Source organism: Triticum urartu, chromosome 2A (assembly GCF_056163025.1).
Source record: "Triticum urartu cultivar PI428250 chromosome 2A, HENAU_Tu73, whole genome shotgun sequence".
NCBI lineage: Eukaryota > Viridiplantae > Streptophyta > Magnoliopsida > Poales > Poaceae > Triticum > Triticum urartu.
In genome coordinates, this window is record NC_141874.1 from 202,022,055 (window position 1) to 202,166,233 (window position 144,179).

Sequence of the window (144,179 nt, forward strand, 5' to 3'; positions counted from 1 at the left end):
TCATCACTCCATGGTGACACGTACCAAGGCCGAGGTGCATCGGCTGAACCTGCGCTACCACAACCCTAGCATCACGACCATCTCTCCAGTTCCGTGCTCGGTGTGTTCTGCGTTGAGTGATCCGCATTGGACCGCCGCCATGCGCACTGAGTATGATGCTCTTGTCGCCAATCGGACTTGGATCCTTGTTCCTCGTCCTCCTGGGGCGAATGTCATCTCCGACAAGTGGGTTTTTCATCGTAAACTCCTCCCGGACGGTTCTCTCGACAGGTACAAGGCTCGCTGGGTTGTCTGTGGCTTTGCACAGGGTGCCGGTGTTGACTTATCCGAGACTTTTTCTCCGGTTGTCAAACCCACCATGATCCATGTTGTCCTCCAGCTGGCCGCCTCTCGTCGCTGGCCCGTACATCAGCTCGACATCAACAATGCTTTATTGTACTACCATCTTCAGGAGCGGGTTCTTTATCAGCAGCTGGCCGGGTTTGTTGACCCTCAGCGTCCAGATGATGTCTGCATGTTGCCACCGTCGTTATATGGCCTCAAACAGGCTCCGCGCTCGTGGTACCAGCGCATCGAAACGTTCCTTAGCCTTCTCGGGTTTCGCAACACCACCTCTGACACGTCGTTGTTTGTGCTCCATCGGTCTGATCACGTGGCTATGCTTCTGTGGTTGGGGAACATAGCATGCAATTTAAAAAAAATCTTGTGATCACGCAAGATCTATCTAGGAGATCCATAGCAACGAGACGGGGAGAGTGTGTCCACGTACCCTCATAGACCGAAAGCGGAAGCGTTAGGTTAACGCGGTTGACGTAGTCGAACGTCTTCACGATCCAACCGATCCAAGTACCAAACGTACGGCACCTCCGTGTTCAGCACACATTTATCTCGATGACGTCCCTCGATCTCTTGATCCAGTAGAGGGTCGAGGGAGAGTTCCGACAGCACAAGGACGTGGTGACGGTGATGGTGATGTGATCCGTGCAGGGCTTCGCCTAAGCACTACGACACTATGACCGGAGGAGTAAACTGTGGAGGGGGGCACCACACACAGCTAAGAGAATTCTTGGTGTGCCTTTGGGGTGCCCCCACCCCCCTATATAGAGGGGGGGAGGAGGAGGCCGACGGCCAGGAGGGGCGCACCATGGGGGAGGAGTCCTACTTGGACTCCTAGTCCAAGTAGGATTCGCCCCCCTTTCCTTTCTCCATCGGAGGGAATAGGAAGGAGAGGGAGAGGGAAAGGGAAGGGGGCGCGCCCCCTCCCCTTCCTATTTGGACTCACCTTGGAGGGGCACCTCCCCCTTGTGGGTTGTCCCCTCTTCTCTCCCATGGCCCATGAATCCCATGATTTCCCCGGGGGGATTCCGGTAACCCCTTGGTACTCCGATAAAATACCCGAATCACTCGGAACCATTCCGATGTCCGAATATAACCTTGCAATATATGAATCTTTACCTCTCGACCATTTCGAGACTCCTTGTCATGTCTGTCATCTCATCCGGGACTCTGAACAAACTTCAGTCACCAAAATATATAACTCATAAATATAAATTGTCATCGAACGTTAAGCATGCGGACCCTACGGGTTCGAGAACTATGTAGACATGACCGAGACACATCTCCGGTCAATAACCAATAGCGGAACCTGGATGCTCATGTTGGCTCCTACATATTCTACGAAGATCTTTATTGGTCAAACCGCATAACAACATATGTTATTCCCTTTGTCATCGGTATGTTACTTGCCCGAGATTCGATCGTCGGTATCATACCTAGTTCAATCTTGTTCCCGGCAAGTCTCTTTACTCGTTCCATAATGCGTCATCCCAAACTAACTCATTAGTCACATTGCTTGCAAGGCTTATAGTGATGTACACTACCAAGAGGGCCCAAAGACACCTCTCTGATACACGGAGTGACAAATCCTAATCTTGATCTATGCCAACTCAACAAACACCTTCAGAGACACCTGTAGAGCATCTTTATAATCACCCAGTTACATTGTGATGTTTGATAGCACACAAGGTGTTCCTTCGGTATTCGGGAGTTGCATAATCTCATAGTAAGAGGGATATGTATAAGTCATGAAGAAAGCAATAGCAATAAAACTAAACGATCATTATGCTAAGCTAACAGATGGGTCTTGTCCATCACATCATTATCTAATGATGTGATCCCGTTCATCAAATGACAACACATGTCTATGGTCAGGAAACTTGACCATCTTTGATTAACGAGCTAGTCAAGAAGAGGCATACTGGGGACACACTGTTTGTCTATGTATTCACACATGTACTAAGTTTCCAGTTAATACTATTCTAGCATGAATTATAAACATTTATCATGATATAAGGAAATATAAATAACAACTTTATTATTGCCCGTAGGGCATATTTTCTTCAGTCTCCCACTTGCACTAGAGTCAATAATCTAGATTACATAGTAATGATTCTAACACCCATGGAGTTTTGGTGCTGATCATATTTTGCTCGTGAGAGAGGCTTAGTCAATGGGTCTGCAACATTCGGATCCATATGCATCTTGCAAATTTCTCTGTCTCCCTCCTTGACTTGATCGCAGATGGAATTGAAGTGTCTCTTGATGTGTTTGGTTCTCTTGTGAAATCTGGATTCCTTCGCCAAGGCAATTGCTCCAGTATTGTCATGAAAGATTTTCATTGGACCCGATGCACTAGGTATTACACCTAGATCGGATATGAACTCCGTCATCCAGACTCCTTCATTTGCTGCTTCTGAAGCAGCTATCACTACAAAAAATACACTTTCGTGATGATACATGTTTGTCATAGTAGGTCACGTTTTCTATCATGCATGTACATCCATGACGATTTTATGACAGAATCAAGATAGTCATACCTGTGATGTCGTAGAAGTGTTCCATGACATTACCAAAATTATCATCATGGAAGTGTCCACTTCCATGACGATAAATCGCGCGTCATAGTAGTGCTTTCGTCAAGGGTGACCGACATGTGGCATCCACCATAACGGATCTCTGTTAAGCTATTGGGTCTGGTTTTGGATCCGATAACCCGCTAACAGCCTCGACCAATGCCAATTTTCCATGTGTAAAATTCTCATTGGTTGACGGAACCACGTGTCAACTCCGCGTTAGCACAGGTGTCATGCATCCAATGGGCGAGATGTGCCTATGATATGTTGACATGTGGGCCAGCCCAAAAGTGGCCCATAAAGATTAAATGGGCCAGCCCAACTAAAGGCCCACTAGATTTAGTGGACCATAATGGGCTAGCCCAGCTAAAGCCCCACAAGATTTTGCAGACCATAATGGGCCGGCCCAGCTAAAGGCCCAACATTCTTAGTTAAGGCCAGTACGGCTAGTGTCAAATCGGCCCATCAACGGCCCGTCCTAAACTTGTCATCATCGCGGCCCATGGTCACTTCTCGCCCGTTAAGTATTTGGGCCGAATTACGGGCCGGTGTGTTTCCGGCCTGTTAAAGGTCCTGCTTCATTTGGGCCCATTTACAGGCCATTGAAACTTTCGGCCCATAAATGACCATGAAGGATATGGGTCATATTCGGCCATGTCTAACATTCGGCCTGTTAGAGGCCCACTATAGATTTGGGCCACTTTCAGTCTGTTGTGACTTTCGGCCTGTTAACGTCGAACGAAATCCATGGTCCATATGTGGCCCAACGTCACATCGGGCCTACTAATGGCTCGTATAAAAATGACACTAATCAAGCCCGACCGAACTTCCGGCCTGTTAAAGGCCCGTGTAGTAGGTCAGCGCATTTACGGCCCGTCTGAATTTTGGCCTATGGACGATCCGCATTGTAAATGGGCCACCATTTCGGCCTGCTAAGACCAGTGGGTTATTTGGCACAATCATGGCCCAATCTTACTTTCGGCCTATTAAAGGCCCATGTTTTCTATGGGCTCAAGATATTTACACGTGTAAACAGCCTATTATTACCGAGGGCCCAAATTATGTTTAGGCCTGTTAAAGGTCCACTATGGGCACAGGCCTACCAGAAAAATATGAAAGCTTATGCTGATTTAGGCCCATATATTTTTAGTGGGCTACATGCAAATTTCGGCCCAGAATCATTTTTAGCCCAATTGGAATGGGTCTGACGAATGTTGGCATGTTGGGCTCCTACGAAGCTTTCAGCCTAATACATTACTAAGATAAACCTACACTATACAAAAATAGCATCGTAATTACTGCACCCTTTGGCAGCATCATAAACGTTGTATCACAACAAAATAAATTCCAACCATACAACAAAAGGCCCATTGGCATAAAGTTTACAGTCCTTGTAGATAAAAGCACCATCATATGTATTAAAACACAGATCATTTAACATCAGTGTTAATGTTTCAGGCTATATAATCTGATGGAGCAGCATGATCTTCCCCTTTTTTCCACCATTGCTCTTGAACAACGAAGCAAATGTCTGATAGTCTGGTTTCAAAACCATTCATATCTTCACGACATTTGTCAACCACTATTCTTGTTTCCGAAACAATGTCCATTAGGGATTGGACTTGTGTCTGGAGCACAGATATAACACTGTCTAGCCAGAAGATTTTGTTCAGTAGGTGATTTGGACGAGGTTACCTTGACAACCAACCCAAAATTACGCAGGAAGGTGCTTTTTGCACTGTTAGTGGCGAGATACTGACGCACTGCAGCAAGAGGTGACATTGTGCCTGTGGTAGCCTCGTCACCTTCAGGTGGTTGTGGCTGTTCAATCATTTGTTCCATAGCTTGCTGAAAGTTTGAACTTGTAGATTAGTGTACCAGATAAGTTACTAATGAGATAAAAGCAAACAAAGTAGGTTTCACGTTTATACATAACTTATTTTGGTGAACTACTGTAATACATTAGCATGTATTGTAGTGCCAACTACATAATAAAATCACTTTCGGAACATATGTCCATGTAGCATGCCTACTGTATTGTCTATTTCCTCACATTGTTGACATCTAAGGATAAAGAGACATGGTTTAAAGTAGGATGAACATAGTATGACATCATTCATATCATGGGCAAACAGATATAAAACAAATAGGCTATTGTATCATTGTGTGCGCACGTGAACATCACAACTAGATTACAGATCAAGACCAAAAGAATATCCTTCATATCTTCTAAACCATGTAAGGTGAAATGATATGTTAAGACAATTGTGTATAAAAGTGAACAGAGTAACTAACATTGGCTGCAAACCAAGCAGTTAAATGAACACATCACGGTACCAATCAGTTCAAAGGCAGGAGGAGTAAGGACTTACAACAACGGCTTGAACTGGTGTTCTCATGCCCTTCATCTTGCTGGTGTGGCAATCCTTGAAGATTTGTACTGCATTTGGTTCAGGTTCTTTTTGGTCTGCACGGGTTTTCCTCTGTATTTGGAACAAGTCAATATAGATACGATAATATGGCATAGAAAAAAGAAGGAACTAGCAACTATTTACAAGAGCCTCGCAGTGTGCAATATAGCTATGAGATCCTGTTGTCTGTTGGAATTTCACTTTAGAACGGTTGGTCCTATTCTTCAAACAGTTAGCCTAGAAGAAGATACACTTGTAAGGCACATACATAAATACAAGTTCAATATGTGGTCTGATCAAATACATATACCCTACCTGATACTTTGGATCAGACCAGTGTTTAACAAGGGTTGTCCAGTCTTCATCTATAATATATTCCACTAGGGATGTTTGGGCGATTTCATTGTTAGCCTTGCCTTTAAAGTGAGATTTTCTAAGGTGGTACTGATACTGTCACAGAGCAGACTGGAAAACATGAGTGCATGCCTGTTTAGTTGCATCATCTTTCGGATCCAACTTGAACCTCATATGTTGAAAAAAGAATGTGAGTCTTATTAGGAGGAAGCTAGAAAGTATGGCACAAAGCAAGACAATATTACAAATTGTGATGAATAACATTACTTACAGATAAATGGTCAAGGAAGGTGTTAAAATGGGTATTTTCTTTCTCATTCATGTACTGGATCCATGTTGGGAGGATACGTGCATGACACCTAACGACAATGGTTGCCTCTCATACTAACTTGGCTGACTCTGTAGCATCACGTGGCCTTTTTAAACCTTCCTCAAAATGGATCTCCATTCTTCCTCCTTTTGATTTTGTTAATCTGTCAAGCATTATGCCTGATGTTTGTTTCCGCTTGCACCGTGGTGCTAGTCCAACAACGAATACGGAAAGTGTTAGTGCACATCAAACTGTGAGAGTACATATACAGGAGCATGCAACTGCAACTTGACTCGGTCAGGTACCGTCTTGGTGTTGATGCTCATGAGGTTCATCTGATCTTGCCAAGTCCTATTGTGCTAGCAGTGCTTCGGAAGTAGTGTTAGGTGTGAAGGCAGCTTGGGAACTGGCTAGTTTCGGAGCAAACAAACGAGTAACTCGTTGAGCAGCTGGTGGAGCAGGTGATACTGTGTTTGTAGATTTATCCGGTGGACTTGCACCTTCTACTGCACTATAAGTACCAGCAGAATCTCGAGGGCAGATCCTCCTCCTTTCACCTGACGAGTAACACCGTTCCCTACTATATTATTTTCCTTGTTCTTTTTTCGACTTTGCCATGTCAAGCTGTACCCACAACACAAAAGTATAAAATCGCTCTTCAGAACTCATTGATGCATGATACAAACAAGCAATAATTTGATGTAAGACAACCATATGAGGATGGAATATGTAATAAAAATAGGACGGCGTGACATATTCACAGCCACGATGTGTAAACTAAGCAGAAGGATTTTCAAGAAAATAGAAGTAATGCAAGCTAGACACCATATGAAAGATGCAACCAATATCACTCTGCCTAGTTAAAAGTGTCTTGTCATAAGTGGCATTTCGAAAAATTAGAAGTAGTACAACGTAGAAATCAATGCAAGATGTAACCACTATCAAACTGCCATGTTAAAAGCGTCCAATCATGAGTGACTGATGCGGGATACACAACAACAATACTTTGATGTAAGAACATGGTATGATTGATAGATGTAGTGTATTCTAGACACAGAAAGGCATGCCATATGCACATATATAACGTATAAACTCAGCAGGTGCAATTTAATCAAAATAGAAGAAATACAGGCTAGACAACATATGCAACATGAAACCAATTATCACACTGTCAACTTAGAGCAAGCACCTGCGATAGTGGAGTACGGGAGATGAACTCATCATGTAGACTTGGGACTTCAACTTCATTAGAAGTAGCAGTGGCAAATCTAGAGAGTCTCTGTTTGCGGCAGTCCGGAGGACCACCAACATCCCCTAACTTACTCTTTTCCTTCCTATTTTCTGATATTGCCTTATGAAGTCAAAACCAAAAGAAGATCAATAAAATTAGCTCTGCATAACTGGCCGATGCATGATACAGACGAACACTACTTTGATGTAAGGTAAGCGCATGATAGGAGGAAGGAATATATACAAAAAAAGACATCATTGCATATTCAGACGTACAATAGGAGGATGGAATATGTATGAAAAACAGTAAGCAGAAGGCATTTCAACAAAATTAGAAGAAATGAAAGTTAGGCACCATATGAACATGCAACCAATATCACTTTATCAGATAAAAAGTGTCTCGTCGTAAGTGCCATTTCTAGAAATTATAAGCAGTACAAGCTAGAAGACAATGCATGATGCAACCTAGATCACACTCCCAAGTTAAATGTATCTTATGGGTAAGTGATTGTTGCAGGTATAAGTTGTAAGCTACGCAGATGCAATTCAACAAAATCAGAAGCAATACAAACTAGACATCATACGGAACACACAACCACATATAATAGTTCCAAGTTAGAGCAAGTACCTGTGATGGTGGAGTAGGCGAGATGTGCTCATCATCTACATGTATGTTCTAGAAACAGGAACATGTGTCATATTCACAGGCATTATGTGTAAAGTAAGTAGATGCAATTCAACAAAGTTAGAAGCAATACAAGCTAGACATCATACGCAACATGCACCTGTGATGGTGGAGTAGGGGAGATGTGCTCATCATCTACATAGCTACGTTGACTGTTCAGCCTTGTGTTGTCTTGCGAATCTTGTTGGTAGCATGGAGGAGTAGAATCTGTAGAGACCCTCTGTTTGAGTTGCTCGGAAGGACCACCATCATCCACTGCCGAACTAATTTCCTTTAGCTGTATTGATTTTGCATTGTGAAGTCAAACCGATAAGAAAAAGGAATAAAATTCACTCTTCAGAACTCATTCATGCATGATACTGATGAACACTACTCGGATGAAAGGCAAACACTTGATACGAGGATGGAATATGTACGAAAAACAGGACAGCGTGACATATTCACACCTATGATGTGGTAACTAAGCAGAAGGCATTTCAACAAATTAGAAGCACTGCAAGCTAGACACCATATGAAAGGTGCAACCAATACCACTCTGCCAAGTTCAAACTATCTAGCGTTTCAACAAATTAGAAGTAGTACATGCTAGAAATCATATGCAAGACACAACCAATATCACAGTGGCGACTTAAAGGTGCCTTATCATAAGTGTCTGATGCGGGATATGCAAGAATAGTAGTCTGATGTAAGAACATGGTGTGATTAGATCTAGTATGTTCTAGAAACAGAACACGTGTCATATTCACAGGCATTATGTGTAAAGTAACCAGATGCAATTCAACAAAGTTAGAAGCAATACAAGCTAGACATCATACGTAACATGCAACCACATATAATAGTGCCAAGTTAGAGCAAGAACCTGTGATGGTGGAGTAGGGGAGATGTGCTCATCATATACACAACTACGTTGACTGTCTAGCCTTGCGTTGTCTTGCGAATCTTTTTGGGAGGATGGCGGAGTAGAATCTATAGAGACCCTCCGTTTTAGTTGCTCGGAAGGACCACCATCATCCAATGCCTTACCAATTTCCTTCCGCTTTATTGATTTTGCATTGTGAGGTCAAACCGATAAAAAAGGAATAAAATTCGCTCTTCAGAACTCATTCATGCATGATACTGACGAACACTACTCTGATGAAATGCAAAGTCATGATACGAGGATGGAATGTGTATGAAAAACTGGACGACTTGACATATTCACACCTATGATGTGGTAACTAAGTAGAAGGCACTTCAACAAATTAGAAGCACTGCAAGCTAGACACCATATGGAAGGTGCAATCAATATCACTCTGCCATGTTAAAACTGTCTCATCATAGGTGGCGTTCATCAAACTAGAAGCACTACATGCTAGAAATCATATTCAAGACGCAAACCAATATCACACTGCCAACTTAAAGGTGTCCCATCATATGTGACTGATGCAGGATACACAACAAGAGTAGTTTCATGTAAGACCATGGTGTGATAGACAGATATTGTATGTACCAAAAACAGGAAAGTGTGTCATATTCACATGTATCATGTGTAAGCTAAGCAGATGCAATTTACACTAATTAGGAGCAATACAAGCTAGACACCATATGCAACATGCAACCAGATATCACACTGTCAAGTTAGAGCAAGCACCTTGGATGGTGGAGTAGGGGAGCGGAGACTTGGAACTTGTAATGCACTAGCAGTACAAGGAGAATCCGTACAAATGCTCCATTTACGTTGCTGCAAAGGACCACCATCATCGCCTTCCTTACTATTTTCCTTCCTCTTTTTTGATTTTTCCTTGTCAAGTCAAACCCACAAGAAAAAGGAATAAAATTTGCTCTTCAGAACTCATTGATGCATGATACTGACGAACACTACTTTCATGTAAGGCGGCCGCATGATAGGAGGATGGAATATGTATGAAAAACAGGATGGCATGCCATATTGACATGTATGATGTATAAAGTGTAAAGTAAGCACAAGGTGTTTGAACTAGTTAGAAGCAATGCAAGCTAGAAACCATATGAAAGATGAAACCTATATCACTCTGCCAAATTAAAAGGGTGGCCTAACAAATGTATTTGACCAAATTAGAAGAAATACATAGCAACAGGCTAGAAATAATATGCAATATGCAAGGAATAAATGTGTCTCATCGTAAGTGATTGATGAGGGATATAGAAGAGAGGTAGTTTCATGTAAGAACATGGTTAACACATAGATGTAGTGTGTACCAAAAATAATAAGGCATGTCATATTCACAGGTATAATGTGTAAACTAAGCAGATGCAATTTACCCTAATTATAAGCATTACAAGCTAGACACCGTATGCAACATGCAACCACGTATCACTCTACGAAGTTAGAGCAAGCACCTGCAATGGTGGTGTAGGGGAAGTGCGGTCTTCAAGTACAGAGCTACATTCAATATCTTCATTTAGGCTTGATGTTTCTTGAGAATCATGTGGAGAGGATGAAACTGCACTCTTTATAAGAGTAGCGCGTCTCATACTAACCCACGGGCGTGACTGTCTTATCATAAGCGATAGATGTAGGATACACAAGAACAATAGTTTGATGTAAGAACATGGTGTGATAGGCAGATGTAGTATGTACCAAAAATAGGAAGGTGTGTCATATTCACATGTATAATGTGTAAGCTAAGGAGATGCAATTTAACAAATTAGGAGCAATACAAGCTAGGCACCATATGCAACATGCAACCAGATATCAGACTGCCATGTTAGAGCAAGCACCTGGGGTTGTGGAGTAGGGGATATGAGATTTGGAACTTGCACTTCAGTAGGAGTAGTAGGAGAATCTACAGAGATCATCTGTTTTGGCTGCTCCAGAGGACTACCATCATTCCATGCCTTCGTCCTTTTAGATTTTGCCTTGTCAAGTAAACACAGAAGAAAAAGGAATGAAATTCACACTTCCAAATTTGTTGATGCATGATACTGACGAACACAACTTTTATGTATGGCAACCACATTGTAGGAGGATGGAATATGTACGAAAAACGCTAAGCAGAAGGCATTTCAACAAATTGGAAGCAATGCAATCTAGACACCATATGAAAGATCCAACCAAAATCACTCTACCAAGTTAGATGTGTCTCATTATAAGTGGCACTTCAACAAATTAGAGGCAATACATATTAGAAATGATATGCAAGATGCAACCAATATTACACTGTCAACTTGAAGGTGTCTCGTCAGAAGTGATTGATGAGGGATACACAAGAAAAGTAGTTTGATGTAAGAACATGGTTAATAGAAAGACGTAATATGTAACAAAAACAGGAAGGCATGTCATATTCACAAGTATAATGTGTTAACTAAGCAGATGCAATTTACCCTATTTAGAAGCATTACAAGGTAGACACCATATGCAACATGCAACCACATATCACCCTACCAAGTAAGAGCAAGCACCTGCGATAGTGGTGTGGGGGAATTGCGGTCATCAACTAGAGAGCTACGTTAACTATCTTAATTTAGCCTTGATGTTTCTTGAGAATCATGTGGGGAGGATGACACTGCACTCTTTAAACGAGTAGCGCGTCTCACAGTAACCCACTAGGGTGACTGTCTCATCATAAGTGATTGATGACGGATACAAAAGAGCATTAGTTTGATGTACGAACATGGTTAATAGACATATGTAGTATGTATCAAAAACAGGAAGGCATGTCATTATCAAAGGTATAATGTGTAAAGTAAGCAGATGCAGTTTAACCAAATTTGAAGCAATACAAGCTAGACACCATATGCAACATGCAACCACATTTGATAGCGCGAAGTAAAAGCAAGCACTTGGGATGGTTATGTGTGGCAATTGAGATCATCAACTGTAGAGCTACATTTACTGTCTCCATCTGCTGGCACTGCACCCTTTAGAGCGCTCAAACGCTTAATGCTTATCTTCAAATTACACTCGAGCGACTTCTGTCTTTTCTTTTTTGTATTCATCAACACTGCGTCAGAGTCTGAAATACCCATGCATAAAAAACAATAGTGTGAGTATGGGTGAAGTGTGTGCACAAGTAGTATAGTGTAAAGGTAGCAGATAGCAGGTCGGTGAGAAATAAATGATGGGAGACATATGATAGCTCTACAACATGCATGGCACACGAAATTACTAGATTCTAGGATTTTGAAATATGAGCACAGGGATGACTAGGAAATGCAAATGCTCCTCCATCAACCACAAGTTGTGATCCTATGAAAATAATAGTCGACTAAAAACAAATAGGTCAGTCCATTTTTTCTGCATCGTCCGATGTACAAAGAACGGGCAGATCGCCTTCATCTACATCTAGCCAGTCAGTGTTATGATCTTCCTCGAAACGCCAGCGACCACCGACCTAGTCCCCTGCCTCCGCCCTCCCCTCGACCTCACCGCACTGTCATGCTTGGCACCGCCCCCTGAAAGCACAAGTGCTCCCTGGGTGATTTTGGTAATTAATGTCAACATATCTTTTGTTGGACTAATACTTTTATCTAGTATATTTCAGATGAGTTCAACAGTGGAGTGGTGTGACAGCCTGATTTTTGGCCCTTTCTTTTTCTTTTGTTTTTCTGAGGTTTTTGATTGAGTTTCCTTTTTCCGCGGCTATGTGGTCTGGAAACTGAAGAAGATGCCCTCTTCTTTTCTTCCAGAGTGGCTTGGCATACCCAAATCCTTCCCTATACCCTGTCATTTTTCATCCTAGCCCAAATCCCAATATTCTTTTCATTGGGAATATTCCTTTTCTATTAAAGGAATAACTCAAATTGCCCTAGGTTGTGAAGCAACCTTTATTTCCATCACTCCTAAAATTCCCAAATAATTCTAATAAATTGTTTGCATCATATCTTTCTCAAATATGGCAAAATATTTCATTTGTCATGTTTATCATCATGCTCAAATAATTTATTTCCTATTCTGCCCTAAATGGCACATTGTGAAGCAAGTGCTATTTTACTTTTCGCAATGGACCTCAAACTCCTTGTACACCTTTTCCCGTCCATATCATTGCCACATGCCAAAATTCAACTTTATTTGCCTAGCCAATATTCCTCAGTGATTTTTCAAAGTTTCTATCAAACAGAAGCCCTGTGAAGGAAGTACTAGCTAGGAGCATTCAAATGATTTGAAATTTTGCATGACTCTTCATGTGCTCATATAATTAGCCGCCTCCAAATTTCAGCTCCATCCTTTGATCTATTTGAACACAGGATCAAATCTTTGATTCTGGCAATATTTTCAGGTTGTGAAGCAAGTGCAGTTTATATTGCTTCATTAATTCTGAGAAAATACCAGATTGTTATCCTACCCAAGTAACAGCTCTCCACCAAATTTGGCACCATTTCACCTAGCCAATAATTCTCCAAAATTCTTGCAAGATTCTGTTCAGTGAAGATGTTTGTGAAGCAAGTACCACTTTGCCTTATCCATTTGGTATGAAATTTTTACAGCATCTTACTATGACCAAATCATTAAGCCTTGCCAAATTTGAGATCAAGTTGACAATCCATGTGAGTGCATCATCCTAATCTTGATTCCGGGCCATCTTTGGCAGTTGCAAAGCAACTCTGTTAAATCTGGATCCAAACCCCTCCACAGTTACCCGGATGTAAGTTCTTCTTTACCTCACCCTCCCAAACAACTCCATTGTCACCAATCACCTCCCTATTGAGCAGTAGTACACGATCAAGTTTAGTGCAGTAAACTTCAGGTGTTAGCTGTCATTTAACCATGTCACTTTTAACCAAACTACCACCATAGTTACAACCTACTTTGGAAGGACTATCAGCTAGACAACATTTTGGGTGCTATTGAGCATTGAATGCCCTCGTTCACATGGTGACAACAACAATGGCGTGCCTGTGCACGCGCTCTGTGTGCAGTGGCCGCGTCCAGTGACTGTTTGTGCTGGACCCCCTCCTCCTCTCGTCGCATTAGCGTGCGTGAGCATGTCCATTGTCTTCCACTCGTCGTCGTCGATCACCTGGACCCCTCTCCCCCTCCGTTTGCTTCCTCACCGACGCAAGCCACCGTGCGTCCACGAGCACACAGTGCCGCCCGGGCATTTATGGCGCTCGGCTTCTTCCTCTGCTTCCCCCTTGGCCTCCTCTACCCCGTGAGAGTCTCCACTGCTCCTCCTACGTCGTCTACCTCCGAGCTCGCGAGCGAGGGCACGCGTCTGCGGCGACGCCAGCTCGGCCTCCTCGCGCCGCGCCTATTTAAGCCCTCCCCCGAGCCCTCCGAGCTCACTCACAGCCTCACCCCTCCTCTCTAAGCCTCCCCAACCTCTCCTCTGAGCTCCAGGAGCTCTCCTCGACCACCATGGCCGCCAAAGTCGCCGCGGTGCTCTGCTCAAATTCGAGAAGCCCCGGGCTCCTCCCCTCCTTCTCCCACCTCCAGAGAGCCCCACCACCACCCTAGTCCAGTCCTCGTTGCAATCCGTCCCCTCTCCGTGGCCGTGGTGCCCTGCCCATTGATACGTCTCCAACGTATCTATTATTTTTGATTGCTCCATGCTATATTATCTTCTGTTTTGGGCAATATTGGGCTTTATTTTCCACTTCTATATTATTTTTGGGACTAACCTATTAACCGGAGGCCCAACAGTGTTTCGAAGAAAAGGAATATCAAACGGAGTCGAAACGGAACGAAATCAACTGGAGAAGTTATTTTTGTAAAGAAACCTACCGGATAGACTTGGACCCTACGTCAGAGGATGAAGGAGGAGCTCACGAGGGTAGGGGGGGCGCCCACCACCCTGGGGCGCGCCCCCTGCCTCGTGGCCACCCCTTCGGTCCACCGACATACTCCTTTCACCCATATATACCCACGTATCCTAAAACTTCCATAACGGAGAATAGATCGGGAGTTCCACCGCCAGAAGCCTCCATAGCCATCGAAAGCCAATCTAGACCCGTTTCGGCACCCTGCCGGAGGGGGCAATCCCTCTCCGGTGGCCATCTTCATCATCCCGGTGCTCTCGATGACGAGGAGGGAGTAGTTCTCCCTCGGGGCTGAGGGTATGTACCAGTAGCTATGTGTTTGATCTCTCTCTCTCTCGTGTTCTTGATTTGGCACGATCTTGATGTATCGCGAGCTTTGCTATTATAGTTGGATCTTATGTTTTCCTCCCCCTCTTCTCTCTTGTACTGAATTGTGTTTCCCCTTTGAAGTAATATTATCGGATTGAGTCTTTAAAGATTTGAGAACACTTGATGTATGTCTTGCCGTGCGTATCTGTGGTGACAATGGGATATCACATGATTCACTTGATGTATGTTTTGGTGATCAACTTGCGGGTTCCGCCCATGAACCTATGCATAGGCGTTGGCACACGTTTTCGTCGTGATTCTCCGGTAGAACTTGGGGGCACTCTTTGAGGTCCTTTGTGTTGGTTGAATAGATGAATCTGAGATTGTGTGACGCATATCATATAATCATACCCACGGATACTTGAGGTGACATTGGAGTATCTAGGTGACATTAGGGTTTTGGTTGATTTGTGTCTTAAGGTGTTATTCTAGTACGAACTCTAGGGATGTTTGTGACACTTATAGGAATAGCCCAACGGATTGATTGGAAAGAATAACTTTGAGGTGGTTTCGTACCCTACCATAATCTCTTCGTTCGTTCTCCGCTATTAGTGACTTTGGAGTGACTCTTTGTTGCATGTTGAGGGACGGTTATGTGATCCAATTATGATATTATTGTTGAGAGGACTTGCACTAGTGAAAGTATGAACCCTAGGCCCTGTTTACCATCATTGCAATACCGTTTACGCTCACTTTCACCATTAGTTACTTTGCTGATTTTATTATTTCAGATTACAAATACCTTTATCTACTATCCATATACCACTTGTATCACCATCTCTTCGCCGAACTAGTGCACCTATACATTTTACCATTGTATTGGGTGTGTTGGGGACACAAGAGACTCTTTGTTATTTGGTTGCAGGGTTGCTTGAGAGAGACCATCTTCATCCTACGCCTCCTACGGATTGATAAACCTTAGGTCATCCGCTTGAGGGAAATTTGCTACTGTCCTACAAACCTGTGCACTTGGAGGCCCAACAACGTCTACAAGAAGAAGGTTGTGTAGTAGACATCAAGCTCTTCTCTGGCGCCGTTGCCGGGGAGGTTAGCGCTTGAAGGTATATCTTTAGATCTTGCAATCGAGTCTTTTAGTTTCTTGTTTTATCACTAGTTCAGTTTATAAAAGAAAACTATAAAAAATGGAATTGAGTTTGTCTCATATGCTTCACCTTTTTAATATCTTTCGTGAGTATGATGGAAAGGATAATTGTGCTCAAGTGCTATAAGAAGAAATCTATAGAGTGTTTGGCACTAAATCTTTGAATGATGAGCATGATCGCAACTTTGTTAGTATGAATTCCTTGAATATCCATGATGCTAATGATATGCAAAGCCACAAGCTTGGGGAAGCTATGTTTGACAAAGATGATATTTTTTGTCCCCCAAGTTTTGATGAGAAAATTTATTATGATGAAAGCATGCCTCCTATTTATGATGATTATATTGATGAAAGTGGTTTCGGAGAGGTCATGACTTTATTTTGTGATGAATCCATTGTTTCGGAAGAGGTTCCAATTGATTATGACAACAAAGTTGCTATCTATGATGATTATTGTGATGACTTGTATGCTATAAAGAATAATGATATCCATGAAACTTGTCATCATGATTTTAGTTTTCAATTGGATTATGCCTCACATGATAATTATTCTGTTGAGTTTGCTCCCACTATTATTCATGAGAAGAATCTTGCTTATGTGGAGAGCAGTAAATTTTCTATGCTTGTAGATCATGAAACGAATGCTTTAGTTTCTGGTTATATTGTTGAATTCATTCATGATGCTACTGAAAATTATTATGAGGGAGGAACATATGCTTGTAGGAATTGCAATAATATCAAGTTTCCCCTCTATGTGGTTGAAGTTTTAAAGTTATGCTTGTTTTACCTTCCTATGCTAGTTGATTATTGTTCCCACAAGTTGTTTGCTCACAAAATCCCTATGCATAGGAAGTGGGTTAGACTTAAATGTGCTAGTCATATTCTTCATGATGCTCTCTTTATGTTTCAATTCTTATCCTTTATGTGAGCATCATTGAAATCATCATGCCTAGCTAGGGGCATTAAACGATAGCGCTTGTTGGGAGGCAACCCAATTTTATTTTTGTCCCTTGCTTTTTGTTCCTGTTTAGTAATAAATAATTCATCTATCCTCTGCTTATATGTGGTTTTATGCTTTTAATTAGGTTTGTGCCAAGTAGAACCTTTGGGAAGACTTGGGGAAAGTCTTGTTGATCATGCTGTAGAAAACAGAAACTTTACTGCTCACGAGAACTTCTGCCATTTTTATTTGGAGAGTGCTATTTAGTTAATTATTTTTTCATATGATTAATATATAAATTCCTCAGGTACAGAAATTTATTTCAGAATTTTATGAGTTCCAGAAGTATACGTTTGATCCAGATTACTACAGACTGTTCTGTTTTTGACAGATTCTGTTTTTCATGTGTTGTTTACTTATTTTGATGAATCTATGGCTAGTAAAATAGTTTATAAACCATAGATAAGTTGTAATACAGTAGGTCTAACACCAATATAAATAAATAATGAGTTCATTACAGTACCTTGAAGTGGTGATTTATTTTCTTATACTAACGGAGCTTACGAGTTTTCTGTTAAGTTTTGTGTTGTGAAGTTTTCAAGTTTTGGGTAAGGATTCGATGGAATATGGAATAAGGAGTGGCAAGAGCCTAAGCTTGGGGATGCCCAAGGCACCCCAATGTAATATTCAAGGATAGCCAAGAGCCTAAGCTTGGGGATGCCCCGGAAGGCATCCCCTCTTTCGTCTTCGTTCATCGGTAACTTTACTTGGAGCTATATTTTTATTCGCCACATGATATGTGTTTTGCTTGGAGCGTCAATTTATTTTGTTAGGATTTGATTTATGTTATTTAGAACAATGTTTTTCACCTTTTATTTCAATAAAAGTGGCATTGATAGCCTTTACTATGCCTATGTTACAAGTCTTCATGTTGCTGTTTGAAAACAGAAAGTTTACCGCTGTTGCAATAATTCCCTAGAAAAGTCAGAATGTGATAAAATGTTTAAACCTTTTGCATATTAAGCTATGATAAATTTACTAGAGTGGGAATTTTCTTTCATAATTTTTGGAGCTAGGGAAGTATGGATGTTGCTGCATTCTTTACAGACCGTCCTGTTTAGGCATATTGCTGTTATGTTTGCATTGTTTGCATATGATTGCTTCTTTAATGATTCTATTTGAGGATATGACTATTAAATATGCAGAGGCATTTAGTATGCAATGTTGAATAATAATTTTAGTGATTTGCTACAGTAGAGTATGATAAGGTTTTGGCAATGGTTTATACTAACTTATCTCACGAGTCCTTGTTGAGTTTTGTGTGGATGAAGCTTTTGAGATTTAGGGAGACCTTGATATGAGAGGAATTAAGGAAACACAAAAGCTCAAGCTTGGGGATGCCCAAGGCACCCCAAGATAATATTTCAAGAAGTCTCAAGCATCTAAGCTTGGGTATGCCCCGGTTGGCATCCCACCTCTCTTCTTCGACAACTATCGGTTAGTATCGGTTGATCCTAAGTTGTTGCTTCTTCACATGATGTTTGCTATTCTTAGATGTCATTTTATTTTGTTTTGCTTGCTGTTTGAATAAAGTATCAAGATCTGAAATTCTTAAATGTTAGACAGTCTTCACATAGTTGCATAATTATTCGACTACTCATTGATCTTCACTTATATCTTTCGGAGTAGTTTGTTGTTTGCCCTAGTACTTCACTTATATATTTTAGGGCATGGTGATAGTTTTATTTTGAAGAAATAAATGAACTCTCATGCTTCACTTAGATTATTTTGAGAGTCTTAAATAGCATGGTAATTTTCTTAAAACCTAATATGCTAGGTATTCAAGAATAATAAAATTCTCTTATGAGTGTGTTGAATACTATGAGAAGTTTGATACTTGACAATTGTTTTGAGATATGGAGATGGTGATATTAGAGTCATGCTAGTTGAGTAGTTGTGAATTTGAGAGATACTTGTGTTGAAGTTTTTGATTCCCGTAGCATGCACGTATGGTGAACCGTTATGTGATGAAGTCGGGACATGATTTATTTATTGATTGCCTTCCTTATGAGTGGCGGTCGGGGACAAGCGATGGTCTTTTCCTACCAATCTACCCCCTAGGAGCATGCGTGTAATACTTTGTTTGGATAACTAATAGATTTTTGCAATAAGTATGTGAGTTCTTTATGACTAATGTTGACTCCATGGATTATACGCACTCTCACCCTTCCACCATTGCTAGCCTCTCTAGTACCGCACAACTTTCGCCGATACCATAAACCCACCATATACCTTCCTCAAAACAGCCACCATACCTACCTATTATGGCATTTCCATAGCCATTTCGAGATATATTGCCATGCTACTTTCCACCGTTTCGTTATTATGACACGCTTCATCATTGTCATATTGCTTTGCATGATCATGTAGTTGACATCGTATTTGTGGCAAAGCCACCGTTCATAATTCTTTCATACATGTCACTCATGAATCATTGCACATCCCGGTACACCGCCGGAGGCATTCATATAGAGTCATATCTCTAAGTATCGAGTTGTAATTCTTGAGTTGTAAGTAAATAAAAGTGTTCTAAGTACCGCCGGAAGCCTCCGTAGCCACCGAAAGCCAATCTAGACCCGTTCCATCTAGCAAAATTTGTACCATCAAAGTAAGGACCTCTATGGTGATAATTTCCCTCGCTAGACGCCATACTCTCCTAGGTTGTGAAACCAAGGCTATGACCACCAAAAGCTATGGAAGTCAAAGCAAATGGAGACCAAAGCTCTGATACCACTTGTAGGATCGAAAGTATGTCTAGAGGGGGGTGATTAGACTACTTGACCAAATAAAAATCTAGCCTTTTCCCAATTTTAGTTCTTGGCAGATTTTAGCTATCTTAGCACAAGTCAAGCAATCTCCACATAATTCAAGCAAGCATGCAAAAGAGTATATGAGTAGCAGAAAGTAAAGCATGCAACTTGCAAGAATGTAAAGTGAAGGGTTTGGAGAATTCAAATGCAATTGGAGACACGGATGTTTTTGTCGTGGTTTCGATAGGTGGTGCTATCGTACATCCACGTTGATGGAGACTTCAACCCACGGAGGGTAACGGTTGCGTGAGTCCACGGAGGGCTCCACCCACGAAGGGTCCACGAAGAAGCAACCTTGTCTATTCCATCATGGCCGTCGCCCACGAAGGACTTGCCTCACTAGCGGTAGATCTTCACAAAGTAGGCGATCTCCTTGCCCTTACAAACTCCTTGGTTCAACTCCGCAATCTTGTCCGAGGCTCCCAGGTGACACCTAGCCAATCTAGGAGACACCACTCTCCAAGGAGTAACAAATGGTGTGTTGATGATGAACTCCTTGCTCTTGTGCTTCAAATGATAGTCTCCCCAACACTCAACTCTCTCTCACAGGATTTGGATTTGGTGGAAAGAAGATTTGAGTGGAAAGCAACTTGGGGAAGGCTAGAGATCAAGATTCATATGGTTGGAATGGAATATCTTGACCTCAACACAAGTGTAGGTGGTTCTCTCTCAGAAAATGTGTATTGGAAGTGTAGGTATGTTCTGATGGCTCTCTCCACGAATGAAGAGTGGGTGGAGGGGTATATATAGCCTCCACACAGAATCTAACCGTTACACACAATTTTCCAAACTCGGTGGGACCGAATGGTTAAACTCGATCGGACCGATTCAGCAAACCTAGTGACCGTTAGGATTTTCGGTGGGACTGAGATGCAACTCGGTAGGACCGACATGGTTAGGGTTAGGGCATAACGTAATATCGGTGTGACCGATTACACAAACTCGGTGGGACCGATTTTGGTAATAAGCTAACCAGAGAGTTGGTCAGGTAAACTCGGTGGGACCGATTTGCTCATCTCAGTGGGACCGAAATGTTACAAAAGGGAAACAGAGAGTTTACATTGCAATCTCGGTGGGACCGATCGCTCATCTCGGTAAGACCGAAACATTATGAAGGGAAACAAAGAGATTACAATCCCATCTCGGTGCGACCAAGATCCCTATCGGTGAGACCGATTTGCCTAGGGTTTGTGGCAGTGCCTATGACATTTGAAACTCGGTGGCGCCGGATAGAAAGAATCGGTGGGGCCGAGTTTGACTTTTGGTTTAGGTCATATGTGGATGTGGGAAGGTAGTTGAGGGTTTTGGAGCATATCACTAAGAATTTTGAGCAAGCAAGCCATTAAGCAACACCTCATCCCTCCTTGATAGTATTGGCTTTTCCTATAGACTCAATGTGATCTTGGATCACTAAAATATAAATTGTAGAGTCTTGATCTTGAAGCTTGTAGGATCGAAAGTATGTCTAGAGGGGGGGTGATTAGACTACTTGACCAAATAAAAACTTAACCTTTTCCCAATTTTAGTTCTTGGCAGATTTTAGCTACTGTAGGACAAGTTAAGCAATCATCACACAATTCAAGCAAGCATGCAAAGAGTATATTGGCAGCGGAAAGTAAAGCATGCAACTTGCAAGAATGTAAAGGGAAGGGTTTGGATAATTCAAACGCAATTGGAGACACGGATGTTTTTCCCGTGGTTCGGATAGGTGGTGCTATCCTACATCCACGTTGATGGAGACTTCAACCCACAAAGGGTAACGGTTGCGCGAGTCCACGGAGGGCTCCACCCACAAAGGGTAACGGTTGCGCGAGTCCACAAAGGGCTCCACCCATGAAGGGTCCATGAAGAAGCAACCACCCACAAAGGGTCCACGAAGTAGCAACCTTGTCTATCCCACCATGGCCATCGCCCACACAGGACTTGCCTCACTAGCGGTAGATCTTCACGAAGTAGGCGATCTCCTTGCCCTTACAAACTCCTTGGTTCAACTCCACAATCTTGTCGGAGGCTCCCAAGTGACACCTAGCCAATCTAGGAGACACCACTCTCCAAGAAGTAACAAATGGTGTGTAGGTAATGAACTCCTTGCTCTTGTGCTTCAAATGATAGTCTCCCCAACACTCAACTCTCTCTCATAGGATTTGGATTTTGTGGAAAGAAGATTTGAGTGGAAAGCAACTTGGGGAAGGCTAGAGATCAAGATTCATATGGTAGGAATGGAATATCTTGGTCTCAACACATGAGTAGGTGGTTCTCTCTCAGAACATATGAGTTGGAATTGTGTATGTGTTCTGATGGCTCTCTCCACGAATGAAGAGGAGGTGGAGGGGTATATATAGCCTCCACACAAAATCCAACCGTTACACACAGTTTTCCAATCTCGGTGGGACCGAATCAACAAACTCGGTCGGACCGAAAATGTAAACCTAGTGACCGTTAGAGATTTTCGGTGGGACTGACATGCAACTCGGTGGGACTGATATGGTTAGGGTTTGGGCATAACGTAATCTCGGTGAGACCGATTACACAAACTCGGTGGGACCGAATTTGGTAATTAGCTAACCAGAGAGTTGGTCAGGCAAACTCGGTGGGACCGATTTCCTCTTTCGGTGAGACCGAAAAGTTACAAAAAGGAAACACTGAATTTACATTGCAATCTCGGTGGGACCGATTCACTCTTTCGGTGAGACCGAAAAGTTACGAAAGGGAAACAGAGAGTTTGCAATCCCATCTCGGTAAGACTGAGATCCCTATCGGTAGAACCGATTTGCTAGGGTTTGGCAGTGGCTTATGACAAATGAAACTTGGTGGCACCGGATAGGAAGAATCGGTAGGACCGAGTTTGGCTTAGGGTTTAGGTCATATGTGGATATGGGAATGTAGTTGAGGGTTTTGGAGCATATCACTAAGCACATGAAGCAAGAGGCTCATTAAGAAACACCTCATCCCTCCTTGATAGTATTGACTTTTCCTAAAGACTCAATGTGATCTTGGATCACTAAAATATAAAATGAAGAGTCTTGAGCTTTTGAGCTTGAGCCAATCCTTTGTCCTTAGCATTTTGAGGGTTCCACTTTCACATCCATGCCATGCCAATCATTGAGCTTTCCTGAAATAATCATCTTGGAATAGCATTAGCTCAATGAGCTATATGTTGTTATGAATTACCAAAACCACCTAGGGATAGTTGCACTTTCAATCTCCCCCTTTTTGGTAATTGATGACAACATATAGATCAAAGCTTCGACAAATGATAATAAGCATGAAATATATCGTCGCTTTGAGAAGTATGTGACAAGTAAGAGCTCCCCCTAAATTTGTGCATATTTAAAATTTGCTTTGGACTGCAAATGCATAAAGAGTTAGAGTCATGGGTTACTCTTCCATGTCACATACATCTTGGTGGAGCGCTTAGAATGATAAGAATGAAATACATGCACTCATCACCAAGAATAGTGAATGATCACATAAGATAGATAAGATAATAGCATTAAGCAAGCATTAAGTGTAGCTTATGATCAAACACATGATCATCAATGTCTCACAGATAATGACGTAGTATCTCAAGCACTCAAAAGCAAACAAAGTTCGAAAAACCACCAAATAAAGCAAGAGAGAAAAAAGCAACACTCTCTCTCTCGAAGCCTATGATCTATACATTTTTCTCCCCCTTTGGCAACAAGTTACCAAAAAGTTCCTAGAAAATGCATAGTGCTAGATCGACGCTCAGGCTTGATCTTCTGGTGGTGGTGGAGTCCGAATCACTCCAAGGACGAAGGCTTCTGTAGACGCTAAAGTAGACGCTGGAGTTGGAGCTGAAGTAGATGCTGGAGCTGGTTGGGCTAGTGCTACGGCTGGAGCTGAGGCAGTTGCTCTTGTGTCAGGAACTGGCACTGCAGACGACCTCGAACCTCGTGGCACTCTGGCAAAGGCATCAGTGGTTGTCTTCCCTTTCCTCTCCTGCATATCATCTTGGAGCTGCTCCACTGCAGTCTGAATTTCTGTCACCTTGACATCCAAGTCATAGAACTTTTGTTCCATGATCCTCTCTAAGCTTGCCTGGTTTTGAGTTAGGGTGGTTAGTCCTTGCTCAATCCGCAGGGTGGATGCAATCAGGTAACCAAGCTGCTCTTGTTTGGTTTTCAAGAAATACTCAGATGCCTCCTCTTGAGTTGGCATCTTGGCAGCTTTCTCCTTCCTTGCCTTCTCCTTCTTTGCTTGTGCTTGGGCAGATGATGGCTCATTCTCAGTCATGACAACTTGATTGTCCTCAAAATCTGGACGGATGGGCAGGTGTTCCTTGTCCAATAAGTATATGCCCGTGCCCATCTTGGAGTTGATGAGCTCCTGAATTTGAGGGGCATATCCACAGCTTCTCTTCTGGTCTGCTGCAGTCCTCTTGATTGTCTCTACTATGAGGCTCATCACTTTGAATTTCTGAGGCACATCAAATACATGAAGCAAATTGATTGCGTGGCCTCTGATCATCTTGTGATCTCCAGACTTGGGCAAGAGAGTGTGCCTCAATATCCAATTTATAGTTGGCAGCCCTGACAGAAGATAATGCACAGACCCAAACTTGAAAGTGTCAAGAGCCTCGTTTGGAATTTCCTTGTACATATTGGACATTGAGTTATGATCCATCTTTTTCTTGGCATAGATGTCCAAGTCGTCCTCATGCTCCTCTGGGGCATTGATCAGCTGAGCCCATTCAGCAACTGTAGATTGGTACCTCGTACCCTCAGACATCCATGTGATCCTCCCATCTGGATAGAAGTGTGCCGTGGAGTAGAATTGCATGATGAGCTCCTCGTTCCACTTTGTGAGCTTCTGCCCAACAAAGTCTGTAACTCCACAAGCACTAAAGCTGTCATACACTCCAGGGTAGTGTTCCTCATTTTCCTTCATGTAGGTCCAGTCAACCCATCTCATGTCACAAACAATGGGCTTCTTATCTAGCAGCACTGTCTCATAGAAGTCCTGCTGTTCCTTGGTGTGAAATCTGTAATCCACAGCAGTTCTTCTCCTTGAAGCATACGGATCTACTTCTCTCCACTTCCTGAGCCCTGAATCTCTCCTGAGTTTCATATCCTCAGCCACAGGATGAGCATCGTTGTGGTCTGGGATCTTGGGCTTGAGCTTTCTTAGAACATTCTCTTCCTCTTCTTCTGCAGCTTCAGGCACTGGGGCCTTGTTCTTTTCAGCAGCTGGGATGCTCCTTGTATTTCTCTTTGATGCAGACTTGGGCTTGGAGGCAGCTTTGGGTGCTTCTTTGGGCTTAGATGCAGCAGCCCCTGTCCTGATAGCATCACCCATTAGCTTGGGTGCCTTAGGTGCTGGTGCAGCAACCTCTTCTTCCTCTTCCTCTTCCATGATGGAAGCCTTTCCAAGCACTCTGGCTACGGTCTTCTTGACCCTTTCCTTCCTTTTCTTGCCTTCAGCAGCAACTGGCTCTATGGGTGCAGGCTTTTCAGTTGAAGCTCTAGCCTTTGACATAGGCTGCCTGCCTGCTGGCCTTTTGATTTTCAAACCTGGCTTTGTGCCTTGAGCTGGCTCAACTCTCTTTGATGTGGCCTCTTCCTCTGCCACATAATCTTCATCTTCAGAATCTGAAGTCCTCTTCTTCCTCTGTCTGGTGGCAGCTTTTGGCAGATTGCTTGGGGTACTTCTGCTGCCTTCATCTGAAGAGCTGGAGGGACTAGTGCCCTCACTCATCTCCACTTGCTGTTCTGACACATTCTGGCTGTCACTCTGGTCTGACATGATGAACAAGCTGATTGCTGACCCTGTGAACAGATTATAGATGAGGTAGAATAGATGAGCATCACAAAATGCAGAGATTTTTGCAAAAGAATGATCCAAAAACTTAGTTTTAGTTTCCCACTGAAATCATCTCGGATCTACCGATTTTCAAACTTGGTGATACCGAAGCAGTTTTGGAGCCTAAACTAGTGAACTCGGTCAGACCGAGTCACAGTTCGGTGGCACCGAGACTGCTAGGGTTTCACAGAGTTCCAAAATCGGTCACACCGATAAGTAATTCTCGGTCAGACCGAGTCTCACTTGTGCAATGGCATAAGCCAAATCGGTGGGACCGAGTTTTTCAACTCGGTGGGTCCGAGATAGTTTCGGCGGAAACCTAACCCTAAAATTTTCGAATCAAACCTAATCTACGAGCGCATTGACTGGATAGGAGTGTTTCAATCGTGGCAAGAATCATGATGATCACAATGTGCTAAGAATCGGATTGGAGAATAGCACAAAGATCGAGTCCATACCCTAGTTCGGCGGAGACTCGCTACGGCGGCAACGGCGGGGTAGAATTCCGTTGATGGCGACGGAGACCAGCGACTGGAGGCGGCTGGCGGTGAGGAGACGATTCGGAGACCACGTTGGCAGAGCAGACTATCGCGCGGGCGAAGGGGTTCGGAGAAATTTCCAAATTTTGCCCGTGACTATATATAGCCCGACCCTGTCGGTGTGACCGAGTGGAACAACTCGGTGGCACCGAGATTCATAACTGCAAGCAGTTACTGAAACTCGGTGTGACCGAAAGGTTCAAATCGGTTGCACCGAGATCGAAAACCTAGATCAACTTAATGATCTCGGTAGGACCGAAAGTGGGGTATCGGTCAGACCGAGAATCATAAAGAGGTTTTGGAAGTTTAAGTCTATGACGAATCGGGGACTCCGAGCGCTCCTCACACAGAGTGGTTCGAATCTGACTTGATCAAATTTTGTGATGTAGCATGAATAGAGTTTGAGACGAGAAAAGCATAGATAGCTAGAGGAGGTTCTTAGGCATTCTTGTCCATCCACTTGGCAAAAGGAAATAAAACCAAACAATCAAAACAACAAGTGGATGTCCTCGAATGAGTAAAATGTGCAACCAGCATGCTCACACAATAAGATGGCAAATGAAATATGTGACAAGGCATGCACAACCAATTCTAGCATCTATCAAACAATTTGCGATGACAAGGTCATCTATATATGAGTATATTGACTTAGGAGTCAAGTGAGAACACTTGATCATAGGTCATACTCATCGTTTAAGCTCAAGTGGGGTTACCACTTTTACATAAAGCATTGTTGTGTTCACATCTTTAGAGTTGCTTTAGCTCAAGTCTTAGAGTAAAGCTCCCCCTAGATGTGATATCCCCCCTTAGAGGGATGAACTAACCTCGGGTTTTGTCGATGATGACTTGATGTATATGTTGAAGATGTGGATGCTCAATGTTGATGTAGATCACTTGGAGCTATCCCTTTGAGTGAATTGCACTTTCAATACCTACATGGGTTAGTCCCACAAGGAACAAACAAGGATATCCATAGACATAGAGTGATGCACACAAAAGATGATGTCCATGAAAACTTTTAGGTTACCTTGTCCCTTGTCTTACCAACAAGAGGGTTTGTGACTCCTTGAACTAGTGCAATATGTGGAAGTTGATTGCACTTGTTCTTGCCAAAATGATAAGAGTGAAGTATGTTGGCGGAGTCACCCTCAAGAACTCTCTAGTTCTTCTTCTTTTGGATCCACACCATCTTGATGGGAATCCTTGGAGTTGTAGTCGTACTTGATGAAGTGGAACTTGAAGTAGTCTTGGGAATCCACTTGACTAAGGTCTTAGGAGCTTCTTCAAATGCATCAATTTCCTCTTGAAGCTTGTCCTTGCCTTTTTGCTCGTAGTCTTGTGGTGGAAGATCATCTTGAGCTTGTGTTCCCTTTAAAGAAGTATCATACTTCTCTTGTTGAGGAACAAACTTTGTCTTGGGGTATTGATCTTCTTCCCACTCAACTCCATTGGCATTGAACTTTCGTTCAAAACCAACACCTTGATTCTTCCGGTGCATTCCTTGCTTGCGCACAATTTCCTCGAATTGCTTACTCCCGGCAAGGCTTTTGTACACTCCTTTCTCTATAATTCCCTTCAATAAGCTATTTTCTCGCTCAAGTGTAACTTGGCTAAGAGAATCATTAGTGGAATCAAGAGAACTACTAGAAGCAACAATATTGGATTTAGCATGATCATTGTTACTACTAGAGGAAGTATCTTTCTTGTTCTTGTTACTAGACTTGACTTGAGGCATGTAAGTGGATAAGAGTAAACGCTTGGCAACGTGAGAAGAACTTTTCATGCGGAGATCATCATTGATTGCTTTTAAGAACTCATGCTCTTGCTCAAGATTGAGCTTTTCAAAGCGTAATTTCTCATGAGCTCTTAAAAGTTTTCGATGATCTTCGAAGATAGTTTCATGAGCTAACTTAAGAGTGTTTAGTTCTTTAGTTAGGGCCTCAATCTTCTCCTTATCATTGTCATTCGTTTTATCTTGATTAGCATGTTTAATTGACATTTCATCATAGTATTCATCACTAGAGTTGTCAACAAGCAAATCATCACCTAACAAGTCATCTTCATCACTATTGAAATCAACATACTCGGGGTGTGTTACCTTAGGACCTTTGGCCATGAAGCATCTTCCAATTCCTTCATTTGGTGAGTCAAATATGTCATAGGAGTTGGTTGACACAAGTTCTAGACCGGCAACACCTTCATCTTGAGTATCTTCGTAGTCGGAGTGATAACTTCTCTCGGAGTGGCTCTCGGAGTCGGAGCCGGATACCCATTCACCAACATGAGCTTGATGTCTTCGTTTTGTGTAGCTCCTTGATGATTTTTCCTTCCTTTCTGAATCCTTGCTTCTCCGTGAGTATCTTCGTTCATAACGATCACCTCTACTCCTTCTCTCTCTTGGTGGTGATTCTTTGCTTCTTCTTTTTGGAGAATCTTCTCTTCTCTTGTAGGGAGCCGTACACTCATTGGAATAGTGTCCGGGTCTTCCACAACTGTAGCAGTTTCGCTCTCGACTAGATGATCTTTTGTCATTGTAGGACCTTGACTTGAAGCTTCTATCTTTGCTTCTGCTCTTGTAGAACTTGTTGAAGTTCTTCACCATTAAGCTCAATTCTTCATTGAAGTCTTGTTTCTCACTTGATGATGTAGGGGCTTCACATGAGGCTTTATAGGCACCACTTTGATTTGTTGTGAAGTTCCTCTTTATCCTTAAGTGACATCTCATGAGCAACAATTCTTCCAATCACCTCCGTTGGCTTGAGATCTTTGTAATTGGGCATCATTTGGATCAATGTGCACACGGTATCATATTTTCCATCCAAGGCTCTTAGAATCTTCTTGATGATGAATCTATCGGTCATCTCTTCACTTCCTAAGCCGGCAATCTCATTTGTGATGAGAGCAAGCCTAGAGTACATTTCAGCGACACCTTCACCATCCTTCATTTTGAACTTGTCAAGTTGACTTTGAAGCACATCCAACTTGGATTCCTTGACGGAGTCGGTACCTTCGTGCATATCAATCAAAGTATCCCAAATTTCCTTTGCATTCTCAAGACGGCTGATTTTGTTGAATTCTTCGGGGCACAATCCGTTGAAGAGAATATCACAAGCTTGAGCATTGTATTGCAACATCTTCAACTCATCCGCGGTAGCTTCACGGTTTGGTTCTTTCCCATCAAAGAAGTCACCTTGCAAACCAACACACACAATAGCCCAAACGGCGGGGTTATGTCCAAGAATATGCATTTTCATTTTATGCTTCCAACTAGCAAAATTAGTACCATCAAAGTAAGGACCTCTACGGTGATAATTTCCCTCGCTAGACGCCATACTCTCCTAGGTTGTGAAACCAAGGCTATGACCACCAAAAGCTATGGAGATCAAAGCAAATGGAGACCAAAGCTCTGATACCACTAGTAGGATCGAAAGTATGTCTAGAGGGGGGGTGATTAGACTACTTGACCAAATAAAAACTTAACCTTTTCCCAATTTTAGTTTTTGGCAGATTTTAGCTATTGTAGGACAAGTTAAGCAATCATCACACAATTCAAGCAAGCATGCAAAGAGTATATTGGCAGCGGAAAGTAAAGCATGCAACTTGCAAGAATGTAAAGGGAAGGGTTTGGAGAATTCAAACGCAATTGGAGACACGGATGTTTTTCCCGTGGTTCGGATAGGTGGTGCTATCCTACATCCACGTTGATGGAGACTTCAACCCACAAAGGGTAACGGTTGCGTGAGTCCATGCAGGGCTCCACCCACAAAGGGTAACGGTTGCGCGAGTCCACAAAGGGCTCCACCCACGAAGGGTCCACGAAGAAGCAACCACCCACAAAGGGTCCACGAAGTAGCAACCTTGTCTATCCCACCATGGCCATCGCCCACACAGGACTTGCCTCACTAGCGGTAGATCTTCATGAAGTAGGCGATCTCCTTGCCCTTACAAACTCCTTGGTTCAACTCCACAATCTTTTCAAAGGCTCCCAAGTGACACCTAGCCAATCTAGGAGACACCACTCTCCAAGAAGTAACAAATGGTGTGTAGGTAATGAACTCCTTGCTCTCGTGCTTCAAATGATAGTCTCCCCAACACTCAACTCTCTCTCATAGGATTCGGATTTTGTGGAAAGAAGATTTGAGTGGAAAGCAACTTGGGGAAGGCTAGAGATCAAGATTCATATGGTAGGAATGGAATATCTTGGTCTCAACACATGAGTAGGTGGTTCTCTCTCAGAACATATGAGTTGGAATTGTGTATGTGTTCTGATGGCTCTCTCCACGAATGAAGAGGAGGTGGAGGGGTATATATAGCCTCCACACAAAATCCAACCGTTACACACAGTTTTCCAATCTCGGTGGGACCGAATCAACAAACTCGGTCGGACCGATTCAACAAACCTAGTGACCGTTAGGATTTTCGGTGGGACTGAGATGCAACTCGGTAGGACCGACATGGTTAGGGTTAGGGCATAACGTAATCTCGGTGTGACCGATTACACAAACTCGGTGGGACCGATTTTGGTAATAAGCTAACCAGAGAGTTGGTCAGGTAAACTCGGTGGGACCGATTTGCTCATCTTGGTGGGACCGAAATGTTACAAAAGGGAAACAGAGAGTTTACGTTGCAATCTCGGTGGGACCGATCGCTCATCTCGGTAAGACCGAAACGTTACGAAGGGAAACGGAGAGATTACAATCCCATCTCGGTGCGACCGAGATCCCTATCGGTGAGACCGATTTGCCTAGGGTTTGTGGCAGTGGCTATGACATTTGAAACTCGGTGGCGCCGGATAGAAAGAATTAGTGGGGCCGAGTTTGACTTTTGGTTTAGGTCATATGTGGATGTGGGAAGGTAGTTGAGGGTTTTGGAGCATATCACTAAGCATTTTGAGCAAGCAAGCCATTAAGCAACACCTCATCCCTCCTTGATATTATTGGCTTTTCCTATAGACTCAATGTGATCTTGGATCACTAAAATATAAAATGTAGAGTCTTGATCTTGAAGCTTGAGCCAAACTTTTTGTCCTTAGAATTTTGAGGGATACACTTTCCTCATCCATGCCATGCCATTCATTGAGCTTTTCCTGAAATATTAATCTTGTAATAATGTTAGCTCAGTGAGCTATATGTTGTTAGGAATTACCAAAACCACCCAGGGATAGTTGCACTTTCAGGTGCCCTGCTCAAATTCGAGCAGCCCCGGGCTCCTCCCCTCCTTCTCCCACCTCCAGAGAGCCCCACCACCACCCTAGTCCAGTCCCCGTTGCGATTCGTCCCCTCTCTGTGGCCGTGGTGCCCTGCCCATTGATACGTCTCCAACATATCTATAATTTTTCATTGCTCCATGCTATATTATCTACTATTTTGGGCAATATTGGGCTTTATTTTCCACTTTTATATTATTTTTGGGACTAACCTATTAACCGGAGGCCCAGCCCAGATTTGCTGTTTTATGCCTATTTCAGTGTTTCGAAGAAAAGGAATATCAAACGGAGTCGAAACGGAACGAAATCAACTAGAGAAGTTATTTTTGGAAGGAAACCTACCGGATAGACTTGGACCCTACGTCAGAAGATGAAGGAGGAGCTCACGAGGGTAGGGGCGCGCCCACCCCCCTGGGGCGCGCCCCCCTGCCTCGCTGCCACCCCTTCGGTCCACCGACGTACTCCTTTCACCCATATATACCCACGTATCCTAAAACTTCCAGAATGGAGAATAGATCAGGAGTTCCACCGCCAGAAGCCTCCGTAGCCACCGAAAGCCAATCTAGACCCGTTCCGGCACCCTGCCGGAGGGGGCAATCCCTCTCCGATGGCCATCTTCATCATCCCAGTGCTCTCCATGACGAGGAGGGAGTAGGTCTCCCTCGGGGCTGAGGGTATGTACTAGTAGCTATGTGTTTGATCTCTCTCTCTCTCTCTCTCGTGTTCTTGATTTGGCACGATCTTCATGTATCGCGAGCTTTGCTATTATAGTTGGATCTTATGTTTCCCCTCCCCCTCTTCTCTCTTGTACTGAATTGTGTTTCCCCTTTGAAGTAATCTTATCGGATTGAGTCTTTAAAGATTTGAGAACACTTGATGTATGTCTTGCCGTGCGTATCTGTGGTGACAGTGGGATACCACGTGATTCACTTGATGTATGTTTTGGTGATCAACTTGCGGGTTCCGCCCATGAACCTATGCATAGGGGTTAGCACACGTTTTCGTTGTGATTCTCCGGTAGAACTTGGGGGGCACTCTTTGAGGTCCTTTGTGTTGGTTGAATAGATGAATCTGAGATTGTGTGATGCATATCATATAATCATACCCACGGATACTTGAGGTGACATTGGAGTATCTAGGTGACATTAGGGTTTTGGTTGATTTGTGTCTTAAGGTGTTATTCTAGTACGAACTCTAGGGATGTTTGTGACACTTATAGGAATAGCCCAACGGATTGATTGGAAAGAATAACTTTGAGGTGGTTTCGTACCCTACCATAATCTCTTCGTTCGTTCTCCGCTATTAGTGACTTTGGAGTGACTCTTTGTTGCATGTTGAGGGACGGTTATGTGATCCAATTATGATATTATTGTTGAGAGGACTTGCACTAGTGAAAGTATGAACCCTAGGCCCTGTTTACCATCATTGCAATACTGTTTACGCTCACTTTCACCATTAGTTACTTTGCTGATTTTATTATTTCAGATTACAAATACCTTTATCTACTATCCATATACCACTTGTATCACCATCTCTTCGCCGAACTAGTGCACCTATACATTTTACCATTGTATTGGGTGTGTTGGGGACACAAGAGACTCTTTGTTATTTGGTTGCAGGGTTGCTTGAGAGAGACCATCTTCATCCTACGCCTCCTACGGATTGATAAACCTTAGGTCATCCACTTGAGGGAAATTTGCTACTGTCCTACAAACCTCTGCACTGGAGGCCCAACAACGTCTACAAGAAGAAGGTTGTGTAGTAGACATCAAGCTCTTTTCTGGCGCCGTTGCCGGGGAGGTTAGCGCTTGAAGGTATATCTTTAGATCTTGCAATCGAGTCTTTTAGTTTCTTGTTTTATCACTAGTTTAGTTTATAAAAGAAAACTATAAAAAAATGGAATTGAGTTTGTCTCATACGCTTCACCTTTTTAATATCTTTCGTGAGTATGATGGAAAGGATAATTGTGCTCAAGTGCTAGAAGAAGAAATCTATAGAATGTTTGGCACTAAATCTTTGAATGATGAGCATGACTGCAATTTTGTTAGTATGAATTCCTTGAATATCCATGATGCTAATGATATGCAAAGCCACAAGCTTGGGGAAGCTATGTTTGACGAAGATGATATTTTTTGTCCCCCAAGTTTTGATGAGAAAATTTATTATGATGAAAGCATGCCTCCTATTTATGATGATTATATTGATGAAAGTGGTTTCGGAGAGGTCATGACTTTATTTTGTGATGAATCCATTGTTTCAGAAGAGGTTCCAATTGATTATGAGAACAAAGTTGCTATCTATGATGATTATAGTGATGACTTGTATGCTATAAAGAATAATGATATCCATGAAACTTGTCATCATGATTTTAGTTTTCAATTGGATTATGCCTCACATGATAATTATTCTGTTGAGTTTGCTCCCACTATTATTCATGAGAAGAATCTTGCTTATGTGGAGAGCAGTAAATTTTCTATGCCTATAGATCATGAAAAGAATGCTTTAGGTTGTGGTTATATTGTTGAATTCATTCATGATGCTACTGAAAATTATTATGAGGGAGGAACATATGCTTGTAGGAATTGCAATAATATGAAGTTCCCCTCTATGTGCTTAAAGTTTTAAAGTTATGCTTGTTTTAGCTTCCTATGCTAGTTGATTATTGTTCCCACAAGTTGTTTGCTCACAAAATCCATATGCATAGGAAGTGGGTTATACCTGTGATAGTCATATTCTTCATGATGCTCTCTTTATGTTTCAATTCTTATCCTTTATGTGAGCATCATTGAAATCATCATGCCTAGCTAGGGGCATTAAACGATAGCGCTTGTTGGGAGGCAACCCAATTTTATTTTTGTCCCTTGCTTTTTGTTCCTGTTTAGTAATAAATAATTCACCTAGCCTCTGCTTAGATTTGGTTTTATGCTTTTAATTAGTGTTTGTGCCAAGTAGAACCTTTGGGAAGACTTGGGGAAAGTATTGTTGATCATGTTGTAAAAAAGAGAAACCTTTTGCATATTAAGCTATGATAAATTTACTAGAGTGGGAATTTTATTTCATAATTTTTGGAGCTAGGGAAGTATGGATGTTGCTGCATTCTTTACAGACCGTCCTGTTTAGGCATATTGCTGTTATGTTTGCATTATTTGCATAGGATTGCTTCTTTAGTGATTCTATTTGAGGATATGACTATTAAATATGCAGAGGCATTTAGTATGCAATGTTGAATAATAATTTTAGTGATTTTCTACAGTAGAGTATGATAAGGTTTTGGCAATGGTTTATACTAACTTATCTCACGAGTCCTTGTTGAGTTTTGTGTGGATGAATCTTTTGAGATTTAGGGAGACCTTGATATGAGAGGAATTAAGGAGACACAAAAGCTCAAGCTTGGGGATGCCCAAGGCACCCCAAGATAATATTTCAAGAAGTCTCAAGCATCTAAGCTTGGGGATGCCCCGGTTGGCATCCCACCTCTCTTCTTCGATAACTATCAGTTAGTATCGGTTGATCCTAAGTTTTTGCTTCTTCACATGATGTTTGCTATTCTTAGATGTAATTTTATTTTGTTTTGCTTGCTGTTTGAATAAAGTATCAAGACCTAAAATTCTTAAATGTTAGAGTGTCTTCACATAGTTGCATAATTATTCGACTACTCATTGATCTTCACTTATATCTTTCGGAATAGTTTGTTGTTTGCTTTAGTACTTCACTTATATATTTTAGGGCATGGTGGTAGTTTTATTTTGAAGAAATAAATGAACTCTCATGCTTCACTTAGATTATTTTGAGAGTCTTAAATAGCATGGTAATTTTCTTAAAATCCTAATATGCTAGGTATTCAAGAATAATAAAATTCTCTTATGAGTGTGTTGAATACTATGAGAAGTTTGATACTTGACAATTGTTTTGAGATATGGAGATGGTGATATTAGAGTCATGCTAGTTGAGTAGTTGTGAATTTGAGAGATACTTGTTTTGAAGTTTGTGATTCCCGTAGCATGCACGTATGGTGAACCGTTATGTGATGAAGTCGGAGCATGATTTATTTATTGATTGCCTTCCTTATGAGTGGCGGTCGGGGATGAGAGATGGTCTTTTCCTACCAATCTACCCCCTAGGAGCATGCGCGTAATACTTTGTTTCGATAACTAATAGATTTTTGCAATAAGTATGTGAGTTCTTTATGACTAATGTTGAGTCCATGGATTATACGCATTCTCACCCTTCCACCATTGCTAGCCTCTCTAGTACTGCACAACTTTCGCCGGTACCATAAACCCACCATATACCTTCCTCAAAACAGCCACCATACCTACCTATTATGGCATTTCCATAGCCATTACGAGATATATTGCCATGCTACTTTCCACCGTTCCGTTATTATGACACGCTTCATCATTGTCATATTGCTTTGCATGATCATGTAGTTGACATCGTATTTGTGGCAAAGCCACCATTCATAATTCTTTCATACATGTCACTCATGAATCATTACACATCCCGGTACACCGCCGGAGGCATTCATATAGAGTCATATCTTGTTCTAAGTATCGAGTTGTAATTCTTGAGTTGTAAGTAAATAAAAGTGTGATGATCATCATTATAAGAGCATTGTCCCAGTGAGGAAAGGATGATGGAGACTATGATTTCCCCATAAGTCGGGATGAGACTCCGGATGAAAATAAATAAATAAAAGAGGCCAAAGAGACCCAAATAAAAAAAAGAGAAATAAAAGAGGCCATAAGAAAAGGAGAAAAGGCCCAAATAAAAAAATAAAAAAATGAGAGAAAAAGAGAGAAGGGACAATGCTACTATCTTTTTACCACACTTGTGCTTCAAAGTAGCACCATGATCTTCATGATAGAGAGCCTCCTATGTTGTCACTTTCATATACTAGTGGGAATCTTTCATTATAGAACTTGGCTTGTATATTCCAATGAGGGGCTTCCTCAAAATGCCCTAGGTCTTCGTGAGCAAGCAAGTTGGATGCACACCCACTAGTTTCTTTTGTTGAGCTTTCATATACTTAGAGCTCTAGTGCATCCGTTGCATGGCAATCCCTACTCACTTACATTGATATCTATTGATGGGCATCTCCATAGCCCATTGATATGCCTAGTTGATGTGAGACTATCTTCTCCTTTTTTGTCTTCTCCACAACCACCATTCTATTCCACCTATAGTGTTATGTCCATGGCTCACGCTCATATATTGCGTGAAGATTGAAAAAGTTTGAGAACATCAAAAGTATGAAACAATTGCTTGGCTTGTCATCGGGGTTGGGCATGATTTAAATACTTTGTGTGGTGAAGATAGAGCATAGCCAGACTATATGATTTTGTAGGGATAGCTTTCTTTGGCCATGATATTTTGAGAAGACATAATTGATTTATTAGTATGCTTGAAGTATTATTATTTTTATATCAATATGAACTTTTGTCTTGAATCTTTCGGATCTGAATATTCATATCACAAGTAAGAAGAATTACATTGAAATTATGCCAACTAGCATTCCACATCTAAAATTATCTTTTTATCATTTACCTACTCGAGGACGAGCAGGAATTAAGCTTGGGGATGCTTGATACGTCTCCAACGTATCTATAATTTTTGATTGCTCCATGCTACATTATCTACTGTTTTGGGCAATATAGGGCTTTATTTTCCACTTTTATATTATTTTTGGGACTAACCTATTAACCGGAGGCCCAACCCAGATTTGCTGTTTTATGCCTATTTCAGTGTTTCGAAGAAAAGGAATATCAAACGGAGTCGAAACAGAATGAAATCAACTGGAGAAGTTATTTTTGGAAGGAAACCTACTGGATAGACTTGGACCCTACGTCAGAAGATGAAGGAGGAGCTCACGAGGGTAGGGGGCGCGCCCCCTGCCTCGTGGCCACCCCTTTGGTCCACCGACGTACTCCTTTCACCCATATATACCCACGTATCCTAAAACTTCCAGAACGGAGAATAGATCGGGAGTTCCGCCGCCAGAAGCCTCCATTGCCACCGAAAGCCAATCTAGACCCGTTCCGGCACCCTGCCGGAGGGGGAAATCCCTCTCCGGTGGCCATCTTCATCATCCCGGTGCTCTCCATGACGAGGAGGGAGTAGTTCTCCCTCGGGGCCGAGGGTATGTACCAGTAGCTATGTGTTTGATCTCTCTCTCTCTTGTGTTCTTGATTTGGCACGATCTTGATGTATCGCGAGCTTTGCTATTATAGTTGGATCTTATGTTTCTCCTCACCCTCTTCTCTCTTGTAATGAATTGAGTTTCCCTTTGAAGTAATCTTATCGGATTGAGTCTTTAAAGATTTGAGAACACTTGATGTATGTCTTGCCGTGCGTATCTGTGGTGACAATGGGATACCACGTGATTCACTTGATGTATGTTTTGGTGATCAACATGCGGGTTCCGCCCATGAACCTATGCATAGGGGTTGGCACACGTTTTCGTCGTGATTCTTTGGTAGAACTTTGGGGCACTCTTTGAGGTCCTTTGTGTTGGTTGAATAGATGAATCTGAGATTGTGTGACGCATATCATATAATCATACCCACGGATACTTGAGGTGACATTGGAGTATCTAGGTGACATTAGGGTTTTGGTTGATTTGTGTCTTAAGGTGTTATTCTAGTACGAACTCTAGGGCTGTTTGTGACACTTATAGGAATAGCCCAACGGATTGATTGGAAAGAATAACTTTGAGGTGGTTTCGTACCCTACCATAATCTCTTCGTTCGTTCTCCGCTATTAGTGACTTTGGAGTGACTCTTTGTTGCATGTTGAGGGACAGTTATGTGATTCAATTATGATATTATTGTTGAGAGGACTTGCACTAGCGAAAGTATGAACCCTAGGCCTTGTTTACCATCATTGCAATACCGTTTACAGTCACTTTTACCATTAGTTACCTTGCTGTTTTTATTATTTCAGATTACAAATACCTTTATCTACTATCCATATACCACTTGTATCACCATCTCTTCGCCGAACTAGTGCACCTATACAATTTACCATTGTATTGGGTGTGTTGGGGACATAAGAGACTCTTTGTTATTTGATTGCAGGGTTGCTTGAGAGAGACCATCTTCATCCTACGCCTCCTACGAATTGATAAACCTTAGGTCATCCACTTGAGGGAAATTTACTACTGTCCTACAAACCTCTGCACTTGGAGGCCCAACAACGTCTACAAGAAGAAGGTTGTGTAGTAGACATCACCCATCGTCGCCGTAGCCATTGTCCGCCGCGAGCCGTGCTCTGCTCGGCAAGGCACTCCCCGGTGTACATGAAGCATCTGGATGGGTGCGGCCCTCCGTGCGGAGGCCATTGGTGCATCCAGTTCGGCCGGAGACGCCCGGAGTCACCGGAGCTCATCGCCGGCTTGTCTCGGCCTCGCCTCGCCTCTGTCTCCATCGGGCGCTGGAGAGCTGAAGAAGACGACCGCGCCCTGGCCCCCCTCCTGCCCGCGGGCCCTGCCAGTCAGTCGCTGAGGCATTGACCCCAACCAGGTGACGTGGATAAGTGGCGCGCCAGCCACTTAAGTGAATGCGTACTCGGTAGAATACGTTTTCCCTGCGGGTAAGCGTATTTTCTGCTGCTTCAGCCAAGAAGGCGCTTTCCCTATACTGAAAACGTATTCTGGTCTTTCTTCAGGTCAAAGTGCGCTTTCTCTTTCTGAAAGCGTATTTTCCTAAAGACGTTTTCTGTTTTTTTGTCCAGGCCCAGATTGTGAAGTTTTTGTTTACAGATAGGTCCCTAGCAGAAAAACATTCATATCTTTTTTATCCTAACTCCAAATGAGGTGATTCCAAAGCCCACGTCTTCGTTTCGTCGATCCCGTTCTGTTGGTTTCATTTTCACTATGGTTTGACACTGTGAAAATGACCTTTTTGCCCTTGCACGTAAACAGCCCCTCTGAGAGAGAACTGTTTCCGGCAAATCTTTCCGCGGCTTCACCGCACTTCTCCCTGGTACCTTCTTCATCCCCAGGCAAGCCACAATACCCACTTGCATGATAGTCATGCAGTAGCCATGGTTTTCAACTTGAATATTTATTAAATGATTGCTTGTTTAAAATATGGTTACCGTTGTTTCGATAATGTTTCTGGGTTAGTGCTTACTTGCTTACTATGTTGTGATGCACCTGGTTATCATGCCCTGCTAGTTGCTAGTATTACTTTCATATTGCCATGCTTGATAGTAGTACATGTTGGGTTGGTCATGTTCTTCGGTGCATGACTAACATCGGTTAACGAGTATTGTTAATATGCATTGTTCCTTTAATACTAGTTGGTTAAGTGTTTACTCAGTAATGTTATTGATGAGTTCTTGCATGTTATTTATGGTTGATGCTAGTGGTCATGTGATACTATGAGTAGTGTGGCACTTGTAATATTTATGCTCGTCATTATGTCATGTTCAGTTGGAGATTATTCATAGTTGATATGGTGGATATTTATGTTGCATCCCGTGCTTATGTTGATATCATGCTCATGCTTTGTATGTGCATCATGTTATTTTATCATGGCTCGGCATATTGCATTCAAGTTTAACCGGATTAAATTGAACTTGAACAACTATTGGCTGAGTCATGGTGTCACCATATCGAAACTGACCAGTGCAACCACGCTTACCTTATGGGGAGGTCCTAGCCGGGTCTATTGTCATGCCTCTCGCCGGTGCCTCCCACGAGGGAAGATTATGCGCGGGCGCTACCCTGATCAGGTAGGATGACATAAGCATTGTGTGCCCATTGTTGAGTATGGATCCTTGTCCCCGTTTGGGACCGTTTTGCCACGACGGTGGCCGTTGGTGCCTTTGGTAGGCACGGGGCCACCCAGGACTTAGCCCAAAGGGGAGTTGGTCGGAGTGGTCGGGAGGGTGTCATGGCAGTAGATCGGTTTTGTCGGAACGCTTTGGTCCACCCGAATGGGAGTTCGAGGCCAGGGTTCCGTGGTGTGGGTCCAGTGTGCTACCTCTACAGAGTGTATATTAAATCTATCGATAGCTGAGCTCGCGGATAAAGGCCCAGTTCGTGTCGGTCCCACCGTGAGTCAACAGTATTAATAATAACTTGATTAATGACAACCCGGTTCGATGATGAGATAAGTTGGTTGTGATCGCCGGAAGGATCAAGGTTTGGGACCAAGTGTTGGTCATGGTTGTGATCGCTGGAATGATCACCGTGGTATCGAGGATACCGAGTTGTTGGATATTCATGATGTTGTGCAAGAATCATGGGTAAGGATCAAGCTCCTTGTGGTCATTTAATGATTACTGCAGTATTGTTTATACCAAGCTTGATTTGATCCTGAGATGATCGTGTAATGTCCGAGGTTGGTAAGTGATGTATGCGATGGTTATGAGGTAACCCGAGCAGAATAAATGGTGCATGTAGTGTCATCATGTTACATGCTAGTATCATCAGATTTATATGTTCTTGCCATGATCATATTGTTCTAGCAGTATTATGTTCATGTTGTTCATGTTATGTTGATGATTTCATGATAATTCCTGCTTAACCTGTAATTGCCATGCCGTTGTTTGTCTTGAATGCTTATGGTTATTGTGAGCTTGCAAGTACATTCCATGTACTGACCTGGCGTGTCATGCTAGTTTGCAGGTCGTGCCTAGATTGCTTGCTTGTTTGGTGTTGTTCCTGTGTTCGCGAGCTAGGATAAGCGTTCCAGCCAGAGTCCCTGCAGATTGGAGTCCATCATCGTCGTTCGTTGTTCTGCTGCCAGTAGTTGTTCCGTTGCTTCAAGTTGTTATGCTGCTTGTATAGAGCAATCGTGATTGGCGTAGTGTCTCCGTGCCGATGTTATTCATTGTAATATCGGAACCTGTGTATTCATATCCGTGTTGTAATAGAGAGCTGGTTTGTTCTATACTAAGGGCATGTTCGGTAGCGGTCTAGCTTCTCAAATCCTCGAATCTGCGCGTGGAGTCCAGCCGAACGCATCAATTCCTGGAGTTTAGCTACAGAAGCTGGCGTGGAGCGTAGTGCATTTTTTGTGGAGTCGCGGAGCTAGTCATTCCGGGCTCCCAGCTTCTTCAGGAGTTGGAGTTTGCTCAAAATTACCTGTTGATGCCATCGCCAAGTGAGCGTACCGGTTCAAGCCTTATTTCAGGAGCGATACATGCAGCGAGCGCCTACTGATTTCCTCTCTAGTCGGGCCATATCCAGCCCATATGGGCTGCCGGCCCAGGCCAATGCTAGCGACAAAGTAGTTGTGCTGCCGAACGGATCGCTCGATCGCGGCGCTCTCGTGAGAAGCTGGCGATGGGAAGCTGGTGGTGGAGTTCAGGATTTCGAGGCCACGGAGGAGTACCGAACAGGCCCTAAGAAGTGCCATATTCTAGAAGACTTCACCTCGATCTCTGGGCTAGAATACGGGGCGTTCCGGTTATCTCTGAGCCGGGGTGCCACAACGCTTGGTATCAGAGCAGGTCTGGCTGTAGGATGCCCTAGCCCGCGCGAATATTAGAAAGCGGTAGTATAGACCCCCGTTGGTTTGTTGCACTTGATTGTTGCATTTGTTTGTCACATAGCATGCATATAGATTGTTATTTTGTCACTAACGATTAATCTTGTGAGTGTAGGTGGTATTGTTTTTGGTCCACCGCCTGCACCATCTTTCTTAGCATGCCTGCTCCTCAGTGTGATGCGACCACATCATCATCCATGCCCTCCATCTCGTCCCCTTGGCAACCCTTGCTGATCTTTGTTATCAGAAAAGGGCAATGCCAATAAACCCAGTCTTCCACTGTTATCTTGTCATGTCATTTCATTCTTTGGACGGGTACAATTCTCTTCGTACGCTTGATAATGAGGTGGTCGTGACTTTTGTGTATAGCTACTTGATCGTCAATTCCGTTCTCACCTGTGTATCCATCCAGATCCAGCCACTGTTCAGCTAGTGCTTGGCATAGCTTCGGTTATGCCAACTCCTTCCACACATGGATATAATTTTCGTGCACACCGCCACAACATATTAGACCATAATACCGGAGTTTCCGCACGACTTGTGTGCTTAGGTGTGCATGCATATTATGGTGTGAGTAGCAGTAATATGTGATGATTGCTTGATTAATTATATTAGTAGTATGTTTGTGTGCTTTTGTTTTAGTCGTTTCTTTTATTTATTTCTTTGGGCCTTCGGTGTTACAAATTTTCCCCTATTAAAGTTGCTCGTCAGCCGACACCGGACCCGAAGAGTCAACAAGAAATGCATATATTTGGAAACTCAGCTAAACAGAATGGAATTGTCAGCAGACTGCAGTGAAATTGGAAATAGCTCATCTGAATACAAAAGAAATCCTGGATGGAATGTCAGTATAAAGTTTGCATTAACGTGCACTCCTCATAGCAGAAATGATCAAATCAGCAAGAAGATAAATTGTGTGCACCTTACGATCGGGTAGACCGCTACACCTACTTTCCCCTACATCTGCTAGTCTACCACTGTAAGAGTTCGCACGACTTACTCAACTATGCTAGAGCCCATAATAGCTTGTGGCTGCACACGGAAGTTTCTAGCATGAATAATCTCATGATCCCTTTGAGCCTGGGTGGCGGTCCAAAAAAAACATGCAATCGCTGGAATACCCAGGTGCCTCAATCCACCCAGATGTGTATTTAAGTTGCCACCTTAGATAAACCTTTAATTTAACAATCTCACATCTGTCATGGATTTCACTCACCCAATCCACGTCTACTAGCATAGCATGGCATAATAAGCAAACGTAGAAGTAACTCCCAAAGGTTTGATAATAACAGGTAATAGGTACTACCTCAACTACTTCCCAAACCCACAATTTAAATAGATCCTAATCATGCAATGTGTGAGGATTGATCTAATGCAATAAAAACTGGGTAGTAGGAGGTATGATCAAAGTGTTACTTGCCTTGCTGATGATCCGCGAAACCTAGCGATTCGAAATAGCAAGCGGCACACTCCGGGTACTCTATCGCAAACAAACAAACATACAATAAGTACTCAACTAATGCACAGGTAAAACTCGAATAAGAGATCTAACTAGAAAGTTCAACTTAAGAACTCCGGTTGGCAAAAAGAATCAAATCGAACGAAGCAACGAAAGACAAACGGCAAAAGAAACCAGTTTCGTTTACTATTCTAGATCTAGGGCAATTTTTACAGTGGCAAGAACTTGTTTGAGTTGGTTAAACGGAAAGAGGGTTTCGAGACGAAACTCCAGGCGCTTGAATCACCTGATTCCGATAAACGAGAGAAAAGTTATACTAGAACGAAAAACGGACCAGGAATCGCGATCAGAAAAATCGCGGATTTAATCCGAGAAAAAGAAAAACGACGAACAGATTAACGAACGAACGTTCGTTAACTGGATCTAATCGAAGAACGCGTTCGTTAAAACGAATGAACGGGTGAACGCTCGCTAAATAAACCGGAAAAATCGATCTATTTAAAAAACAAAACTAAAAAAACCGAACAAAACCGACGGAAAACCGATCGGTTTTTCGAGAAAACTGGCGGCGCGAGGTCTACCTCCGGCGAACGGCGGCAGCGACGGCTCCGGCGATCGTCGGCGGCGGCGGCGGGGCAGCGGGGCGGGGCGAGGCGGCGGCGGCGCGGAGGCGGCGGCGACGGGGCTAGGGTTAGGGTTTGGGGGCGGGGCGGCTTGGGCTGGCTCGGGCCCCGGGCGTCACTATTTAAAGGCCCGGCCAGGCGGAGTCCTGGCCGATTACGGCCCAAAGTCGGTTCGGATTTATTTTTTAAAATAATTATGCTCCGAAAAAAACAAAAGGAATACTAAACGAACTCCAAAAATCCCGAAATAAATTTTCCCCGGCTTCTAAAATCAAGCCGCACAGGATGTACATTTATTTCGGGCCTAAATGCAATTTTGAAAAACACACATTTTTCCTAAATTCAAATAAAATAGCAAATAAAACAAAAATAAAATCTTATTTGATTTTTATTAAATCCTCAATATTTCTTTATTTTAGGAAAGTCATTTTATTCCCTCTCTCATATTTTGATAATAGAAATAATTGAAGATAAAATAAATAAAATCAAATGATCCTATTTTCAAAATTTGAGAAAACTCAAATATGAAAATAACGAAATCCCCAACTCTCTCCGAGGGTCCTTGAGTTGCGTAGAATTTTCTAGGATCAACCAAAATGCAGTAAAATATGATATGCAATGATGATCTAATGTATAACATTCCAAATTGAAAATTTGGGATGTTACAAACCTACCCCCCTTAAGATGAATCTCGCCCTCGAGATTCGGGTTGGCTAGAAAATAGGTGAGGGTGGTCCTTCAGCAATTCTTCCTCTCGCTCCCAGGTGGCTTCATCCTCCGTGTGGTGGCTCCACTGAACTTTGCAAAACTTGAGAATCTTGCTGCGGGTGACTCGACTGGCATACTCTAAAATCTTGACTAGTTTCTCTTCATAGGTCAAATCACTGTCCAACTGAATCGCTTCCAGTGGCACTGTATCTCTCAGCGGTATATCAGCCATCTTTGCGTGGCACTTCTTCAACTGGGAAACATGGAACACGTCGTGAACTCCTGACAATCCTTCAAGAAATTCCAACTTATAGTCTACTTCTCCCATACACTCCAAAACTTTGTATGGGCCTACAAAACTTGGCGCTAACTTTCCCTTAACTCCAAAGCGCTTAACTCCTCGAAGTGGAGATACTCGAAGATAAACTCGGTCTCCGACTTCGTAAACTGTCTCCTTGCGTTTAGAATCTGTGTAGCTCTTCTGCCTGGACTGGGCTACCTTGAGCCTATCGCGAATCAATTTTACTTTCTATTCATACTCCTTAATCAGATCCGGTCCAAACAACTGGCGGTCTCCAACTTCATCCCATGACAATGGGGTCCTGTACCTCCATCCGTACAAGGCTTCGAAAGGGGCCATCTTCAAACTAGATCGATAGCTATTGTTGTAAGAGAACTCTAAATACGGCAAATTCTCGTCCCAACTAGATCCGTAATCTAGCGCACAAGCTCTCAGCATATCCTCCAAAATCTGATTGACTCTCTCGGTCTCTCCATCTATCTGCGAATGGAAAGCTGTACTAAACTCCAGCCTGGTACCCTGAAATTTAAATATGATTTTTTCTGGAATATTTGAGAATATTTGGCACTGAGAACACAGCAGGGGCCCCCCTACCTCGTGGGCCTACGGTGGCCCTCCTCCACTTATTCCTGCACCCACACACTCCTTCTTCCTCCCGAAAACACCATTATCCAGCTCAAGCACGAGTTCTAGCTCATTTTGCTATGATTTTCGATCTCCTTTCTCAAAGCACCTCTCATAAAACTGCTTTGGGGGATTGTTCCTTGGTATGTGACTCCTCCATTGGTCCAATTAGTTTTTTTTCTAGTGCTTTATTCATTGCAAATTTGTGCTACCTAGTGCTACCTCTTGAGCACTGCATTGGATTCCCTTGAAGAGGAAAGGAGATGCAACAAAGTAGCATAAGTATTTCCCTTAGTTTTTGAGAACCAAGGTATCAATCCAGTAGGAGGCTACGCGCGAGTCCCTCGGACCTGCACAAAACAAATAACTCCTCGCAACCAACGCGATAAGGGGTTGTCAATCCCTTCACGGTCACTTACGAGAGTGAGATCTGATAGATATGATAAGATAATATTTTTGGTATTTTCGTGATAAAGATGCAAAGTAAAATAAAAGCAAAGGAAATAACTAAGTATTCGGAGATTAATATGATAAAGATAGACTCGGGGGCCATAGGTTTCACTAGTGGCTTCTCTCAAGAGCATAAGTATTTCACGGTGGGTGAACGAATTACTATTGAGCAATTGACAGAATTGAGCATAGTTATGAGAATATCTAGGTATGATCATGTATATAGGCATCACGTCCAAGACAAGTAGACCAACTCCTGCCTGCGTCTACTACTATTACTCCACTCATCGACCGCTATCCAGCATGCATCTAGAGTATTAAGTTCATGAAAACATAGTAACGCCAAGCAAGATGCCATGATGTAGAGGGGTAAATTCATGCAATATGATAAAAAAACCTCATCTTGTTATCCTCGATGACAACAATACAATACGTGCCTTGCTGCCCCTACTGTCACTGGGAAAGGACACCACAAGATTGAACCCAAAGCTAAGCACTTCTCCCATTGCAAGAAAGATCAATCTAGTAGGCCAAACCAAACTGATAATTCAAAGAGACTTGCAAAGATAACCAATCATACATAAAAGAATTCAGAGGAGATTCAAATATTGTTCATAGATAATCTTGATCATAAACCCACAATTCATCGGTCTCAACAAACACACCGCAAAAAGAAGATTACATTGAATAGATCTCCACAAGAGAGGGGGAGAACATTGTATTGAGATCCAAAAAGAGAGAACAAGCCATCTAGCTAGTAACTATGGACCCAAAGGTCTAAGGTAAGCTACTCACACTTCATCGGAGAGGCTATGGTGTTGATGTAGAAGCCCTCCGTGATGGATGCACCCTCCGGCGGAGCTCCGGAACAGGCCCCAAGATGGGATCTCGTGGATACAGAAAGTTGTGGCAGTGGAATTAGGGTTTTGGCTCCGTATCTGATCGTTTGGGGGTACGTAGGTATATATAGGAGGAAGAAGTACGTCGGTGGAGCAACAAGGGGCCCATGAGGGTGGAGGGCGCGCCTGGGGGGGGGGGGGGTAGGCACGCCCCCTACCTCGTGGCCACCCTGTTAGTTGCTTGATGTAGGGTCCAAGTGTCCTAGGTCTTGTTCGGTGAGAAAATCACGTCCCCGAAGGTTTCATTCCGTTTGGACTCCGTTTGATATTCCCTTTCTTTGAAACCCTAAAATAGGCACAAAAAACATCAATTCTGGGCTGGGCCTCCGTTTAATAGGTTAGTCCCAAAAATAATATAAAACTGGATAATAAAGCCCAATAATGTCCAAAACAGTAGATAATATAGCATGGAGCAATCAAAAATTAGAGATACGTTGGAGACGTATCAAGCATCCCCAAGCTTAATTCCTGGTCGTCCTCGAGTAGGTAAATGATAAAAAAGATAATTGTTGATGTGGAGTGCTACTTGGCATAATTTTAATGTAACTCTTCTTAATTGTGGTATGAATATTCAGATCCTAAAGATTCAAGATAAAAGTTTAATATTGACATAAAAATAATAATACTTCAAGCATACTAACTAAGCAATTATGTCTTCTCAAAAAAACATGGCCACGAAAAGTTATCCCTACAAAATCATATATTCTGGCTATGCTCTATCTTCACCACACAAAATATTTAAATCTTGCACAACCCCGATGACATGCCAAGCAATTGTTTCATACTTTTGACATTCTCAAACTTCTTCAATCTTGACGCAATACATGAGTGTGAGCCATGGATATAACACTCTAGGTGGAATAGAATGGTGGTTGTGGAGAAGACAAAAAGGGGAAAGATAGTCTCACATCAACTAGGCGTATCAACGGGCTATTGATACGTCTCCAACGTATCTATAAGTTTTGATTGCTCCATGCTATATTATCTACTGTTTTGGACTATATTGGGCTTTATTTTCCACTTTTATATTATTTTTGGGACTAACCTATTAGCCGGAGGCCCAGCCCAGAATTGCTGTTTTTTTGCCTATTTTAGTGTTTCGGAGAAACACAATATCAAACGGAGTCCAAACGGAATGAAACCTTCGGAAACGTGATTTTCTCATCAGATAAGATCCAGGAGACTTGGACCCTCCGTCAAGAAAGCCACGAGGCGGTCACGAGAGTGGAGGGCGCGCCCCTTGCCTCATGGGCCCCTCGAAGCTCCACCGACGTACTTCTTCCTCCTATATATACCTACGTACCCCCAAACGATCGGGGACGGAGCCAAAAACCTAATTCCACCGCCACAACTTTCTGTATCCATGAGATCCCGTCTTGGGCCGGTTCCAGAGCTCCGCCGGAAGGGGCATCGATCACGGAGGGCTTCTACATCATCATCCAAGCCCCTCTGATGAAGTGTGAGTAGTTTATTTCATACCTACGGGTCCATAGTTAGTATCTAGATGGCTTCTTCTCTCTTTTTGGATCTCAATACAATGTTCTCCCCCTCTCTTGTGGAGATGTATTCGATGTAATCTTCTTTTTGCGGTGTGTTTGTTGAGACCGATGAATTGTGGGTTTATGATTCAGTCTATCTATGAATAATATTTGAATCTTCTCTGAATTCTTTTATGTGTGATTGGTTATCTTTGCAAGTCTCTTCGAATTATCAGTTTGGTTTGGCCTACTAGATTGGTTTTTCTTGCCATGGGAGAAGTGCTTAGCTTTGGGTTCGATCTTGCGGTGTCCTTTCCCAGTGAGAGAAGGGGCAGCAAGGCACGTATTGTATCGTTGCCATCGAGGATAACAAGATGGGTTTTTTTATCATATTGCATGAAACTATCCCTCTACATCATGTCATCTTGCTTAAGGCGTTACTCTATTTTTAACTTAATACTCTAGATGCATGCTGGATAGCGGTCGATGAGTGGAGTAATAGTAGTAGATGCAGGCAGGAGTCGGTCTACTTGTCTCTGACGTGATGCCTATATACATGATCATACCTAGATATTCTCATAACTATGCTCAATTCTGTCAATTGCTCAACAGTAATTTGTTCACCCACCGTAGAATACTTATGCTCTTGAGAGAAGCCACTAGTGAAACCTATGGCCCCAGGTCTCTTTCTCATCATATCAATCTCCATCACTTTATTATTGCTTTGCTTTTTTACTTTGCCTTTTACTTTTCACTTTGCATCTCTATACCAAAAATACCAAAAATATTATTTATCATCTCTATCAGATCTCACTTTCGTAAGTGACCGTGAAGGGATTGACAACCCCTAAGCGCGTTGGTTGCGTTGAGCTATTGTTTTTGTGTAGGTATGAGGGACTCGAGCGTAGCCTCCTACTGGATTGATACCTTGGTTCTCAAAAACTGAGGGAAATACTTACGCTACTTTGCTGCATCATCCTCTCCTCTTCGGGGAAATCCAACGCAGTGCTCAAGAGGTAGCAAGAAGAATTTAGGGCGCCGTTGCCGGGGAGTCTGCGCAAAAGTCAACATACCAAGTACCCATCACAATCCCTATCTCCCGCATTACATTATTTGCCATTTGCCTCTGGTTTTCCTCTCCCCCCAATTCACCCTTGCCATTTTATTAGCCCTCTCTCTCTATCCTCCCTCTCTTTCTCTAATTGCCTCTTTTTGCCCGTTTGCCTTCTTGTTTGCTTGTTTGTCGCGATGGCTCTTCCTAGATTCGGTGATCTTCACCTTAAAAGGTTAGGGGGGATCGAAAACAACGTTAGGAAGTTTATGGTTTTGCAATTTGAGCATAATAATTTCTTTAGAAATGAGCTTAAGGAACAAAAAGGTTTTATGAGTTATATGAATAAAGAGCTCGATGATATGTCTAAACAATTTGATGGTATAAGAACCCAAATTGCTCGTCTTGAAAAATTAACTGCTGAAATTTCGGATATGCAAGCTACCTTAGTCAATAAGATGGCCGCTAAACCGGATTCCTATGAAAATAATGATGAAGATCTAAAAGTTATTGGTGTGTCCCCTATTAAATTTTTGTTTTGCAATATGAATCTTGATAATGATGGGACTGAATATGATCCACCTTTACCTAGAAGGCGTTCTAAGAATTCTGAATCTTTTGATCTTGATGCTAAATTTGATAAAAGTGGGTTTGAAGAAATTAAAACCCTAGATGTTGCTAAAACCACTATTATGGATTTCAAGGAATTTAACTACGAAAATTGCTCTTTGATTGATTGTATTTCCTTGTTGCAATCCGTGCTAAATTCTCCTCACGCTTATAGTCAAAATAAAGCGTTTACTAAACATATCGTTGATGCCTTGATGCAATCTTATGAAGAAAAACTTGAATTGGAAGTTTGTATCCCTAGAAAACTTTATGATGAGTGGGAACCAACTATTAAAATTAAAATTAAAGATCATGAGTTTTATGCTTTGTGTGATTTGGGTGCTAGTGTCTCTACTATTCCCAAAACTTTGTGTGATTTGCTAGATTTCCGTAATTTTGATGATTGCTCTCTAAACTTGCATATTGCGGATTCCACTATAAGAAACCTATGGGAAGAATTAATGATGTTCTTATTGTTGCAAATAGGAATTATGTGCCCGTAGATTTTATCGTTCTTGATATAGATTGCAATCCTTCTTGCCCTATTATTCTCGGTAGACCTTTCCTTAGAATGGTTGGTACAGTTATTGATATGAAGGAAGGGAATATTAGATTCCAATTTCCATTAAAAAAGGGCATGGAACACTTCCCTAGAAAGAAAATAAAATTACCATATTAATCTATCATGAGAGCCACTTATGGATTGCCTACCAAAGATGGCAATACCTAGATCTATTCTTGCTTGTTATGCCTAGCTAAGGGCGTTAAACGATAGCGCTTGTGTGAGGCAACCCAATTTTATTTTTATTCCTTGCTTTTTTCTCCTATTTAGTAATAAATAAATTATTTAGCCTCTGTTTTTTTGTGTTTTTTGTGTTTAATTAGTGTTTGTGCCAAGTAGAACCGTTGGGAAGACTTGGGGAAATTCTTGTTGAACTTGCTGTAAAAAACAGAAACTTTAGCGCTCACGAGAACTGCTGTAATTTTTATTTGGAGATTTCTATTTAGTTAATTATTTTGCAGATGATTAATATATAAATTCCTCACGTCCAGCAATTTATTTTAGAATTTTTGGGGTTCCAGATCTTGCGCTAGCTACAGATTACTACAGATTGTTCTGTTTTTGACAGATTCTGATTTTCGTGTGTTGTTTGCTTATTTTAATGAATCTATGGCTAGTAAAATAGTTTATAAACCATATAGAAGTTGTAATAAAGTAGGTTTAACACCAATATGAATAAAGAATGAGTTCATTACAGTACCTTGAAGTGGTCTTTTGTTTTCTTTCGCTAACGGAGCTCACGAGTTTTCTACTTTAAGTTTTGTGTTGTGAAGTTTTCAAGTTTTGGGTAAAGATTTGATGGATTATGGAACAAGGAGTGGCAAGAGCCTAAGCTTGGGGATGCCCATGGCACCCCCAAGATAATCTAAGGACACCTAAAAGCCAAAGCTTTGGGATGCCCCGGAAGGCATCCCCTCTTTCGTCTACTTCTATTGGTAACTTTACTTGGAGCTATATTTTTATTCACCACATGATATGTGTTTTGCTTGGAGCATCTTTTATGATTTGAGACTTTTCTTATTAGTTTACCACAATCAACCTTGATGTACACACCTTTTGAGAGAGCCATACATAATTTGGAATTTGATAGAATACTCTATGTGCTTCACTTATATCTTTTGAGTTATATAATTTTGCTCTAGTGCTTCACTTATATCTTTTAGAGCACGGTGGTGGATTTGTTTTATAGAAACTATTGATCTCTCATGCTTCACTTAGATTATTTTGAGAGTCTTAATAGCATGGTAATTTGCTTAATAATAAATATGCTTGGTATCCAAGATTTGTAAAACTTTCTTTTGAGTGCGTTGATTACTAAGAAAAAAAATTGATGCTTGATAATTGTTTTGAGATATGAGGATGGTGATATTAGAGTCATGCTAGTTGAGTAGTTGTGAATTTGATAAATGCTTGTGTTAAAGTTTGTGATTCCCGTAGCATGCACATATTGTGAACCGTTATGTGATGAAGTCGGAGCATGATTTATTTATTGATTGTCTTCCTTATGAGTGGCGGTCGGGGACCAGCGATGGTCTTTTCCTACCAATCTATCCCCCTAGGAGCATGCACGTAATACTTTGCTTTGATAACTTCTAGATTTTTGCAATAAGTATATGAGTTCTTTATGACTAATGTTGAGTCCATGGATTATACGCACTTTCCTTCCTTCCACCATTGCTAGCCTCTCTAATACCGCGCACTTTTCGCCGGTATCATACACCCACCAAATACCTTCCTCAAAACAGCCACCATACCTACCTATCATGGCATTTCCATAGCCATTCCGAGATATATTGCCATGCAACTTTCCACCGTTCCGTTCATTTTGAAACGCTCCATCATTGTCATATTGCTAGCATGATCATGTAGTTGACATCGTATTTGTGGCAAAGCCACCGTTCATAATTTTTTCATACATGTCACTCTTGATTCATTGCATATCCCGGTACACCGCCTGGAGGCATTCATATAGAGTCATATTTTGTTCTAAGTATTGAGTTGTAAGAAAAATAAAAAGTGTGATGATCATCATTTTTAGAGCATTGTCCCAAGTGAGGAAAGGATGATGGAGACTATGATTCCCCCACAAGTCGGGATGAGACTCCGGACGAAAAATAAAAAAAGGAAAAGAGGCCATAAAAAAAAGGAGAAGGCCCAAAAAAATGAGAGAAAAAGAGAGAAGGGACAATGTTACTATCCTTTTACCACACTTGTGCTTCAAAGTAGCACCATGATCTTCATGATAGAGAGTCTCTCATTCTGTCACTTTCATATACTAGTGGGAATTTTTCATTATAGAACTTGGCTTGTATATTCCAATGATGGGCTTCCTCAAAATGCCCTAGGTCTTCGTGAGCAAGCGAGTTGGATGCACACCCACTTAGTTTCTTTTGTTGAGCTTTCATATACTTATAGCTCTAGTGCATCCGTTGCATGGCAATCCCTACCCACTCACATTGATATCTATTGATGGGCATCTCCATAGCTCGTTGATACGCCTAGTTGATGTGAGACTATCTTCCCCTCTTTTTGTCTTATCCCCAACCACCATTCTATTCCACATATAGTGCTATATCCATGGCTCACACTCATGTATTGCGTGAAGATCAAAAAAGTTTTGAAAATGTCATAAGTATGAAACAATTGCTTGGCTTGTCATCGGGGTTGTGCATGATTTAAATACTTTGTGTGGTGAAGATAGAGCATAGCCAGACTATATGATTTTGTAGGGATAGCTTTCTTTGGCCATGTTATTTTGAGAAGACATAATTGCTTTGTTAGTATGCTTGAAGTATTATTATTTTTATGTCAACATGAACTTTTGTCTTGAATCTTTTGAATCTGAAGATTCATACCACAATTAAGAAGATTTACATTGAAATTATGCCAAGTAGCACTCCGCATCAAAAATTCTGTTTTTATCATTTACCCACTCGAGGACGAGCGGGAATTAAGCTTGGGGATGCTTGATACGTCTCCATCGTATCTATAATTTTTGATTGCTCCATGCTATATTATCTACTGTTTTGGACTATATTGGGCTTTATTTTCCACTTTTATATTATTTTTGGGACTAACCTATTAACCGGAGGCCCAGCCCAGAATTGCTGTTTTTTGCCTATTTCAGTGTTTCGGAGAAACAGAATATCAAACGGAGTCCAAACGGAATGAAACCTTCAGAAACGTGATTTTCTCATCAGATAAGATCCAGGAGACATGGACCCTCCGTCCAGAAAGCCACGAGGCGGTCACGAGGGTGGAGGGCGCGCCTCCCTGCCTCGTGGGCCCCTCGAAGCTCCACCGACGTACTTCTTCCTCCTATATATACCTACGTACCACCAAACGATCGAGGATGGAGCCGAAAACCTAATTCCACCACCGCAACTTTCTGTATCCACGAGATCCCATCTTGGGGCCTGTTCCGGAGCTCCGCCGGAAGGGGCATCGATTATGGAGGGCTTCTACATCATCATCCAAGCCCCTCCGATGAAGTGTGAGTAGTTTATCTCAGACCTACGGGTCCATAGTTAGTAGCTAGATGGCTTCTTCTCTCTTTTTGGATCTCAATACAATGTTCTCCCCCTCCCTCGTGGAGATCTATTCGATGTAATCTTCTTTTTGCGGTGTGTTTGTTGAGACCGATGAATTGTGGGTTTATGATCCAGTCTATCTATGAATAATATTTGAATCTTCTCTGAATTCTTTTATGTATGATTGGTTATCTTTGCAAGTCTCTTCGAATTATCAGTTTGGTTTGGCCTACTAGATTGGTTTTTCTTGCCACGGGAGAAGTGCTTAGCTTTGGGTTCGATCTTGCGGTGTCCTTTCCCAGTGATAGAAGGGGCAACAAGGCACATATTGTATCGTTGCCATCGAGGATAACAAGATGGGGTTTTTTTATCATATTGCATGAAACTATCCCTCTACATCATGTCATCTTGCTTAAGGCGTTACTCTGTTTTTAACTTAATACTCTGGATGCATGCTGGATAGCGGTCGATGAGTGGAGTAATAGTAGTAGATGCAGGCAGGAGTCGGTCTACTTGTCTCGGATGTGATGCCTATATACATGATCATACCTAGATATTCTCATAACTATGCTCAATTTTGTCAATTGCTGAACAGTAATTTGTTCACCCACCGTAGAATACTTATGCTCTTGAGAGAATCCACTAGTGGAACCTATGGCCCCCGGGTCTCTTTCTCATCATATCAATCTCCATCACTTTATTATTGCTTTGCTTTTTTAATTTGCCTTTTACTTTTCACTTTGAATCTCTATGCCAAAAATATCAAAAATATTATTTATCATCTCTATCAGATCTCACTTTCTTAATGACCGTGATGGGATTGACAACCCCTAAGCGCGTTGGTTGCGTTGAGCTATTGTTTTTGTGTAGGTATGAGGGACTCGCACGTAACCTCCTACTGGATTGATACCTTGGTTCTCAAAAACTGAGGGAAATACTTATGCTACTTTGCTGCATCATCCTCTCCTCTTCGGGGAAATCCAACGCAGTGCTCAAGAGGTAGCAGCTATGGAGATGCCCATCAATAGATATCAATGTGAGTGAGTAGGGATTGCCATGCAACGGAGGCACTAGAGCTAGAAGTATATGAAAGCTCAACAAAAGAAACTAAGTGGGTGTGCATCCAACTTGCTTGCTCATGAAGACCTAGGGCATTTTGAGGAAGCCCATCATTGGAATATACAAGCCAAGTTCTATAATTAAAAATTCCCACTAGTATATGGAAGTGATAACTCAAGAGACTCTCTATATGAAGAACATGGTGCTACTTTGAAGCACAAGTGTGGTAAAAGGATAGTAACATTGTCCCTTCTCTTTTTTTCTCTCATTTTTTTATTTGGGCCTTTTCTCTTTTTTATGGCCTCTTTTTTTAGTCCGGAGTCTCATCCCGACTTGTGGGGGAATCATAGTCTCCATCATCCTTTCCTCACTAGGACAATGTTCTAATAATGATGATCATCACACTTTTATTTTCTTACAACTCAACAATTACAACTCGATACTTAGAACAAAATATGACTCTATATGAATGCCTCCGGAGGTGTACCGGGATATGCAATGAATCAAGAGTGACATGTATGAAATAATTATGAATGGTGGCTTTGCCACAAATACGATGTCAACTACATGATCATGCTAAGCAATATGACAATGATGGAGTGTTTCATAATAAACAGGACGGTGGAGAGTTGCATGGCAATATATCTCGGAATGGCTATGGGAATGCCATAATAGGTAGGTATGGTGGTTGTTTTAAGGAAGGTATATGGTGGGTGTATGATACCGGCGAAAGGTGCGCGGTATTGGAGAGGCTAGCAATGGTGGAAGGAAGAAAAGTGCATATAATCCATGGACTCAACATTAGTCATAAAGAACTCATATACTTATTGCAAAAATCTACAAGTTATCAAAGCAAAGTATTACACGCATGCTCCTAGGGGGATGGATTGGTAGGAAAAGACCATCGCTCGTCCCCGAGCGCCACTCATAAGGAAGACAATCAAAAAATAAATCATGCTCCGACTTCATCACATAACGGTTCACCATACGTGCATGCTACGGGAATCCCAAACTTTAACACATGTATTTCTCAAATTCACAACTAGTCAACTAGCACAACTTTAATATCACCATCTTCATATCTCAAAAAAATTATCAAGCATCAAACTTCTCATAGTATTCAACACACTCATAAGAAAGTTTTTACTATTCTTGAATACCAAGCATATTAGGATTATTTAAGAAAATTACCATGCTATTTAAGACCCTCAAAATAATCTAAGTGAAGCATGAGAGATCAATAGTTTCTATGAAACAATTCCACCACCGTGCTCTAAAAAAATATAAGTGAAGTACTAGAGCAAATCTATATAACTCAAATGATATAAGCGAAGCACATAAAGTATTCTAACAAATTCCAAATCATATATGGCTCTCTCAAAAGGTGTGTACAGAAAGGATGATTGTGGTAAACTAAAAATAAAAGACTCAAATCATACAAGACGCTCCAAGCAAAACACATATCATGTGGTGAATAAAAATATAGCTCCAAGTAAAGTTACCGATAGAAGTAGACGAAAGAGGGGATGCCTTCCGGGGCATCCCAAAGCTTTGGCTTTTAGGTGTCCTTAGATTATCTTGGGGGTGCCATGGGAATCCCCAAGCTTAGGCTCTTTCCACTCCTTGTTCCATAATCCATCAAATCTTTACCCAAAACTTGAAAACTTCACAACACAAAACTTAAAGTAGAAAATCTCGTGAGCTCCGTTAGCGAAAGAAAACAAAAGACCACTTCTAGGTACTGTAATGAACTCATTATTTATTTATATTGGTGTTAAACCTACTGTATTCCAACTTCTCTATGGTTTATAAACTATTTTACTAGCCATAGATTCATCAAAATAAGCAAACAACACACGAAAAACAGAATCTGTCAAAAACAGAACAGTCTGTAGTAATCTGTAGCTAGCGCAAGATATGGAACCCCAAAAATACTAAAATAAATTTCTGGACATGAGGAAGTTATCTATTAATCATATGCAAAAATAATTAACTAAATATCACTTTCCAAATAAAAATGGCAGCAGTTCTTGTGAGCGCTAAAGTTTCTGTTTTTTACAGCAAGATTAACAAGACTTTCCCCAAGTCTTCCCAACGGTTCTACTTGGCACAAACACTAATTAAACACAAAAAACACAACCAAAACAGAGGATAGATAAAATATTTATTAGTAAACAGGAGCAAAAAGCAAGGAATAAAAATAAAGTTGGGTTGCCTCCCAACAAGGGCTATCGTTTAACGCCCCTAGCTAGGCATAAAAGGCAATGATAGATCTAGGTATTGCCATCTTTGGTAGGCAATTCTTCAATGAGGCATACACCATATTTAGGAATTTCTTTATTTTTATTAATTATCAAACTTTTAGGCACAAGATCAAAAAATTCATTTGTAACAAATGGTTCCTTAATGATAGCAAAAAGATTGGGATGAATACTTATAGATTTGAGATCCGCAGTTTCCTTACTAGAAGATTCACCCTTATTTTTAGGAACATACATAAGCTTGGCAATTTTAGTGGGAGGACTTGGAGTATTTTTTACGGAAGAAAAAGCGGTTCCCAAGTTGGTAATAATACCCTCAAGTTTATCGATTCGAGTGGAATCTTGACTTATTTTCTCATTAACTATAGGTTACTTTTCTTTAATATTTTTCAAGGTGACTCCTACTTTAGATCCATATTGAGTGATTTTGTTGTGGATCTTTTTATCCAAATTTTCAATCAACTCTACAGTAGCAACCTTATTCTCAATAATTTCAAGTCTTTGCATTACATGCTCCAAAGTTAACGTAGTTCCATTAACCAAAAGAGGTGGTGAGCCAAACAAATCTATCATAGCATTATAAGAATCAAAAGTATGGCTACCCAAGAAGTTCCCTCCGGTAATGGTATCAAGGATATATCTGTACCAAGGAGTAGCGCCTACATAAAAATTGCGAATAAGAATGGAAGTAGATGGCTTCCTGGTAGATCTATTTTGAGCATTGCAAATCCTATACCAAGCGTCTTTTAGTTTTTCTCCCTCCCTTTGCTTAAAATTTAGAACTTAATTCTCGGGAGACAACGGAGAAGATAGAGAACTAACCATAACGACAAGCAAAAGGAAAAGAGGCGAACAGAAAAAGAGAGGGATGATAGAGAGAGAGGGCGAATAAAACGGCAAGGGTGAAGTGGGGGAGAGGAAAACGAGAGGCAAATGGAAAATAATGTAATGCAAGAGATAAGGGTATGTGATGGGTACTTGGTATGTTGACTTTTGCATAGAATCCCCGGCAACAGCGCCAGAAATTCTTCTTGCTACCTCTTGAGCACTGCGTTGGATTCTCTTGAAGAGGAAAGGAGATGCAGCAAAGTAGTGTAAGTATTTCCCTCAGTTTTTGAGAACCAAGGTATCAATCCAGTAGGAGGCTAGGCGCAAGTCCCTCGTACCTGCACAAAACAAATAACTCCTCGCAACCAACGCGATAAGGGGTTGTCAATCCCTTCACGGTCACTTACGAGAGTGAGATCTGATAGATATGATAAGATAATATTTTTGGTATTTTTGTGATAAAGATGCAAAGTAAAATAAAAGCAAAGGAAATAACTAAGTATTGGGAGATTAATATGGTAAAGATAGACCCCAGGGCCATAGGTTTCACTAGTGGCTTCTCTCAAGAGCATAAGTATTTTACGGTGGGTGAACGAATTACTGTTGAGCAATTGACAGAATTGAGCATAGTTATGAGAATATCTAGGTATGATCATGTATATAGGCATCACGTCCGAGACAAGTAGACCGACTCCTGCCTGCATCTACTACTATTACTCTACTCATCGACCGCTATCCAGCATGCATCTAGAGTATTAAGTTCATGAAAACAGAGAAACACCTTAAGCAAGATGACATGATGTAGAGGGGTAAATTCATGCAATATGATAAAACCCCCATCTTGTTATCCTCGATGGCAACAATACAATACGTGCCTTGCTGCCCCTACTGTCACTGGGAAAGGACACCGCAAGATTGAACCCAAAGCTAAGCACTTCTCCCATTGCAAGAAAGATCAATCTAGTAGGCCAAACCAAACTGATAATTCGAAGAGACTTGCAAAGATAACCAATCATACATAAAAGAATTCAGAGGAGATTCAAATATTCTTCATAGATAATCTTGATCATAAACCCACAATTCACCGGTCTCAACAAACACACCGCAAAAAGAAGATTACATCGAATAGATCTCCACAAGAGAGGGGGAGAACATTGTATTGAGATCCAAAAAGAGAGAAGAAGCCATCTAGCTAATAACTATGGACTCGAAGGTCTGAGGTAAACTACTCACACTTCATCGGAGAGGCTATGGTGTTGATGTAGAAGCCATCCGTGATGGATGCCCCCTCCGGCGGAGCTCCGGAACAGGCCCCCTCCGGTGGATACAGAAAGTTGCGGCGGTGGAATTAAGGTTTTGGCTCCGTATCTGATCGTTTGGGGGCACGTAGGTATATATAGGAGGAAGAAGTACGTCGGTGGAGCAACAGGGGGCCCACGAGGGTGGAGGGCGCGCCTGGGGGGTAGGCGCGCCCCTACCTCGTGGCCTCCCTGTTAGTTGCTGGACATAGGGTCCAAGTCTCCTGGGTCTTGTTCGGTGAGGAAATCACGTTCCCGAAGGTTTCATTCCGTTTGGACTCCGTTTGATATTCCTTTTCTATGAAACCCTAAAATAGGAAAAAAAAACAGCAATTCTGGGCTGGGCCTCCGGTTAAAAGGTTAGTCCCAAAAATAATATAAAAGTGGATAATAAAGCCCAATAATGTCCAAAACAGTAGATAATATAGCATGGAGCAATCAAAAATTATAGATACGTTGAAGACGTATCACCTAGGTGACCATGTTCTTGAGCTTGCATGTCAAATTTATACGGTTCCAAGTAGTTTTGATACATGATATAGGCTCTAGGCACTTGTAGGAGTAGTTGCTATCAATTTTGTTGAGTTTGGTTCACTTTTATTTTGAAGTTACTAAAAATTTCAGAATTTTTCAGAAAATAATGAAGAGATTTTTGAGGGGCTCATCGAGCCGAAGCTCGAAGGAAAAGAAAAATGAAGAAGCAGAGAGGCCCAAATATAATCTGCCTCGCACCGCGAAGGTTCAATCATTTGAATGGCCCTCCGATGATTTCTTGAGAGCAACCAGGATTTATGATGATTTTTATGAATTGGCTAAGAATGCAGGCCTCACCAACTTCCTCCGCGACCAACGCGAACAGTATCTCTTACTCACCAATACTTTTGTGCAAAACTTCTACTATTATCCTAGGGAATCACCTCCTTCAATAGAGTTTCATTTATATGATGTGGTTAAGAAGATGTCACTAGATGAATTTTGCAGGGTTTGCAAAATACCTTGGAGGGTAGCCTAGAGGAACCACATCGTAAAGATGTGGACGGGTTTATTGACACTATCACTGTAGGGGAAACTAGGAAAGTTTCCGATGCAAGAATCACTAGCATACATTTTCCTGTTTTACGCTACTTTGCAATATTTGCTAGTCGTTGCTTAATTGGTCGCGGAAACTGTGGAAACCTTAGTGTTCCTGATATTATTATTTTGTTTCATGGCTTATTCCGTGACGACTCTGTTAGTATGGGCGGTATTATTGCTAAATGGTTAAGTCTGAACCATACAAAGGGCCCCATCTTTGGTGGTAGCTATGCTTCACGCCTTGCTGCATATTATAACATACCCATTAGGCACTATGAAAAAGAAGAAAAATTGCTGCCTACTATTTATTTCGATTATAAGAGTATGGTAGCGCATGATTTTATTGTAAAGAATAGGGAAGGGGAGCTTAAATACAAATTGTTCTTTGATAAACGTCATCCGGAGACTATCACCTTGCCTGCTCCTTCCTTGTTTGATTTATCTACAGGCCAATACCTCGTCTCGCCGGAGGATATTCACGCTTACCGGGACCCTACATCAGCCACAGAGCCAGAGTCGGAACCACAATTTGATCCTCCATGACAGTCTAATTACCAGTGGGATCTGGAGATGATTGCCAGCCAGTGGCAATTGGAGTCTTCTTCATCTCAGTACGACCCCAACTATTACTATGGATATCCGCCAGGCCAACCGTGGCCATAGACCAACTTAGGCCAAAAGCCTAAGCTTGCGGGAGTATGTATTCCTCACCGACATTACATTCATATTCACACACTCATTGCTAGATGTTTGTGCTCATACTTTTTCATTGTATCATCCATGCTAGTTTATTTTCTCTTTTTATGCTTTCTTCTTGTGTGTTTAATAAACCTTAAGAAAAACCAAAAAAAATTAGTTGTAGCTTTTAGCTAGTTTTAATTTCCATGCTTGTAGTAGTAATTAAAAAGAAAACCCAAAAAGATTTCCTATTCTTCTTTTGCTTGTTGGGAGCTTTCCCATGAAATTAGTTTTATTTCTTTTCCTTTCTTTGGGGTTCGATAGGAGAAGATTATGATTAAATTGTTAAAGTGGCTCTTATATGCATTATTGTTGATCTGACAAAAGAGCCCATATTTCCTTGTCTTCTCCTGTTTATTGAATGCTTGCAGATTCCAACTTAGTCCAATGCACGTGCACTATTATTATTATTATCCACATCGTTCGGTCGTGCAAGTGAAAGGCAACAATGATGATTATATGGTGAACTTATTGAGATGAGAAAAGATGGTATGAACTCGACCTCTCTTGTTTTTTGTAAATATGATTAGTTCATCGTTCCTGATTTAGCCTATTATGAATAAACATGTTTGCAATGACAACTAGAGATCATAGTTTCTTGTGCCATGCTTAATTAGCTAGGAGCTTATAATGGTTTACCTTGCGTGCCAACATGCTATTAAAATGGTTGTGATGTGGTATGATAGGGTGGTATCCTCTTTTGAATGATTCGAGTGGCTTGACTTGGTACATGTTCATGCATGTAGTTGAAACAAAATCAACATAGCCTCTACGATATTTATGTTCATGGTGCATTATATCCTACTCATGCTTGCATTCGGTGTTGATTAATTTTAATACATGTTCATGACTGTTGTCGCTCTCTAGCTGGTCGCTTCCCAGTCTTTTTCTAGCCTTCACCTGTACTAAGTGGGAATACTGCTTGTGCATCGAACTCCATAAACCCCAAAGTTATTCCACATGAGTCCACCATACCTACCTATATACGGCATCTACCTGCCGTTCCAAGTAAATTTGTATGTGCCAAACTCTAAACCTTCAAATAAACATTCTGTTTTGTATGCTCGAATAGCTCATGTATCAACTAGGGCTGTCCGTATCTTCCATGTTAGGCGGGTTATTCTCAAGAGGAGTGGACTCCGCTCCTCACTCATGAGAAAATGGCTGGTCACCGGGATGCGCAGTCCCATGCTTTATGCAAACTAAATCAAAATAATTGCAAACAAAACTCCCCCTGGGACTCTTGTTAGTTGGAGGCACTCGTTGTTTTGAGAAAGCCATGGATTGATGCTTGTTGGTGGAGGGGGAGTATAAACTTTACCATTCTGTTTAGGAACCGCCTATAATGTGTGTAGCATGGAAGATATCGCCATCTCTTGGTTGTTATGTTGACAATGAAAGTATACCGCTCAAAATATTATTCATCTCTATTTTAAAACCGAGCTCTGGCACCTCTACAAATCCCTGCTTCCCTCTGCGAAGGGCCTATCTATTTACTTTTATGTTGAGTCATCCTCCTCTTATTAAAAAGCACACGCTGGAGAGCACCTCTGTCATTTGCATTCATTACTGATTAATTTACATTGAGTATGACTTGACTGGATCTCTTTTACCATGAATTACAATGTTTAGTCAGTCCGTGATCTTTAAAGGTGCTCTGCATTTATGTTTTGCGGTCTCAGAAAGGGCTAGCGACATACCATCTTGTTATATCATATTATGATTGTTTTGAGGAAGTGTTGTCATCCGAGATTTATTATTATTGCTCGCTAGTTGTTTATGCCATTGATATGAGTAAACATGAGACCTATGCGTTATTGTGAATATGGTTAGTCTATAATCTTTGCTGAAAACATGAATGCTGGCTTTACATATTTACAACAACAAGAGAAAATAGAGTTTGTAAAATTTTTTCTTTATCACTTTCAGTTTATCAACTGAATTGCTTGAGGACAAGCAAAGGTTTAAGCTTGGGGTAGTTTGTAGCGACCAGACCTCAAATAGTCTGATCTCTGTGCTCCGGTGTCATCCCTGGATCAGTAATGCTGACACCACACAGTACTCGGAGGATTTATAGCAGAGTAGAAATCACACACTTATTACATCGAGTGTCTCAAAAGAGAACTTATTACAATAAGTATGGCTTAAGGCCATCTAATGACGATAACATCGGAAGGCTTGGAAGATAAGTGAGTCCATCAACTCCAACGGCATCACTGAGTATAGAACCACGACATAAAAACTCCTTAATCGTCGTCTGAAAAGTCTGCAACATTAACGTTGCATCCCGAAAACGGGTTAGCACATGGAATATGCTGGCAAGGTAACACATAGAGAATAATGGAATGAAACAGCTATACTATATGCATATTTGGCTGGTGGAAAGCTCTATGGTTACAGTTTTGCGTAAAGCAAAATTTTCCCTACTTCAAAGGAATAGATTTAATTACTATCATGGTGGTTGTTAAACATTGAGAATGGTTGACAGCATTCCCAATCCCAATTAAGCATCATCATTAAACATAACCCAACAAAATTAATTTAGAGTAACATGTTGAGATTCACATGAAAATCCAGGTACTAGATACTCAAGATGTCCATAACCGGGGACACGGCTAACCATGATTAGTTTATTACACTCTGCAGAGGTTTGCGCACTTTTCCCCACAAGACTCGATTGCCTCCGTTTGGTTTCTCGCACTACATGGTGTTTGAGAAGACGGATGACTGAGACATAGTCTTTCAGAAGCGCTAGCACCTTACGATCGGGTAGACCGTACCACCTACATCCCCTACATCTGCTAGTCTACCACTGTAAGAGTTCGCACAACTTAGTCAACTATGCTAGAGCCCATAATAGCTTGTGGCTGCACACGGAAGTTTCTAGTATGAATAGTCTTATGATCCCTTTGAGCCTGGGTGGCGGTCCAAAAGAAAACAGGCAAGTCCTGGAATACCCAGGTGCCTCAATCCACCCAGATGTGTGTTTAAGTTGCCACCTTAGATAAACCATTAATTAACAATCTCACATCTGTCATGGATTTCACTCACCCAATCCACGTCTACTAGCATAGCATGGCATAATAAGCAAACGTAGATGTAACTCCCAAAGGTTTGAAAATAAACTGGTAATAGGTACTACCTCATCTACTTCCCATCCCACAATTTAATTAGATCCTAATCATGCAATGTGTGAGGATTGATCTATGCAATAAAACTGGGTAGTAGAAAAGGTATGATCAAAGTGTTACTTGCCTTGCTGATGATCCGGGAAACCTAGCGATTCGAAGTAACAAGCGGCGCACTCCGGATACTCTATCGCAAACAAAAAAACGAGCATACAATAAGTACTCATCTAATGCATAGGTAAAACTCAAATAAGAGATCTAACCAGAAGGTTCAACTTAAGAACTCCGGTTGGCAAAAAGAATCAAATCGAACGAAGCAACGAAAGTCAAACGACGAAAGAAAACAACTTCGTTCTAGTAATCTGGATCTAGGGCAAATTTTACAGTAGCAAAATCTTGTTTAAGTTGGTTAAACGGATAGAGGGTTTCGAGACGAATCCCTAGGCGCTTGAATCGCCTGATTCCGATAAACGAGCAAAAGTTATACTAAAATGAAAATCGGATCAGGAATCGCGATCAGAAAAATCACGGATTTAATCCGAGAAAAAGAAAAACGACGAACGCTCGCTAAAATAAATAAACCGGAAAACCGATCTATTTAAAAAACCCGAATCTAATAAACCGGCGAAAACCGACAAAAACCGACGAAAACCGATCAGTTTTTTTAAAAGACGGCAAGGAAAACGAGGCGGCGGCGAACCTCGGCGGCGGCGACGGTGTCGGCGGGGCGGCGCGGGGTGGCGGCGTGGTGGGGCGGCGGGGCTGGCTAGGGTTTGGCCCGGGGGGTGGGGCTGGGCCGGCTTATATTGCCTAGTCGGGCCAGAGTCCTAGTCGGACACGGCCCGTTAGGTCGGTTCGATTTTTTTTATAATTCCGCTCGGAAGAAAAATAAAAAGAAATACTAAACGGACTCCAAAAATTCCGAAATAAATTTTCACGGGCTTCGAAAATCAAGCCTCACAAGGTGAACATTTACTTGGGACCTAAATGCAATTTTGAAAAACGCACTTTTTTCCTAAATTCTAATAAAACACCGAAAACTCCGGAATAAAATCCTATTTGATTTTATTATTAAATCCTCAATATTTCTTTATTTTGGGAAAGTAATTTTATTCCCTCTCTCATATTTTTGTAATAGAAATAATTGATGATGAAATAAATAAAATCAAATGATCCTATTCTAAAATTTTGAGAAAACTCAAATATGAAAATAACGAAATCCCCAACTCTCTCCGTGGGTCATTGAGTTGCGTAGAATTTCTAGGATCAACCAAAAATGCAAATAAAATATGATATGCATTGATGATCTAATGTATAACATTCCAAATTGAAAATTTGGGATGTTACAAACCTACCCCCCTTAAGATGAATCTCGCCCTCGAGATTCGGGTTGGCTAGAAAATAGGTGAGGGTGGTCCTTGAACAAATCTTCCTCTCGCTCCCAGGTGGCTTCATCCTCTGAGTGGTGGCTCCACTGAACTTTGCAAAACTTGATAACCTTGCTGCGAGTAACTCGGTTGGCAAACTCAAGAATCTTGACTGGCTTCTCCTCGTAGGTCAAATCGTTATCCAACTGAATAGTTTCCAAAGGCATTGTATCTCTCAATGGTATGTCAGCCATCTCCGCGTGACACTTCTTCAGCTGAGAAACGTGGAACACATCATGAACTCCTGACAATCCTTCGGGCAATTCCAACTTGTAGGCCACTTCCCCCATACGTTCCTAAACTCGATATGGTCCTACAAATCGTGGTGCTAACTTCCCTTTAACTCCAAAACGCTTTGTTCCCCGAAGTGGAGATGCTCGAAGATACGCTCTATCTCCAACTTCGTAAACTGTCTCCTTGCATTTAGAATTTGCATAACTTTTCTATCTAGACTGGGCTACCTTGAGCCTATCGCGAATCAACTTCACCTTCTGTTCAGACTCTTTAATCAAGTCAGGACCAAACAACTGACGGTCTCCAACTTCGTCCCATGACAACGGTGTCCTGCACCTCCTTCTGTACAAGGCTTCGAAAGGGGCCATCTTTAAACTGGTTTGGTAACTGTTGTTGTAAGAGAACTCTGCATATGGAAAATTGTCGTCCCAACTAGATCCATAATCTAGCGCACAAGCTCTCAACATATCCTCCAAAATCTGATTTACCCTCTCGGTCTGTCCATCTGTCTGTGGATGAAAAGCTGTACTGAATTCTAGCCTGGTACCCAAAGTTTCGTGCAACTGCTTCCAGAACTTTGAGGTAAACTGGGTCCCTCTATCTGATACGATACTCCTTGGAACTCCATGCAGACATACGATCCTGGTCATGTATATCTTTGCCAACTTAGCACTGGTGTAAGTGGTCTTTATTGGGATGAAATGAGCTACTTTCGTCAATCGATCAACTACAACCCAAATCGAGTCATAGCCTGAACGAGTCCTGGGCAATCCCGTGATAAAATCCATGCCTAGCTTATCCCACTTCCATTTGGGTATCGGCAATGGTTGTAACAATCCTGCTGGCTTCTGATGCTCTGCCTTTACTCTCTAACATACATCACAAACTGCTACATACTCCGCAATATCCTTCTTCATTCCGGTCCACCAGAAAATATCCTTCAAATCCAAATACATCTTGGTGTTTCCTGGGTGAATCGAATATGGTGAGTCGTGTGCCTCTTGCAAAATCAACTTCCTGATCTCCGGGTCATTGGGCACGTAAACACGGTCTTCAAACCATAGGGTGTTGTGTTCATCCTCACGAAATCCTTTAGCTTTTCCTTTGCTCAGTTTCTCCTTTATAGTGGCAATCTCCTTGTCAGCTTTCTGAGCTTCTCTGATTCTATCCATCAAAGTTGACTAAATCTCCAATGCTGCTACATAGCCTCTCGGAACTATTTCCAAACATAGTTCACGAAGATTTTCTGCTAACTCCTTGGGTATTTCTCCCATCATTAACGTATTGACATGGCTCTTATGGCTTAATGCGTCAGCTACTACATTAGCCTTTCCGGGGTGATAGTGCAATTTCATATCATAATCCTTGATAAGTTCCAACCTTCTCCTTTGTCTGAGATTCAACTCCTTCTGTGTGAAAATGTACTTCAAACTCTTATGATCCGTGTACACCTCACAATGATTTCCAATGAGGAAATGTCTCCATGTTTTCAATGCATGCACAACGGCTGCTAACTCCAAATCATGCGTAGCATAATTCAACTCATGGGGCTTCAGTTGTCTTGAGGCATATGAAACAACTCTCCCTTCCTGCATAAGCACTGCTCCAAGTCCTCGACGTGAAGTGTCATAATACACCTCATAATCCTTGGTCTGGTCTGGCAAAATCAACACTGGTGAGGTAACCAAACGTTTCTTCAACTCCTGGAAACTAGCCTCACACTCCTCTGTCCATATGAACTTGGTATCCTTCTTTAATAACTCTGTCATAGGCTTCGCAATCTTTGAGAAATTCTCAATAAGTCTCCGGTAGTATCCTGCGAGTCCAAGAAAACTCCGGATCTCTCCAACTGTTGTTGGGGCTTCCCACTTGGTCACGGTTTCAACTTTAGCGGGATCTACTGCTATACCTTCTCCAGATATAACATGTCCGAGGAATCCTACTTCCTTCAACCAAAACTCACATTTGCTGAACTTGGCATATAATTGATGTTCTCTGAGCTTTCCCAGTACCAAACGCAAATGCTCCTTATGTTCCTCTTCATTCTTCGAATAAACCAGGATATCATCAATGAACACTACGACGAACTTATCCAAAAACTCCATAAACACTTTGTTCATCATGTTCATAAAATAGGCAGGTGCGTTAGTCAGACTAAATGACATAATTGTATACTCATACAGCCCATATCTGGTAGTAAAAGCTGTCTTCAGAATATCCTATTCTCGAATATTCAACTAGTGGCATCCTGATCGCAGATCGATCTTGGAAAATACCTTAGCTCCTTGCAATCGATCAAACAGATCGTTGATCATTGGTAATGGGTACTTGTTCTTGATCGTTACTTCATTCAATCCTCGATAATCAACAACCATCCTTAATGATCCATCCTTCTTCTCCACTAGAAGTACTGGCGATCCCCAAGGTGAAGAACTTGGGCGAATATATCCCTTATCCAGTAACTCCTTAATCTGCTTCTTAATTTCCACCAAATCCTTTGCTGGCATCCTATATGGTCTCTTTGATATTGGCCCTGTGCCTGGCAATAGCTCAATCAAGAACTCAATATCTCTATCCGGTGGCATGCCTGGCAACTCCTCTAGAAACACTTCAGGGAAATCCTTCACTACTGGTACTTCCTCCTGCACAACTCCTGTTAAGCAATTTACTTGAGTCCTCTTTGGCACATGCCGGGATACATACTTGATCCTTCTCCCTTCTGGGGTGGTAAGCAAAATTGACTTACTAGCACATTCAATATTCCCTTCATACTTTGACAACCAATCCATGCCTAATATCACATCCAATCCTTGGGATTCCAATACTATTAGGTCTGAGGGAAAAACATAGTTACCAATCCTTAATGGTAACCGATCACACCATAGACTAGCCACATACTCTGCTCCGGGAGAGGTTACTAACATGGGTGACCTAAGGGCTTGGGTTGGTAGGTTATACTTATCCACTAATCCCCTTGAGATGTATGAATGCGATGCACCAGTATCAAAAAGAACTAGTGCAGTAAATGACTTAACCAAAAACTTACCTATTACTGCATCGGGCTGAGCTTCAACCTCCTCCACGCTAATGTTGTTCACCTGTCCCCTGTTGAAAGGGTTCGGCTTCTTCCCAGAACTTCCATTGCCATTTTGGCCTTCAGGACATTCATTGGCATAATGTCCGGTCTTCTGACACTTAAAACAAGTGACTTGGCTTAGGTCCTTCTTGGCTGGGGTTGATGGGTTGGTGCGGTTCTGGCCGTTGCTTCCTCCATTGCCATTACCATTTTTGGTGCCATTGTGATTGTGCGAGCTACCTCCTCCATGGGTATGCTGAAAATGTCCTCCCGGTCTAGGGGTAAAACGTGGCTTCTGCTGAGCTCCTGAATTGTACTTTCCTTGTCCATACTTCCTCTTGCGATTCTCAATCTGCTGCTGCTGCTTCCCTTCAATCATAAGAGCACGATCTACCAACTCCTGGTAGTTGTTGAAGGTGGCTACCATCAACTGCATGCTCAACTCATCATTCAGTCCTTCCAGAAACTTCTCCTGCTTAGCTGCATCCATAGCGATGTCATCTGGGGCATAACGTGCTAACTTACTAAATTCCTCGACATACTGGCCAACTGTCCGTCCTCCTTGGCGAAGTTACGGAACTCACGCTTCTTCATGGCCATAGCTCCTGCTGAAACATGGGCAGTACGGAAAGCCTGCTGAAACTGGTCCCATGTGACAGTGTCGACTGGGAAAGTGGCGGTGAAATTCTCCCACCATGATGCTGCGGGTCCTTCTAACTGATGTGCAGAAAACTTCACCTTCTCCGCATCTGTGCATCCTACTGTGGTCAACTCCCTAGCTGTCTTGCGGAGCCAATCATCTGCTACTATCGGCTTAGTGCTACTGGAAAACATCGGTGGATTCAGCCTAAGAAAACGGGCTAAGTGGTCAACAGGTGGTGGTGGTGGTGGTGGGTTGTTGTTGTTGTTCCCCTGATTCCGGTTTCGGACTAGCAACTGCATCAATGTGTTCTGCTGCTGGATCAACTGGGTGAGCTCCGGTGGGAAAGAAAATTCGGGGTCACGTCTCGGAGGCATCTGTGGGTTTAGAAAAGATGAGATATAAGAATAGAGGGGGTCTAAAGAGAAAACACTACCCATATGCACACAAAAGCAAACCATTCATTTCAATCAATCAAACAAGGGCATACAATCGATCTAACTATCGCAAAAGTGCTCGGACTACTATATTTACATGGTGGACTACTACTACTGATGAGGTGGTCTACTAGAAATATTCTTCGGTTGCAGACTCCATGATATCTGCTCCAGCTTCATCAACATAGTCATCATCGCTACTATCTGCTTCCGAGTCGGTGCCGTCGATGATGATGTAGTCTTCCGGGCTAATCTCCTGGGGTTCTTCGTCTTCATCTACTGGCGTAGGGCCTCCCATAAATATTCCAATCTTCTTGATCAGGTCGTCATTTTTCTCCACCAATACTTCAATTTCTTCTTCATAATATTCACGTGTAGCCTTGAGTTCTTCCTCCAGTTCCTTGATTCTAGTCTTAGCCTTCTTCAGATCTATCATGTCGGCACACATCTGGTTCTCCTGTCGTCGAATGTGCTGGTTTAACTCCTGGATAAAAGCTGCAATTGATCTATCCTTCCTGGTGCTGATCATCTCCCAGTGTTCATCTCGGCGCCCACAAATCTGGTAGATAGTATCCTTGAGATCCTTGCGGTAGACTTCTCCAATGCGTCCCATGGCGATGTGAGCTGCCATGCTCTTTCCTAGATTCCAAGTTGGTGCATCAAAAGAAAACTCTATGGGCTCAGTGACTGGCATGAACGTCCTTCCTGGAACTTGAACTTGAATCATCCAGCGCTCTTCTTCAGGTAAAGTGGCGTTGTAGGTTCCCGTGAAGCTTGGTACTCCTATGTTCAGGTATCTAGTGACTTCCTTCAAGTGTCGTCCAAAGGGTGTATCTTCATCCAGTTGTGTGAATTTGTTCCTTGCATCCGCCATCCTAAAGAGTAGAAAATATGAGAAGTCAGAAAAGAAGAGAGTGAATAGTGATCTAGGTCTTTTAGCTTAGTGGTCGTGTCCTACAGTCAGCGTGTGCTCTGATACCATCTCTGTAGCGACCAAACCTTAAACAATCTGATCTCTGTGCTCCGGTGTCATCCCTGGATCAGTAATGCTGACACCACACAGTACTGGGAGGATTTATAGCAGAGTAGCAATCACACACTTATTACATCGAGTGTCTCAAAAGAGAACTTATTACAATAAGTATGGCTTAAGGCCATCTAATGACGATAACATCGGAAGGCTTGGAAGATAAGTGAGTCCATCAACTCCAACGGCATCACTAAGTATAGAACCACGACATAAAAACTCCTTAATTGTCGTCTGAAAAGTCTGCAACATTAACGTTGCAGCCCGAAAACGGGTCAGCACATGGAATATGCTGGCAAGGTAACACATAGAGAATAATGGAATGAAACAGCTATACCATATGCATATTTGGCTGGTGGAAAGCTCTATGGTTACAGTTTTGCGTAAAGCCAATTTTTCCCTACTTCAAAGGAGTAGATTTAATTACTATCATGGTGGTTGTTAAACATTGAGAATGGTTGACAGCATTCCCAATCCCAATTAAGCATCATCATTAAACATAACCTAACAAAATTAATTTAGAGTAACATGTTGAGATTCACATGAAAATCCAGGTACTAGATACTCAAGATGTCCATAACCGGGGACACGGCTAACCATGATTAGTTTATTACACTCTGCAGAGGTTTGCGCACTTTTCCCCACAAGACTCGATCGCCTCTGTTTGGTTTCTCGCACTACATGGTGTTTGAGAAGATGGATGACCGAGACATAGTCTTTCAGAAGCGCTAGCACCTTACGGTCGGGTAGACCGTACCACCTACATCCCCTACATCTGCTAGTCTACCACTGTAAGAGTTCGCACAACTTAGTCAACTATGCTAGAGCCCATAATAGCTTGTGGCTGCACACAGAAGTTTCTAGTATGAATAGTCTTATGATCCCTTTGAGCCTGGGTGGCGGTCCAAAAGAAAACAGGCAAGTCCTGGAATACCCAGGTGCCTCAATCCACCCAGATGTGTGTTTAAGTTGCCATCTTAGATAAACCATTAATTAACAATCTCACACCTGTCATGGATTTCACTCACCCAATCCACGTCTACTAGCATAGCATGGCATAATAAGCAAACGTAGATGTAACTCCCAAAGGTTTGAAAATAAACTGGTAATAGGTACTACCTCATCTACTTCCCATCCGACAATTTAATTAGATCCTAATCATGCAATGTGTGAGGATTGATCTAATGCAATAAAACTGGGTAGTAGAAAAGGTATGATCAAAGTGTTACTTGCCTTGCTGATGATCCGGGAAACCTAGTGATTCGAAGTAACAAGCGGCGCACTCCGGATACTCTATTGCAAACAAACAAACGAGCATACAATAAGTACTCATCTAATGCACAGGTAAAACTCAAATAAGAGATCTAACCAGAAGGTTCAACTTAAGAACTCTGGTTGGCAAAAAGAATCAAATCGAACGAAGCAACGAAAGTCAAACGGCGAAAGAAAACAAGTTCGTTCTAGTAATCTGGATCTAGGGCAAATTTTACAGTATCAAAATCTTGTTCAAGTTGGTTAAATGGATAGAGGGTTTCGAGACGAATCCCTAGGAGCTTGAATCGCCTGGTTCTGATAAACAAGCGAAAAGTTATACTAAAACAAAAATCGGATCAGGAATCGCGATCAGAAAAATCACGGATTTAATCCGAGAAAAAGAAAAATGACGAAACTCGCTAAAATAAATAAACCGGAAAACCGATCTATTAAAAAACCCGAATCTAATAAACCGACGAAAACCGATCGGTTTTTTTTAAAAGACGGCACAGAAAACGAGGCGGCGGCGAACCTCGGCGGCGGCGACGGCATCCGGCGGGCGGCGCGGCGGCGGCGTCGGCGGGGCGGCGCGGGGTGGCGGTGGTGCGGCGGGGCTGGCTAGGGTTTGGTCCGGGGGGGGCTGGGCCGGCTTATATTGCCTAGTCGGGCCAGAGTCCTATTCGGACACGGCCCGTTAGGTCGGTTCGATTTTTTTATAATTTATAATTCCGCTCGGAAGAAAAATAAAAAATAAATACTAAACGGACTCCAAAAATTCCGAAATAAATTTTCACGGGCTTCTAAAATCAAGCCTCACAAGGTGAACATTTATTTGGGACCTAAATGCAATTTTTAAAAACACACTTTTTTCCTAAATTCAAATAAAACACCAAAAACTCCGGAATAAAATCCTATTTGATTTTTTATTATTAAATTCTCAATATTTCTTTATTTTGGGAAAGTCATTTTATTCCCTCTCTCATATTTTTGTAATAGAAATAATTGATGATAAAATAAATAAAATCAAATGATCCTATTCTCAAAATTTGAGAAAACTCAAATATGAAAATAACGAAATCCCCAACTCTCTCCGTGGGTCATTGAGTTGCGTAGAATTTCTAGGATGAACCAAAAATGCAAATAAAATATGATATGCATTGATGATCTAATGTATAACATTCCAAATTGAAAATTTGGGATGTTACATAGTTGATACGTCTCTGTTGTATCTACTTTTGCAAACACTTTTGCCCTTGTTTTGGACTCTAACTTGCATGAATTGAATGGAACTAACCCGGACTGACGCTGTTTTCAGCAGAATTGCCATGGTGTTATTTATGTGCAGAAACAAAAGTTCTCGGAATGACCTGAAACTTTACGGAGACTATTTTTGGAAATAATAAAAAATCCTGGCAAAAGATCATGGCCAGGGGGCCCACACCCTAGCCACGAGGGTGGGGGGCGCGCGCCCCTACCTCGTGGGCCCCCTGGAGCTCCTCCGACCTCAACTCCAACTCTATATATTCACTTTTGGGGAGAAAAAAAATTAGAGACAAGGATTCATCGCGTTTTACGATACGGAGCCGCCGCCAAGCCCTAAAACCTCTCGGGAGGGCTGATCCGGAGTCCGTTCGGGGTTTCGGAGAGGGGAATCCGTTGCTGTCATCATCATCAACCATCCTCCATCACCAATTTCATGATGCTCACCGCCGTGCGTGAGTAATTCCATCGTAGGCTTGCTGGATGGTGATGGGTTGGATGAGATTTATCATGTAATCGAGTTAGTTTTGTTAGGGTTTGATCCCTAGTATCCACTATGTTGTGAGATTGATGTTGCTATGACTTTGCTATGCTTAATGCTTGTCACTAGGGCCCGAGTGCCATGATTTCAGATCTGAACCTATTATGTTTTCCTGAATATATGTGAGTTCTTGATCCTATCTTGCAAGTCTATAGTCACCTACTATGTGTTATGATCCGGCAACCCCGAAGTGACAATAATCGGGACCACTCCCGGTGATGACCGTAGTTTGAGGAGTTCATGTATTCACTATGGGTTAATGCTTTGGTCCGGTACTCTATTAAAAGGAGGCCTTAATATCCCTTAGTTTCTGCTAGGACCCCGCCGCCACGGAAGGGTAGGACAAAAGATGTCATGCAAGTTCTTTTCCATAAGCACGTATGACTATATTTGGAATACATGCCTACATTACATTGATGAATCAGAGCTAGTTCTGTGTCACCCTAGGTTATGACTGTTACATGATGAACCGCATCCGGCATAATTCTCTATCACTGATCCATTGCCTACGAGCTTTCCATATATTGTTCTCCGCTTATTTACTTTTCCGTTGCTATTGTTACAATCACTACAAAATACCAAAAGCATTACTTTTGTTATCATTACCTTTTTCTACCGTTACCACTACTATCATATTACTTTGCTACTAAATACTTTGCTGCAGATATTAAGTTTCCAGGTGTGGTTAAATTGACAACTCAGTTGCTAATACTTGAGAATATTCTTTGGTTCCCCTTGTGTCGAATCAATAAATTTGGGTTGAATACTCTACCCTTGAAAACTGTTGCGATCCCCTATACTTGTGGGTTATCAAAGGGCGCTTCGGTCGATGCCCCGAGCGCGGTGACCGGGGCTATGGCCGAGGAGGAGGACATGGTGGCGGATGCTGGGACGACCGTGGCCCACGCCAGGAGTGGTGTGATCGGCCTCGCGAGGGCACCTGGAGGGATCAGCCTCGTGAGGATCATCCTCAAGGCAACGCCGGGCTCCCTCCACTGCCACCACCGCCAAGAAGGAATGACGAACACCATCAGGACGAGGGGGCTGGGGGCTTCTAGGAACCACGTGCTATCGCCTGCATCTTGGGTGGAGCCCAGGCCCCAGCCTCGCAGCGTATCTTCAAGCAGTTTGCTCGTGAAGTGAATGCAGTCCTCCCCAAGCTCGAAGCCACACGCCCGCTCAGATGGTCCCAGTGCCCCATTACATTCAACTCGGCAGACCAGCTCAAGTGCGCAGCTACCGTTGGCACCCTCCCAATGCTCTGTTCCCCAGTCATCAGCAACGTGCAAGTTACCAAGACCCTCATCGACGGTGGCGCAGGGCCCAACATCTTGTCCGTCGACACGTTCGACAGCCTCCAAGTGCCGTATGACCAGCTTCAACCCACCATGCCTTTCTCAGGGGTGATCGACGGTTCCACCACACCAATAGGGCAGGTCCACCTCCCTGTCACCTTCGGCGAATGCAAGAACTACCGCACGGAGCTCATCGACTTTGACGTTGCACACATCCGTCCGCCGTACAACGCCATCCTCGGGTATCCAGCCCTGGCCAAGTTCATGGCAGTGACCCATCACGACTACAATGTCCTCAAGATGCCGGGAAGCAGCGGGATCATTACGATCCCATGTGAAGAGAAAGATGCGGTGTGCTCCCTCGAGCGTGCCTTCCAAGCTGCAGCAATCGACGACCCCGACAGCAAGGGCGAGGGCCCTCCTGAGGCCATCCCCAAGAAGAAGAAGCAGCTACGACGCGCAGGACCTCAGGAGGGTGACGCCACGGCTAGATTCTCGTTAGGATCAGCGCCCGCTCCAGGGGCGTCTCCTTCCATCGCATAGCAAGGCGCACCCGGCGCCCTTCTCGGGCAGGGCTCGGGGGCTTTCTTCTGGAAGGCCTCACACTTTACCCACATCACAAGGGAGGCACTTGGGCACCACTTGGAGGCGTGCTTCGCGACACGTTTCCCTCAGGAGGGCACATGGCAAGGATCGCCCACCGTTCAGGAGTTTATCACCAAGACCACCCAGGAGTTGCAAGACACAAGGGCCATGCGCGGAGACCGCCGCTCACGAGATGCAGCTTCCCATCCAGGCGAGGATGCCGAGCTGCGTGTTTGCATCGACGTTCCAGGGCTCAACAGAGCCGCTTCTCAGGAGCTTTTCTGGCCTTAGCGTGTGGGACGCTGCGAGGGCCCACTGCACAGCTACATTCGCATGCCCTTTGGCATGCCAAGTGTATCGTCCGCCTACCAACACAACTTGCGGCGCATCCTAGCGGATCAGGAAGCCAGGCACCACGCCGTCCTGATGGAGATGGAGACGGTCCTCAAGGAACCGCCTGAGCCCCCAGAGCCTCCCGAGGCTCAGAGCTCCAGAGGCTCGTGAGGAGCAACCCCTTCACCGTACACCTTCAGCTGCTTCAACTCTCCTTCGTCAACATGACCAGGTGACATCTTTCCAAGTCATTCAACTGGGAGCGCCCCTCGGGCTGCATCATTCCCAGGCCGCGTGGGTCCGTCCCTGTGGCATGTATCCCTTTTCTTATGTCTTTAGCTTACCTTGTTGGGGGCGCCCCTCGGGGTGCATCATCCCCAAGTCGCTCGGGCCTGACCTAGTGGCACGTATCTCTCATGCACTTGCTTAAGCCTGCTACTCTCATGTTCGATCTATCTATGATTACTACCTGCTCAATCGTCGCCTCCCACAGGGCCTCAGCACGCTGGCACGACGCTGGTGCATGGGTCCGTCCCTACCACATCGATAAACCTGAGCGGTCGAGCTCTGGCTCGTGGCACGCCCCGCGCACGTCACCTCACTAGGCCCTCAGTGCCTTCACCCCCTCGCGGAGCAACCAGCGACAGGCTGGCAACCATAATGGCAGATCGTGTTCTTCCTTGTGCTAGCTTGCAGGGATCTCACGAGGATGGCACTAGGCGGCACCGCGAGCTCCCACCTCTTCCAAGTAATCCGCTTGCATGCTAAAAAGGGGGGCTCCTGAGCATCACGACTCGGGAGCTCTTACTGGCTCTCCAGCCCCCACCCCTGGCCTTGACCATGGCACGCGACCTGGCATACCAGCGGCGGCTGAGCTCGCTCGAGGGCTGGGACCTGAGGACGTAGAGCACAAAGGAGAGCATTAAAGGGGGAGGAATCGTATGAGCCTGTCCTAGCTACGCTGCGGATGATCGCGCACCGGTCTGGCGCATTGATACGTCTCCAACGTATCTACAATTTTTGATTGCTCCATGCTATATTATCAACGGTTTTGGACATTATTGGGCTTTATTATCCGCTTTTATATTATTTTTGGGACTAACCTATTAACCGGAGGCCCAGCCCAGAATTGCTGTTTTTTGCCTGCTTTAGCGTTTTGAAGAAAAGGAATATCAAACGGAGTCCAAACGGAATGAAACCTTCGGGAACGTGATTTTCTCCCCGAATACAACTCAGGAGACTTGGACCCTACGTCAAGCCAATTAACAGGAGGCCACGAGGTAGGGGGGGCGCGCCTGCCCAGCCAGGCGCGCCCTCCACCCTCATGGGCCCCTGTTGCTCCACTGACGCATTTCTTCCTCATATATATATATCCACATACCCCCAAACGATCAGATACGGAGCCAAAAACCTAATTCCACCGCCGCAACTTTCTGTATCCATGAGATCCCATCTTGGGGCCTGTTCCGGAGCTCCGCCGGAGGGGGCATCGATCACGGAGGGCTTCTACATCATCATCGAAGCCCCTCCGATGAAGTGTGAGTAGTTTACTTCGGACCTACGGGTCCATAGTTAGTAGCTAGATGGCTTCTTCTCTCTTTTTGGATCTCAATACAATGTTCTCCCCCTCTCTCGTGGAGATCTATTCGATGTAATCTTCTTTTTGCGGTGTGTTTGTTGAGACCGATGAATTGTGGGTTTATGATCCATTCTATCTATGAATAATATTTGAATCTTCTCTGAATTCTTTTATGTATGATTGGTTATCTTTGCAAGTCTCTTCAAATTATCAGTTTGGTTTGGCCTACTAGATTGGTTTTTCTTGCCATGGGAGAAGTGCTTAGCTTTGGGTTCGATCTTGCGGTGTCCTTTCCCAGTGACAGAAGTGGCAACAAGGCACGTATTGTATTGTTTCCATCGAGGATAACAAGATGGTTTTTTTATCATATTGCATGAAACTATCCCTCTACATCATGTCATCTTGCTTAAGGCGTTACTCTATTTTTAACTTAATACTCTAGATGCATGCTGGATAGCGGTCGATGAGTGGAGTAATAGTAGTAGATGCAGGCAGGAGTCGGTCTACTTGTCTCGAACGTGATGCCTATATACATGATCATACCTAGATATTCTCATAACTATGCTCAATTCTGTCAATTGCTCAACAGTAATTTGTTCACCCACCATAGAATACTTATGCTCTTGAGAGAAGCCACTAGTGAAACCTATGGCCCCCGGGTCTCTTTCTCATCATATCAATCTCCATCACTTTATTATTACTTTGCTTTTTTACTTTGCCTTTTACTTTTCACTTTGCATCTCTATACCAAAAGTACCAAAAATATTATTTATCATCATTTTCAGATCTCACTTTCGTAAGTGACCGTGAAGGGATTGACAACCCCTAAGCGCGTTGGTTGCGTTGAGCTATTGTTTTTGTGTAGGTACAAGGGGCTCGCGCGTAGCCTCCTACTGGATTGATACCTTGGTTCTCAAAAACTGAGGGAAATACTTACGCTACTTTGCTGCATCATCCTCCCCTCTTCGGGGAAATCCAACGCAGTGGTCAAGAGGTAGAAGAAGAATTTCTGGCGCTGTTGTCGGGGAGGTTCGCGCTTGTCAAGATTTGACTCCCGACAACGAGCCATTTATGGCGCCGTTGCCGTGGAGTCTACGCAAAAGTCAACATACCAAGTACCCATCACAATCCCTATCTCACGTATTACATTATTTGCCATTTGCCTCTCGTTTTCCTCTCCCCCACTTCACCCTTGCCCTTTTATTCGCCCTCTCTCTCTATCCCCCCTCTCTTTCTCTATTTGCCTCTTTTTGCCTGTTTCTTGTTTGCTCATATGGTTGGAATAGTCGTTTATTTATTACTAAACAGAGAACCTAAGATTTATGGATCCTCATCCGCTTGCTAATCTTTTTAAGAGATCCAGTTATGTTGAACCAATTGCTAGTGAGTTTTGTGCACTAGATTATCTTTATGAAGTTTTGCTTGAAATTCGTGAATCTGAAAATTGCGATGAAGTATTTTATGAAGTGATTCACGATAGATCTTTGAATAAAAAGCATGATTGCAATGATGTTATTATAAATTCTATTAATGTCAATTGTGCTAATAATATGCAAAACCCTAAGCTTGGGGATGCTAATTTTTCTATGTCCTCTACTTGTTGCAACGATCATGATTGGGGTAATTCTTCTTTGGATCTTGAAAATTTATTTAAGCCCCATGATGAATATGAGATTGATTATAATGTTTGCAATATTATTGAAAGTGGGTTTGGAAGAATGTCAACTTTAGATCCCACATATTTGGAGGATTTTCAATCTTATGAAGTTTTTGATAAAAGTGCGTTTGGGAAGGTCATGATTTTAGTTAATGTTAATCCCACTATTTCGGAAAAGTGCCAACTTTGCATGCATGTGGATCATGTTGAGAATATTTTATGTGATAGCTATATTGTTGAATTTTCTTATGATCCTACATGTAATTACTATGAGAGAGGAAAATATGGTTGTAGAAATTTTCATGTTACTAAATTACCTCTCGTTATGTTGAGATTGCTATTGTTTCTTTCCTCTTCCTTGCATATGCTAGTTTTTGCTTGCCTTGATAATTTGTTTTCCTATAAGATGCCTATGCATAGGAAGTATGTTAGACTTAGATGTGTTTTTCACATGCTTTACGATGCTCCTTTTGTGTTTCAATTCTTGTCTTTCATGCGAGCAACATTAAAATTATCAATGTCTAGCTATAAGGCTTTAAAGAAAAGCGCTTGTTGGGAGACAACCCAAAAATTTTTCCTTGCTGTTATTCAATAAATAAATTATTTAGCCTCTGTTTTGGTTGTGTTTTTTGTGTTTAATTAGTGTTTGTGCCAAGTAGAACCACTGGGAAGACTTGGGGAAAGTCTTGTTGAACTTGCTGTAAAAAACAGAAACTTTAGCGCTCACGAGAACTGCTGTAATTTTTATTTGGAGAGTTATATTTAGTTAATTATTTTTGCAGATGATTAATAGATAAATTCCTCACGTCCAGCAATTTATTTTAGAATTTTTGGGGTTCCAGATCTTGCGCTAGCTACAGATTACTACATATTGTTCTGTTTTTGACAGATTCTGTTTTTCGTGTGTTGTTTGCTTATTTTGATGAATCTATGGCTAGTAAAATAGTTTATGAACTATAGAGAAGTTGAACACAGTAGTTTTAACACCAATATAAATAAATAATGAGTTCATTACAGTACCTTGAAGTGGTCTTTTGTTTTCTTTCGCTAACGGAGCTCACGAGATTTTCTACTTTGAGTTTTGTGTTGTGAAGTTTTCAAGTTTTGGGTAAAGATTTGATGGATTATGGAACAAGGAGTGGCAAGAGCCTAAGCTTTGGTATGCCCATGGCACCCCCAAGATAATCTAAGGACACCTAAAAGCCAAAGCTTGGGGATGCCCCGGAAGGCATCCCCTCTTTCGTCTACTTCTATCGGTAACTTTACTTGGAGCTATATTTTTATTCACCACATGATATGTGTTTTTCTTGGAGCATCTTTTATGATTTGAGTCTTTGCTTATTAGTTTACCACAATCATCCTTGATGTACACACCTTTTGAGAGAGCCATACATAATTTGGAATTTTATAGAATACTCTATGTGCTGCACTTATATCTTTTGAGTTATATAATTTTGCTCTAGTGCTTCACTTATATCTTTCAGAGCACGGTGGTGGATTTGTTTTATAGAAACTATTGATCTCTCATGCTTCACTTAGATTATTTTTAGAGTCTTAATAGGATGGTAATTTTCTTAATAATAAATATGCTTGGTATTCAAGATTTGTAAAACTTTCTTTAGAGTGCGTTGAATACTAAGAAAAAAATTGATGCTTGATAATTGTTTGGAGATATGAGGATGGTGATATTAGAGTCATGCTAGTTGAGTAGTTGTGAATTTGAGAAATGCTTGTGTTAAAGTTTGTGATTTCCGTAGCATGCACGTATGGTGAACCGTTATGTGATGAAGTCGGAGCATGATTTATTAATTGATTGTCTTCCTTTTGAGTGGCGGTCGAGGACGAGAGCTGGTCTTTTCCTACCAATCTATCCCCCTAGGAGCATACGCGTAATACTTTGCTTTGATAACTTCTAGATTTTTGCAATAAGTATATGAGTTCTTTATGACTAATGTTGAGTCCATGGATTATACACATTCCTTCCTTCCACCATTGCTAGCCTCTCTAATACCATGCACTTTTCGCCGGTATCATACACCCACCAAATACCTTCCTCAAAACAGCCACCATACCTACCTATCATGCCATTTCCATAGCCATTCCGAGATATATTGCCATGCAACTTTCCACCATTCCGTTTATTACGACACGCTCCATCATTGTCATATCGCTAGCATGATCATGTAGTTGACATAGTATTTGTGGCAAAGCCACCGTTCATAATTCTTTCATACATGTCACTCTTGATTCATTGCATATCCCGGTACACCGCCGGAGGCATTCATATAGAGTCATATTTTGTTCTAAGTATTGAGTTGTAATTGTTGAGTTGTAAGGAAAATAAAAAGTGTGATGATCACCATTTTTAGACATTGTCCCAAGTGAGGAAAGGATGATGGAGACTATGATTCCCCCACAAGTCGGGATGAGACTCCGGACGAAAAAAAGAGGCCATAAAAAAAGAGAAGGCCCAAAAAATGAGAGAAAAAGAGACAAGGGACAATGTTACTATCCTTTTACCACACATGTGCTTCAAAGTAGCACCATGATCTTCATGATAGAGAGTCTCTCATTCTGTCACTTTCATATACTAGTGGGAATTTCTCATTATAGAACTTGGCTTGTATATTCCAATGATGGGCTTCCTCAAAATGCCCTAGGTCTTCGTGAGCAAGTGAGTTGGATGCACACCCACTTAGTTTCTTTTGTTGAGCTTTCATATACTTATAGCTCTAGTGCATCCGTTGCATGGCTATCCCTACTTACTCACATTGATATCTATTGATGGGAATCTTCATAGCCCGTTGATACGCCTAGTTGATGTGAGACTATCTTCTCCTTTTTGTCTTCTCCACAACCACCATTCTATTCCACCTATAGTGCTATGTCCATGGCTCACGCTCATGTATTGCGTGAAGATTGAAAAATTTTGAGAACATCAAAAGTATGAAACAATTGCTTGGCTTGTCATCGGGGTTATGCATGATTTAAATACTTTGTGTGGTGAAGATAGAGCATAGCCGGACTATATGATTTTGTAGGGATAGCTTTCTTTGGCCATGTTATTTTGAGAAGACATAATTGCTTTGTTAGTATGCTGGAAGTATTATTATTTTATGTCAATATGAACTTTTGTTTTGAATCTTTTGAATCTGAATATTCATACCACAATTAAGAAGATTTACATTGAAATTATGCCAAGTAGCACTCTGCATCAAAAATTCTATTTTTATCATTTACCTACTCGAGGACGAGCAGGAATTAAGCTTGGGGATGCATGATACGTCTCAACGTATCAATAATTTTTGATTGCTCCATGCTATATTATCTACTGTTTTGGACATTATTGGGCTTTATTATCCACTTTTATATTATTTTTGGGACTAACCTATTAACCGGAGGCCTAGCCCAGAATTGCTGTTTTTTGCATGTTTTATGGTTTCGAAGAAAAGGAATATCAAATAGAGTCCAAACGGAATGAAACCTCCGGGAACGTGATTTTCTCACCGAATACAACTCAGGAGACTTGGACCCTACGTCAAGCCAATTAATAGGAGGCCACGAGGTACGGGGGCGTGCCTGCCCCCCCCCCCCCCAAGGTGCGCCCTCCACCCTCGTGGGCCCCCTGTTGATCCACTGACGTACTTCTTCCTCCTATATATATCCACGTACCCCCAAACGATCAGATACGGAGCCAAAAACCTAATTCCACCGCCGCAACTTTCTATATCCACGAGATCCCATCTTGGGGCCTATTCCGGATCTCCGCCGGAGGGGGCATCGATCACGGAGGGCTTCTACATCATCATCCAAGCCCCTCCGATGAAGTGTGAGTAGTTTACTTCAGACCTACGGGTCCATAGTTAGTAGCTAGATGGCTTCTTCTCTCTTTTTGGATCTCAATACAATGTTCTCCCCCTCTTTTGTGGAGATCTATTCGATGTAATCTTCTTTTTGCGGTGTGTTTGTTGAGACCGATGAATTGTGGGTTTATGATCAAGTCTATCTATGAATAAATTTGAATCTTCTCTGAATTTTTTATGTATGATTGGTTATCTTTGCAAGTCTCTTCAAATTATCAGTTTGGTTTGGCCTACTAGATTGGTTTTTCTTGCCATGGGAGAAGTTCTTAGCTTTGGGTTCGATCTTGCGGTGTCCTTTCCCAGTAACAGAAGGGGCAGCAAGGCACATATTGTATTGTTGCCATCGAGGATAACAAGATGGTTTTTTTATCATATTGGATGAAACTATCCCTCTACATCATGTCATCTTGCTTAAGGCGTTACTCTGTTTTTAACTTAATACTCTAGATGCATGCTTGATAGCGGTCGATGAGTGGAGTAATAGTAGTAGATGCAGGCAGGAGTCGGTCTACTTGTCTCGGACGTGATGCCTATATACATGATCATACCTAGATATTCTCATAACTATGCTCAATTCTGTAAATTGCTCAACAGTAATTTGTTCACCCACCGTAGAATACTTATGCTCTTGAGAGAAGCCACTAGTGAAACCTATGGCCCCCGGGTCTCTTTCTCATCATATCAATCTACATCACTTTATTATTGCTTTGCTTTTTTACTTTACCTTTTACTTTTCACTTTGCATCTCTATACCAAAAATACCAAAAATATTATTTATCATCTTTTTCAGATCTCACTTTCGTAAGTGACCATGAAGGGATTGACAACCCCTAAGCGCGTTGGTTGCGTTGAGCTATTGTTTTTGTGTAGGTACAAGGGACTCGCGCGTAGCCTCCTACTGGATTGATACCTTGGTTCGCAATAACCGAGGGAAATACTTACGCTACTTTGCTGCATCATCCTCTCCTCTTCAGGGAAATCTAACGCAATGCTCAAGAGGTAGCACACATCACGAAGAATCGACCCCGGACCGCCAAGATAAGTCATGAGCTCAGATCAGCTAATCGTTGGGATCTAGGGGACACGCTCGCCACAACCCTATTGTGGTAACGTCGCCTCCCTTTCTTATCTTACCACAGCTTCTTGAGCACTAAAGGGGACCCCCTGAGCATCACGCATCATAGGCTCTTACTGGACCTCGGGCCGCTCACCTCCTGGCCTTGACCACGTCACGCGACCTGGCATACCAGCGACGGCTGAAGATTGCCTGGGGACCGGGACCTGTCAACGTAGAGCAACAAGCTGTCGCGAGGTTGGAAAGGGAATACCGAGCCTAAACAGGACCTGCACTAACAAGGCTTCCTTAATTGGGATAACATCAACAAAAACATTGCAAACCCTTTACACGCCCCCACGGGGTACTTCTTGGTTCCTTGCAGGGAACAAAAGACGCGAACCTAGGAGAATCCTATCTACACACCCCTGCGGCCGACGCCATCATCAACAGTGGGCCACGGGAGGCTGGCGCCAACCCCATCCAGATCAGCGACGACGGCGGCCGGACGTTGCGGCCTTGCTCCGGGTGCGGCAAGAGCTCGGGGGCACGTAGCTGTCGTTGCTCGTCTCCGGAGTCTCGTAGAGCTCAGGAGAACTGCTGGACTCCCAAGAATCGCTGCTGCTGGAGCAGCCCCGAGCGGGGGGCGCCTCGTCCTGGCACTCTCCTTTGGGGCAGCACTCCAAGCGGCAACCCTCCGCGTCAAAGACCTTGAAGAACAGCATGGAGGCGTCGTCGTACTTGAAGTGGATCGCGAGGACGCCCTCCGCACGGCAAACCCACGTGACCTCGCCCCAGCCGTGGGTCATGAAGATCTTGCCGGTGGCGACCGCTTCAACCTCTGCTCCGGTCGCCGGAGCGTCGCAGTCAGCATGCTACAACCAGAGCTCGAGAGGCCCCCTCGGTGGCATCACGTCAGAGAGGAAGCGCGGGAAGCGGATCTAGGAGCTTGGGGGCATCGCCTCCCACAGCACGAGCTCGCGTGAGGAGTCCGCGGCGTGGACTCCAGGAGCGACGACACTCATCGCTGGGGCGCGGCGACCTTGGCCGTGGTGCGCGCGCTGATGCCCGTCTCTTCTTCCTCCCGAGCCCCCGGCTTGGGCGTGCAAGGGCAGTGGATACCCAGGAGGAGGTCGCTCGTACCAAGGCCTCGCCACCACTTGCATCTCCGCGGCGTCGCGGTGGTGGATCGACCTCTTCTTCGGCAGGAGAAGCACCGGCACGTCGAGAGGAACCTTTCCCTTCTCTTAAGAAGAAAACCTACGGATTGGCGCCATTGAAGCTGCTGCTGGCAGTGGAGCGGAGGAAGAAGGAGCGAGTGGAATGGGAAGAGATGGGCGACGGGGGCTCTAACCCCTCCCCATTTATAGCAAGAGAAGGGCAACCAGCACCCCCACGATCACATGTAATGATGGCTTCCCTTGCATGTCGCAGGGACTTGTCAAGTCGGGCAGTTGCCGAGGCAGCATGGGGAAGCGGAGACGCCCACGTCCAATCAACCGCCATGCGTCAATCGAGGCCGCAGGCTTTGGGGGCCCGCGGCGCTCCGCGCTTGACCCTTTGGCTTCGCCTCGAAGCCAAGCCCGAGCGCGCCTTGGGCCTGGGGGGTACTGTCGGCGTCCTGGGAACGGGGGTCCCCAGACTTGCCTGCCTCCGGCCCACTGCGTGGCTGGGCTGGCAGGTCTATACGGCCCATCTTCATCGACAAGGCATTCAAGACCCTCGCGAGGGGCCAAGCCTCGCGAGGCGAACGACGCAAGACCTCCTTAGGAGCGGCCTCGCTAGGCAGGCTCGCGATGGGCGGAGAGATCAAGGCAAGGCAAACCTCGCGAGGTCCTCGTGACGTGAGCCATGACGATCGAGACCAGGCGGGCGCCAGCGCGCGCAGTGTCCTTGTTTCCTCTTTGGTGCCAAGGGGGCAAGCGCAGGCGCGGAGTACCGAGGCATCAAACAAAGGTTTCCATATTGGTGCAACGAGACCAAGACCAGAAGGACGGCAAGACGGAGGTCACCATGGAGCCCAGGACGACGTCACCACCAGAGCCTTTTGCAGGCGAAGACCACTTTTGTCAGGATAAGCTGTACTAGCTGTCCCCTTTCAAATTGGCCGTTGTTGGCTCCCTTCCCGCTCAATATTTGGGGAGAGGACCAGGGCCTATATAAGTAGAACTAGCCACCACAGTAGAGAGGGGGATCGGATCGACCTCATCACAAATTGAGAGCGAATCCAAGATCATCTCACCCACACAAGTTCATCAAGCACAAGAACACCTCGAGCTCAGGAGGCTGTTCTTCCCCTTGTACTGTTCATCATTAGCCCAAGAGGCAATCCACCACCACCATAATGGATTAGGGTATTTCACCACAACGGTGGCCCAAACCAGTATAAATATTGTGTCTTTCTGTGTTGTGAGTTCGTCGAGTTCGTCCGCGAGATCTTAGAGAGCTAGGGCATGGATCGATAGGGAGAAAACCTTCGTGCGCACCCCAGTGTTCGAACCTCAAGGGTTTGCCGGAACCCGTGATCCGACAATTAGCAAAAGCTCAAAAGCTCAAGACTCTACATTTTCATTTTAGTGATCCAAGATCACATTGAGTCTATAGGAAAAGCCAATACTATTAAAAGGGTATGAGGTGTTGCTTAATGGCTTGCTTGCTCAAAGTGCTTAGTGATATGCTCCAAAGCCCTCAACCACTTTCTCATTTCCACATATGTCCCAAACCAAAAGTCAAACTCGGCCCCACCGATTTGATCTATCCGGCGCCACCGAGTTCACTTGACATAGCCACTACCAGAAACCCTAATCAGTTCGGTCTCACCGATGGGATCTCGGTCTCACTGAGATGGGCTTGCAAACTCTCTATTACCTATTGCAACAATTTCGGTCTCACCGAGATATGCAATTGGTCCCACCCAGTTTGCTTGACCAACTCTCTGTTTTGCTTATTACCAAAATTGGTCCCACCAAGTTTGAGTAATCAGTCAAACCGAGTTGAGGTTTTACCCTAACCCTAGCACATTGGTCCCACCGAGTTGATCATATCGGTCCAACCAAAAATCCTAGCATTCACATTTTGAACTAAATCGGTCTGACTGAGTTTCTCGATTCGGTCCCACCTAGTTTGGTAAATTGTGTGTAACAGCTAATTTTTGTGTGGAGGCTATATATACCCTTCCACCCACTCTTCATTCATGGAGAGAGCCATCAGAATGTGCCTACACTTCCAACATACATTTTCTGAGAGAGAACCGCCTACTCATGTGTTGAGACCAAAATATTCCATTCCAACCACAAGAATCTTGATCTCTAGCCTTCCCCAAGTTGCTTTCCACTCAAATCATCTTTCCACCAAATCCAAATCTGTGAGAGAGAGAGTTGAGTGTTGGGGAGACTATCATTTGAAGCACAAGAGCAAGGTGTTCATCATCAACACACCATCTATTACCTTTTGGAGAGTGGTGTCTCCAAGATTTGTTAGGTGTCACTTGGGAGCCTCCGTCAAGATTGTGGAGTTGAACCAAGGAGTTTGTACGAGCAAGGAGATCGCCTACTTCGTGAAGATATACCCAAGTGAGGCAAGTCCTTCATGGGCGACAGCCGTGGTGGGATAGACAAGGTTGCTTCTTCGTGGACCCTTCGTGGGTGGAGCCCTCCGTGGACTCGCACATCTGTTACCCTTCGTGGGTTGAAGTCTCCATCAATGGCGATGTACGATAGCACCACCTATCGAAACCACGCCAAAAATCTCTGTGTCTACAATTGCGTTTGCACACTCCAATCCCATCCCTTTACTTTCTTGCAAGTTGCATGCTTTACTTTTCACTGCTCATATACTCTTGCCAATGCTTGCTTGAAATGTATTGTAAATGTTTAAACTTGTGCAAAAACTCCACCTTAACTTAAAGAAATTAAAAACTGCTACTTTTCTTGTTGAGGGTCTAATCACCCCCCCTCTAGACACCTCTTCTCGATCCTAGAATTGGTATCAGAGCATTGGTCTCCATTGCTTTGGTTTAATCACCATTGGAGGAAGATGGATGAGTCTATGTTGGGGGAGTCTTAGACGTAGAGTACCTATACTTGATGGAGAGTTCTTTCATGAGTGGAAAATTGAGATGCTTGAGATTTTCAATGAATAGCACTTGAACAAGTACGTTACTACTCCTTGTGCACGCCTTGTTGACCCCTTGCATCCTACTCTTGATGAGTCTATTGACATGATCCGTAATCTTAGAGCTGCCAATTTAATCACTAGAGGATTACCTAGAAACTTGATTGCTAGCTTGCCTGCTCTTGATTGTGCTTACACCATATGGAGATTCCTCGAGGAACGATTTCCAAATTATTCCTTGCAAAACTTAGATGAGATTCTTCATAAATCTATTGCTTTGAGTAAGATGAATTCCAATGATCCTAAGTTTGGTGATTGTCTATTTGAGCTTACTAACTAATATGTCTCTGTCGTATCTACTTTTCTAAACACTTTTGCCCTTGTTTTGGACTCTAACTTGCATGATGTGAATGGAACTAACCCGGACTGACACTGTGTTCAGCAGAATTGCCATGGTATTATTTTTGTGCAAAAATAAAAGTTCTCGGAATGACCTGAAAATCAACGGAGAATTATTTTGGAATATATAAAAAATACTGGAAGAAAGATCCACGTCAGGGGGCCCACACAGTGTCCACGAGGGTGGGGGGCGCGCCCTACCCCCCTGGGTGCGCCCCTTGCCTTGTGGGCCCCCTAACACTCCACCGACCTCAACCTTGACTCCATATATTCACTTTCGGGGAGGAAAAACCCAAAGAGAAGGATTCATCGTGTTTTATGATACGGAGCCACCGCCAAGCCCTAAACTCTCTCAAGAGGGCTGATCTGGAGTCCGTTCGGGGCTCCGGAAAGGGGAATCCGTCGCCATCATCATCATCAACCTTCCTCCATCACCGATTTCATGATGCTCACCGCCGTGTGTGAGTAATTCCATCGTAGGCTTGCTGGACGGTGATGGGTTGGATGAGATTTATCATGTAATCGAGTTAGTTTTGTTAGGGTTTGATCCCTAGTATCCACTATGTTCTGAGATTGATGTTGCTATGACTTTGCTGTGCTTAATGCTTGTCACTAGGGCTAAGTGCCATGATTTCAGATCTGAACCTATTATGTTTTCATCAATATATGAGAGTTCTTGATCCTATCTTGCAAGTCTATAGTCACCTATTATGTGTTATGATCCGTTAACCCCGAAGTGACAACAATCAGGATACATACCGGTGATGAACGTAGTTTGAGGAGTTCATGTATTCACTATGTGTTAATGCTTTGGTCCGGTACTCTATTAAAAGGAGGCCTTAATATCCCTTAGTTTCCAATAGGACCCCGCTACCACGGGAGGGTAGGACAAAAGATGTCATGCAAGTTCTTTTCCATAAGCACGTATGACTATATTTGGAATACATTCCTACATTACATTGATGAATTGGAGCTAGTTCTGTGTCACCCTAGGTTATGACTGTTACATGATCGATCATATCCGGCATAATTCCCCATCACCGATCCAATGCCTACGAGCTTTTCCTATATTGTTCTTCGCTTATTTACTTTTTCATTGCTACTGTTACAATCACTATAAAACCCAAAAAATATTACTTCTGCTACCGTTACCTTTTGCTATTGTTACCACCACTATCATATTACTTTGCTACTAAATACCTTGCTGCAGATATTATGTTTCCAGGTGTGATTGAATTGACAACTCAGCTGCTTATACTTGAGAATATTCTTTGGCTCCCCTTGTGTCGAATCAATAAATTTGGGTTGAATACTCTACCCTCAAAAACTGTTGCGATCCCCTATACTTGTGGGTTATCAAGAACATTTTCTGGCACTATTGCCGGGGAGCATAGCTCTATTCTTTGAGTCACTTGGGATTTATATCTGTTTATCATTATGAAGAACTTGAAAGATCAAAGAACCAAGATTTTTCCCTCAACTACGAGGGGAGGTAAGAAACTGCCATCTAGCTGTGCACTTGATTCACCTTATGTTTTGAGTAAGCTTGCAACACCTAAACCTGCTTCTGCTATTAATTCCGATATGTCGCATGCTATTGATGATGCCACTTCTGCTTTGCATGATACTTATGATGAAACTACTTCTATGCTTGATAATACTGTGCCACTTGGTGAATTTCTTGATGAACAACTTGCTAGGGCTAGAGAGAATGAAATTATTGAAACTGATAATATTGATGAAAGTGATGATGAAGATTCTCCCCCTAGATATGAATTGCCTATTGTCCCTGAGGGTTATGTTATGGATGAAGAAACTGCTCGAGACTTTCTTTCCTGCAATGATAGAAGTGATCTGAAGAAATTATTAGCCAAGCTTAAAGAAAAATCCCTGAATGCTAGAATGAAATATGATCCTGCTTATTACTGATAAGGGTTATGATTTCTCTGTTGATCCTGAGTTAGTTACTTTGGTTGAATCTGATCCCTTTTATGGCTATGAATCTAAAACTGTTGTGGCACATCTTACTAAATTAAATGATATAGCCACCCTCTTTACACATGATGAGAAAACTCGTTATTATTATATCTATAAATTATTTCTGTTCTCATTAAAGGGTGATGCTAAGATATGGTTTAATTCTCTTGATCCTGGTTGTGTGCGTAGTCCCCATGATATGATTTACTACTTCTCTGCTAAATATTTCCCCGCTCATAAGAAACAAGCTGCTTTAAGGGAAATATATATTTTTGTGCAAATTGAAGAAGAGAGTCTCCCACATGCTTGGGGGAGGCTTCTCCAATTACTTAATGCTTTGCCTGATCATCCTCTCAAGAAAAATGAAATACTTGATATCTTTTATAATGGACTAACCGATGCTTCCAGAGATTACCTAGATAGTTGTGCTGGTTGTGTTTTCAGGGAAAGAACTGTTGATCAAGCTGAAATTCTATTGAATAATATGTTGACTAATGAAAATAATTGGACACTTCCTGAACCAACTCCTAAGCCAACTCCGAAGAAAAGGAGTATTCTATTTCTCAGTCCTGAAGATATGCAAGAGGCAAAGAAATCTATGAAAGAAAAAGGTATAAAAGCTAAAGATGTTAAGAATTTACCTCCTGTTGAAGAAATACATGGTCTTAATTTACCACCTATTGAAGAAACACACGGTCTCGATAACCTGACACAAGTAGTAAAGTTAAATTCTCTCTATATATTTGATGAAGGTGATATTCCTCTTAATAATTCTGCTAGCCAATGCTTAGATGAGTTTGATAATTTTATTGTTAAACAAGAATATTTTAATGCTTATGTCGGTAGACAATTGAAACATAATGCTTACATGATTGAACACTTGAGTGATTGTATGGCTAGTGTTAAAGGTGAACTTAAACTTATTAGTAAACATGCTTCTATGGTTACCACTCAAGTAGAACAAGTAATTAAAGCTCAGAATGATTTGCTCAATGAATTGAATAGTAAAAATAATGACTTTGCTGTTAGTGTTGGGGAACGTTGCAGAAAACAAAAAATTTCCTACGGTTTCACCAAGATCCATCTCTGAGTTCATCTAGCAACGAGTGATCGGATTGCATCTACATACCTTTGTAGATCACGCGCGGAAGCGTTCAAAGAACGGGGATGAGGAAGTCGTACTCGACGTGATCCAAATCACCGGAGATCCTAGTGCTGAACGGACGGCACCTCCGCGTTCAACACACGTATGGTCAGCGTGACGTCTCCTCCTTCTTGATCCAGCAAGGGGGAAGGAGAGGTTGATGAAGATCCAGCAGCACGACGGCGTGGTGGTGGATGTAGGGGTCACCGCAGCAGGGCTTCGCCGTTCTACTGCGAGAGGGAGAGGTGTAGCAGGGGAGAGGGAGGCGCCAAGACTCAAGGGTGCCGCTGCCGCTCCCTCCCCCCCTTTGTATAGGCCCCGTAGGGGGTGCGCCGGCCCTAGGAGATGGGATCTCCTAGGGGGGGGGGGCGGCCAAGGGGTGGAGTGCCCCCCAAGCCAGGTGGGGCGCCCCCCCCACCCTAGGGTTCCCAACCCTAGGCGCATGGGGTGGGCCAAGGGGGGCGCACCAGCCCACTATGGGCTGGTTCCCCTCCCCACTTAGCCCATGGGGCCCTCCGGGATGGGTGGCCCCACCCGGTGGACCCCCGGGACCCTTCCGGTGGTCCCGGTACAATACCGGTGACCCCCGAAACTCCCCCGATGGCCGAAACTGCACTTCCTATATATAATTCTTCACCTCCGGACCATTCCGGGACTCCGAACAACTTTCGGGTTGCTGCATATTCATATATCTACAACCCTAGCGTCATCGAACCTTAAGTGTGTAGACCCTACGGGTTCGGGAGACATGTAGACATGACCGAGATGGCTCTCCAGTCAATAACCAACAGTGGGATCTGGATACCCATGTTGGCTCCCACATGCTCCTCGATGATCTCATCGGATGAACCACGATGTCGAGGATTCAAGCAACCCCGTATACAATTCCCTTTGTCAATCGGTACGTTACTTGCCCGAGATTCGATCGTCGGTATCCCAATACCTCGTTCAATCTCGTTACCGGCAAGTCACTTTACTCGTACCGTAATGCATGATCCCATGACCAGACACTTGGTCACTTTGAGCTCATTATGATGATGCATTACCGAGTGGGCCCAGAGATACCTCTCCGTCATACGGAGTGACAAATCCCAGTCTTGATCCGTGTCAACCCAACAGACACTTTCAGAGATACCCATAGTATACCTTTATAGTCACCCAGTTACGTTGTGACATTTGGTACACCCAAAGCACTCCTACGGTATCCGAGAGTTACACGATCTCATGGTCTAAGGAAAAATACTTGACATTGGAAAAAACTCTAGCAAACGAACTATACGATCTTGTGCTATGTTTAGGATTGGGTCTTGTCCATCACATCATTCTCCTAATGATGTGATCTCGTTATCAATGACATCCAATGTCCATAGTCAGGAAACCATGACTATATGTTGATCAACGAGCTAGTCAACTAGAGGCTTACTAGGGACATGTTGGTGTCTATGTATTCACACATGTATTACGATTTCTGGATAACACAATTATAGCATGAATAAAAGACAATTATCATGAACAAGGAAATATAATAATAATCCTTTTATTATTGCCTCTAGGGCATATTTCCAACAGTCTCCCACTTGCACTAGAGTCAATAATCTAGTTACATTGTGATGAATCGAACACCCATGGAATTCTGGTGTTGATCATGTTTTGCTCTAGGGAGAGGTTTAGTCAACGGATCTGCTACATTCAGGTCCATATGTACTTTACAAATATCTATGTCTCCATCTTGAACATTTTCACGAATGGAGTTGAAGCGACGCTTGATGTGCCTGGTCTTCTTGTGAAACCTAGACTCCTTGGCAAGTGCAATAGCTCCAGTGTTGTCACACAAGAGTTTGATCGGCCCCGACGCATTGGGTATGACTCCTAGGTCGGTGATGAACTCCTTCACCCAAATTGCTTCATGCGCTGCCTCCGAGGCTGCCATGTACTCCGCTTCACATGTAGATCCTGCCATGACGCTCTGCTTGCAACTGCACCAGCTTACTGCCCCACCATTCAAAATATACACATATCCGGTTTGTGACTTAGAGTCATCCAGATCTGTGTCGAAGCTAGCGTCGACGTAACCCTTTACGACGAGCTCTTCGTCACCTCCATAAATGAGAAACATTTCCTTAGTCCTTTTTAGGTACTTCAGGATATTCTTGACCGCTGTCCAGTGTTCCTTGCCGGGATTACTTTGGTACCTACCTACCAAACTTACGGCAAGGTTTACATCAGGTCTGGTACACAGCATGGCATACATAATAGAACCTATGGCTGAGGCATAGGGGATGACACTCATCTCTTCTATATCTTCTGCCGTGGTCGGACATTGAGCTGAGCTCAATTTCACACCTTGCAACACAGGCAAGAACCCCTTCTTAGACTGATCCATATTGAACTTCTTCAATATGTTATCAAGGTATGTGCTTTGTGAAAGACCTATGAGGCGTCTTGATCTATCTCTATAGATCTTGATGCCTAATATATAAGCAGCTTCTCCAAGGTCCTTCATTGAAAAACTCTTATTCAAGTAGGCCTTAATGCTGTCCAAAAGCTCTATATCATTTCCCATCAAAAGTATGTCATCTACATATAATATGAGAAATGCTACAGAGCTCCCACTCACTTTCTTGTAAACGCAGGCTTCTCCATAAGTCTGCATAAACCCAAACGCTTTGATCATCTCATCAAAGCGAATGTTCCAACTTCGAGATGCTTGCACCAGCCCATAAATCGAGCGTTGGAGCTTGCACACCTTGTCAGCATTCTTAGGATCGACAAAACCTTCCGGCTGCATCATATACAATTCTTCCTTAAGGAAACCATTAAGGAATGCCATTTTGACGTCCATTTGCCATATCTCATAATCATAGAATGCGGCAATTGCTAACATGATTCGGACGGACTTCAGCTTCGCTACCGGTGAGAAAGTCTCATCGTAGTCAACCCCTTGAACTTGTCGATAACCCTTAGCGACAAGCCGAGCTTTATAGATGGTCACATTACCATCCGCGTCTGTCTTCTTAAAAATCCATTTATTTTCTATGGCTTGCCGCTCAACGGGCAAGTCAGTCAAAGTCCATACTTCGTTTTCATACATGGATCCTATCTCGGATTTCATGGCTTCCAGCCATTTGTCGGAATCCGGCCCACCATCGCTTCTTCATAGTTCAAAGGTTCACCGTTGTCTAACAACATGATTTCCAAGACAGGGTTGCCGTACCATTCTGGTGCGGAACATGTCCTTGTGGACCTTCGAATTTCAGTAGGAGTTTGATCAGAAGTATCTTGATCATCATCATTAACTTCCTCTCTAATTGGTGCAGGCACCACAGGAACATTTTCCTGAGTTGCGCCACTTTCCGGTTCAAGAGGTAATACTTCATCAAGTTCTACTTTCCTCCCACTTACTTCTTTCAAGAGAAACTCCTTCTCTAGAAAGGATCCATTCTTGGCAACAAAGATCTTGCCTTCGGATCTGAGGTAGAAGGTATACCCAATAGTTTCTTTAGGGTATCCTATGAAGACGCATTTTTCTGACTTGGGTTCGAGCTTTTCATGTTGAAGTTTCTTGACATAAGCATCGCATCCCCAAACTTTTAGAAACGACAACTTAGGCTTCTTCCCAAACCATAATTCATACGGTGTCGTCTCAAGGGATTTCGACGGAGCCCTATTTAAAGTGAATGCGGCAGTCTCTAAAGCATAGCCCCAAAATGATAGCGGTAAATCGGTAAGAGACATCATAGATCACACCATATCTAACAGAGTGCGATTACGATGTTTGGACACACCATTACGCTGAGGTGTTCCAGGTGGCGTGAGTTGTGAAACTACTCCACATTTTCTTAAGTGTGTGCCAAATTCGTGACTCAAGTATTCTCCTCCACGATCTGATCGCAGGAACTTGATTTTCCTGTCACGTTGATTCTCAACCTCACTCTGAAATTCCTTGAACCTTTCAAAGGTCTCAGACTTGTGTTTCATTAAGTAGACATACCCATATCTACTCAAGTCATCAGTGAGGGTGAGAACATAATGATAGCCACCGCGAGCCTCAACACTCATTGGACCGCACACATCAGTATGTATGATTTCCAATAAGTTGGTTGCTCGCTCCATTGTTCCTGAGAACGGAGTCTTGGTCATTTTACCCATGAGGCATGGTTCGCACGTGTCAAATGATTCGTAATCAAGAGACTCTAAAAGTCCATCTGCATGGAGCTTCTTCATGCGTTTGACACCTATGTGACCAAGGCGGCAGTGCCACAAGTATGTGGGACTATCATTATCAACCTTACATCTTTTGGTATTCACACTATGAATATGTGTAGCATTACACTCGAGATTCATTAAGAATAAACCATTCACCATCGGAGCATGACCATAAAACATATCTCTCATATAAATAGAACAACCATTATTCTCGGATTTAAATGAGTAGCCATCTCGTATTAAACGAGATCCTGATACAATGTTCATGCTCAAACTTGGCACTAAATAACAATTATTGAGGTTCAAAACTAATCCCGTAGGTAAATGTAGAGGTAGCGTGCCGACGGCGATCACATCAACCTTGGAACCATTCCCGACGCGCATCGTCACCTCGTCCTTCGCCAGTCTACGTTTATTCCGCAGCTCCTGCTTTGAGTTACAAATGTGAGCAACCGCACCGGTATCAAATACCCAGGAGCTACTACGAGTACTGGTAAGGTACACATCAATTACATGTATATCACATATACCTTTCGTGATGCCGGCCTTCTTGTCCGCTAAGTATTTGGGACAGTTCCGCTTCCAGTGACCACTTCCCTTGCAATAAAAGCACTCAGTCTCGGGCTTGGGTCCATTCTTTGGCTTCTTCCCGGCAGCTCGCTTGCCGGGCGCGGCAACTCCCTTGCCGTCCTTCTTGAAGTTCTTCTTACCCTTGCCTTTCTTGAACTTAGTGGTTTTATTCACCATCAACACTTGATGTTCCTTTTTGACTTCTACCTCTGCTGATATCAGCATTGCAAATACTTCAGGAATGGTCTTTTCCATCCCCTGCATATTGAAGTTCATCACAAAGCTCTTGTAGCTCGGTGGAAGCGACTGAAGGATTCTTTAAATGACCGCGTCATCTGGGAGATTAACTCCTAGCTGAGTCAAGAGGTTATGTAACCGAGACATAGTGAGTATGTTCTCACTGACAGAACTGTTTTCCTCCATCTTACAGCTGAAGAACTTGTCAGAGACATCATATCTCTCGACCCGGGCATGAGCTTGAAAAACCATTTTCAGCTCTTCGAACATCTCATATGCTCCGTGTCTCTCAAAACGCTTTTGGAGCCCCGGTTCTAAGCTGTAAAGCATGCCGCACTAAACGAGGGAGTAATCATCGGTACGTGTCTGCCAAGCGTTCATAACGTCTTGTTCTGCAGGGAGAACAGGTGCGTCACCTAGTGGTACTTGTAGGACATAATCTTTCTTGGCAGCTATGAGGATGATCCTCAGGTTCCGGACCCAGTCCGTATAGTTGCTGCCATCGTCTTTCAGCTTGGTTTTCTCTAGGAACGCGTTGAAGTTGAGGACAACGTTGGCCATTTGATCTACAATACATGTTGTAAAGATTTTAGACTAAGTTCGTGATAATTAAGTTCATCTAAATCAAATTATTCAATGAACTCCCACTCAGATAGACATCCCTCCAGTCATCTAAGTATAACATGATCCGAGTTAACTAGGCCGTGTCCGATCATCACGTGAGACGGACTAGTCAACATCGGTGAACATCTTCATGTTGATCATATCTTCTATACGACTCATGCTCGACCTTTCGGTCTTCTGTGTTCCGAGGCCATGTCTGTACATGCTAGGCTCGTCAAGTCAACCTAAGTGTTTGCATGTGTAAATCTGTCTTACACCCATTGTATGTGAACGTTGGAATCTATCACACCCGATCATCACGTGGTGCTTCGAAACAATGAACTGTCGCAACGGTGCACAGTTAGGGGGAACACTTTCTTGAAATTATTATGAGGGATCATCTTATTTACTACCGTCATTCTAAGTAAACAAGACGCAAAAACATGATAAACATCACATGCAATCAAATAATAATAGTGACATGATATGGCCAATATCACATAGCTCCTTTGATCTCCATCTTGGGGCTCCATGATCATCTTGTCACCGGCATGACACCATGATTTCCATCATCATGATCTCCATCATCGTGTCTCCATGAAGTTGCTCGCCAACTATTACTTCTACTACTATGGCTAACACGTTTAGCAATAAAGTAAAGTAATTTACATGGCGTTTCTCAATGACACGCAGGTCATACAAAAATAAAGACAACTCCTATGGCTCCTGCCGGTTGTCATACTCATCGACATGCAAGTCGTGATTCCTATCACAATAGCATGAACATCTCATACATCACATATATATCATTCATCATTCATCACAACTTTGGCCATATCACATCACAAAACACTTGCTGCAAAAACAAGTTAGACGTCCTCTAATTGTTGTTGCAAGTTTTACGTGGCTGCAATAGGGTTCTAGCAAGAACGTTTTCTTACCTATGTGAAAGCCACAACGTGATTTGTCAACTTCTATTTACCCTTCATAAGGACCCTTTTCATCGAATCCGCTCCAACTAAAGTGGGAGAGACAGACACCCGCCAGCCACCTTATGCAACTAGTGCATGTCAGTCGGTGGAACCGGTCTCACATAAGCATACGTGTAAGGTTGGTCCGGGCCGCTTCATCCCACAATACTGCTGAAGCAAAATAAGACTAGTAGCGGCAAGAAAGTTGACAACATCTACGCCCACAAAAAATTGTGTTCTACTTGTGCAAAGAGAACTACGCATTGACCTAGCTCATGATGCCAATGTTGGGGAACGTTGCAGAAAACAAAGATTTTCCTACGGTTTCACCAAGACCCATCTATGAGTTCATCTAGCAACGAGTGATCGGATTGCATCTACATACCTTTGTAGATCACGCGCGGAAGCGTTCAAAGAACGGGGATGAGGAAGTCGTACTCGAAGTGATCCAAATCACCGGAGATCCTAGCGCCGAACGGACGGCACCTCCGCGTTCAACACACGTACGGTCAGCATGACGTCTCCTCCTTCTTGATCCAGCAAGGGGGAAGGAGAGGTTGATGAATATCCCACAACACGATGGCGTGGTGGTGGATGCAGGGGTCACCGCAGCAGGGCTTCGCCGTTCTACTGTGAGAGGGAGAGGTGTAGCAGGGGAGAGGGAGGTGCCAAGACTCAAGGGTGCCGCTGCCCCTCCCTCCCCCCTTTATATAGGCCCCCTAGGGGGTGCGCCGGACCTAGGAGATGGGATCTCCTAGGGGCGGCGGCCAAGGGGTGGAGTGCCCCCCAAGCCAGGTGGGGCGCCCCCCCCACCCTAGGGTTCCCAACCCTAGGCGCATGGGGTGGGCCAAGGGGGGGCGCACCAGCCCACTATGGGCTGGTTCCCCTCCCCACTTAGCCCATGGGGCCCTCTGGGATGGGTGGCCCCACCCGGTGTACCCCCGGGACCCTTCCGGTGGTCCTGGTACAATACCGATGACCCCCGAAACTCTCCCGATGGCCGAAACTGCACTTCCTATATATAATTCTTCACCTCCGGACCATTTCGGAACTCCTCGTGACGTCCAGGATCTCATCCGGGACTCCGAACAACTTTCGGGTTACTGCATATTCATATCTCTACAACCCTAGCGTCACCGAACCTTAAGTGTGTAGACCCTACGGGTTCGGGAGACATGTAGACATGACCGAGATGGCTCGCCGGTCAATAACCAACAGTGGGATCTGGATACCCATGTTGGCTCCCACATTCTCCTCGATGATCTCATCGGATGAACCACTATGTCGAGGATTCAAGCAACCCCGTATACAATTCCCTTTGTCAATCGGTACGTTACTTGCCCGAGATTCGATCGTTGGTATCGCAATACCTCGTTCAATCTCGTTACCGGCAAGTCACTTTACTTGTACCGTAATGCATGATCCCATGACCAGACACTTGGTCACTTTGAGCTCATTATGATGATGCATTACTGAGTGGGCCCAGAGATACCTCTCCGTCATACGGAGTGACAAATCCCAGTCTTGATCCGTGTCAACCCAACAGACACTTTCGGAGATACCCGTAGTCTACCTTTATAGTCACCCAGTTACGTTGTGACGTTTGGTACACCCAAAGCACTCCTACGGTATCCGGGAGTTACACGATCTCATCGTCTAAGGAAAAATACTTGACATTGGAAAAAACTCTAGCAAACAAACTATACGATCTTGTGCTATGTTTAGGATTGGGTCTTGTCCATCACATCATTCTCCTAATGATGTGATCTCGTTATCAATGACATCCAATGTCCATAGTCAGGAAACCATGACTATCTATTGATCAACGAGCTAGTCAACTAGAGGCTTACTAGGGACATGTTGGTGTCTATGTATTCACACATGTATTACGATTTCCGGATAACACAATTATAGCATGAATAAAAGACAATTATCATGAACAAGGAAATATAATAATAATCCTTTTATTATTTCCTCTAGGGCATATTTCCAACAGTTAGAGTTGCAACTAGAGGAGGTAAAGTGACTCAGGAACCTTTGTATCCTGAGGGTCATCCTAAGAGAATTGAGCAGGATTCTCAGAGAAATAATGTTGATGCACCTAGTCCTTCTAAAAGGAAGAAAAAGAAAAATGACAGGACTTTGCATGCTTCTAGTGAACCTGTTATTGACACACCTAAGAATCCCAATGATATTTCTATTTCTGATGCTGAAACACAAGCTGGTAATGAAGATGAACCTTGTGATAATGTTAATGATGATGTTCATGTTGATGCTCAACCTAGCAATGACAATGATGTAGAGATTGAACCTGCTGCTGATCTTGACAACCCACAATCAAAGAATCAATGTTATGATAAGAGAGACTTTGTTGCTAGGAAGCACGGTAAAGAAAGAGAACCATGGGTTCAGAAACCCATGACTTTTCCTCCTAAACCATCCAAGAAAAAGGATGATGAGGATTTTGAGTGCTTTGCTGAAATGATTAGACCTATCTTTTTGCGTATGCGTTTGACTGACATGCTTAAAATGAATCCTTATGCTAAGTATATGAAGGGAATAGTTACTAATAAAAGAAAGATACCGGAAGCTGAAATTTCCACCATGCTTGCTAATTATACTTTTAAGGGTGGAATACCAAAGAAACTTGGAGATCCAGGAGTACCAACTATACCATGCTCCATTAAAAGAAACTATGTTGAAACTGCTTTATGTGATCTTGGAGCCGGTGTTAGTGTTATGCCTCTCTCTTTATATTGTAGACTTGATTTGAATAAGTTGACACCTACTGAAATATCTTTGCAAATGGCTGATAAATCAACTGTTATACATGTCGGTATTTGCGAGGATGTGCCTGTTGTGCTTGCAAACGTTACTATTTTAACAGACTTTGTTATTCTTGATATTCCCGAGGACGATAGTATGTCTATTATTCTTGGAAGACCCTTTTTGAATAATGCAGGGGCTGTTATTGATTGCACTAAAGGCAATGTCACTTTTCATGTTAATGGTAATGAGCATACGGTACACTTTCTGAGGAAACAACCTCAAGTCCACAGTATCAATTCTATTGGAAAAATTTCAACAATTACTATTGGAGGTTTTGAATTTCCTCTTCCTACTGCTAAAAAGAAATATGATATTCTTATTGTTGGGGACATGCATATCCCCATTGAGGTAACCTAGTGTTATTCGAAAATTCTCCAGTTTCATGTTATTCGAAATGAGGTTGTTAACAAGACCTGATCAACCTTGTTAGTGGATTCGATTTGATGAGCATGAGATGGATGAATTTAGAAAACACAACTCTCTATACCCTCCTTTTACTTTCTGTTATTTATATTAAATAAAGAAAAAAATAGTAATTTCTGTCTGTTTTCTGAATTATCCGTGCAATAAAAAATACCCCACGTGGGTCCCCTCCACTTATTCCAGCTACCACACACTCCTTATTCCTCCCAAAAAAATCACTAGCCAGCTCAAACCCTAGTTCAAGCTCATCTTGCTGCCATTTTCGATCTCCTAGCTCAAAGCTCCATTCACAAAACTGCTTTGGGGGATTGTTCTTTGGTATGTGACTCCTCTAATGGTCCAATTAGTTTTTGTTCTAGTGCTTTATTCATTGCAAATTTTTGCTTCTTAGGTGACCATGTTATTGAGCTTGCATGTCAAATTTATATGGTCAAAAGTAGTTTTAATGCATGATATTGCCTCTAGGCACTTGTAGGAGTAGTTGCTATCAATATTGTTGAGTTTGGTTCACTTTTATTTTGAGTTACTAAAAATTTCAGAAATTTTTCAGAGGAAGAAATATTTTTAGGAAAATGTACCAAGGTGGTTCTTCAAGGAGCAAGGACCCAGACCCGCAATACGCGATGCGGACGAGGAACCACCAAGGGATGCTCAAGTGCGGCCTTGTGAATGGCCGTCAGAGGACTTCATGGTTCGAGCAGGAATCAAGGAGGAATTTGAAGCATATGTGCGTAATGCTGATCTTGAGAGCTTCGAGGCAGATAAGTGCCGTCAATACCTCTATTTAATTGATTCATTTGTGAGAAGGTTTAAATTTTCATCATCACGCAATTCTCAAACCGTCCTGTTCGATCTTTATGATAAATCGTATACCATGGACTTAGAAGATTTTAACACTACTTGTAAACTCCCACAGTGGGGTAATGTTAGTGAACCTCGCAAATCTGAATTTAGAGATTTTCTTGCTAGTATTACAGTGGGGGGAATCTAGAGATGTAACACAAGCCACCATAGGGAGCATTCATTTTCCTGCTACACATTATTTTGCTCTCTTCATAGGAAGGTGCATAAATGGTAAAGATGAAGCATGTCACATGTGTGTACCTGATCTTAGCATTCTCAGGAGCGCTTTTTTAGGAGATAAACAATACAACTTGGGGGCTATTGTTGCACGTAGGTTGCATAATAATCGTATTCATGGAGATTTCTTTGGTGGAATTTATGCAAGTCGTATAGATAACTTTCTTGAGATACCCATATGTGGAGATGATATTGAGTGGCCTCCTTCTTATCTAGATTATGATGCTATTGTTCGTCATCAGTTTGTTGAGAGGAACGATCAGTTCCTCCAGTACCGACTAATCTTTGACAGACGACGCACCTATCACGCCACTCTCCCTGCTCCTACTTTCTTTGACTTTCAGGCAAAGGGGAGATATGTTATAACCAGGGAGGAGGCGACCGAGTATGAGAGGAGGGCAGAGACAGCTCGCCTCCAAGCTGCAACTCATCAGGCAATTGCCGCTGCATCTTAGTATGACCCCAACTATAACTTTGGATATCCGCCAGGCCAGCCGTGGCCATAGACCAACTTAGGCCAAAAGCCTAAGCTTGGGGGAGTACGTATTTCTCACCGACATTACATTCATGTTCACACACTCATGCTAGTTGTCGGCGCTCATACTTTTTCATTGTAATATCCATGCTAGTTTATTTTCCTTTTTATGCTTTCTTCTTGTGTGTTTGATAAACCTTAAGAAAAACAAAAAAAAATAGTTGTAGCTTTTAGTTAGTTTACTTTTCATGTTGTAGTAGTAATTAAAAAGAAAAGCCAAAAAGATTTCTCGTTCTTATTTTGCTTGTTGGGAGCTTTCCCGTGTAAATAGTTTTATTTCTTTTCTTGTTCTTTGGGGGTCAAGAGGAGAAGACCATAATGAAAATGTTGAGTGGCTCTCATATGCATTATTGTTGATCTAACAAAGAGTCCATATTACCCTGTCTTCTCTCTTGAATTGAATGCTTGCAGATTCCAGCTTAGTCCAATGCACGTGCACTATTATTATTATCCACACTATTCGGTCGTGCAAGTGAAAGGCAATAATGATGATTATATGATGAACTTATTGAGATGAGAAAAGCTGGTATGAACTCGACCTCTCTTGTGTTTTGTAAATATGATTAGTTCATCGTTCCTGATTCAGCCTATTATGAAAGAAACATGTTTGCAATGACAATTAGAGATTGTAGTTTCTTATGCCATCCTTAATTAGCTAGGAGCTTATAATGGTTTACCTTGCGTGCCAACATGATATTGAAATGGTTGTGATGTGGTATGATAGGGTGGTATCCTCTTTTGAATGATTCAAGTGGCTTGACTTGTCACAGGTTCACGCATGTAGTTGAAACAAAATCAACATAGCCTCTACGATATTTATGTTCATGGTGCATTATATCCTACTCATGCTTGCATTCGGTGTTGATTAATTTTAATGCATGTTCATGACTGTTTCGCTCTCTAGCTGGTCGCTTCCCAGTCTTTTTCTAGCCTTCACTTGTACTAAGCGGTAATACTGCTTATGCATCCAATTCCATAAACCCCAAAGTTGTTCCATATGAGTCCACCATACCTACCTATATACGGTATCTACCTGCCGTTCCAAGTAAATTTGTATGTGCCAAACTCTAAACCTTCAAATAAACATTCTGTTTTGTATGCTCGAATAGCTCATGCATCAACTAGGGCTGTCTGTATCTTCCATGCTAGGCGGGTTATTCTCAAGAGGAGTGGACTCCGCTCCTCACTGACGAGAAAATGGCTGGTCACCGGGATGCCCAGTCCCATGCTTTATGCAAATCAAATCAAAATAACTGCAAACAAAACTCCCCTGGGACTCTTGTTAGTTGGAGGCACTCATTGTTTCGAGCAAGCCATGGATTGATGCTTGTTGGTGGAGGGGGAGTGTAAAATTTACCATTCTGTTTGGGAACCGCCTATAATGTGTGTAGCATGGAAGATATCGAGATCTCTCGGTTGTTATGTTGACAATGAAAGTATACCGCTCAAAATATTATTCTTACCTATTTCAAAACCGAGCTCTGGCACCTCTACAAATCCCTGCTTCCGTCTGCGAAGGGCCTATCTATTTACTTTTATATTGAGTCATCATCCTGTTATTAAAAAGCACCAGTTGGAGAGCACCACTGTGATTTGCATCCATTACTGTTAGTTTACATTGAGTATGACTTGACTGGATCTCTTTTATCATGAATTACAATGTCTAGTCAGTCCTTGATCTTTAAAGGTGCTTTGCATTTATGTTTTGTGGTCTCAGAAAGGGCTAGCGAGATACCATCCTGTTATATCATATTATGATTATTTTGAGAAAGTGTTGTCATCCGAGATTTATTATTATGGCTCGCTAGTTGATTATGACATTGATATGAGTAAACATGAGACCTAAATGTTATTGTGAATATGGTTGGTTCATAATCTTTGCTGAAAACCTGAATGCTGGCTTTACATATTTACAACAAGAAGAGCAAACAGAGTTTGTAAAAGTTTTTATTTATCACTTTCAGTTTATCAACTGAATTGCTTGAGGACAAGCAAATTTTTAAGCTTGGGGGAGTTGATACGTCTCCGTCATATCTACTTTTGCAAATGCTTTTACCCTTGTTTTGGACTCTAACTTGCATGATTTGAATGGAACTAACCCGGACTGACGCTGTTTTCAACAGAATTGTCATGGTGTTATTTTTGTGCAGAAATAAAAGTTCTCGGAATGACCTGAAAATCAACGGAGAATTATTTTGGAATATATAAAAAATACTGGAAGAAAGATCCACGTCAGGGGCCCACACCCTGTCCACGAGGGTGGGGGGCGCGCCCTACCCCCTGGCGCGCCCCTTGCCTCATGGGCCCCCTGACGCTCCACCGACCTCAACCTTGACTCCATATATTCACTTTCGGGGAGAAAAAACCCAGAGAGAAGGATTCATCGCGTTTTACAATACAGAGCCGCCGCCAAGCCCTAAACTCTCTCGGGAGGGCTGATCTGGAGTCCGCTCGGGGCTCCAGAGAGGGGAATCCGTCGCCATCATCAGCATCAACATTCCTCCATCACCAATTTCATGATGCTCACCGCCGTGCGTGAGTAATTCCATCATAGGCTTGCTTGACGATGATGGGTTGGATGAGATTTATCATGTAATCGAGTTAGTTTTATTAGGGTTTGATCCCTAGTATCCACTATGTTCTGAGATTGATGTTGCTATGGCTTTGCTTTGCTTAATGCTTGTCACTAGGGCCCGAGTGCCATGATTTCAGATCTAAACCTATCATGTTTTCATCAATATACGAGATTTCTTGATCCCATCTTGCAAGTCTATAGTCACCTATTATATGTTATGATCCGTTAACCCCGAAGTGACAATAATCGGGATACTTACCGGTGATGATCGTAGTTTGAGGAGGTCATGTATTCACTATGTGTTAATGCTTTGGTCCGGTACTCTATTAAAAGGAGGCCTTAATATCCCTTAGTTTCCAATAGGATCCCGCTACCACGGGAGGGTAGGACAAAAGATGTCATGCAAGTTCTTTTCCATAAGCACGTATTACTATATTCGGAATACATGCCTACATTACATTGATGAATTGGAGCTAGTTCCGTGTCACCCTAGGTTATGACTGTTACATGATCGATCGCATCCAGCATAATTCTCCATCACCGATCCAATGCCTACGAGCTTTTCCTATATTGTTCTTCGCTTATTTACTTTTCCGTTGCTACTGTTACAATCACTATAAAACCCAAAAGTATTACTTTTGCTACCGTTACCTTTTGCTATCGTTACCAGTACTATCACATTACTTTGCTACTAAATACCTTGCTGCAGATATTAAGTTTCCAGGTGTGGTTGAATTGACAACTCAGCTGCTAATACTTGAGAATATTCTTTGGCTCCCCTTGTGTCGAATCAATAAATTTGGGCTTAATACTCTACCCTCAAAAACTGTTATGATACCCTATACTTGTGGGTTGTCACTAACCTCATGCGTGCCAAAGGAGATGTTGGAATCATTAGCAATATCATTTCCGAAGCCATTAGAATTCATAAAGATGATTATTGTGATGATCATTTATCTAATGAATCACTCTCTCTAGGAATTGAGCCATCACAAGACGATGTTGAACATGGATACTATGATGAGGATGGTGATAGTGACTTTAATCTTGATGAGTCAAGACACTTTGGTCTTATGGCTAATCTTCGCGGCTACATGGCTGGAGGAAAGGAATGGGTCCTTGATAGTGGATGTACCGATCACATGACCGGAGACAAGGATATGTTTCGTGAGCTTGTATGAAACGACGGCCCTCGAAAGTATGTCACTTTTGGTGACAACTCAAAGGGTAAGGTGGTTGGCCTTGGTAAGGTGGCCATCTCACATGATAGCTCCATACAAAATGTTATGCTCATTGAATCTCTTGGCTATAATCTACTTTCCGTATCTAGACTTGCTGATTTTGGCTTCAATGTCTTATTTATTGAAGTAGATTGCCAAGTGTTTCATAGAGATAATCATAATATGGTCTTTACCGGTATACGCAGAGGTGATCTTTACATTGTTGATTTCACTAAAAAGGCTCAACCTAGAACTTGCTTAATTGCTAAATCCTCTAATGGTTGTTTGTGGCATAGAAGGTTAGGTCATTTGGCCATGCAAAATCTTGAGAAGCTTATTAAAGGTGATCATATCCTTGGAGTAAAAGATGTTATATTTGACAAGGATAGATTGTGCAGTGCTTGTCAAGCAGGAAAACAATTTGGAGGAAGCCACCCCTTGAAGAACACCATGACCACGAGAAGACCGCTTGAGCTACTTCATATGGATCTCTTTGGTCCCAATGCCTACAAAAGTCTCGATGGAAACTCATTTGGTTTAGTCATAGTCGATGATTTTTCAAGATTTACGCGGGTGTTCTTTCTTGATGATAAATCACAGGTCCTAAAGATCTTCAAGAACTTCGCTAGGAAGGCCCAAAATCAATTTGAAGTGAAGATCAAGAAGGTTTGCAGCGACAATGTGATACGTCTCCAACGTATCTATAATTTTTGATTGTTCCATGCTATTATATTATCTATTTTGGATGTTTATGGGCTTTACTTTACACTTTTATATTATTTTTGGGACTAACCTATTAACCCAGAGCCCAGTGCCAATTTCTATTTTTCCCTTGTTTCAGTGTTTCACAGAAAAGGAATATCAAACGGAGTCCAAACGGAATGAAACCTTCGTAAAAGCTATTTTTGGAAAGAAAGCAATACAAGAGACTTGGAGTGCATGTCAGGGGATCAACGAGGAGAGCACGAGGCAGGGGGGCATGCCCTCCACCCTCGTGGGCCCCTCGTGGCTCCCCTGATGTATTTATTCTGCCTATATATATCCATATACCCTAAAACTATCGAAGAGGACAATAGATCGGGAGTTCTGCCGCCAGAAGCCTCAGTAGCCACCGAAAACAAATCTAGACCCGTTCCGGCACCCTGCCGAAGGGGAACCCCTCACTGGTGGCCATCTTCATCATCCCGGCACTCTCCATGATGAGGAGGGAGTAGTTCTCCCTCGGAGCTAAGGGTATGTAGCATTAGCTATGTGTTTGATCTCTCTCTCTCTCTTGTGTTCTTGAGGTGGTACGATCTTGATGTATCGCGAGCTTTGCTATTATAGTTGGATCTTATGATGTTTCTCCCCCTCTACTCTCTTGTAATGGATTGAGTTTTCCCTTTGAAATTATCTTATCGGATTGAGTCTTTAAGGATTTGAGAACTCTTGATGTATGTCTTGCGTGGGATACCCGTGGTGACAATGGGGAATTCTATTGATCCATTTGATGTATGTTTTGGTGATCAACTTGCGGGTTCCGCCCATGAACCTATGCAGAGGGGTTCGCACATTTTTGTCTTGACTCTCCCGTAGAATCTTTGGGGCACTCTTTGAAGTACTTTGTGTTGGTTCGAATAGATGAATCTGAGATTGTGTGATGCATATCATACAATCATACTTACGGATACTTGAGGTGACATTGGAGTATCTAGGTGACATTAGGGTTTTGGTTGATTTGTGTCTTAAGGTGTTATTCTAGTACGAACTCTATGATAGATTGAACGGAAAGAATAGCTTCATGTTATTTTACTACGGACTCTTGAATAGATCGATCAGAAAGGATAACTTTGAGGTGGTTTCATGCCCTACCATAATCTCTTCGTTTGTTCTCCGTGTTGGGGATCATAGCAGAAATTTAAAATTTTCTACGCATCACCAAGATCAATCTATGGAGTAATCTAGCAACGAGGGGAAGGAGAGTGCATCTACATACCCTTGTAGATTGCTAAGCGGAAGCATTGCAAGAACACGGATGAAGGAGTCGTACTCGTAGCGATTCAGATCATGGTTGATTCCGATCTAAACGCCGAACAACGGCGCCTCCGCGTTCAACACACGTGCAGCCCGGTGACGTCTCCTACGCCTTGATCCAGCAAGGGGAGAAGGAGAGGTTGGGGAAGACTCCGTCCAGCAGAAGCACGATGGCGTGGTGGTGGTGGAGGAGCGCGGAACGCCAGCAGGGCTTCGCCAAGCACTACGAGAGACGAGGAGGGAGAGGGGTAGGGCTGTGCCAACAGGGGAAGAACCTCGTGTGTTGGGCTGTCCCTTTGCCTCCACTATATATAGGGGGAGAGGGAGGGCTGCGCCCCCACCTAGGGTTCCCACCCCAAGGGGTGCGGCAGCCCTAGATCCCATCTAGGGTGGCAGCCACAAGGGGGACAGGGGGAGGCGCACCTGGGGTGGGCCTTAGGGCCCATCTGCCCTAGGGTTTGCCCCCTTCCCCTCTAGGAGGCGCCTTGGGCCTTGGTGGGAGGCGCCCCACCCACCTAGGGGCTGGTCCCTTCCCACTATTGGCCCATGTAGGCCTCCGGGACTGGTGGCCCCACCTGGTGGACCACCGGACCCCTCCGGTGGTCCCGGTACACTACCGGTGATGCCCGGAACAATTCCGGTGGCCAAAACCATACTTCTTATATATCAATCTTTACCTCCGGACCATTCCGGAACTCCTTGTGACGTCCGGGATCTCATCCGGGACTCCGAACAACATTCGGTAACCGCGTACATACTTTCCCTATAACCCTAGCGTCATCGAACCTTAAGTGTGTAGACCCTACGGGTTCGGGAGTCATGCAGACATGGCCGAGACAACTCTCCAGTCAATAACCAACAGCGGGATCTGGATACCCATGTTGGTTCCCACATGCTCCACGATGATCTCATCGGATGAACCACGATGTCAAGGATTCAATCAATCCCGTATACAATTCCCTTTGTCTATCGGTACGATACTTGCCCGAGATTCGATCGTCGGTATCCCGATACCTTGTTCAATCTCGTTACGGGCAAGTCTATTTACTCGTTCCGTAACACATCATCCTGTGATCAACTCCTTGGTCACATTGTGCACATTATGATGATGTCCTACCGAGTGGGCCTAGAGATACCTCTCCGTTACACGGAGTGACAAATCCCAGTCTCGATTCGTGCCAACCCAACAGACACTTTCAGAGATACCCGTAGTGTACCTTTATAGCCACCCAGTTACGTTGTGACGTTTGGCACACCCAATGCACTCCTACGGTATCTGGGAGTTGCACAATCTCATGGTCTAACGAAATGATACTTGACATTAGAAAAGCTTTAGCATACAAACTACATGATCTTTGTGCTAGGCTTAGGATTGGGTCTTGTCCATCACATCATTCTCCTAATGATGTGATCCCGTTATCAACGACATCCAATGTCCATGGTTAGGAAACCGTAACCATCTATTGATCAACGAGCTAGTCAACTAGAGGCTTACTAGGGACATGGTGTTGTCTATGTATCCACACATGTATCTGAGTTTCCTATCAATACAATTCTAGCATGGATAATAAACGATTATCATGAACAATGAAATATATAATAATAACTAATTTATTATTGCCTCTAGGGCATATTTCCAATGGTCTCCCACTTGCACTAGAGTCAATAATCTAGTTCACATCGCCATGTGATTAACACTCATAGGTCACATCACCATGTGTCCAACATCCAAAGAGTTTACTAGACTCAATAATCTAGTTCACATCACTATGTGATTAACACTCAATGAGTTCTGGGTTTGATCATGTTATGCTTGTGAGAGAGGTTCTAGTCAACGGGTCTGCCATATTCAGATCCCTATGTATTTCGCAAAACTTTATGTCATATCTTAGAAGCTGCTACCACGTTCCACTTGGAGCTATTCCAAATTGTTGCTCCATTATACGTATCCGGTATCTCTACTCAGAGCTATCCGGATAGGTGTTAAGCTTGCATCGACGTAACTCTTTACGTCGAACTCTTTATCACCTCCATAGCCGAGAAACATTTCCTTATTCCTCTAAGGATAATTTTGACCGCTATCTGGTGATCCACTCCTAGATCACCTTTGTAGCCTCTTGCCAGACATGTGGCAAGGCACACATCTGGTGCGGTACTCAGCATGGCATACTGTATAGAGCCTATGACAAAAGCATAGGGGAAGACCTTCGTCCTTCCTCTTTCTTCTGTCGTGGTCAATCTTCGAGTCTTACTCAACTTCACACCTTACAACTCAGGCAAGAACCCCTTCTTTGACTGATCTATTTTGAACTCCTACAAAAACATGTCAAGGTGTGCGTTCTTTGAAAGTATCATCAGGCGTTTTGATCTATCTCTATAGATCTTGATGCCCAATATGTAAGCAGCTTTATCCAGGTCTTCCTTTGAAAAACACTCTTCAAACAACCGTTTATGCTTTCCAGAAATTCTACATCATTTCGAATCAACAATATGTCATCCACATATACTTATCAGAAATGTTGTATTGCTCCCACTCACTTTCTTGTAAATACAAGTTTCTAGCAAACATTGTATAAACCTAAAAGCTTTGATCACTCCATCAAAGCATATATTCCGACTCCGAGATGCTTGCTCTAGTCCATAGAAGGATTGTTGGAGCTAGCATACCTTTTAGCATCCTTAGGATCGACAAAACCTTTTATTGTATCACACACAACTTTTTCTTACGAAAACTGGTAAGAAAACTTGTTTTGACATCCATCTGTCAGATTTCATAATCGAAAAATACAGCTAATTCTAACATGATTCCGACGGACTTAAGCATCGCTACGGGTGAGAAATTCTTGTCGTAGTCAACTCCTTGAACTTGTGAAAAGACTCTTTCCCACAAGTCGAGCTTCATAGACGGTAACATTACCGTCCATGTCCGTCTTCTTCTTAAAGATCCATTTATCTCAATGGCTTGCCGATCATCGGGCAAGTCCACCAAAGTCCATGCATCCTATCTCGGATTTCATGGCTTCTAACCATTTGTCGGAATACGGGCCCACCATCGCTTCTCCATTGCTCGTAGGTTCATTGTTGTCTAACAACATGATATCTAAGACATGATTACCGCACCACTCAGGAGTAGTACATATGCTTGTTGACCTACGAGGTTCAGTAGCAACTTGATCCGAAGCTTCATGATCACTATCATTAACTTCCTATTCAACAAACGTAGGTGACACAGAAAACATCTTTCTGTGTTGCATCACTCTCTGGTTGAAGTAAAGGTTCGACAACCTCATCAAGTTCTATCTTCCTCCCACTCAATTCTTTCGAGAGAAACTCCTTCTCGAGAAAGGACCCGTTCTTAGCGACACACAATTTGCCCTTGGATCTGAGATAGAAGGTATACCCAACTGTCACCTTTGGGTATCCTATGAAGATGTGTTTGTCCGCTTTTGGGTTTGAGCTTCTCCGGCTGAAGCCTTAAGCATCGCAGCCCCAAACATTAAGAAACAACAATTTTTGGTTTCTTGCCAAACCAATGTTCATACGACATCGTCCCAACGGACTTATATGGTGTCCTATCTAAAGTGAATGCAGCTGTCTCTAACGCATATCCTCAAAATGAAAATGGTAGATCGGTAAGAGACATCATAGATCGCACCATATCTCATAAGGTTCGATTACGACGTCCGGACACACCATTACCCTGTGGTGTTCCAGGCGGCTTCAACTGTGAAACAATTCTACAATGTCGTAAGTGATTGCCAAACTCATAACTCAGAAATTCTCATTGATCAGATCGTAGGAATTTGATCTTCTTGTTATGATGATTCTTAACTTCACTCTGAAATCGCTTGAACTTTTCAAATGTTTCAGACTTGTGCTTCATTAAGTAAATATACCTATATCTACCCAAATCGTCAGTGAAGATGAGAAAATACCGATATCCACCGCACGCTTCAATTCTCATTGGATCACATGCATCAGCATGCATGATTTCCAACAAGTCACTTGCCCGTTTCATTGTACCTGAAAACGGGGTCTTAGTCATCCTGCCCATGAGGCATGGCTCGCATGTGTCAAGCGATTCGAAATCAAGTGACTCCAAACATCCATTGATATGGAGTTTCTTCATGCATCTTACGCCAATATGACCTAAGCGGCAGTGCCACAAGAAAGTGGTACTATCATTATTAACTCTACATCTTTTGGCGTGAACATGTGTATTACCACGACCGAGATTCAATGAACCATTCACATAGGGTGCATGACCATGAAAGGTATTATTCATGTAAACAGAATAACCAGTATTCTCTAACTTAAATGAATAACCGTATTGCAATGAACATGATCTAATCATATTCATGCTCAACGTAGACACCTGATAACATTTATCTAGGTTCAATACTAATCCCGAAGGCAGATGGAGCGTGCGATGGCGATCTCATCAACTTTGGAAACACTTCCAACACACATCACCACCTCGCCCTTAGCCAGTCTCCGTTTAGTCCGTAGCTTTTGCTTCAAGTCACCAATAATAGCAACTGAACCGGTATCCAATACCCAGGTGCTACCAGGAGTACTAGTGAGGTACACATTAATAACACATATATACTTTGTTGAAGTTGCCAGCCTTCTTATCTACCATGCATTTGGGGTAATTCAGCTACCAGTGACCGTTCCCCTTACAATAGAAGCACTTAGTCTCGGGTTTGGGTTCAACCTTGGGTTCCTTCACTAGAGCGGCAACTGGTTTGCCATCCATGAAGTTTCCCTTCTAGCCCTTGCCCTTCTTGAAACCAGTGGTCTTGTTAAACCATCAACACTTGATGCTCCTTCTTGATTTCTACCCTTTGCGGTCTTAAGCACCGTGAACAGCTCCGGGATCAACTCCATCCCTTGCATGTCATAGTTCATCACGAAGATCTAGTAGCTTAGTGATAGTGACTAGAGAACTCTATCAATCACTATCTTATCTGGAAGTTTAACTCCCACTTGATTTAAGTGATTGTAGCACCCAGACATTCTAAGCACATGCTTGCTAGCTGAGCTATTCTCCTCTATCTTGTTGGCAAAAGAAATTGTCAGAGGTCTCATCCCTCTCAACACGGGCATGAGCCTGAAATCCCAATTTCAGCTCTTGGAACATCTCATATGTTCTATGGCGTTCAAAACGTCATTGGAATCCCGATTCTAAGCCGTAAAGTATGGTGCACTAAACTATCAAGTAGTCATCAGGACGTGTCTGTCAGGTGTTCACAACATCCACAGACGACGTTGTAGGGGTTTGCACATCAAGCGGTGCATCAAAGACGTAAGCCTTCTGTGTAGCAGTGAGGACACTCCTCGGACTACGGACCCAGTCCGCATCATTGCTTACAATATCTTTCAACTTGGTTTTTCCTCTAGGAACGTATTGAAACAGGGAGCTACAACGTGAGCCATTTATCTACAACATATTTGCAAAGACAATTTAGACTATGTTCATGATAATTAAGTTCATCTAATCAAATTATTTAATGAACTCCCACTCAGATAGACATCCCTCTAGTCATCTAAGTGAAACATGATCCGAGTCAACTAGGCCGTGTCCGATCATCACGTGAGACGGACTAGTCAACATCGGTGAACATCTTCATGTTGATCGTATCTTCTATACGACTCATGCTCGACCTTTCGGTCTTCCGTGTTCCGAGGTCATGTCTGTACATGCTAGGCTCATCAAGTCAACCTAAGTGTATTGCATGTGTTCCGAGGCCATGTCTGTACATGCTAGGCTCGTCAACACCCGTTGTATTCGAACGTTAGAATCTATCACACCCGATCATCACGTGGTGCTTTGAAACAACGAACCTTTGCAACGGTGCACAGTTAGGGGGGACACTTTTCTTGAAATTTTAGTGAGGGATCATCTTATTTAAGCTACTGTCGTTCTAAGCAAATAAGATGTAAAACATGATAAACATCACATGCAATCAAATAGTGACATGATATGGCCAATATCATTTTGCTCCTTTTGATCTCCATCTTCGGGGCTCCATGATCATCGTTGTCACTGGCATGACACCATGATCTCCATCATCGTTTCTTCTTGTAGTTGTCTCATCATCTAATACTTCTACTACTATGGCTAACGCTTTAGCAATAAAGTAAAGTAATTACATGACGTTTATGTTGACACGCAGGTCATAAATAAATTAAGACAACTCCTATGGCTCCTGCCGGTTGTCATACTCATCGACATGCAAGTCATGATTCCTATTACAAGAACATGATCAATCTCATACATCACATATATCATTCATCACATCCTTTTGGCCATATCACATCACACGGCACATGCTGCAAAAACAAGTTAGACGTCCTCTAATTGTTGTTGCAAGTTTTCACGTGGCTGATATAGGTTTCTAGCAAGAACGTTTCTTACCTATGCCAAAACCACAACGTGATATGCCAATTTCTATTTACCCTTCATAAGGACCCTTTTCATCGAATCCGATCCGACTAAAGTGGGAGAGACAGACACCCGCTAGCCACCTTATGCAACTAGTGCATGTCAGTCGGTGGAACCTGTCTCACGTAAGAATACGTGTAAGGTCGGTCCGGGCCGCTTCACCCCACGATGCCGCTGAATCAAGATAAGACTAGTAACGGCAAGTAAATTGACAAAATCGATGCCCACAACAACTTGTGTTCTACTCGTGCATAGAAACTACGCATAGACCTGGCTCATGATGCCACTGTTGGGGATCGTAGCAGAAATTTAAAATTTTCTACGCATCACCAAGATCAATCTATGGAGTAATCTAGCAACGAGGGGAAGGATAGTGCATCTACATACCCTTGTAGATTGCTAAGCGGAAGTGTTGCAAGAACGCGGATGAAGGAGTCGTACTCGTAGCGATTCAGATCGCGGTTGATTCTGATCTAAGCGCCAAACAACGGCGCCTCCGCGTTCAACAAACGTGCAGCCCGGTGACGTCTCCTACGCCTTGATCCAGCAAGGGGAGAAGGAGAGGTTGGGGAAGACTCCATCCAGCAGCAACACGACGGCGTGGTGGTGGTGGAGGAGCACGGAACTCCACCAGGGCTTCGCCAAGCACTACGAGAGACAAGGAGGGAGAGGGGTAGGGCTGCGCCAACAGGGGAAGAACCTCGTGTGTTGGGCTGCCCCTTTGCCTCCACTATATATAGGGGGAGAGGGAGGGCTGCGCCCCCACCTAGGGTTCCCACCCCAAGGGGTGCGACAGCCCTAGATCCCATCTAGGGTGGCGGCCACAAGGGGGAGAGGGCGAGGCGCACCTGGGGTGGGCCTTAGGGCCCATCTGCCCTAGGGTTTGCCCCCTTCCCCTCTAGGAGGCGCCTTGGGCCTTGGTGGGAGGCACCCCAGCCCACCTAGGGGCTGGTCCCTTCCCACTATTGGCCCATGTAGGCCTCCGGGGCTGGTGGCCCCACCTGGTGGACCCCCGGACCCCTCCGGTGGTCCCGGTACACTACCGGTGATGCCCGGAACACTTCCGGTGGCCAAAAACATACTTCCTATATATCAATCTTTACCTCCGGACCATTCCGGAACTCCTCGTGATGTCCGGGATCTCATCCGGGACTCCGAACAACATTCAGTAACCGCGTACATACTTTTCGTATAACCCTAGCGTCATCGAACCTTAAGTGTGTAGACCCTACGGGTTCGGGAGTCATGCAGACATGGCCGAGACAACTCTCCGGTCAATAACCAACAGCGGGATCTGGATACCCATGTTGGTTCCCGCATGCTCCACGATGATCTCATCGGATGAACCACGATGTCAAGGATTCAATCAATCCCGTATACAATTCCCTTTGTCTATCGGTACGATACTTGCCCGAGATTCGATCGTCGGTATCCCGATACCTTGTTCAATCTCGTTACCGGCAAGTCTCTTTACTCGTTCCGTAACACATCATCCCGTGATCAACTCCTTGGTCACATTGTGCACATTATGATGATGTCCTACAGAGTGGACCCAGAGATACCTCTCCGTTACACGGAGTGACAAATCCCAGTCTCGATTCGTGCCAACCCAACAGACACTTTCAGAGATACCCGTAGTGTACCTTTATAGCCACCCAGTTACGTTGTGACGTTTGGCACACCCAAAGCACTCCTACGGTATCCGGGAGTTGCACAATCTCATGGTCTAAGGAAATGATACTTGACATTAGAAAAGCTTTAGCATATGAACTACACGATCTTTGTGCTAGGCTTAGCATTGGGTCTTGTCCATCACATCATTCTCCTAATGATGTGATCCCGTTATCAACGACATCCAATGTCCATGGTTAGGAAACCGTAACCATCTATTGATCAACGAGCTAGTCAACTAGAGGCTTACTAGGGACATGGTGTTGTCTATGTATCCACACCTGTATCTGAGTTTCCTATCAATAAAATTCTAGCATGGATAATAAATGATTATCATGAACAATGAAATATATAATAATAACTAATTTATTATTGCCTCTAGGGCATATTTCCAACAGTCTCCCACTTGCACTAGAGTCAATAATCTAGTTCACATCGCCATGTGATTAACACTCATAGGTCACATCACCATGTGTCCAACATCCAAAGAGTTTACTAGACTCAATAATCTAGTTCACATCACTATGTGATTAACACTCACTGAGTTCTGGGTTTGATCATGTTATGCTTGTGAGAGAGGTTCTAGTCAACGGGTCTTCCATATTCAGATCCCTATGTATTTCACAAAACTTTATGTCATATCTTAGAAGCTGCTACCACATTCCACTTGGAGCTATTCCAAATTGTTGCTCCATTATACGTATCCGGTATCTCTACTCAGAGCTATCCGGATAGGTGTTGAGCTTGCATCGACGTAACTCTTTACGTCGAACTCTTTATCACCTCCATAGGCGAGAAACATTTCCTTATTCCTCTAAGGATAATTTTGACCGCTATCTGGTGATCCACTCCTTTGTACCCTCTTGCCAGACATGTGGCAAGGCATACATCTGGTGCGGTACTCAGCATGGCATACTGTATAGAGCCTATGAAAAAAGCATAGGGGAAGACCTTCGTCCTTCCTCTTTCTTCTGTCGTGCTCAATCTTCGAGTCTTACTCAACTTCACACCTTACAACTCAGGCAAGAACCCCTTCTTTGACTGATCTATTTTGAACTCCTACAAAAACATGTCAAGGTGTGCGTTCTTTGAAAGTATCATCAGGCGTTTTGATCTATCTCTATAGATCTTGATGCCCAATATGTAAGCAGCTTTATCCAGGTCTTCCTTTGAAAAACACTCTTCAAACAACCGTTTATGCTTTCCAGAAATTCTACATCATTTCAAATCAACAATATGTCATCCACATATACTTATCAGATATGTTGTAGTGCTCCCACTCACTTTCTTGTAAATACAAGTTTCTAGCAAACATTGTATAAACCTAAAAGGTTTGATCACTCCATCAAAGCATATATTCCGACTCCGAGATGCTTGCTCTAGTCCATAGAAGGATTGCTGGAGCCAGCATACCTTTTAGCATCCTTAGGATCGACAAAACCTTTTATTGTATCACATACAACTTTTTCTTACGAAAACTGGTAAGAAAACTTGTTTTGACATCCATCTGTCAGATTTCATAATCGAAAAATACAGCTAATGCTAACATCCATCACATCATTCTCGTAATGATGTGATCCCATTATCAACGGCATCCAATGTCCATGGTTAGGAAACCGTAACGATCTATTGATCAATGAGCTAGTCAACTAGAGGCTTACTAGGGACATGGTGTTGTCTATGTATCCACACATGTATCTGATTTTCCTATCAATACAATTCTAGCATGGATAATAAACGATTATCATGAACAATGAAATATATAATAATAACTAATTTATTATTGCCTCTAGGGCATATTTCCAACACTCCGCTATTAGTGACTTTGGAGTGACTCTTTGTTGCATGTTGAGGGATAGTTATGTGATCCAATTATGTTATTATTGTTGAGGGAACTTGCACTAGTGAAAGTATGAACCCTAGGCCTTGTTTCAACGCATTGCAGTACCGTTTACGCTCACTTTTGTTATTAGTTACCTTGCTGTTTTTATAATTTCAGATTACAAAAACGTATATCTACTATCCATATACCACTTGTATCACCATCTCTTCGCCGAACTAGTGCACCTATACAATTTACCATTGTATTGGGTGTGTTGGGGACACAAGAGACTCTTTGTTATTTGGTTGCAGGGTTGCTTGAGAGAGACCATATTCATCCTACGCCTCCTAGGGATTGATAAACCTTAGGTCATCCACTTGAGGGAAATTTGCTACTATCCTACAAACCTCTGCACTTGGAGGCCCAACAACGTCTACAAGAAGAAGGTTGTGTAGTAGACATCAAGCTCTTTTCTGGCGCCGTTGCCGAGGAGGTTAGCTCTTGAAGGTATATCTTTAGATCTTGCAATCTAATCTTTTTGTTTATTGTTTTAGCACTAGTTTAGTTTATTAAAGAAAACTACAAAAAAATATGGAATTGAGTTTGCCTCATACGCTTCATCTTTTTAATATCTTTCGTGAGTATGATGGAAAGGAAAATTGTGCCAAAGTGTCAGAAGAAGAATGCATTAAAATGTTTGGCACTAAATATTTGAATGATGAGCATGATTGCAATGTTGTTAGTATGAATTCCTTGAATATCCATGATGCTAATGATATGCAAAGCCACAAGCTTGGGGAAGCTATGTTTGATGAAGAAGATATTTTTCCCCCAAGTTCTGATGAGCAAATTTGTTATGATAAAATCATGCCTCCTATTTATGATGATTATATTGAGGAAAGTGGATTTGGAGAGGTCGTGACTTTATTTTGTGATGAATCCATTATTCCGGAAGAGGTTCCAATTTATTATGAGAACAAAGTTGCTATCTATGATGATTATTGTGATGACTTGTATGCTATAAACCAAAATGATATCCATGAAACTTGTCATCATGATTTTAGTTTTCAATTGGATTATGCCTCACATGATAATTATTTTGTTGAGTTTGCTCCCACTATTATTCATGAGAAGAATTTTGCTTGTGTGGAGAGTAATAAAATTTCTATGCTTGTAGATCATGAAAAGAATGCTTTAGGTGCTGGTTATATTATTGAATTCATTCATGATGCTACTGAAAATTATTATGAGGGAGGAATATATACTTGTAGGAATTGCAATAATATCAAGTTTCCTCCCTATGTGCTTAAAGTTTCAAAGTTATGCTTGTTTTGCCTTCCTATGCTAGTTGATTATCGTCCCCATAAATTGTTTGCTCACAAAATCCCTATGCATAGGAAGTGGTGAAGGAAATATGCCCTAGAGGCAATAATAAAGTTATTATTTATTTCCTTATACCATGATAAATGTTTATTATTCATGCTAGAATTGTATTAACCGGAAACATAATACATGTGTGAATACATAGACAAACAGAGTGTCACTAGTATGCCTCTACTTGACTAGCTCGTTAATCAAAGATGGTTATGTTTCCTAACCATGGACAAAGAGTTGTTATTTGATTAACGGGATCACATCATTAGGTGAATGATCTGATTGACATGACCCATTCCATTAGCTTAGCACCCGATCGTTTAGTATGTTGCTATTGCTTTCTTCATGACTTATACATGTTCCTATGACTATGAGATTATGCAACTCCCGTTTGCCGGAGGAACACTTTGTGTGCTACCAAACGTCACAACGTAACTGGGTGATTATAAAGGAGCTCTACAGGTGTCTCCAAAGGTACATGTTGGGTTGGCGTATTTCGAGATTAGGATTTGTCACTCCGATTGTCCGAGAGGTATCTCTGGGCCCTCTCGGTAATGCACATCACATAAGCCTTGCAAGCATTGCAACTAATGAGTTAGTTGTGAGATGATGTATTACGGAACGAGTAAAGAGACTTGCCGGTAACGAGATTGAACTAGGTATTGGATACCGACGATCGAATCTCGGGCAAGTAACATACCGATGACAAAGGGAACAACGTATGTTGTTATGCGGTCTGACCGATAAAGATCTTCGTAGAATATGTAGGAGCCAATATGAGCATCCAGGTTCCGCTATTGGTTATTGACCGGAGACATGTCTCGGTCATGTCTACATTGTTCTCGAACCATAGGGTCCGCATGCTTAAGGTTTCGATGACAGTTATATTATGAGTTTATGAGTTTTGATGTACCGAAGGAGTTCGGAGTCCCGGATGAGATTGGGGACATGACGAGGAGTCTCGAAATGGTCGAGACGTAAAGATCGATATATTGGACGACTATATTCAGACATCGGAAAGGTTCTGAGTGATTCGGGTATTTTTCGGAGTACCGGGTAGTTACGGGAGAAGCAATGGGCCTTGATGGGCTTTAGTGGGAAGAGGAGAAAGGGCCAAGGGGCTGCTGCACCCCCCCTCCCCTCTGGTCCGAATTGGACTAGGGAAAAGGGGGCCGGCCACCTTTCCTTCTCCTCCACTTCCTTCTCCCTTCCTCCCCTCTTGGTGGACTCCTACTAGGACTTGGAGTCCTAGTAGGACTCCACATCCTGGCCGCACCAATTGCCTTGGCCGGCCTCCTCCTCCTCCATCCTTTATATACTGCGGCAAGGGGCACCCCATGAACACAAGTTGATCTTCGTGATCGTTCCTTAGCCGTGTGCGGTGCCCCCCTCCACCATATTCCACCTCGGTCATATTGTAGCGGTGCTTAGGCGAAGCCCTGCGACGGTAGAACATCAAGATCGTTACCACGCCGTCGTGCTGACGGAACTCCTCCCCGGCGCTTTGCTGGATCAGAGCCCGGGGATCGTCATCGAGCTGAACGTGTGCCAAGAACTTGGAGGTGCCGGAGTAACGGTGCTTGGATCGGTCGGATCGTGAAGACGTACGACTACATCAACCGCGTTGTCACAACGCTTCCGCTTCGGTCTACGAGGGTACGTAGACAACACTCTCCCCTCTCGTTGCTATGCATCACCATGATCTTGCGTGTGCGTAGGGATTTTTTTGAAATTACTACGTTTCCCAACAGTGGCATCCGAGCCTAGGTTTTATATGTTGATGTTATATGCACGAGTAGAACACAAGTGAGTTGTGGGCAATATAAGTCATACTGCTTACCAGCATGTCATACTTTGGTTCGGCAGTATTGTTGGATGAAGCGGCCCGGACCGACATTACGCGTACGCTTACGCGAGACCGGTTCTCCCGACGTGCTTTGCACATAGGTGGCTTGCGGGTGACAGTTTCTCCAACTTTAGTTGAACTGAGTGTGGCTACGCCCGGTCCTTGCGAAGGTTAAAACAGCACCAACTTGACAAACTATCGTTGTGGTTTTGATGCGTAGGTAAGATTGGTTCTTGCTTAAGCCCGTAGCAGCCACGTAAAACTTGCAACAACAAAGTAGAGGACGTCTAACTTGTTTTTGCAGGGCATGTTGTGATGTGATATGGTCAAGACATGATGCTAAATTTTATTGTATGAGATGATCATGTTTTGTAACCGAGTTATCGGCAACTGGCAGGAGCCATATGGTTGTCGCTTTATTGTATGCAATGCAATCGCGCTATAATGCTTTACTTTATCACTAAGCAGTAGCGATAGTCGTGGAAGCATAAGATTGGCGAGACGACAACGATGCTATGATGGACATCAAGGTGTCACGCCGGTGACGATGGTGATCATGACGGTGCTTCAAAGATGGAGATCACAAGCACAAGATGATGGTGGCCATATCATATCACTTATATTGATTGCATGTGATGTTTATCTTTTATGCATCTTATCTTGCTTTGATTGACGGTAGCATTATAAGATGATCTCTCACTAATTATCAAGAAGTGTTCTCCCTGAGTATGCACTGTTGCGAAAGTTCTTCGTGCTGAGACACCACGTGATGATCGGGTGTGATAGGCTCTACGTTCAAATACAACGGGTGCAAAACAGTTGCACACGCAGAATACTCAGGTTATACTTGACGAGCCAAGCATATACAGATATGGCCTCGGAACACGGAGACCGAAAGGTCAAGCATGAATCATATAGCAGATATGATCAACATAGCGATGTTCACCAATGAAACTACTCCATCTCACGTGATGATCGGACATGGTTTAGTTGATTTGGATCACGTAATCACTTAGAGGATTAGAGGGATGTCTATCTAAGTGGGAGTTCTTAAGTAATATGATTAATTGAACTTAAATTTATCATGAACTTAGTCCTGGTAGTATTTTGCAAATTATGTTGTAGATCAATAGCTCGCGTTGTTGCTTCCCTGTGTTTATTTTGATATGTTCCTAGAGAAATTGTGTTGAAAGATGTTAGTAGCAATGATGCGGATTGGATCCGTGATATGAGGTTTATCCTCATTGCTGCACAGAAGAATTATGTCCTTGATGCACCGCTAGGTGACAGACCTATTGCAGGAGCAGATGCAGACGTTATGAACGTTTGGCTAGCTCAATATGATGACTACTTGATAGTTTAGTGCACCATGCTTAATGGCTTAGAATCGGGACTTCAAAGACGTTTTGAACGTCATGGAGCATATGAGATGTTCCAAGAGTTGAAGTTAATATTTCAAGCAAATACCCGAGTTGAGAGATATGAAGTCTCCAACAAGTCCTATAGCTAAAAGATGGAGAGGAGAATCGCTCAACTAGTAAGCATGTGCTCAGATTGTCTGGGTACTACAATCGCTTGAATCAAGTGGGAGTTAATCTTCCAGATAAGATAGTGATTGACAGAATTCTCTAGTCACCATCACCAAGTTAGTAGAACTTCGTGATGAACTATGATATGCAAGGGATAACGAAAACGATTGCCAAGCTCTTCATAATGCGGAAATTGACGAAGGTAGAAATCGAGAAAAACATCAAGTGTTGATGGTAGACAAGACCACTAGTTTCAAGAAAAGGGCAGAGGGAAGAAGGGGAACTTCAAGAAGAATAGCAAGCAAGTTGCTGCTCAAGTGAAGAAGCCCAAGTCTGGTCCTAAGCCTGAGACTAAGTGTTTCTACTGCAAAGGGATTGGTCACTGGAAGCGGAACTACCCCAAGTGATTGGCAGATAAGAAGGATGGCAAAGTGAACATAAGTATATTTGATATACATGTTATTGATGTGTACTTTACTAGTGTTTATAGCAACCCCTCAGTATTTGATACTAGTTCAGTTGCTAAGATTAGTAACTCGAAACGGGAGTTGCAGAATAAACAGAGACTAGTTAAGGGTGAAGTGACGATGTGTGTTGGCAGTGGTTCAAAGATTGATATGATCATCATCGCACACTCCCTATACTTTCGGGATTAGTGTTGAACCTGAATAAGTGTTATTTGGTGTTTGCGTTGAGCATGAATATGATTAGATCATGTTTATTGTAATACGGTTATTCATTTAAGCAAGAGAATAAATTGTTGTTCTGTTTACATGAATAAAACCTTATATGGTTACACACCCAATGAAAATAGTTCGTTGGATCTCAATCGTAGTGATATACATAACCATAATATTGAAACCAAAAGATGAAAAGTTAATAATGATAGTGCAACTTATTTGTAGCACTGCCGTTTAGGTCATATTGTTGTAAAGCGCATGAAGAAACTCCATGCTGATGGGCTTTTGGAATCACTTGATTATGAATCAGTTGATGCTTGCGAACCATGCCTCATGGGCAAGATGACTAAGACTCTGTTCTTCAGAACTATGGAGTGAGCAACTGACTTATTGGAAATAAATACATACTGATGTATGCGATCCAATGAGTGTTAAGGCTCGCGGAGGGTATCATTATTTTCTGACCTTCACAGATGATTTGAGCAGATATGGGTATATCTACTTGATGAAACATAAGTCTGAAACATTTGAAAAGTTCAAAGAATTTCAGAGTGAAGTGGAAAATCATCGTGACAAGAAAATAAGGTTTCTACGATCTGATCGCGGAGACAAATATTTGAGTTACGAGTTTGGTCTTCAATTAAAACAATGTGGAATAGTTTCACAAATTCATGCCACCTGGAACACCACAGCATAATGGTGTGTCCGAACGTCATAAACGTACTTTATTGGATATAGTACAATCTATGATGCTTCTTAGCGATTTACCACTATCGTTTTGGGGTTATGCATTAGAGACAGTTGCATTCACGTTAAATAGGGCACCATCTAAATCCGTTGAGACGACACTATATGAACTGTGGTTTGGCAAGAAACCAAAGTTGTCATTTCTTAAAGTTTGGGGTTGCAATGCTTATGTGAAAAAGTTTCATCCTGATAAGCTCAAACCCAAATCGGAAAAGTGTGTCTTCATAGGATACCCAAAAAGTTACTGTTGGGTACACCTTCTATCACAGATCCGAAGGCAAGACATTCGTTGCTAAGAATGGATCCTTTCTAGAGAAGGAGGTTCTCTCGAAAGAAGTGAGTGGGAGGAAAGTAGAACTTGATAAGGTAATTGTACCTTCTCCCTTATTGGAAAGTAGTTCATCACAGAAATCTGTTCCTGTGACTACTACACCAATTAGTGAGGAAGCTAATGATGATGATCATGTAACTTCAGATCAAGTTACTACCGAATCTCGTAGGTAAACCAAAGTGAGATCCGCACCAGAGTGGTACGGTAATCCTGTTCTGGAGGTCATGCTACTTGACCATGACGAACCTACGAACTATGAAGAAGCGATGGTGTAAGTGCATCTAGTGCCACCCCTAGTTGGTTTTGGAGTATTGACGACAAACCTAGTTGAGGGACTAATGTGTTTGTGAGAATTGCAGGAAAACACAGGTAGAAGTCCCTCATTGATTCGGTTTTACTACCAGAGATGACCCCTAAAAATGTATGAAGACATTGAAGACAAAGGTGGTATATGAAGATATTCACATTGAAGACTATGACAAAAGAAGACACGTTATGAAGCTTATGGAGCTCGAAGACTTAGATCTTTCGTAGTTCTTTTTCTTTTGTGTTGAGTCATAGGAACCACCATACTGTTAAGTGGGGTCCAGGAGAACCAGTCAGAATGACTGAAGTGATGCCTAAATCAAAAACCTATGTCTTCGAGCGAAGACAATGAGAGCGAGTCTTGTCCAGAGCCGGACAAGTCAGCTTTGCTTGTAGCCCAAGTAAAGTTGCCATGATAGTTTGAAATCTGACCGTTGAGACACGTGTCAGTTCCTTAGTGACCCAGGGTCATTTCGGACAAATCAGGTCGGGTTGCCAAGTGGCTATAAATAGCCCACCCCCACAACCATAAACGGCTGGCTGCTCAGATTTCAGTGCACGGCTTTTGTCGTTTGAGAGCAACCCACCTCGAAGCCTTTGAGAGAAAATTTCTAGTGAGGAGAAAAGCCCTAACCACCCAGAGCCAGAGTAAATTGGGCATCACTTAAGTCTTCTTGTCTGTGTTATCTGAAGACTTATTACACTTGAGGACTGTGAATCCACCAGACGGTTAGGCGTCGCGTTCAGAGCATCCAAGAGACATTGTGGATTGCCAGTGAACGAAGTTTGTGAAGGTTTGGGAGTCTACCTTGAAGACTTACCAGAGTGATTGGGCGAGGACTAAGTGACCTTAGCTCAAGGAGAACACGGTGAGGACTTGGTGTCCTGAACTGTGTGTTCAGGACTGGGTGTCCGGGACTGTGTGTCCTAAGGTTTAATTACCTAGCCGCTCCAACCAGACGTACAGTTGTCACAGCAACTGGAACTGGTCCAACATATCATTGTCTTCAACGAGTCACTGGTTTCATCTTCACTTCCTTTTCTTACTGTTACTCATTGTGAAGCCATTGCATGCTTGCTTTATCTTTTGTCTTCACAACGTGAATGTATGATCTGTTTGGCTGCATAACTTCTTCCTACCTGATCCTTATTACACTGAAGCGGTTTGTCATTGTGCTTTCACTCTATTGAATACATGACCATGGCTGGCCTAGTGTAATCTAACTTCCGCTGCATAGTAATAGGCATAATCTTCGCTGTTTGTCTTCATAACTCTCACGTTTTGAAGACTTTCATAAAAATCGCCTATTCACCCCCCTCTAGTCGATATAACGCACTTTCAATTGGTATCAGAGCAAGGTGCTCCCTTGTTCTGTGTGATTCGGTTTAACCACCTAGAGTTTTAGCTATGTCGACTGCAAGGATAATCAAAGTCTCCGCTGCTTGCCCCGTCTTTGATGGAACTGAATATCCCTACTGGAAGAATAAGATGCGCATGCATCTTGAAGCTATTGATGTCGACCTATGGTATGTCGTCGAGAACGGTGTTCCCAAGGCTGGAGAAGGTGTCACTGCTGCTGATGTCAAGAAGTTCACTCAACTGGACTCTACTGCCAAAAATATCATCTGTGGTCATCTGAGAAAAGGACAGTATGGCCGTGTGAGTGCCTTGAAGACATCCAAGCTGGTCTGGGACTGGCTCTCCAAGGTCAATGAAGGCGTCTCAACCCAAAGAGATCAAAGAATTAGTGTTCTTCGCAACCTCTTCAACCGCTTCAAGCGAAATGACAATGAGAATGTCCAGCACACATTTGACCGGCTCACTGACATCAGAAATGAGCTTCAAGCCCTCGGCGCCACTGAGATCACCAAACATGAAATCGTCAAGACGCTACTGAGATCACTTGATAGTTCATTTGACATCCTGGCCCTGATGATTCAAGAACGTCCTGATTTCAAGACACTCGATCCGTCTGACATACTTGAGAGGCTCAACACACATGAGTTTCAGCTTTCTGAGAAAAGAGATATCTACGGTCCAAACTATGGGCGAACTCGTGCCTTGAAGGCAAAAGCTGTTTCCTCATCTGAAGAAGAATCTGAGTGCAGTTCTGATGATCCTGAAGACATTGGAAGAGAACTTGCAATGCTAGTGAAGAAGTTCCAAAAATTCACCAAGAAGAAAGGCTTCAGAAAATCTTCACGATCAAGCTCAAGGAATGATGAAGCTTCTGCTCATGACTACAAGAAGAAAAAATGTCACAAGTGCAAGAAAACTGGACACTTCATCTCTGAGTGTCCACAGTGGGACAATGAGAACAGAAGGAAGAAGAAGAGCAAGGAATATGATTCTGACGACAAGAAGAAGAAGAAATACTCAAAGTCTTCTTCCAAGTCTTCCTCAAAGTCTTCATCACACAAGAAGAGCTCATCTGGCAAGGCACGTGCGTTTGTTGGCAAGGAGATGGATTCAGAGGAGGAGTCCACATCTGAGGAGGCAGAGGTGGAGTTTGAGGAGGAGTCTGATTCTGGCATTGCGAGTCTGGCTACAGCATACGTCGCCAAGTCCATCTTCAACACTGAATACAATGACTGCATCACCGACACCGACGCAAATGACAAGAACGACTCCACTCCTACCTACTGCTTCATGGCACGCGGTGCCAAGGTAAACACACGCACTACTCGCTATCAAACATCTAGTGACGATGACTCTGACTGTGATTCAAAACCCAGCTACAAAACACTTGCTAAAATTGCAACTGAACAACAGAAAGCTATGGAACATATTCAAAAACTGTTAGACAGAAGCGATGATCTGTTGGGTGCTAAAATGACTCGATCTGAATCCTTAATTGAAGACATAAAAAACCTTCACGTTAAGTATCATGAACTTGAAGATCGTCTTGATACTCTCTCAACAACTCATGAAAAGCTTTCCTATGATTATCTTCAAAGGAAGCAAGAACTTGAGAAATTGAGAGCGGCTCATGAAGATCTTCAAAAGGAAAACGAGTCACTTCGCGCCGAACAGATCAGTCCCGCTCAGGAAGGATTTGAACCACCATGTCTTAAATGCATTGAGCGTGATAATGCTACTTCTGTTGCTGAATGTTCCACTGCTACTGCTGTTGCAATATCTTCAACTGTTGATGTGGTAACTAACCCCTCTGCTGAGGATACCACTGCTATTGCTGATGAGAATGCTAGGTTGAAGACATTGCTTGAAACAGGGATGTACAAAAGTCTTAAAGGACATCAGACATTATGTGATGTCCTCAAGAAGCAGATTCTGAACCAAAACCCTAGGAAAGAGGGTGTTGGGTTCGTGAGGAAAATAAATGCAGATGGCTCTTACTGGAAACCTGAGCAGTACCCTAAAACCACATGGGTTGCTGCAAAGGAACTTTCAGCAGATCCATCCAATTTATCTGGCTTCACTTGTGCTAACCCCATTATCATTGATGAATCCTTTGATGCAAACTATAAACTGTTTAAGAATCAGAATGGTGAAGTGTTTGCCAGGTACATTGGTACTAACTGCAGGAATGGACCGCCTATGAAGAAGATCTGGGTTCCGAAAAAGTGTCTGGAAAATCTTCCTGTGAATGTCTTCATGACACCTCACTTGAAGAAGACAAACCTCAGACCAAAGGCTTCATACGGTCCAATGGCTTCATACAAACAGAGGACTCACCTGAGTCACACTAACGCAAATGTTTTGCAGGGAAACCATACTCAGGCATATGAATATGAGAGCGGTTCATCGAACCGTCATGTTCATATGACCAAAAATTATTCTGCTTATTCCTATGAGTATTATTGTCCACCTGCTAGACTGTTTGCTAAGGCTTCAAAGCCAAAATTCTCAGATGCTGCACTTAGACTTATTGCTTCTAAGCCACCCTTGAAGATGTGGGTGGTTAAGAAAGCTTAACTCTCTTTTGCAGGGAAAGGTCTCCAGCAGAAAAACAAAATCTTCTGACGTTATTGCTGGGGACCTTAAAAATCTTGTAGGGCGCAAGATAAAATGCCCGAATGGCATCATTATGTACCTCGTTCCTGAATCGCATGCTACTCTCCCTATTAGTCCTAATCTGGATCTAAGTTTTCATAACCCACTGGTTCGTCAAATGTTTTTGCTTCACAATTCTCTTCGTGAAGCCTATCCCCCTAACTGCATTATAGGGTACGACACCAGCGACTTCAAAGTCTTCAGAATGGATTATTGACAGTGGGTGTACAAATCACATGACTGGCAAAAGAAGCCTCCTTATGGACTCAACCTTACGTCCATCCGACAAGAGCCACATCACATTTGCTGACACTGGTAAAAGTAAGGTATTGGGTCTAGGTAGAGTTGCAATATCAAAGGATCAACACATGGATAAAGTCATGCTTGTTGAATCCCTTGGCTTCAACTTAATGTCTGTCTCAATGCTTTGCGATTTGAACATGATCGTAATGTTTGGAAAATATTGTTGCCTAGTACTAATGGAATCTGACAAGTCTCTAGTGTTTGAAGGGTATCGAAAAGATGATTTGTATGTGGTAGATTTCTCAGCAGGACCACAACTTGCAGTATGTCTTCATGCAAAAGCTTCAGAATGCTGGCTTTGGCATCGGAGGCTTGGGCATGCTGACATGAGGAACCTCCACACTCTTGCGAAGAAGAAGCATGTCATAGGCATCGAGGGCGTCAAGTTCAAGAAAGATCACTTATGTGGTGCCTGTGAAGCAGGGAAGATGACAAGGGCAAAACATCCTTCGAAGACAATCATGACTACTACACAACCCTTCGAGCTGCTCCACATGGATCTTTTCGGTCCCACTCACTACTCAACTTTTACTACTTCTGCTTGCCTCTATGGCTTCGTCATCGTTGATGATTACTCTAGATATACATGGGTGCACATAATCCTTTACAAGACTGAAGTGCAGGATGTCTTCAGACGCTTCGCCGATCGAGCTATGAACAATTTTGGCGCCAAGATAAAGCACATCAGAAGTGACAATGGCACTGAATTCAAGAACACTGGCCTTGATACATATATTGATACCTTGGGCATCACACATGAATTCTCAGCTCCGTACACGCCACAGCAGAATGGCGTCGTCGAACGCAAGAACAGAACACTCATTGAGATGGCCAGAACTATGCTAGATGAATACAAGACTCTAAGAAAATTCTGGACTGAAGCCATTGACACTGCATGCCATACAATCAATTGTGTTTATCTTCACAAGCTTCTGAACAAGACATCTTATGAACTCCTAACTGGCAAGAAGCCAAATGTCAGTTACTTCAGAGTATTTGAGGCAAGATGCTGGTTCAAGGACCCACACCACACCTCAAAGTTTGCACCAAAAGCACATGAGGGCTTTATGCTTGGATATGGAAAGGATTCGCACTCCTACAGAGTGGATGTGCGGTTCGATGAGACAAATGGTTCACAAAGAGAGCAACTGCCAAATGTGCTAGATGAAGTTCCAGCTGATGAATCAATCAAGCTTGGGAACTGGAGAGATTATACCTTCTGAAGCTCATCCTGAAGAAGAACTTATCATCTCAGCACCTGATCAACATGAAGACAATGCTCAGCCTGAAGACATTCCTCCCAACACCAACACAGATCAGCAAGAGCAAAGTCTTCGCCCTGTACACCCTCGTGTTGCCAATGAAGTGCAAATTGACAGAATAATTGACAGCATCAATGCACCTAGTCCACTCACTCTTTCAAGGGCAACTCAACTGGCAAATTTCTGTGGGCACTTCGCATTCGTATCAATATCAGAACCCAAGAAAGTTGAAGAAGCCTTCATGGAATCTGAATGGATTCAAGCTATGCAAGAAGAGCTTCAATAGTTTGAGCTGAATAATGTATGGGAACTGGTTAAGCGTCCTGATCCACGGAAGCACAACATAATAGGCACCAAATGGATATACCGCAACAAACAAGATAAGCATGGTCAAGTTGTCAGAAACAAAGCTCGTCTCGTTGCTCAAGGATATACTCAAGTGGAGGGCATTGACTTTGATGAAACATTTGCTCCTGTGGCTAGGCTTGAAGCCATACGCATACTGCTGGCCTATGCAAATCATCATAACATACTTCTATATCAAATGGGTGTGAAAAGTGCTTTTCTCAATGGCAAGATTGAAGAAGAAGTGTATGTTGCACAACCGCCTGGCTTTGAAAATCCAAAACATCCTGACATGGTATACAAGCTCAACAAGGCACTGTATGGCCTCAAACAAGCTCCCAGGGCCTGGTATGGCATACTCAAATACTTCCTGAAGAGCAAAGGCTTCATACCTGGTTCCCTGGATCCCACTCTTTTCATGAAGACATATGATGGTGAACTGTTTGTGTGCCAAATATATGTGGATGATATTATCTTCGGCTGCACCAATCAGAAGTACAGTGAAGAGTTTGGATATATGATGCAAGAGCAATATCAGATGTCCATGATGGGGGAGCTGAAGTTCTTCCTTGGTCTTCAAATTCGACAACAACGCAATGGCATCTTCATATCTCAAGAGAAGTATCTCAAAGATTGCCTGAAGAAGTTCGGTATGCAAGACTGCAAAGGCTTCACAACACCAATGCCAGCCAAACATCATCTAGGTCCTGACGACAATGGTAAAGAGTTCGATAAAAAGGTATACCGCTCCATGATTGGTTATTTGCTTTATTTATGTGCATCTAGGCCAGATATTATGCTTAGTGTTTGCATGTGTGCTCGATTTCAAGCGGCACCAAAGGAGTCGCATCACTTAGCTGTGAAGCGAATTCTTCGATATTTGGCTCACACCCCAACTCTAGGATTATGGTATCCAAAGGGCTCAGAGTTTGATTTGGTTGGATTTTCGGATGCTGATTATGCTGGTGACAAAGTTGATCGCAAGTCCACATCAGGCACATGTCACTTTCTGGGACGATCACTTGTGTGTTGGTCTTCAAAGAAGCAGAACTGTGTATCTCTCTCCACTGCTGAATCTGAATACATTGCTGCTGGATCTTGCTGCGCTCAGCTTCTGTGGATGAAGCAAACACTCAAGGACTATGGCATTCATCTGAAGCAAGTGCCACTTTACTGTGATAACGAAAGCGCCATCAAGATTGCTAACAACCCAGTTCAGCACTCGAAGACAAAGCACATTGAAATTTGTCATCACTTTCTCAGAGATCATGTTGTGAAGGAAGACATTGATATCATACACGTCAACACTGAAGAACAATTGGCAGATATCTTCACCAAGCCCTTGGATGAGAAGAGGTTTTGCAAGTTACGGTGTGAGCTAAATATCTTGGAATCCTCAAATGTCCTGTGATCAGGCACACATCCTAACACTTATGCATATTGATGACTTAGATGTGCAACACACAAAGTAAAGTATATCTTCAATCAATGAAGACATACATTCTAAGTGTGAATACATTAATGTGGAATTTGACTTCGGAGCGCCACGATAATTGTGCGCTGTGTCTGGGTCTAATACTTCCTATACGGTGGGTAACGCCACCACCAAACGTTCCATTTTGAAGAGTTTCACTCATGGCGTTACCTTGCAATATCGTCACATTTGGTTTGGCTTCGAACTCAACATGTCTTCATGATTATCTTCACTACGTTGATTATATAGATATATATACCAGTGTTCTGTCCTCTACAGCATTCACTTATAGCTATGTCTTCTTGGTTGAATCTTTTGAACTAAGTGAATGTGATCGGACCCTAATCTCTCTATGCTTTCTATCTCAAATTCTATCTCTCCAAGTCATATGCATTCTATTGAAACTGTCGAATGTCTTCACTGCGTCCTAGTCAGCAGAAGACATAGAGACAACCATAAAGTCCATCTTCAATGCTCATTCCTCCACATAAAATCCGGAGAAGCAGGAACGACCGCCCGACAATCCAGGCGTGCGTGGGACGTGAAACAGACCCAAAACTTCCGCAAACTGGCCACGCGTTCCTCATATGCGAACCGCCAGGGGCACCTATGTAATAGCACAGTGCCGCCCCTGAGCCTATAAATTCACACTTACCGCGGTCATTATCTCCTTCTTCCACCCTCGCACGAACCCTAGCGCCACCGCTAGCACTCGACGACGCCGGCGACAAAGCGCTTCGCTGCCGCGACTTCTCCGACGCCATCTTCACGCCGATCGCGGACATCGTCCTCTCCGCAGTCGCCGTAGGTGTTTTCCGTCGCCAAGTTAGGGCACGGAGGACTGAACTGCTCGGCATCATCTCCCACTTCCATCTAGCAGTTCCAGTGTGGTAAATAAAACTTCTTTTTACAGCCCCTTTGATCTTATGGTTCTGTCACTTTCTACCATAAGAAGTTTCTCTTCACACAAGTTAGATCTCTTGCTGCATCTCATAACATGCCTAGTATATTCACTTGTGCTTCATAAAGTAGTTAGATTCCTCACTTGTACTGATCTGTGGGTTCGTACAAATCTGGAACCAACTACTTATCTATGAGTGAATGTCTTCGCACGATGAGGTCAATGTCTTCTAAACTGATTAATCTTCAAAACCTTCTGAGAATGCATATGACCTCTTCCCCTTCCCTCGCACCTTAATGCTGTCACAGGTACATGTCCGTGGGAGAATCCTTCGGTTCTCATAGTCTGCATTCATTTGCAGAATTCCTACAGCATCACATAAACTCTCCTGAAGCCAGTTCCTGTTGGTCCAGCAAAAGAAAGCCTTTGAAGCCTTTGAAAGTTTTGAAGCCTTTCAAGTTAAAGTATATGGCTTCAGAAGCAGCAGCAAGGAAGGGGGGCAGACAGAGACGTGAAGGAACTTCCAAAGATCTGCTTGAAGACTTGGCAGAAATGTACAAAACAGATCCAGAAGAAAGTTATGGGCAGCGCAAGACCCGAATCCAATGGATTCGACGCTATTGGGCAGAATAGTGGTTCAAATACCGCTTCGTCACTCAGGAGTATGTTGAGAAATGTGCCATCAAGAAGCCATGGGGGGACATCTTATACAAGAATCTCGTACCCAAGACCAGAGATGAAGCCATTGCTCAAGGCTTCTACCCATGCATGGTCCGAGGACCACAGCCTGATGATGCGCATCCGTCGTCACTCCTCTGGTGTCGTGACGACAATCTCTTCAAGCGCAACTTTCAGTTTTCCCAACAGTCAGCGAAGCTAAACAAGAAGAAATTTGGGTTAGACTTCAACCCTGGTCCCTCCGCACCAAGGGTAGATGGCACACGCGACGCAGAACCCAATGTCATCGGTCCGTTTTGCCAATCTTGAGGGCCTGATCACCCACATCTTAGTCCAAGGGACTGCCGTGAATGACCCTCCAGCTGACTTTGAGTCTGATGAAGCCCCTGCTGTGCCGAAGCCAAAGTAGATGAAGAAACCAAAAGCTTCAAAGCCAGCCCCTGCCTCAAAAATCTCAAGGGCGAAGCCATTGAAAACTGCACCTCCTGAAGTCAGTGTGCAGTCTGAAGACGTATCCCGCGTCTCCAAGCCCCAGAAGAAAAAGGAGCCCCAGCAACACACCGGCAAAGAGCTCACTGCTGCTGCCATTCTGCGCAGCAAAGCCATTGATCTATCAAGCGATGAAGATCTTGGAGATGACGCTCTTGAGCAGCTCATCAAAAGCAAGGAAGAAGCAGAAATCTTCAACAACCTACCTCTCTTTGATGTTGCCATCATCCACAACTTCATCGATGAATGGTTTGCCTCACCGGACATAAGCTTCGAAGATCTGCAGCTGCCCGTTGGCCTCAGCGTCGCCTTCCAAGGCGCAATTGCTTCAGAACTAGCCATTGCTCAGCGCATTGTTGAGCTGAAGCATAAAATTGATCATGAAAAGGCTCAGTTCAAGAAGCACATGGCCAGGCTCAGCGTGCAGGAAGTGAAGAGCTTCAAAATCATGCTGCATGAGCTAAAGGAAAATTTTCTGAAGAAGCGTGCAGAAGCTGAAGGCTCGCGTGAGCGGATGAAGTCTCTGGCAGAACGATGTGTGCAGGCCTACAATGAGGCCGAGAAGCGCAAGGCACTTGGGCGTCCTGGCATCGACCCTAAGATGGCCGTGAAGAAGAAGAAGCAGCCTGCTGTGAATGAACCAGAGGCACCAAGACAAGAAGCTATTCCGATTGTCTTCCCAACCGCCACGACTGGCTCGAAGCCAAAGAGCCGGTCAACCGCTTCAGAGCTTAAGAAGACACGGAATGCAGAGGCTGAAGCTAGGAAGAGGAAACACTCTGAAGCCTCTCCTTCTGACCCCACCAAGAAGAAGCGTAAGATCAAGAAAGCTCGGGCTGCTCCCACAGAGCCCTTGATGGTTGAACCCCTCTCTGTCATTCACCCCAACGCAGAACGTCAGCTGACAGTTCATGAGCCTGCTCCCACAGAGGCTCCTCAAGCTGAAGACATTCCAGCAGCCGACCCCATCACTGCTGAAGACATTGGTCACAAGGACAATGTACAAGATGATGCAGTCCTTCCTCAGCTTGAAACAAGCGAACTCATCAGCATTGGTCGTCCTCTGACACCAATGGCACAAGATGAGTCATGGGCGGATCGTCCTCAGGAGGAAGAAGACTTTGAGGCACAGCCCACTCCAACCCCATAAGCGTCGTCTGCGTTCCGTAGGCTTCGCAAAGGTCCAAGGCCTCAAGTCCATACTGAAGAAATTCCGGCTGCATCAGCCGAAGACAATGAAGAAGCACCACCAGAACCCACTCCCCCGCTCCATCAAGATGCAGTTCTCCAGGAGAACGTGCCTGAGGTTGTCCCTCCAACTACACAAGCGGAGGAATAAAATGTTGAGGCTGCCACCACAAACACTGAAGCCAATGTGGAGCCCGCCCCACCAAATGCTTCAGCAGACAGCGAAGCTACTGAGCCAGACACTTCTGTTCCTGAGTCTGCTGCAGGTCCTCAATTTGATTATCATGTTGAGCACAGGCCTCATGTCCAGAAGCCAGTCCCAAGGCTTCCAAGGTTCCCAGGTCCTGCATCAGCACCTGGCTCCTTTGACATAAATAGCTTTAAGGCAGACAATACATTTTTCAACAGCTCCAAGAACCCCTATTAAAGGGAAAGGATTGTATCAGATAGGTTCTGGAGCTATCCTCAGCGCAGATACTACTCAAGCATCCTATACAACCAAGGTCGCATCTTCCCGCACAAGCGCCTTGAGGTTGAAGCCATTGCTGGTCTGCCCTGTCTTGAGGAAGCTTTGGATTGCTTTAGGCAAGTGGGTCTGCTGCCGTTTGTGACTGATGAAGAGCACTGGAATGAAGAGCTTCTGCTTCAGTTCTATGCCACCCTCCATATAAAAGGATACAATAGAGATCCGAAGACTTGGGTCCTAGAGTGGATGACCGGCAATGTCCATCATGAAGCCAATGCATTTGATATCATTGAGCTCACCGGCCTGCCCACTCCTGGCGAATTCTTCGAGGAAGGCTGTCAACTACATTCTGAAGCTATTGAGAGCATATTCCAGAGGCCTGAACCAAATATGAGTCAGATGCTCTCAATGATGAAGCCATTGCCTCAGGATGCACCCTATCCAACTGAGTTCTTCGTTGAAGACCTTTAGTACCTGCCAAGGACCATATATCACATCATCCGGCGGACTCTCTAGCCCATTAAGGGACACTCTCCACATGCCAAGATTGAGGGTGCAATGAAGACTCTCCTATTCTATATCCTGCATGGCAAATGCTTCAACGCACAGGATCTCTTCATACGCCAACTTGCAGCGTCAGGCTCGGAATTATTTGGTTTGAAGTTCTATGCTCCTTGGGTGATGAGGCTGATCAAACTGCACTCTACGATCTCGTATCAGCCCTCAGCCCGAAACCATCGGATCTTCCTGCCAGATGTGGATACCTCTGCTGAAGCCATATATCCCGAACCTGCCAAGCAACCGATAAGTCTTCAGAATGCAGAACACCAGAGCTTCACGCAGAATGTTGAAGGTGTTGAAGCCATATCCAGGGTGTATCCATTGGCTGGCACTACACGTGCACCACGCCCAGCATCTACTGAAGCCACAGGTAGCACAAATGCTCAAAGACCTAAGAAGCGCGCTCGTGCCCTCACTGACCGAGAGCTTCTTGTGGCCCTTCACCAAAAGCAAGATAGGCATCACGACTGGCTAAAGCGTCATATGAAAAGCCTCTTAGTGGATGTCAATCGTCTTCGAAACCTTGCCACCAAGAATGCCTTCGTTACACATGAGACTTGCCGTCGTACATGGAAAGGGCTCTCAATGATATGCACTGAAGCTGAACTTGAAGAGGATGGCTTCACTGAGCGCTTCAAGTTTGACACCACACCTCCCAGAAGGGCTGTGATGCGCAACACACCATCACTTGAAGACTCTGAGTTTTCTTCATCTGCTGCCACAGTTACTGCAAGGATCATTGATGAAGACGACGATGCTACATCACCGCCACCTACTTCAGCACCTCCAAGCTCCTCTGCACCGCCAAACACCTCCAACGACCCTGCTACTCCTGGAAACGAGTAGACACTCTATGTCTTCGAACCTTTTTAGTCCTTGCTGACAAAAGGGGGAGAAGCATATGAGTTGATAGCCTTCAAGCGGGTCCATATGGGCGGGTGCTATATTTTTGCTACATTTTGCTTCGTGCTTACAACTCTCGTTTTTGCTTCATTTGGTTCTTTGAGTTGTAACACTAAGACTCGATGGTCGTTTGCCACCCTGTTTGCGAAGATAAATTCCGCATGTGCGACGATAAATTCCGCACTTATCTCATTCTGCAGACGTCCATTTTCCATTATGCATGTCATTATCTTCATATACTTTCACATGCGTAGTGGATTGTCATCATAAGCTGAAGTGGATCTCCACAAGTACAACCTGCCATGTGCATTTGCATTCCAAAAGCAAATCAACTTATATGCACATCTTCAGGGGGAGCCCTTGCAACTTATGAAGACAATTCCCTATCCTTTACAAATTTCACAGATTATATTCCCCGTTGAAAACTTCAACTAGTTTGTCATCAATCACCAAAAAGGGGGAGATTGTAAGTGCATCTAGTGCCACCCCTAGTTGGTTTTGGAGTATTGACGACAAACCTAGTTGAGGGACTAATGTGTTTGTGAGAATTGCAGGAAAACACAGGTAGAAGTCCCTCATTGATTCGGTTTTACTACCAGAGATGACCCCTAAAAATGTATGAAGACATTGAAGACAAAGGTGGTATATGAAGATATTCACATTGAAGACTATGACAAAAGAAGACACGTTATGAAGCTTATGGAGCTCGAAGACTTAGATCTTTCGTAGTTCTTTTTCTTTTGTGTTGAGTCATAGGAACCACCGTACTGTTAAGTGGGGTCCAGGAGAACCAGTCAGAATGACTGAAGTGATGCCTAAATCAAAAACCTATGTCTTCGAGTGAAGACAATGAGAGCGAGTCTTGTCCAGAGCCGGACAAGTTAGCTTTGCTTGTAGCCCAAGTAAAGTTGCCATGAGAGTTTGAAATCTGACCGTTGAGACACGTGTTAGTTCCTTAGTGACCCAGGGTCATTTCAAACAAATCAGGTCGGGTTGCCAAGTGGCTATAAATAGCCCACCCCCACAACCATAAATGGTTGGCTGCTCAGATTTCAGTGCATGGCTTTTGTCGTTTGAGAGCAACCCACCTCGAAGCCTTTGAGAGAAAATTTCTAGTGAGGAGAAAAGCCCTAACCACCTAGAGCCAGAGTAAATTGGGCATCACTTAAGTCTTCTTGTCTGTGTGATCTGAAGACTTATTACACTTGAGGACTGTGAATCCTCCAGACGGTTAGGCGTCGCGTTCAGAGCATCCAAGAGACATTGTGGATTGCCAGTGAACGAAGTTTGTGAAGGTTTGGGAGTCTACCTTGAAGACTTACCAGAGTGATTGGACGAGGACTAAGTGACCTTAGCTCAAGGAGAATACGGTGAGGACTTGGTGTCCTGAACTGTGTGTTCAGGACTGGGTGTCCGGGACTGTGTGTCCTAAGGTTTAAATACCTAGCCGCTCCAACCAGACGTACAGTTGTCACAGCAACTGGAACTGGTCCAACATATCATTGTCTTCAACAAGTCACTGGTTTCATCTTCACTTCCTTTTCTTACTGTTACTCATTGTGAAGCCATTGCATGCTTGCTTTATCTTTTGTCTTCACAACGTGAATGTATGATCTGTTTGGCTTCATAACTTCTTCCTACCTGATCCTTATTACACTGAAGCGGTTTGTCATTGTGCTTTCACTCTATTGAATACATGACCATGGCTGGCCTAGTGTAATCTAACTTCCGCTAAATAGTAATAGGCATAATCTTTGCTGTTTGACTTCATAACTCTCACGTTTTGAAGACTTTCATAAAAATCGCCTATTCACCCCCCCTCTAGTCGATATAACGCACTTTCAAATGGTGAGCCTAGATTCCGCAAAATGGCTTGAAGCCATGAAATCTAAGATGAGATCCATGTATGAGAACAAAGTATGGACTTTGGTTGACTTGCCCACTGATCAGCAAGCAATTGAGAATAAATGGATCTTCAAGAGGAAGACGGACGCTGATAGTAGTGTTACTATCTACAAAGCTAGAATTGTCACAAAAGGTTTTCGACAAGTTCAAGGGGTTGACTACGATGAGACCTTCTCACCCGTAGCGATGCTTAAGTCTGTCCGAATCATGTTAGCAATTGCCGCATTTTATGATTATGAAATTTGGCAAATGGATGTCAAAACTGCAATCCTAAATGGATTTCTAGAAGAAGAGTTGTATATGATGTAGCCGGAAGGTTTTGTCGATCCAAAAGAAGCTAACAAAGTGTGCAAGCTCCAGCGATCCATTTATGGACTGGTGCAAGCCTCTCGGAGTTGGAATAAACGCTTTGATAGTATGATCAAAGCATATAGTTTTATACAGACTTGCGATGAAGCCTGTATTTACAAGAAAGTGAGTGGGAGCACTACAGCATTTCTGATAAGTATATGTGAATGACATATTGTTGATCGGAAATAATGTAGAATTATTCTGCAAAGCATAAAGGAGTGTTTGAAAGGAGTTTTTTCAAAGAAAGACCTCGGTGAAGCTACTTACATATTGAGCATCAAGATCTATAGAGATAGATCAAGACGCTTGATAAGTTTTTTCAATGAGTACATACCTTGACAAGATTTTGAATTAGTTCAAAATGGAACAGTCAAAGAAAGAGTTCTTGCCTGTGTTACAAGGTGTGAAATTGAGTAAGACTCAAAGCCCGACCACGGCAGAAGATAGAAAGAGAATGAAAGTCATTCCCTATGCCTCAGCCATAGGTTCTATAAAGTATGCCATGCTGTGTACCAGATCTATTGTATACCCTACACTGTGTTTAGCAAGGGAGTACAATAGTGATCTTGGAGTAGATCACTAGACAGCGGTCAAAATTATCCTTAGTGGAATAAGGATATGTTTCTCGATTATGGAGGTGACAAAAAGGTTCGTCGTAAAGAGTTACGTCGATGCAAGTTTTGACACTAATCCAGATGACTCTAAGTCTCAATCGGGATACATATTGAAAGTGGGAGCAATTAGCTAGAGTAGCTCTGTGCAGAGCATTGTTGACATAGAAATTTGCAAAATACATACGGATCTGAATGTGGCAGACCCATTGACTAAACTTCTCTCACAAGCAAAACATGATCACATCTTAGTACTCTTTGGGTGTTAATCACATAGAGATGTGAACTAGATTATTGACTCTAGTAAACCCTTTGAGTGTTGGTCACATGATGATGTGAACTATGGGTGTTAATCACATGATGATGTGAACTATTGATGTTAAATCACATGGTGATGTGATCTAGATTATTGACTCTAGTGCAAGTGGGAGACTGAAGGAAATATGCCCTAGAGGCAATAATAAAGTTATTATTTATTTCCTTATACCATGATAAATGTTTATTATTCATGCTAGAATTGTATTAACCGGAAACATAATACATGTGTGAATACATAGACAAACAGAGTGTCACTAGTATGCCTCTACTTGACTAGCTCGTTAATCAAAGATGGTTATGTTTCCTAACCATGGACAAAGAGTTGTTATTTGATTAACGGGATCACATCATTAGGTGAATGATCTGATTGACATGACCCATTCCATTAGCTTAGCACCCGATCGTTTAGTATGTTGCTATTGCTTTCTTCATGACTTATACATGTTCCTATGACTATGAGATTATGCAACTCCCGTTTGCCGGAGGAACACTTTGTGTGCTACCAAACATCACAACGTAACTGGGTGATTATAAAGGAGCTATACAGGTGTCTCCAAAGGTACATGTTGGGTTGGCGTATTTCGAGATTAGGATTTGTCACTCCGATTGTCGGAGAGGTATCTCTGGGCCCTCTCGGTAATGCACATCACATAAGCCTTGCAAGCATTGCAACTAATGAGTTAGTTGTGAGATGATGTATTACAGAACGAGTAAAGAGACTTGCCGGTAACGAGATTGAACTAGGTATTGGATACCGACGATCGAATCTCGGGCAAGTAACATACCGATGACAAAGGGAACAACGTATGTTGTTATGCGGTCTGACCGATAAAGATCTTCGTAGAATATGTAGGAGCCAATATGAGCATCCAGGTTCCGCTATTGGTTATTGACCGAAGACATGTCTCGGTCATGTCTACATTGTTCTCGAACCGTAGGGTCCGCATGCTTAAGGTTTCGATGACAGTTATATTATGAGTTTATGAGTTTTGATGTACCGAAGGAGTTCGGAGTCCCAGATGAGATTGGGTACATGACGAGGAGTCTCGAAATGGTCGAGACATAAAGATCGATATATTGGACGACTATATTCAGACATCGGAAAGGTTCTGAGTGATTCGGGTATTTTTTAGAGTACCGGGTAGTTACGGGAGAAGCAATGGGCCTTGATGGGCTTTAGTGCGAAGAGGAGAAAGGGCCATGGGGCTGCTGCGCCCCCCCTCCCCTCTGGTCCGAATTGGACTAGGGAAAAGGGGGCCGGCCACCTTTCCTTCTCCTCCACTTCCTTCTCCCTTCCTCCCCTCTTGGTGGACTCCTACTAGGACTTGGAGTCCTAGTAGGACTCCACATCCTGGCCGCACCAATTGCCTTGGCCGGCCTCCTCCTCCTCCATCCTTTATATACTGAGGCAAGGGGCACCCCATGAACACAAGTTGATCTTCGTGATCGTTCCTTAGCCGTGTGCGGTGCCCCCTCCACCATATTCCACCTCGGTCATATTGTAGCGGTGCTTAGGCGAAGCCCTGCGACGGTAGAACATCAAGATCGTCACCACGCCGTCGTGCTGACGGAACTCCTCCCCGATGCTTTGCTGGATCGGAGCCCGGGGATCGTCATCGAGCTGAACGTGTGCCAAGAACTCGGAGGTGCTGGAGTAACGGTGCTTGGATCGGTCGGATCGTGAAGACGTACGACTACATCAACCGCATTGTCACAACGCTTCCGCTTCGGTCTACGAGGGTACGTAGACAACACTCTCCCCTCTCGTTGCTATGCATCACCATGATCTTGCGTGTGCGTAGGAAATTTTTTGAAATTACTACGAAACCCAACAAGTGGGTTAGACTTAAA